Here is a 137,851-nt window from a genome sequence, read left to right on the forward strand (position 1 = left end):
TGGAAATGACGCTGTCACGTTGTGGAAAACCTTGTTCTTTCTCTCGAAGGATTCTCAGGTGTGAATGCGATGTGCCGTGATCTATTTCGGACAATCATCCCATTCATACAGTTAGAAAGTCATTCAGTCGAGCGCCCTAGCAGCTAGTTGACTGGTCATGATGAGAATGCAGACACGTACTTTTTTTTATTCATGGCGATGCCTTAGGGACAGGCGAGTTCGTTCACTCAAAGTTCACCGGTCGAGTCGAGAACTTACGATGGCTCAGTCTGATATTCGGTCTCGGGACTCCGCTCGCGATCGCCATTCACCGAAAGGCCCGGACTCCCGTCGCTGGGAACGTCCTGGTGGGACCGAAAATAATGACGCGGGTAAGGGACGGAAAATCGGGCATCGTTCCAGCACCGAGCCCTCACCCTTCATCATAACCATCTGTCCCGGCATCGCGACTACCGGGCGTCGGCATGTCTTGCTAGATGTCATGGAGCCCTTCGTTTTCGAGAAACTTATTCTCACTATCCCGACCAGATTCGGTCCTCGTTGTTGGTCGTGGTTGGAGCGATGCATCGGGCCGACCGCTCTGCAAGGAATGAGTTCCCAGGACGCACCCTCCTCGACCACGAGATGCAGTGGCCTGCTAGCAAATTATCCATGATACCCAAAGTTCTTTCGGGGATGTTTCGTGCGGCTCGGCCTGCCCGAGGTCATCGAGCGATCCTGCAGCTATCCTTCTTCCTGGATCTGCTCAGACCCTCCATCAAACGATCAACGTCCATTCAACGGCCGACCGAGAACTCGTGGAACGATGAGATCTACGCCGGAGCATTCTCTCGTTAGCTATTCTTCTCCTCCGGAATATTCAGCCGAAATATACCGAGCTCCATTGTGGAGGAGCTCCAGCAACTCGCCACGTGGCCTCCTGCAACAGGGATCGTGTACGCTCCCTCCAAGCCGCGATTTCTCGGACGGACGGATGAGGAAACAAACAAACTATACGTATGCAGACGAACATGCATTTTTCACGAGATCCCTTCCTTTCGAAGGCGAATCCCCCCCCGCTCTATTCGTCCCAGCCCGTCGCAGGGCAGGCACCATAGAAATTCCTAGATTGTCCGCCCGCGTGCCGTTTTCCCGACTGGCCCCATCTCCTCACCAGACAGATTGTGTGTCTTCTCATATGCCTCGCGCATTCATGGAAAAAGGAACAGATGCGTTTTATGCCCGAGCTTGAGGAACTTTTCCCTTCGTCTCGTTTGTTTGTCGTTTGAAGACGAACAACAACAAGAACTCGAGCAGCAATTCCGAGCCCTAGGGTGGTCAGCTGGGGCCTAAGCCACTGAGAAGTCTATTCTTCTTCTCTCTGTGACAAGCAGATCACTGTTGACATTTTCGTTGACGCTTTTTTCTGCCCGTCGTCGCCGAACTCGTTCACTCTGACAAAACAAAAAGTCAATTACGCTCGAGCGTAAGTCGGAGTATAACATACAGCAAGTCAGTGAGTCGGAGCACAAATCGCTTCGGCCTCACGAGTAGCGAAGGAGGAGAGAGACTACTGCTGCTGCTTCTTTCGTTCCGTTGTCAGAGTCTCTGTGTTTGTGTGGATCGGTGTCGTCAGATATTTATAGGGACGTTGCGTCAAATTGGAGCTCGATTAAAGCCACAATTTATATTCTGACGTCGGTCGGCAACAACGGCGATGACTATGAGGACAACGCGTATGTATATAGCCGCCGATCTTTCGGTTCCTCCACGACACCGACCGTAGGGACCAGCGGGCGCTGTTAAGGATGAGGAGTTTGTGAGTCGGGGGACGAGTAAGCAAGCCGCGGATCCGTCGAAGAGGCGAGCATGGCACAGCCTAGCGGGGTAAGGTGGTAAGAGGGGAGAAGAGAACGTCTCAGGCTGGTACAAAATTCACAACAACTTCCTCAACACTCCGTCCACATGTAGCTCTCATCAAATCGTTCATCCAAAGCGGCAGGGAAAATGACTACAGGGAGAGCGCCGGCAAACTTTAGAGAGCGTTTTCTCCTCGTGTTGTAGTCGGTCGCTCGTTCACTCGCCGAGTTGTCGACCACTCCTTCGTCTTCGGCCCTCGTTCCCTCGACGGAGGAGCGTGCTTTTATACGCTTCCAAGGAGACGTTATTTTGGTCGCCCATGACTCGCTGCGTAAGTGGATCCTTGGAGTTACTTCCTTTGCGCTCTCGGTATCTATCCAGGGAGAGGATAGTACCCTATTCCAGTTCCTTGTGAATATTATATTCATTACTGTCAAATCAAGTTATTCGCAGTAAGGTTGTCTCTTTGTTCACGGTCGGCGTGTTTATTTATTAACGCAGATCATACATACACGCACGGAGAAAAACAAGAAAGAGTCCTCGCTAGTCGGACGGCGCCACCGAGAATTCGAGTGAGCGATCGACTGATCGAAGCGGAGAGATGGCTAATGATGTCGATACTCGCTGCTGTGCTTGACTCAACTCGATCTGCCCGTGCCCGATAGCAATCAGAGAAGAGTTCTGTCCACCGCACCACTGGTCGCTCTGAGTTAGACTGTCGGCTGTCCTCGTACCCGATCAGAGTTCCGAGTGGCTCGGGAAGAACCTGCTCCTCATGGGGTCAGGAGCGACGGCACGCACTCCGACTCGGGGTATCTTTCCCTTGCCCTCACACGCCAACAGTTGCTGCTGTTGATGTCGTTGTGAAGTGCTTCTATGTAATGCCGTCCTTGAAACGTCCTCCTGCAGGGACAGGACTACTCTGAATCTCTCACAGGACTTCCACCGGACGCTGTTTCAAGACAGTGCCGTTGGGGTCCGTGTCGTGCGAGCGAGGCGGCGAAGGGAGCCCGGGTCTCGCCAAGTTGGATGGACGCAGGAACTAACAGGAGCGGCGGCGAGAAAACTACTACTATAGCCTGAAAAGGAATAGCGAACGAGAAAAAAAGAAACAAGCTTCAAGAGTGGCTCCGCAGGATTGCAGTCCTTGCCCGTGCGCAAGTGTCCTGTTGCTCGGCCATCAACGCGGAAGATCACGTCCGTCCGGCGGCAAGCAGCTAGGCATCTGCGTTGTCAGAGAAACGAACGAAAGAAGACGAAGGTGGGGAGGAGAATGAGCAGCCTCAGGCATTTTACAAGACCGTCGACGACGACCGGGAGTTGCAAGCGTCTGATTCGACTTTGAAGATAGGATTGGTGTGAAAGAGAGGAACAAGCCGAGAGGAATAAGAATCGAATCGGAAACCTACTTATGAAACGCGAGCGTGTCGGCACAGCGTTGTCCGTCGGTGGCGGTGGAGATGGAGAACGTCCGTGTCACGTCTATTAGCGGCGCAATTCTTGCTTCGTTTGTCTATTCCGCGACGGCTGCTTTACCGTGGGGACTCCGCAGTAACGGAGTAGTGCATCATAGTGCTGGTGGTCGTAGAGGAGGACGACGTCGACGACGGTGTCGTTGTTGCTGTAGTCGTCCCCGTAGTGTTGTCGTGTTTCTACTAATGTACGCCATTAATTGTATGAAATAATACGGCGTCGCACTTCCAAGCAAACCAGTCGTCCTGCCATTCAAGCATCCAGGCATGCAGGGAGCCAACGAACCAACCAACCCACCCATCAGTCCACCCTCCCACAACACTCTTGGGAGAATCCCAACCCACCAACAAACAAACAGACGGACGGACGGAGATACAGACCGACAAACGAACGCTCGGAGACTGGGAACCAACAAATAACAGAGATGCCTCCACGACCACCGGAACCGAGCGGTGGAAGGGTAGGCGGTGGCAGAGGACAGCCCTTGCCACGGAGGCTACGAGGAAAAGCGGGAGTGTGGGAGTCTGCCGACTCCGTCCTTGCCTCTACGCAGAGGGAAGAATAAGCGTAAATAACAGCAATAAAGCCACGAGTCGCTTTCATATGTCGCTCCGTTCGTCCGTCCGTCCTTCCGTCTGTTCGCCGGCCGGGCGGCGTTCGTACGCTTCGCCTTTCTGTTCCTTTTCGCGACTCGCGTAGAAGTGCGAGCCACCCGATGCATGGCGCTTTGCCAACCCGCATTCAGCGCACCTCGCGCGGCACTGCTGCTTCGCTGCGGGGACTGCAGTGAGTCGCAGACCCCCGTCTTCCTGTGTGTTCTCGCTCACAACTGGAAGTCAGGTGGTTGAATGGGGGGGCAGGGAGGGTTGTGTGTGCACGAACGTCCGACCGACCGACGCACGCACGGACAAGGCGGCCCTGGAAAAGCTTCGCGAACTAAAGTCCACGCCAGGAGCGCATGCGGGGCGGAGAGAGACAGCAGAAGAGAAAGCGCAATCTAAATGCAAAAGAGATCTGCAGGCTTCTGTTCTTCTCCCTATCCTTCGGCAGCAGCAGCAGCGGCAACTGCGACGTCGGCTAGCACGAGGAATGCAAGAGGAAATGGGGGCAGGCAGAAGGGAAGGGGGTTGGGGAGAGGGCGGCAAAGGAAGAAGCAAAAAGGACATATGAAAGAACTGAGGGAAGAAGAGGAGCAACTGGAAAGGCCTGGACGGGGAAAAAAGCGACTGGAGAAGGGAGCTAGGGCGGGGAAATAGGGAAAGCTAAATGAGCAAGAGAACCGGGATGGATGCGGGATCGGTGGGACGGGACAGAGGCGGAAGAGGACGACGACGTCGGTGGAGGAAGTGAGCGTCTCCAATTAGAACCTTTTCGTCCCACCAACTTTTCTCATTTTCCCTCGAGTCTTCCGTTCAAACAAATTTGTTGGGCCTCCCTTCGATATCGGTCCGGTCGGCCATACCGCTGTCCTTGGTATTCTCCGTCTCTTCCGGGAAGACGCTGGCGCCCGGTGGAAGAATGGAAATCCTCCCGAGTTTGTGCTCTGCACGATTCCCGGTTGGGTATAAATGTGTGTCTTGGAGGACGATTCCGGACTTCATTCACACATCTATGGTGTCCCACCGGTGGCTTGAGAGTCATCCCGTCTCGCGACGCTCAAAGCCCATAGACGGGTTGGAGAGGGTGTTGTGGGACTCTGAAGGAGAAGCCCATTTCCTGTCTGGGTGTGCCCGCGCGCGTTCACCTAAATGAACTAATAGTTAGACACTCATTCACTCACCCACTCCCACTTGGGAATAACGAGTTTGAAAATCAACCAAGCCAGACACCGGTCGACCGACGCCGACTGCGAGATCGGAGGTATATACCAAGGGGGGCGGAATCGAGTCGCATCGGGGTTCAGATACCGGGGGGAGGGTGCGAGGCTGTGTTTTGGCTACGAACTCTTCCGGGACTTGCCGTTCCGTTTCGATGGGGTCTGTTCCTCTAATTAGGATATCGTTCACCTTCCTATCTGACTACCTGCCAACCCACCTACCCACCCATTGAGCCTCTCACTGCGCGTTTACGCAACCGCGAATACCGAATCCCCAGCAGGACGCGAGAGCAGCCCGTTCTTCCCAGACCTACCTAGTCACCGTGGGTTGGGTCTTCTTCCTTTTCGATGTCGCTCTTTGGTTTCACGGCAAGTCGAGCTTTTCGAGTTTCTCTTCAGCGAGGCGGTCGTCTTCCGTTAGAAGCGCGCTCGCGGGGCGGCTGGGTAGACGGATGGGTAGTATTGCTCCCCTCATTCATCTATTCATCCTCAGAGTGGTGCAGTATTTCTCTTTTCAAAAGGCAGCTATTCAGAAGACCAACGCTGCGAGGGCTCAAAGGAGAATCGAAATGGTCGTATAGAAAGGAAATATTTATTCAAAAACCCGTTGTCTGCTCTCCTCAAAGTCGACTCTCGGCCGGCGTCTTGAATCTCCGCCGCGAGAACCGATGATCTCATTGCGGAGAGAATTCACTGAGGTCCTGCGGCTGGCCGCTAATATCCATGCGGGCCTGCGCTTCTCATGTTCCTCGTGTCTCTAGAAAACGGAGGGAGACAGAGGAAGTTGCCATTTCTTGACGAAACCCCTTATCGGAGGTTAATCGACGCCGACTGATCGAGTTTTCCCCGCCCCTCGCCCTCGAATTCTCGCGATCTCTCGGCGGCTGACGCTGTGGATAGTTTCTTCATTCGCTGGTGGGTAGGTCGGTCGGTCGTTCGGTGTGTCCGTCGCTTCATGATGGTTAGAGCTTTGTCTATATATCATCCGGTCCATCGGTCATGCTACTTGACGCCTTGATTAAAGCGTCCCTCCTCTACCATTTCCCCCGATCTTCTTTGACTTTTCCCTCTCGGTTTCTCTGCCACTCTGTCTCACCCACGTTGGTGCTATGTATTACGGTCATCTCTCGCGAGTCGGTCATAGCTCTTCCATTTCATCCAGTCCGACCTTCTTCTCATTATCCTCTCTCCATGGCTTTCTTCCGCCCGTCCTCCTCAGATCTCCTACGCGTTCCTTTGTGGAAATCGCGACGTCCTACTCAGTCAGCCTTCTCGACTCTCCAGATGCGATTGATCGCGCGAAATCGCGTTTCGGGAGCAGCCGTACACGAGTCTCGTACCAGCGAGTATCACGTTCAAAATTATCCTCGGCCCGGTGCTCATTCCGTTTTCGTTCCGCTTTCTGCCCAGTCGGTGGGTCGGTCAGCGAGTGTCCGGGTGTCGGCTCGAGCGCTTAGAGACGACACCAGACCGAATGGAAATAAAAATGTTAATTTCTTCATCATTCCACCGCCGCCGCTCCCGACCCCGACTTCGGTTAACTCTCCGGCCAGTCGTTCGAAAGAGAGCATACAGGAGTTGGATCCCCAGCCTGCAGGCAGGCACAGGAATGAACGAGCAAATGGAGAATCGAGATTCTGTCTTCTGATGATGATGATGATGGTAAACGCAGGCGTTCGGTTTTTCCCCACGGGTGACCGGTGGAGTGACTGGATGACGCGATCTCCTCTCACTTCGGAGTTGCTCCGCCGAGCAATCCTCTTCGATTCCCGTCGCTGCCACCGAGTTGTAAAACCCAACCCGTCATGGATTCCCCGAGAGCGTGTGTCTCTCGTTGGTAAGCGACGGGTTAGAACGGTTGGTGTGAGCGTCCTCGGTTGGGGTAGCGCCGGAATACTTCGTCTTGATCAAGATGATCGAATGGATCCATCGGATTCTGTAGTAGTTGCTCTCTCGCTTTCTGAAGCCTCGTAAATTCCTCGATACAGAGCTCGGAATCATCGCGAGCGGGTATGGAGGACGCGGCGGAGGTCTTCCCTGATACGAGACCGATCAATCTCGCAAAAGATCCGAGAGTCGAGAGCTCCTCCCACGAACTGGTTTCTGCAGTTCCCCGAGCCGTCGGACAGCTCCGAAGCGGAGGGGATGGTTGGAGAGCGAAGATATGGAAAATCGGAATCGACTCCGAGATTCTTCTGAAGGTGACTCGGCATCTCCCCCATAGTATCTCGGTCTACGGAGGAACGATTGACACCAATACTAACCGAGTCTCGATGTCCAAAGATGACGTTCTTGGTGCCTCTGGAAAGGGTTGTCGTGCCCGTTCCTTGATTGCGTGGCTGCACGGCAACAATACGCAACGGTGGATGGATGGACCGGACCAAGGAACTAGCGGACAGAAGGAGACGGAGTGCAGGCAACTACATATGTAGATACAGTTCGCTGCGACTCGTTCTCTCCGCGTGTAACGGTAGCGCGTTCGGTGAAGGACATTTGTGGGTGTCGTCTGCGTGAGTGCGTGAGAACGTTCTCGATACGTTTCCAGGAGTAAACAACGACCCGCAGCAAGCTCCTTCGTCGAATAGACAAGGCTCCACTCGGGCCTTCCCCGTCGATTCATCGGAAAGTTCTCTAGGTGTCGACAGGGAAATCAAAGATTATCTGACACATCCATGGGAAGCTGCAGGAGAAACGGGGGTCAATCTCTTTTCCTCTGCTGCTCCCACTCGTTCTGATGGGGCTGTTCAGACTTGAATCACACCATCATCGTCATCAGGGTCTCCTTCGAGGTGATCATCGCCGTCTCACGCGGCGGTATCGTCTATCTGGCTCCATTCCTCCCTAAGCCTGCCCTACAATCTTTTCTTGGTCTCGTTGTGGAACTCGCCGGAAGGACTCGGTGCTCGAACTTCCTCCGAAGAAGGAAGGAGAAAAGAAGCAAACTCTTTAGATCTCATCTGCTTTTGTTCAAATGCTCTCATTCTCTCTCTATCGTGCGCAGTTCTCCCGTTCGGTTCTATGCCGGTCTGAGCGTTCGTTCCTCCCGTTCCTCCGACGATCTATTGGTCGGTCGGTCGGTCGATCGCTCGTTCGATCGATGAGATCGCTTAGGGCTCGAACGGAAAATACGAATGAGCGAATGAAAATGGCAAACGGAATCGACAGACAGACGAGAGGAATAGGGAGCGTAGAAGGTGGGACCGAGACAATCTGGAGAGGGGAATGGGAAACTACGAGTTGGAAAAAGGGGGAACGTGTCAGGTGAGATACGGGGAAAAAAGACTCGCCCCGGCTGTTCATACGCTCAATGTTTTTCTGCATCGGGGAGTGAACCGAGGTGTGAATCATTCGATGTACTCGTAGAATTCGAATGACGCATGAATTCCCTACATGAATGAGGTACGAGGAGGTTGCTGTGATAAACGAGATCGATGTTGAGTCAATCAGTGAGTCTGTCGATCCTTCAAGCTGCTCCTCGACCGACCGAGCGACCGACGGAGGGACCGACCGACCGAGCAACCAACCAGGAGATGCTCTTAATGGAAGCACGAAAGCGAAAGAAAAATCGTTCGATATACTTTGTCGTCATAAGCATCATCGACAACAACAGCGAAGGCTAAAAGAGTTACGAGATAGCGGCACGAAAAGCGGGACGCAAAAGCGGGAAGAAAAAGAACACGCCGATGGAGGAAAAGCGAAGGACGCGCGAGGGGGGGGGATCTCGCAGACCGGCGGAACGACACTGTTCGGCAAGACATCTTTTGTTATCGTTGTTGTCGTCGCCTCTAAGATGACGGCAAGACGACGACGACAACCAGGAGTCTGATGAATATTTTAGCTGTTGCTTCGATGCGAGTCGAGCGACTCACGTACCCGGCGACGAAGGCAGCGACGCAAGGCATGGCAACCAACCGATCGGTGATCAGGTCAGTCTGCAAGACCTCCAACCTGCTGGTCCTCAAGGCTGCGTGTCCTGACACTTCGGTGAGATATCGCGGTTGGCGTGAGTCCAACGTGAAGCCTTCCCCTGACTGACTGAGGAGCTTGGTTGGCACATCGTCTCGCCATCGATTTCTGCTTTTTCTCGTTGGCGGCCTGATGGCTTGATGGTTCCTCGTTCAGATCGCTGGTTTGGTGGATGCCCACCGACCCAATCGCCCAGTAGCACAAGCCAAGCAAGGCAACAGCGGAATCTTTCGCGGATGAAGGATCAGTTCTCCTCGCCCCCCGCTCGCTTGCTAGTTCGTTCCTTCGTCGTTCCGAGTCGAAGCGACGATGAACTCTGGCCGAGTGAGTTAGTGGTGAGGCGAACGCCAGGAAGACCGTCGTCTTTGTCGCGAAAAGCTTCATAATAGCCGAGGGTTCGCGTGAGTGCAAGCCGTGGATCGGTGTGGGCGACGACGACGACGCTGGCAATGCGCTGGTGCCACTGGATGGCAGCAAACGGGTGAAATATGAAAATGTCTCTTCACTCTCGGCGGGCGAACGCGCGAAAAAGAGAATGAATAGTGCGGGAGAAGCTCATCCGCCAGCTGGCTCGCCGGCCGGTCGCTCGGCCCGCTCCAAGCCTCTTCTCCCGAATGCGCTTTGTCCTTAATGTGGCTCAGATTTATGTGATGTTCTTCTTCACTTTATCTGACTGACTGACTGACTGAGTGACGGGGTAGGGGGATGGGAGGACGAAGAGGAGCGGTCGAGGGAGTGAATGGGTGCATTTTTTTTTTGTTTTAGCCCATCCATTCGCGCACCTCTTTAAAGGAGATTTCTCCATTCTCCCTTCGGCTGTGGTTTTCACGAGCTCATTTTGATTCTCATCCGTTCACTCTGAATCTCAGACCCTGCCGCAGTTTATCCGTTTCCGTTTCGTTTGTCGATTTCCACCGAAAAACCAGATCAAAGGATATTCCTCCTGACTGACACCAGGAGCGAATCTCGGAGAGGCTCTCATCTGTCGATGCTACTGCGACGGGCTGATCGAACAAGATCCTGAGTGTCTGGACAGGTGCTACTCTTAAATTCCGTTTCGGTTCTGAGGGAGAACCCGGAACCGACAGCGACGGTGACTGGAGGAGACCTGCCGAATAGAGACGTTTTTCCCTCATGCGCATTTGTATTGCCCTCGTCTTTCGTTCCTCTACCGCAGACTTCCCATCTCGGAGTCTCAATTCTCTTTCGCCTGAAATTTCTTCAAAACCCACTCCGGTCCCAGAGTGTTAGCGCGCAAATGGTGAATTATTCCGCTCTCTTAGCACCACGTTGACCGGGATCGAAAGGTACAGAGACGATGAATGATGTATCACTTATGACCTGGCGAGTGATGGGATGGATAGATGGATGGATGAATGAGGGAATATATGAGAATCCCATGCGAAATAGGTGGATGCGTCAGGTACGAGGTGGGCGACGCGACGGGGCCGACACGCGGTGCGGGAGGCGAGGGGATTTGTTGCGAGGGAAGGAGCGCTGCCGCAGCGCTAGAGAAATCGCCATGAAAGGACTTGAAAGAGAATCTTTGATTCGACAGCCCACATTCATATTCCATCTCTCCGTTCGAGGTTTGACAAGTCTCCTGTTGCTCCGATGGAGCTCAGAGAGGCTCGAGCGAAAGTCGTCGGTAGCCGCGGGAACCTCGGGAGCGAGGGGAGGGGGGAGAACACGGGGCAAAGGGAAGTAGCGAAGAACGAACGAACAGAGGAGCAGGCGAACGAGCACGATGGCAGCAGCTCTTGTTGTAGAAAGGGAATAGATGATCAGTAATTCTATCCCGAAGGTGGGGATTCCTCATCCAATTCGAGCTGAGCTTATCTAAAAGGTATCTCGTATCTGGTCGCCGCGCCTCTCTCCCTCGTCCTCTCTATATTAGTTTCTCCCTCGGTATTCTTCTCTATCACATACTTACTTACCCGTCGGTCCGTCCGGCGGCTCGCTCACGCACTCATTCGCTCGCTCGGCTTGCAGTGAATCATCGAGTTCGTGTGCAAGGTGCACCGCGTTCCGAGTAGCGCATTTGATGGCCGAGCTTGTGGAGAGAATCTTCGTCTTCCCCTTCGCTAGCCTTCATGGTCCTACCTACTTTTGACGGCCTATGGCCTAGTCATCATCATTATACGAGCCGCCGCCGCTCTCGTCGTCATCGTCGTCGCAGTGTTCTTTGTCGTCGTCGTTGTCGTCCTAATCATCGTTGTCATGATGCAGTTGTTGTCGTTACTACTGCTGGCTAATGGTCCATCAAGCTCGTTCGTGGGCGTCGTTGTCGTCGTCTTTTTTTGCTGTTCTTCATCTTCTTCTGAGAAAAGAGTTCGTCTGCTCGGCACACCTCCGCTTCCGTCGGAGGGACAGACACATCTACCTAGTAGATATGTGTCCGCGCTATTACCGCACCTATTACAACACCTGATGTTGCCGTAACTATTATTAGCGATCGGCAAGCCGATCGGCATATGTATTGTGGCTGCAGCTGGGGTTCGAGCCCGAGCTGTCCCGAGGAGTTCGATGCCGAAATCTCACCGAATATGGCATTGAGGTCTGACAAAACTTATTTTTTCTCTCCGTAGGTGTCCGATGAGGTTATAGTGCAACTCGGAGCGGCGGTAGTCGAGGCTCCGCGTCGTTGAGGCAATGCATACCCTCTTCGGCTGTAGCGCAACAAGCCTCCGGCTTTTTGCTGCTTTGATCGTCATCGTTTCGCTTAATACATCGACTTCGAATGCCGAAGGGATCAAAAAAAGAGGTGAGTTTTTGTTTTTGCCCAATGCGAGCGGCTATAAACCGATGAGTGCCACCGGGCTCATCCCGATCAGCGCGAGACTCCGCATGTGGGGAGGGACTGGGAATACGTCCGAGCAGCTACGGACGAACACAGTTAGGGAATATCGGGACTGGGTCGGGATGGAGCAAATTCCCCATGAATATAGCCAGCCGACAAGCAAGCCAGCTGCACCCCGGGCTCTGTACAGTTTCCTTCATTCACGTATTCACGGGTCGGATCCGTTCTGCCGTTGCATAAATGGATCCACGTCGGCGTCGAGGAGAAAATCCACGTGATGTGGATCTGATAGACGGCAACAATGGCGGCGAAGAATTTTTCTCCCACCGTAGAAGGAGGAAGGAGTGCTGGAAAACAGACTAGGTAACCTCTTAGCCTGGAACCGATATTTTTCCTACTCCTTCGCCCCCATCGTATTTTCCTCTCATGCCTCCAACGAGAGGACTGGCTGGGATCCAGTTAGTTATATATGACTCGCAACGGCCCGTATTTATTTGTTTTTTGGCTTCCCTATTACCGATCCTGTAGATGCCCTGTTTAGCGGAACCTATCCTGCGCCATCGGCTCCACGCGGCGTGTATGTGCGCGGGATCTGCTGCAGGCCTGGCGGTGGCCACACGAAGGGAAAAAACGAAGAGGAAAAAATCGGAGGGAACGAGAAGGCAAAAATCACTTCTATTTATATTTATAAGGCTAAGACCCCGGCCACGATAAGAGTTGAGCTTTAGGCCGGTGGTTCCTGCTGCTGAGGAGGCGGTGGAAACGGTGGCTTCGGCGGCACCGGAGGTCTAAGGGATGGATGTTGACGAGCTGTTACTCCGCCGCCAGCCCCCGCAAGGAACGGATGGAACACCAGATCCAGCTCAGAAGTCCAGGAAGGAAGCGCGGGAAAAGGAAGAGGATAAGAAGGGATAGGAAAGCTCAACGAATCTGCACTCCCGCAGCTCGGCTGTCCGCATCTCTTTCGATCGGCAGTCAAGCTGCACCGAGCAAGCACAACTCGTTAGTATTTGGAGTCGGCTTTCTCCGAAAACAAAGAGCATTGTGTGTAAGGTGCTGATGATGATCGTAATCATCATCGCGACGATCATCCTCGAAAGCTTCGAGCTTACTTTGCGGTAGTCTCCTTTTAGCGATCGCCCGGTTTACCTGTCGGTAGATGTGCCCGAGGCCTGTCGGTCCACCGATGATTCCGGCGGCTCGGGTCTGGCGGCTCGGACACCGTGAGAACGGAGGGTTGAGTTACAGAGAGGGTTAGCCACATGTTTCATCTCGAATCGTTTTCGCGCTCGTTCGCCCTTGTCCGGCTTCCGAGAACCCGACTCGATCGAAACGGCTGATCGCTCATTGTTTCCACTGCCGTTCTCGTTTCCCCTGATTCGATTCTTGTTCCCCCTGCCGATCGGTCGATAGGTACATTGGTCGAAGTGATAACTGTCGAGTCTACTACTCGCATACGATGCCTGGTTCGTTCAGTTATTATGCACCGAAATATTCCCAAACGCCGATATCAGCATAAAATCACCTGCACGGCGTCGGAGTCACGAAACGTTGAACGGCAGAACGGGAGGACGGACGGACGGGTGGACGGATGGGACATTAAAGCATCCTGACGCTTGCAGTCTGCTTTTTTGCACTCGTTCAATCTCTCGCTTCGAGATGCTTAGATAAGCGTGTAATGGCGAACAGAGATTCCCTCGGCGAGATAACCTGCGGGCATGGCACCGCCGCCGCCGCCGTCTAAGCGTACCACGCGCGCTACCATCGGACAGGCATGCCTAGCTTAGGACAGGAGATTGCTTCTGCAGCTCGGTGCTTCGCCCGCTTGTCCGCCCGATTCTACTGGCATTACTGCTACTCATGAAAGCTGCCGCCGCCGCCGTTGTTGCTACAGGGTCGGTTACTGGCGGTAGCGGCGACTACTAGACGAGACGGGAAGGAGACTAGAGGCTTGATTCTCTTTCGGTTAATTAAATAGTTGGGCCCTTACTCGAAGCTCTTCTTATTTCGCTCTCCTCCCTCCATTCCTCTTCTCTCGTCGTCGATGTCGTTGTTGTTGGTGTCGTCTTTGCCTCTGTGAATGTTGTTGTCGTTGTTGTTATTATTGTTGTTGTTGTCGTCCACGTCGTGAATCAAGAAGAGCTATCTGATCTCACCTCGGTCAATGAGCGAAAGCTCATCATTTAGTCGTTTGCCCGTCGTGCAACCTCGGCTCATCGTTTTTTTTTTCTCTGTCTGCGAGTCTCCAGCTCGTGGAGTTTCACGATCGACGCGAATTATCCCGCACGGAGAGCTTGAACGGGATGGTTTTTGTCCGCGTTCCCCCGACAGATATAATTCCGCGTCTATGCGAATTTCGACCATTGGTTCCAACTCCGAGCTCGCTTGGGTCGGCGGGTCTTTTCCTCGTTCTTGTCTTTTATCGGAGCCCCACAGAGAGTCGACCCATGAGGATTTGTCATAGTTGACCGAACAGGCACGGCGGCACCGCACGACAGTCGGCCGGCGGACGAGGGCTGCGAGAGACAACAAAGCCTCCGAAGTTGGGCGGCCGACAGAAGCACCGAAGGGTTGGTCGCGATGGGGTGGACTTTCGAGCACAGCTCGTGATCGGGTTAAACTGTTTGGCCGGTCGCTGGGTTGCTTGTGGTGGGGAGCAAACCGATTGGGAGTTGCTCGCTGGTATCTGTGTCCGGGACGTCCACATTTGCATCCATGCCTCCCTCCACTTGTAGCGAAGTGTTGTGGCCGGCAAAGTTGGCTTACCATAGCCACTTAAGGTCAGTGGTTTGCGGTGCTGGAAGTCCATCGACCTACGTTCGTACAGCTGGCAGATCACTTACAGTCGGTGACCAGAGGTCTACCGGGGGAGGCTTCGTGATTTTCGGCTGGTCGAGGCCAACCAGGTTGACGGCTCGTTTTGCTGATGTGCTTTTAATTGAGCGAAGAAACGAACTTGCACATCCGTCCGTGCATCCGTGTCGACAACCCACCCGCCCCCAACTGGCCCACGCCGTCGTGGTCGAAACCTGCGTGGACCTACCGAGCAACGGAGCGAGGGCACACGAGCTGCAATCGGTGGAGAAGTTCCTATGGAATGTTTTGGGGATAAAGAAAACACTTCTCCGACGAAGCCGCCCAACTACACTGAATGAGGGACGAGGGAAATGAGAGAAGAAAAGAAGAAAAGAAAATAGAGAAGACGAAGACCAACAGACACGCGAGAGAAAAGCCTTGTATGGCTTCCTCTGAGCACAAGGCTTCTTGATGTTCCTCGCTCTCTCTTCTGCTGAAGCTCCTTTCTCTCGTATCGCCGGCGCCGCTGCCGCGCCGGTATCCTGTTGCTCTTGTGCGACAGCGTCCACGACAACAACGACTTCTACGGAACGACCCTGACGGCCAGGACGTCGTTGACAACAGCGACGGCGGCGACCGTTGAAGAAAAGAGATGGATTGATACCAAAAGACGAACACTTGAAGGACGGCCGGTCGGACGGACGGTCGGACGGGCGCTGGCTTGGACGGACGTATCTCTCGAGTGAGCTAAGACTCTATTTAGGCAGCTCCGACCGACCGGAGCGAGGACGAGAGAGAATGAAAGTGAAAGCCCGAATCCAGCGGATCCGACTGTTGGAATAGTATACTACTCGGGTCGAGCCGAGAGTCGGTCGATCCGAGCTCTGGCGGCGATGCTCGTGAAGGAGACGATGCCAGCGGTTTCAGTGGTCTCGGTGGTGGCCACTCGGCGTTGTAGCATTGTCATGGAGATGTGGGTCTGAATCATTGCCTCCGAGATCATCGTTCGCCTTTGTGATGCTAAAGCTGCGACGATCTCTCGCGAGGCATCTCTTTCTGTCTCTCTGTCTGTCTGTCCATCAAATCCGGGCGACTCTCAGCCGGTCCTCGACGACGTCCCACCTCGGGACCGGTCGAGGAGCAGTCGGCGGAGCCGAAAACGAATCGAGATCTTGGAATACAACGGAGTGTCTCGATCGAATGGGCGAATATAAACATCGAAGTGTCAGTTCATCGGAAGCTCATGATCAGAAACTGGATCTCATTCCTGGGAGTGCTCGAGTTAGTTCATGATGATCTCCTCAAGCGGTGCCTCGTTCGGTCGAGTGTCCTTAGCGTAGTGGATTAAGGCACGAGGGCGATGAAACAACGAGTCAGGTATAAAGCAGCAGGAGGACGAGGGAGGAAAATCTTTACGAGCTCGGGTATGAATTTTTGGATGCGAGCGTGTTGTGACGCTGTTGCGTCGGATATGTTTTTCCCCTCTGCGGCTGTCGTCGTCGTCGTCCTGATCCTTGTTGTCCTCATTCGGAGCTCAGACTGCGGACGAGATAGCAGCTCGGAGCCCGCAACTTCGCCTCAGAAGGCATTCATTTATTCTCTATGGAGCGTATCTGTTCCTTATCGACCTCGCCGAGTTCTCTGAGTACGTACGTACGTATCATACGGTAGTATGATTGCTTTGCTTTCAGTCGTTCTTATTGCTGCCTGTATTGCCGGTATCGATAATAATCAAAATGGCTTTGGAGAGCGCCCCGATGATTCTTCCGCCGCCGCCGCTCGTTTACTCCCTCGCTCTCTGGCAAAGACGTTGACGGGGACGTCGACGAGGCCGAGGACAACGGCGATGAGGAGTGCCACTCTTTCAATGGCGGCGGACAGAAGCGCGAAGCCGCGCTTTGTTCGGTCCGCCGACATTGCAAGTTCGTCATCCATTGTAGACATGAAGGAGGGGAAAAGGAACGAACGGATGGACAAAAAGAGTATTGGCTGTTTGATTTCCATTGCCGTCGTTCCCATCATCTTTCTGATCTCTTCCCCTCGGCGTTCTTTTAGCAAGATCGAGAGGAGAGAGGGATCGGGAGAAAACGCAAGAGTCGATTCCATTGTGAGTGTTGACATTGGGATTACGGACGAAAGCGAAGGGCGCTCTCGCGACATTTTCCCACTCATCGCGAAATCGACAATGAGAGGGAAAGAACCAATAAAACTCGGATTAAAATATCAAACGGAAACGCCCCGAGAGCACGTCGTCCTGTTTGTCATCGTCGTCCTGACTCAGAGGCGATTGCGTGCTGCTTCGCACCGTCACCGGAGCGCTCTCCGGCTCTTTCCGGCTACCAATCCGGATCGCCTCTCCGAGCCCTCGACGGGCTCCGCTCTCGGGTCCCTGCCCGTTGTGGGTGGCCTTTATGGTTTTATCCTTTTTTTTTTGGTTCGCCCTGCCGCTGGACCTTAATCCGTTAATCCAATGCGAGTGTCGTCTTCATGAGGGGGTCGAGTTAACCTGGGCCGTGCACGCTTTCTCCCTCGAGGGAAGAGGGAGCTTCTCCCTGTTATAAATATCTCCCGAGTCCGTCCGTCTTTTCCACGGAGGATGGTCAGAGCGGTTGAGTGAAGGTGCGGCCTCCACGCAGGATAGCCGAGGAAAAATAGCGGAGGAAACCTAGAGGCGGGTCAGCAATAAACGGGGTTGCGGGGGCTGCGTTACTTTTTACGATTGGCAAATTGACAGGTTTATGCCTTTTTTTCCCTCCTCCCTCGCGTCATGACACCATTGCGGCTTTGGGAGATGACGTTGATACGACCACCGGTGGCTCGGGGTTTCCACCTTTTCCCTAACGGCGCCAGCGGCCGGGATCAATTCAAGCCCTTCGACACCAGAGTCTCCCAGACGGAGCAATTCACTAGACAACAAGAACAACAACAATAAGAGCGAAATCAAGAGTAACGCCGGCTACAACGCCACCCCTTGTCTACCGATCAGGATTCGCTAGAGAACAATAATCTTGCTTGCGATGCTGCAACAGCTTTTATTGGGTAAGCGTTTATTCGGGGAGTCGGGAACCGAATGAGGCGGGGTTTTCATTTGGACGGGTAAAGGGACAGGAGCACACAGGCTCTCGTCCAGCCTATTTAAGAAGGAGGCTCGACCGGACCTGGTCTTCTGCACCGCTCGCGTCTACCTGGTGTACCCTCTCGTTGCTCTACGTGGACTTTCGCTCGGGCAGGTTCCGTTGCTCTCAGGACGATTTCAATCAGACTCGGGGTCGGAGCCCTTCCGAACTCCGGTCACTGTGGTGTCAACTGCGTACCTACAGCGAGCGAAGAATGCAATAATAGCCCGCCGGTCGGCGGGCTGAAGTGGCTAGTTTGTCAATTACCCCGCTAGTTCGCGAGACCGTACTTTGTCTAAGCCTAGATCACCGACCGCCCCGTTGTACCTACGGATTTTATTTCCCCGACTTCTGCGGGCCGAGCTCGAACTCCTCAACTTGGGTTCCGCAGAACTCGGGGAAAGGTTAGCGTCCATCTGCTAGACGGACAAAACTCGTGATGGGGTTTCGGTCGCGTGCTTTGCTCGATTTGCATCCTGCGCTAGGCCGTTCTTTTACCAGCTCGGGCTCGCCGCCACGTCCCCCTGTCGGCAGGCAGGTTGCTCGTCCGGAGTGTTTGTCGGACGGCTGATTTGTTCGTTAGTTCGTTGGTGATTATTTTCGGACAAGCTTTTGCCCAGCACGCGGTCGACCGGCAGTATGGACGGCGGGCGGGCGTGTTTCGCAAAAATCAAATTACCTACAGCGCTCTGACAACCCATCTTCCGTCCGTTCGACGCTGCTGCCCATAGTCAACGGGTTCGAATGACCCGGGTCGGTATGTTCTCAGACTCAGGTTCCTCAAGACCGTAGAATGGAGATGTCCCGGAGGCTCTTCGCAGCGAACCTAGAGCCCGAAATCTTCCGCTTCTCGACGCAGAAGGACAGTCGAGGGGAGACGTGCTGACGGACGATGAGAGAGCCGTGTGTGGCTTCCTGCTCTCCTTTTTTCCCGGGAAGAAGTGAGACAGGGGAAGACACGTTTTCGGCGTTGGGAGGTCGCGCCTGACAGGAATCTGTGAGGAGACGTAGCGGACGAGCAACGCTTGATCATCAAATGGATGGATTATCCTTATCAGTTACTCTCTCAGGGTCGGCTGTACCGACTCCTCGCCTGTTCCCTCCCTTCTGTGCTTGAGCTGATCCTCTGAGCGGCTTGGGAGCAAGACGAATGGCTGTGAGAGAACCGAGACGGGTGATTTGATGGAGGGATCGATCGATTGATCGAATGAGTGATGAATTGATAGATAACGCTCCTCTCTTCGGAGGCCGCCTAATGACGTGTTGGAGTTTTTGTCTCCGTCGAGCTCTCCTCGACCGCCGCAGCGGTTGGGGTTTCGGTCTTGAGAACAACGGAGATCACCTGATGCGTGACTCTACTCAATCGGCTTTGAAGCCGTGGGCTTAACGGAAAATGTCAATATGTCGATAAGCTGCGCTTACCGATCCCTATTGTTGCTGACGAGTTTCTGTTAGCACTCTTCCCGCGCGGAGGTGCAAGCTCGGGATCCTGATTCCCAGGAGCGGCTCAGGCATTCTGACCTACGCAGGTATGACAGTATCACGAGAGGCTCATATTGTCGTCCTTTTATGTGGAAATCGTCGTTTTGTTCCTCGGTGTGTGACCCTGGCCGTGTGTTCGCGCGCGCGCGTTTGTGTTCTCTCGGTCATCATTCCTCGCTGGGCGAGCGGAAGTCCGTCGCAAAAGGCCGGAAGTCACCGGACGTGGTCGAGAGTCCGGCCGAAACATACATGCTGCCGTCTCGCTTGCTCAGACTCGGTCTCCATCTCCGGCTCTCGATTTTTTTCCATTTCTCTCTGAGGAACAACTAACGGGAGTCACGATCCTCGGTCAGGCGGCGCAACGTTTCACATGTTGTGTGCCTCTCGACCGTGCCAAGTTTTACCTCTTCGGAGAACGGGGGTCGTAGATAGAAAGACGAAATAGACCTTCTGCCGTTAAGGGAATAGCTGGCAGAGGGGCAGGCGCGATGGGGCTCGTTTCATTTTGTGTGAGAGCACTCGAAACTGTTGAATCCACCACCCCGAGGAACAGACGGGCAACCGTACAACGAATTTAACGAAAAAAACGAAAGAAATAAGTTTCAGCGGAAGAAGCAGTAGCGGCAAATGGCGTCATTTTCACTCGAGCGGAGAAGCAACTGAGACAACTGCAGGCAATACCTTGTGACATGACTCCTGTGGCCCCTGTTTCTTTCCCTCTTCCCATGACACTTCCTGAGCTCTCGCTTCCCTCCCCGATCTCCCGTGATCCCCCTTGCTCGTAGCTCGTAGCTGTTCCCTTGCTCGGAGGCTGGAGCGGCGTCGCTTGCAGTGGTGTGAGGGACACTATGTCAGAAGGCTGCAGGATTTGGAAAAGGGAAATCCAAGGAGAACGTCTCTCGGAGTAGCTGCCGGCTCGAACGACTGGCTTGAGCTCCCGGTCTTGAGCATAAGGGTTCGCTGCGTTTCTCTGGGACCTTCCCGAGCTACGCAGGAGCAGAGCGGGAGGCGGGATTGGGAACAAGCGAGAAGTGAGGCTACGCTCTCGAAAGAAACAGTTGAACGGCGACGGCGGAGCGTGCAATGAATGAAGTCTCGGGTACTCGGGTGTCGTGGTCGTCTGCCTCGTCGTCGTCGTCAGCAGAACAAGGCAGGTCAGTGAGAAGCACTAGCGAAGCCAGCCAGGAACAGTGGGGCAATGGAGAATTAGGGGAACGAACGAGTATAGCAGCGACCTGGGTATCGCGGGACGGAACGAACGGAGTGCTCCGTAGAACGGACAAGCTGAAGAACAGGAGAGAGGGGTGAGGAAGGAGTGAAAAAGGAAAGATTCACGACAGAATGAACGAACGTGGTGGCGACGAGGAAGAATTCATTCCAAATTGTTGCTTTCCGCGACAGCAGCACCAGAGGTAAGGGCCCGCGGAAATCAGAGGATTGAGGAAGATTGAGGACAGGGAGAGGAACCACATCCTCGTTGCGGGATAAGGAAAAAATCTGAGGTTTCGAAAGAGCGTCGTCAGGAGATCGTTCTCGAGTTGCCCTGCAAGTGACAGCGGTGAGCGTTACACGTTCTCCGTGTGGGCGCTCGAGCCTCCTTGCCCCCCGACGCTCGCGAATTTCCGCTCCTCCACACGAGGGAAGCGAAGGAGTATTGAGACAGGCGGAAGGGCAGACATTGGGGGGAATCTGATCGAGATTTCGGAGTCAATGCTTGCTCCTCTGAGAGCGAGAGCACGAGGCGTCGCGTCTCCGACAGACGGCGCGAATAATTTCCGTGTTTTTCCATTTTATAGAAAAACGGAGAATGAAGAGGTTGCGGGAAAATGGCGGCTCCGCTCGAGAGGTAATCCTCCCCAGCGGTGCCCTTTTTCAAATGATTGGGGTTTCGATGCGGCTTCGCGACGGTGTTTCGGTCCTCCGGAACGCCAGTGGGAACCATGAAAAGATACGGAAAAGGTCACGAAACAGTGCGTCACTATAAAATCCGACGTATAAAACACAATGAGAGCTAAGAAGGAGGAGACGGTAGAGGAATCTACGCGGTATGAACCGATGTCCGGGGTTTGCGACAAACCTTAGAGGAAAAGAACCAAAGCGAACTCGGAGGAGAGAAGGAGGAGTCGCTCACTTTAGAGAAACTTATTAAATGCTTCAGGGACAGTATTAAAATGAGAAAAGAAGGAAAGAGCAGGGTGGCCAAATGAAATTGCGCCTTCTCCTTTGGGGTTGTTGCTCTCCTGCCGGCTCAGTAACCCTTGTTCCTGGTTGAAATTCTGTGGAGAAACAGATGGAGCCGAGGAAGGCTATTGCACCGTCTTACATCATGTTGATGATGATGTGCCGTCGTCCAGCCCCTCCGCCCCAGGATGAGGTCCAGGCCCTCCATCCCCTCGATCCATTCTTCGGCAGCACCTTGGTCCGTCTGAAAAAACGTCCTGTTCCTTCCTGTTCTTTCTTTTCCTCGTCCTGCTTCCCGCTGCTTGTCTTCGTAGTCGGCGCCGCCGCCGACAATGTTGCTGCTCCTGCTGTTCTCCTGTCCTGCGTGTCCTGTGCGCACCAATGCCCCTGTCCGATCAGCTGACGCGTAGCTTGGAGAGAGGTTCCTTCCGAGCTTTTACTGGTCCTACCGCGACGGGTGCGTTCTCTCTCACCCGGTCGACCAGCAGCCCCATCCGGCCCAGGAATCCCGACGGAGCGACTGCCACAGACGTGAACGCTTCGAATACTCCTTCTTTCCTTGCGAGCCCACATCTTGGTCCCATTCCACTGAATCATCCCCTTCGCTCCCTCTGACGTCGCTTCTCTCTCCTTCTGAACATTTTCCCCCTGCTCCTTGTCCGGGAAACGGAAAGACGTGGTCGTATGTTGTACAGAAATCATGTTGTACCACGTGCGTCGAATCCTTCGCCCGTTGCGCAAGTCGCCGACGTCGCGGGCGGTTCTGTAGTGTCCGCAAGTATTCTTTTCGAGATCACGAGGGATTTAAGGCTTTCGCTCGAGGGGTCTCCTTCGTTTTTTCTGCTGACAACGCGCCAGATATATTTTAGGGATCCGGTGACGGCGCGTTCCCACCACGACGAAGAAATAGAGAACCTTACCAGTTCTCCCAGCGTCGAATCGGAAATTCCCCGACTGGACTCTATCGGGAAGAGGAAACAGTCGCGCAAACCCTATCAGAAATTGCCCGGCTCCGACTCGGAACGGAACGAGGCAATCTTTCCAGCGACGAACTTTGTTTTCGGACCGTACGAGGCCGTCGAGCTGCTAAAAATCAACTTAGCTTTTTTTCCTGCTGGAGGAAATCTCCGCTCCCTTGCGCGGAGGAGCCGTCTGTCTTCCATCCGTCTCGACACTTCAATATGCCTCGAGTGCTGCGGCCAGATACTCCTCGGTGCCACGGTCCAGGATTCGAGCAACGCAGCCAGCCAGCAAGCCATGTAGCTGACTGACTGAATGAGGCCCGAGAGGTGAAGGAACAGGACACTTTGCGTCTCCGCGAGCGATGCATCGAGCCCGGGCTCGTCGACAACACCCAAAGAGATTGAAGCGACCAGGAACCGTCGACGGACAGTAGGTTGCTACCGTCGATATATATATATTCGACCGAAACGCCGAAAAGCAATAAGGAAGGTAGGCAGTAAACGAAGGGGGCGAACACGGTCAAAGGAAGGTGTTGGCCGAATGCCAAGCGGCTTGACCGAGGCTCCGAGCCGGGCAACTGACCAACCAGCCAGACGATCGGTCGACTAGTCGCTGGCTAGTCGGAGATTAAAATAGATCCGACTCGTTCTGTAGTCAGGCAGAGGAACACCAGACAGATCAGGCAGATGTACCAATGCGGTGACATCTGCTTCGACTTTTGCCTCTGTTCGGCTCGCTGCCCCTATTCCTCCAATCGTGTAATAACAATCATGTCATCTCGAGCGAGCGAGCCGGTCGGCAAGCAGACGAGCGAGAGAACGAACAAGACGGAATATGATCGTTGCTGGCTCCTTCCGACGAGTTTGGCTTCTATTCTACGGCGGCGGCGTCTACGACGACTTTTATTGCTAGCGCCACGGTTACGACGTCGACCGGTAGGACCTCAACGATGCCCTAAGTCATTGAGTAGCACCCGAACACAACCATATTGAGCTTTGTTCCTCGGCTCCGGATGGATCGGGGAAAATTTCCTCAATTCGGCAGAGAACATAAAATTTTCGGTACGAAGTGCGAAGTCTCGGTTTTGCTTTCGCGCTCTTCCCGAGATTTCGTCCTCTCCACGAGGAGGAAACGGCGGCATTCAGAGCCTTGAAGCAAGCTTATTGTCGTCAGATACGATTCCTGAAGGAATTTGTAATTGAAATACCTGATTGCGACTGGGCATCATCTTCTCCTGCGCTCGTTACCCGACCCAAACACGAGCTCGGTCCCCCCGTTGACGATTGGCGAACTTCGCTGAAGTCACAGCGCGGCGTGATCGTCACTGCCTGTTGGGCTCGGGTCGGAGCCCGGCGAGCTCAAGTCGCCGATGGGCTTCTCGGCCGTTGTGTTCGAGGGGTCGCTTGGTTTCAATTTTGAGACAAAATGTATGCGTGCATGTATCAGGTGTACGCTCGACGGCGCGTCGAGAGGGGCGGTTCCATCTCATCCGATCCTCAGTCAGCGGCCGTATTCGATCCGTCGTCTGAACGAGAGGAAAATCTGGCCGGGGTAGGGGGAGAGACGTTTGAAGTTGTACTTTTCGACCTGAGTCAGCCAAGTAGCCGCTCGCTCGGTTAGTCTGTCTGTCTGTCCGTCTATGTGTCTGTCACTCCGGCTCTGTGAAGTATCGGAGAAAGAAATTGGTACAACGAAGCTTTTGCCTATTCGACTACTTCTTCGTCGTCGGCGTCGACTTATTCGGCCAATTGGCTGACTGGCGCTCGTACGAAAAACCTGAAGTTCAAAAGAAGCCAGAACGGAGCAGCGAGAGAGTGCAACAGCAGCAGCAGCAGCAGCAGCTTCTCAGAAGAAGTGCTCATTGAAGCTTCTATTTGTGCGCTTCTCTTAGGTAGCCCAAGGGCCCCTCCGGATAGATATCGGATGGGCGAAAAGCTCCAGTCGAGCTGCCAGACGCGAGAAAGAACGAGGGAGAAACACTGGAGGGATAGAAACAGATAGAATGGACGAGCGAAGCGCGGATGGGTATCAGACAGTCGAACGAGCAGCCCCCCAAACTCAAAGGGTACTACTATGTAGGATCAAACAGAGAGGGACTAAAATGCAGGAGAGCCAAAGAAGGTGTGGGAATTCTAGTCCCAGAGGGACTGGGAGAGAACCTATGGACAGATAAATATGAATACTTCGTAGCCCATGCTCTGAAAATCAACGGCAGAGTCTACATAATGGTCAGCATATATATCCCTCATGAAAACATGAAGGAGATTGTTAAAATCTTCCAAGATCTAAGAGAAATGCTCAACAAGAGAATGGGTTCAAACACATCAGTCATAATAGGAGGAGATTTCAATGCCCACATGGCCGAATTCGATGCCTCTCAAACATGAGAGGAGACCTCCTAAGAGAGTTTGCCAACGAGTATAGGCTCACAATATTGAACTTGTTCAGAAAAAGTGCCAGGGCGATCTTCAACAAAGGAAAAAAGACAGTTTTGGTACTACGTCCTCTGCAACGAGTCTGCTCACAAGAGAGTCATCTCAATGGAAGTGGATGAAGACAGAGTGCGAAGCACCCTGTCGGACCACAACCTAATTAGCATATCTATGAAAACGGAGAAAAAGATTCAAGAAGCGAGTCCCAAAAAGAGACACACAATCATAGACTATGACAAAGCAGCCAATCTCACGAGACACAGTCTCCGTGAAGCCTTAATTAAAGACTCGACTGTTAGCCATGAGATCTTGATGGAGAATATCAAGGCAAAAATATCAGAGAGTTCAAAAGCTATCACAATTAAAGGAAAGTATGCTCTGTGGAACAGAGAGATTGCTCACCTTGATAAAACTAAGCGAAACATCAGTAGAGAATGGCGTAAAGCAAGGAAATACGCAGCAGAGGATGCTGAAGAACTATTCCTAAAGTTCAGAGAAGCTCAGAGAGAGCTCTCGGAAAAAATCAGTTTGGAAATAGCTGCGGAGGACAGGAAAATGTATGATTACATAGTCCGATGTCCACGAAATCTTAGAGCTAAGCGTTTCTGGAACTATGTCAGGAAGTCCGACATGGTGACAAAAAAAGAACTTGCTATCAAAGACAAGAACGGCCTTGATGTCAAAGCCAGCAGAATCCGAAGTCATTTGACCGAGACGATCGAAGATCTTCTAGATGGACAAAAACAGAAGCAGTCAATGAGGGTGGATACAAACTGTCCCATCCTATCAAAAACTTCTCGATATCCTACGAAGATGTGAGGGGAGCTCTAGAAAGAGTGTCTCTCCACTCCTCGGCAGGACTTGATGGGATCCAGGGGCGAATACTCAAAAACCTAGGAGACGAAGGCTGTGAATATCTAGCTCGAGTCTACGATGCAATCGTTAAGGGAGAGGCGTTCCTACCCCGTGAATGGGCGGAGGCCAGGGTGGCTCTAATTGAGAAACCCAATAGTAAACAAGGGATCCTACATACGTATCGACCGTTGACTATATCGGCCCTCACGTATAGAATATTCACCAGAATTATAAACAAGAAAATCCAAAAATGGATAGTCAAACACAAAATACTGGGAGAAATGCAACATGGGTACAGAGACAAGCGTAGAGGCGATGATTGCCTCTTCATACTCACAAGCGCCATAGAAATGGCGAGAGCACAAAACAGAGGACTTCTAGCAACATTCCTAGACTAGCACTCGAGCATATGACAAAGTAATAGCAGAACAAAAGGACTCTGGGAAGTCCTGGAGGAAACACGGACTGCGGCTGAGGTCATAGAGCTACTGAAGCTACTATACAAAGAGAATACAGTTATTCTCAAAACAGAGAAAGGTGACTCGGACAGAGTCGCCACACCAGTAGGTCTAAGGCAGGGCTGCGCCCTATCGCCGACCCTATTTATCCTCTACATATCCGAGCTGGAAGAGCAACTACTCAAGTCCAGAAAAGGCTATGACGTGCGGATCTCAAAAAACATATTCCAACCAAATAGAATACAGAACAGGAAAATCCCTGGACTACTATTTGCGGATGATCTAGTGCTAATCGCACACACATGGTCAGACATGGAGAAACTTCTCCAAATCACGTCTACCTTCGGTGAGGAAAGAGGCCTCATATTCAATCCCGCCAAATCTGCGGTTCTAGAATTCAATCGGGTAGACGACACAACCGATAAGAACTTATTCATTCAGGGTAAGATAATCCCGAAGGAAAGAACTTACAAATACTTGGGCATACATCTAAGCACGGACGCAAACTATCTCGAGGACCAGGAAAAAATCTGGAAGGAGAAAACGCGCAAGGCACTATATCAACTACATGCTAAAGTGCTGTGGAAATTCAATCGCTTTGAAACGACGAAAATACAGTGGAAAGCCACATGCGTTCCAGCGCTAACGTACTGTAACACGGTAACCGTCATGTCGAATACTCTACGGAAAAACATAGAATCAGCCCAGAGACAAGCAGCAAGGTGGGCGCTAGGAGAACCAGCGTGCAACTTAGCCAATGAATTCTTGAAAGGAGAGCTAGGCTGGTCAACTTTCGAAGAGAGGGAAGCCAAGAGCAAAATCACATACTTCAAGCGCATACAAGAGATGCCCGACGAAAGATGGGCGAAACAAATGCTAACCATGATGAGCATCAACAATGCCAAAATCAAAGCCGTAGAGAGGATGAAAACGCTGTCATTGAAATATGACTGCGATAACATAGTGGTTAAACGATCGGAAGCAGGCGAAGCCTGCCTGAACACATTCAAAAAGAGTGTGGAAAAAAAGATCCGAGATTTAGTCCATCAAGAATGGAGAGACGGCATGAACAAAAAGTCCAGCCTCGCAAGGTATCGAAAACACAAACAACAATGCGGCACCATTGACCACATATACGACAATAGCAGAGGAAGTGTATTGCTCGCACAAGCCAGAGCCGGCTTCCTCAGAACCAGGAAATTCAGGTCAAGATTCGAAGAGATTGACCCGAGTTGCAGGATTTGTGGTCAGGAGGAAACTCTGGAGCACGTCCTGATGGCATGCCAAGAAAGGACATGCGGTGACGAAGAGATTCAAAAAAGGCTTGGGTTACATGAGGAGTCTGAAAGGCGAATCATTAACGATACTAAGCGGATTCTCGAGAGTTGGGAGAGAAGGGAGGCGAAGCCACCCACACCCCAGAAGTGAAGCGTCACATAGTCTCCAGCGATCGCGCCCCCGCAGTCGGGGTTTCTATTAGAAATGGAGCATAAATCAATCAATCAATCAATCAGGTTCCAAGTGCATCCGTGACGGGCGACAACTCGGTTTAGAATGTGCGCACAAATATAATACATAAGGTGCTCAGTCCGGTGGAGGAACGGAGAAAATCTCGCCGTGTGTTCAGACACGGACATTATCCCAAATATCCGCGTTCAAATTCGCTGGTGGCCCGATTTCCTGACCTGTATCGGGATATCGAGACAACGACCAGAGTCGGAGCATCGGAGAAGTGTCCAAGCGGGCACCCAGGAGTCTGCGGCGCGTGGAAACTCGGAGCTTCTTCTGAGAGCCCCTGGTTCTTTCGCAGTTGTCGGCGCGTAGTTGCGGCGGCTACAGCTGCAAAAGACGCCGCTACTTGTGCAACAGCAGCTACTGCTGATGCTGCTGTAATTACGAGCAAAAAGTAGGGAACAAACAAAAAAGTCCAGTTTTTTTATGACGAAGACCATGCAGCAAGTTAGTCGAGCCTCCAGGCAGGCTGGCGGGCGAACAAGCATCAACGCATCGTCAAATTATGACTCTCCCTTTTTCTTTCCTCCCTCTCCCTCGGGATCATCTGCAAAAATGAACGATTTGTAACGAGACACCTCTTCAGCTGTTGGTTTTTCCATCACCGGTCTCCTGGAATTTTCCGCTCTAGGTTGCTGAGAGCGTTTTTCCCGCATGTGAATCCTTTCACATCCTGTCACAATCCGGCAGGATTCCGGGAGCATCTGAACTAATTCGAATCCGAGTTGGAGCTCTCTCCTCGAAGAGCTCGGAATCCGCTTTCCCTCTCGTATCTGACGTCTCCGGAGTCGGGCCTTTTTTTTTTCGCAAATTGAGCTTGCCGAGTAAAATGCTGTCGACGACGGCGACGACTGTTGAATTGCGTCAGCTGGTTCTAAAAGCTCGAGACGTCGCATTGAATTACTTTCAGGCAGAAGCTGACAAGCGAAGTATAAGATAGACGAAGATTCGTACATACATATCTCCCTCTTCTCCTTCTCTCGTGCGTCCGACGTTTCCCGCCTTGCCTTTTGCCCTCCAGACAGTCAGTGAGACATCGGGGGCATCAGATACGAAGTTTAATGGACGCAAACTTCGGCGAGGCTCGAGAGGGAAACGATGGGGTCGAGGAGAGGACAGCGAGCGAGCGAGGCTTTTTCGTGTCGACCCGACGAACGATGTTAATTGGCGATAGAGTAAGTGAGGGTGTCCCCGTTGGCAGTTCGGATGGAAGATGCCCTTCGGCAAGTTTGCCGCCGAGCCACCTTGCCGGTCGCTCAGTTGTCGCTCGGTTGGCATGCGGATTGGCCAAGCCGAACCCCATGAGCGAGCTTGTCGTCTGGCAGCGTGAAAAACACGAATCGAACACGCTCTAATGGAGTGAGCCAGTTCGCTCGCATTCCCGACGCCTGTCTGGAAGCTCGAACAACATTCGGAGCGACCGAGCAGTCCGTGTTCTGCATGACGATTCCGTTCTCTGCGGCGGTTTCCTTCCCCTCAACTCCTTGATTCCCTCTCGCAGCCAATCGGAGCCGGGGGTTCGATGGTAAACCAAGCCTCGACCCTGTATTCAAAACCACGCGCGGCTAAGTTGATTATACTCGAGCCGGATCAAAGGTGGACGGTGCCCTCTCTCGACTTTAGCTCGAGCCTTCGGAAACCGGGTCCCGTGCCCAACGAAGATCGCCGGACAGCTTCTGAATGGAAAACGTAGCACGAGCAGAGGGTGGTGGAAGGACGAAGCTATCGGGAGAGTTTGTTTCGTAGTCAAGGCAGAATCTCCCGAACGCGGAATCAGAAAAACAAACTCGTTCCCAAATGAACCAACAGGAGGAACAGCCGGGAAATATCCACGGTCGAGCGAACGGCAGGTGGATTGAAACGTTGGAAACAAGCCCTTGAGAGCTCCTGAGCCCTCTTCACTCCTCGGGATCCTCTCGCCGACATACGCTCCGTATGGTAGCTACTTTCGTCTGGGGATCCGCCGATGAACGACGCCGGCTTTCAGCTGATCCAGGGGAACAGCAAACGGAGGAATGATCGATGAAACTGGAAGCTTGTGGTGGTGTTTTTAGTCTCGAGTGATAATGGTCGACGAAGGATTTGTGCCTCGCTGATTTTTCCGCAGCTCCCCCCCGAGTGGACTCGCGGGACTTCGGGAGCGATCGAGTCATTACCGACCGCTGTCGCTGACCACCGCTCCGGTCGTATCGATGTAGGAGATGCTGCCGGATCGCGATTTCCCGCGACGGCGTCGGTGCCAAAGCCGTTGGAATCGGTCGAGCTCGGTGAGATACTTGGCATACAGGAGTAATGAGGGAGATGAAGAACGAGAGGATTCACAGGAGGCGCTCGAGCTGAATAGTAATCAGTAATCAAACTTATCGATTGTCTGAACGAGGGACCGTAGCGGGGCCGAGAGCGAACGGGGAAGCGGAAGAATGGGAAATGGAGGAAACGCGGGGGAAAATGGGCGCGAGCCCGACCACCTTGTGTGTTATAGGAAGTTATTGTGAGTTCCGGCCTCGCGTCGACTCGAATAGCTCTGGGGAACATCCGGAACATTCGCGAACAAGGAAACAGACTCTCGCGCAATCTAGTCGAGTTAATAGAGGGCGAATTAATGTAAATTCAAGCTTTTTCTCTCTTTCACTCTCTCTCTCTCTCTTTCGTGGGTCGGCGATTGCGGCTGCCGCGCCGACACTGGAGACACTCGCATAGAAGACGGATACGGGCGGGACGAGACACAAGTGTTGCACGCACTACGTGCTGCCAATCAGCATGCCATTGTCGCGAGATCCTTGGGGACCTCGTCGGTCCTTATTGGCATCGCTCTATTCATTCATTCGCCCCTTCGTCCGTCCGTCCGCTCGCCCATTCGTTCGTTCGTTCGTCGGGGGCTCCGTTCCACGGCCCAGAGTAGCGGCACCAGCAGCTGCAGGAATAGAAGTGGAAGAGGAAGCATGCTGTCACACCGAGGACGCCTTGACGAGAGCTGTATGTGGAGTTCTTCTCCAATTTGGCTGCCTTGTCTCCGCGCTGAATGTCGCCCGCAACGACAATGTCGTGAATTTTCAGCAAGCAACACCCAGAATCGTTCATTAGCTAGTTCGTTGGGGACCAACGGAGAGTTTCTCCCGAACAATCCGAGCGATCATCCTGTTCCGAGAAGCTTCCATTCGAGAATCGATCAGTCGGGCGCCGTCCCTGTTCGTCCCGGATGAGGACGATTCTTACGTTGCTCGTCGATATGAATATATTGTCCTAAAATATGTAGGTTAGGCAAGCCAGGAGCCTGTCGGAATCGGAGTCGAGCACTGTGGAAAGAAATTTTGAAACATAGGGGCAATGACGTTCGCGACGACTCGACGAAAAGTCATTCGCCCGAAGATTTCAGTCGTTTCTGCCGCGGCTTCTGTCGGTGGTACTGGTAGTCGAGCGAGCAGGAGTCGAGCCGCTCTTCTAAATTTTTGACGGCGTCGAGTCAAGTCAAATCGAGCTGCCCGAGCGGCCGGCCGGACGGCCAGGGTGAGTCGGGTCGAGTCGAGCTGAACATAAGAGCCACATCGCTCGTTGGATTCGTCCGAAGTGGATGATAGCGTGGCGACGGTCATCGCGACTCAGCAGCGGCGACGGCGGCGGCAGATTCGTCGCCATGGTGGTGGCTCATAAAAAAATTCTACAGCGACTCGCAGTCAGTCAGATGCTCGTTCAGGAACAGGGAGAAAATGAGGAGAGTGGAAGTGCTCTGAGGGGACTTGAGATGGAAGATGAGGCTAGAGTCACCGCAGCCAGACTCCTGTCCTGCTTGAGTCAAATCCTCGACATCACAATTTTCCACAGAACTTCATCTCGATAGTAGCTCCTCTCGGAGCTGGGAGGGAAAAATTCATTCCGAACGAGCAATTAGGCGTCGGAAACGAGGACAAGAATTTGATTTCTCTTTCCGTCCAATCGCCGAACGAGGTGACCCCGCCCTCGAGAGTCTCGGGCGGAAGCTCGACCGGGTGAAACCTCGGCGATCGGAGGCTTTCTGAATACAAAGTACTACTATTCTCCTCGTGTATTGCCTCGCTTGGACATTACAACATTTGTCGTCGGAAGAAAAATCGCCCCTATTCCGAAGAAATTCCGAATTGAGAGTACCGTGGTCCGCCGAACAGCCCGGAACCTAGAGTCATTAAATTGATCCTGCCATGTTTTAATTACGCCACATCGACAGACAGAAACGAACGACGGAACGAACGAACCGGCGAGCGACCGGCATTTGGCGTCACGGGCAGACAGCCAGCCCCTCGTACGCTATTATGGCCACGGTGGCTTTACTCTGCCACCGATTGTATTTTCTCATTTTTTTCCTCTCCGTTCACTGATCAATAAATGACCGGCGACTCCCGCTGGGATTGCCATAGAGACAAACAGTGAAAATCCCGTCCAGCCAGCCAGTCAGTCAACTAACGACATAGACAGATGGATAGCCAGAGCCAAGAGCTACCGTCGAACGGGACACTATTTCAAGGTCCCGCGTCGAAGACATATGTGTTCCCTCCGTTTTTTTTTCTGTTTCTCGTTGGTCCCTCCGCTTTCGGACCGGACTGATTCCGCTGTTTGGAAGTTTGCCAATGGAACTCCGACCAATCAAAGTCGGTAGCAGACACTGCGACCGAGGAGCATAGCGAGCGAAAGGAAGGCGAAAAAACGGATACCGCGACCTGCGGCAATCGATCCGATGGGGCATCGAGTCGGTGGGCGCTTAGAGCTCGGTCGCTTACTAATTAAGGGTGATGTTCATCTATATATATAAAATTGAATGTCCACTTTTCTGTCATGGTCGCCTATTCTTGGAAACTAAAGGTAGCTTAGTCTTGGAATTTGTCGTGACGAGGCACGTAGTACCTGGGAAGGTTTTAAGCCTATCAGATCCGAGAAGAACGGACCCTTTTTCCGTCATTCAGTCATTTCGTGTTTCAAATTGCCTCTTGGGGGAGCTTCGTTATTTTTCGTTTCGCGCTCTTTCGTTTAACATCGTTATTTTTTGATGACATTCCATGAATTCGATCGGAATCGGACTCCGGAATAATCTCTGATCTCGCTCCTTTGGGAAGACATTAGCTGTCGGTGCCGTAGGTGCTCTTAAGGTTTGTGATGAGTCCAGCTCAGTCGGGATATCCGATGTCTAAGCTGAGACTCTAACAGTTTCTTTCGTGTTCTCTCCGAAGCGTCGAGGGGCTTTCGACGGTGTTGTCGGCCTGGCTGCAGCTTGACAAAATATGGCACTCGCGAGCGCGTTTGACAGAGGATGAGGATCGTCGAAATGCGAAACTGGAAGTAGACCGTTTGCGGCATTCGAGGACACGAGTTAATGAAACGAATGAGCGAAGACCTGCGCGCTTGGATGGGGTCCAATCTCATACTCTCCAAATCCATTCCGAGGAAACGGAGGACGAACGGGTGGAAAGATTGTTGGCTGATAGAGCCCGGCATGTTCAGGTCAGGCGTAGCATACATAATGATTTGAACCTTGCGGCTTTTGAGTATGACCCTGGTATAGATTACAGCAAGCATCGTGGTGTGAATATAGGAAGAATGGATCAGGTATGTTATTTCTGCCGAGCACTCAAATTTGCTAAAGAGACCCCAGGCATGTGCTGTGCGGGAGGAAAAGTCAAGTTGCCTGAATTGTGTCCGCCGCCTGAGCCCTTAGCGACATTAATATCTGGGAGCACGAATCAGTCAAGACATTTTTTGAAAAACATTCGAAAGTATAACTCATGTTTCCAAATGACATCATCCGGAGCGACGGAAATCATCCGAGACAATTATATGCCCACCTTCAAAGTGCAAGGTCAGGTATATCATCGCGCTGGGTCTCTTTTGCCGCTACCGGGGGCTGATCACCAATTCCTTCAGATTTATTTCATGGGCGACACAAACGAGCAAATCGATCAGAGGCGTCGTTTCAACAGTGGAACAATCCGTGAGATTGTTGCAGATTTACAGGACATGCTGCGTCGGCACAACGAATTAGTACGAGTGTTCAGATCTTCTCTTGAGCTCATGCCGACAGATGACTATGTGGTTGTTATCAAAAAATGTTAAATTGTTCTTTCTTGGTGAATTTTTATCAAGTGGTGAACAGGGGCGCGGCTCAGCGCGCGGGTCGCGCTGTGCATATCCATTATGAACCGACGATTGAATCAACTCGGATTGTTCGCAACTGATAGATCAGGAAATAGAATTTCTGATCCTGATATTGACCGCGGAAGGAACTACAATGACTCATGATTTAGCCTTATTCGTGGAAACCAATCTCCCCGAAATTGTTACCGGAACAACGTGATGTTCACGATACGCTCGAGGAAGCAATTAGGATGCGTGAAGGAAGGTTCTATTTTCTAGATGCACAAGGGGGGACAGAAGAAACCTCCTTTTTATCGCTTCGCTTGGCGAGAATTCGATCTCAGGGTAGGCTTGCACTAGCAATGGCTTCATCTGGTATAGCGTAAAAAAGCTATACGTATTTAATCGTTTAGAATAGGTCATATGAAGACTAGGTCCCTGTTCCGACGCTTTTTTTTTATCGTTGTCATTTGTGAGGGATTCTTTGACTTATGTAGTCTGTTCTTATAAATTGTTCCTTCTTGGTGAATTTTTATCAAGTGGTGCACAGGGGCGCGGCACAGCGCGCGGGTCGCGCTAGTTTATTTATATGTAGATGACAGAATTCTCTCCCAGAGCATCTCCGGTGCCATCGATGAATTAATTGCCCGTTCAGGATGGAAATGACGACAACAACATGAGCAACAACGATCTCACTAGGAGCGTCGACGACAAAAAAAATCGGACCCTCGTCGTTGTCGACGTCGTAAATTGGACTTATGTCGACTCGAGGGACATGAATAGCGACGTGAGCGGTCGTCGAGAACGAGCGTCGACGTCGCCGGAAAAAAATTCGCGACGTAAATTCCAGTCTCCTAGGCTGGAAATTGGCCTGCTGGTCTCTTCTATGAATTTCTCGTCCCGCTGTTTATGCTTCTGCCGCTTCTGCTTCTTTGTTGTTGTTGTTGTTTGTCAAGACACGGGTAGTGGAAGGAGGAACACGGTGGAAGAAAAACAGCAGCTGCAGAAAAACTGGCTGGCGGACCATAAAATTCGTGCGTGTACGCGCAAAGTAAGTTGAGCATCTGAGCACCCCGCTGATGGCGGTGACGCTCGGTGATGGTAAGCCGCTTGGCAAACGGGCTGCAGGATAGCTTCGCTCCCGGCACGCCAAACGGCTTCTGCCGGCCGCCGGCCGGCTGGTCAGCCGCTCGCTTGGTCGGTCGCTCGTCTGGCGGGCAGAAGCGACGAGTTTGCCGTTTGGCAATTACATCCATCGGAGTAGGACAATCGTCTCACGCAGCCCGAGCGAGCGTACCGAGCGACCCAGCGGCTGCCTGACCAAGTGACGGAGGAAAGACGACAACTAAGGTAACTGTGTTGTCCCCAATTCACAGTCGTCGTTGACAGATCGGACCAAGCGACGAAGACAGACGAAAGGAAGGACAAACGAACTGACCGGCCGGCGAAAGGGACGGCCGGAAGACGACGCCGTTGCCGAAAAGCGAGATAACTAAAGCGGTTACGTACCCGAAGCCCGGGCCGACGGAAACTAGCAGAGCCAGAACCGGGAGATTTCTCGCTGCGGCTGAAACCGACAGGGCTTTCATCTCGAGTAGAAAATTCATTCTGGCGGCACGTTAATGTTGAATGCATTTAGAAACGAGGATGAGAAGAAGAGGAACTAATTGTCTTTTCAAAAACTTCTGCAGTAGCGCTGTTGTTGCCGCCACTTCGGTGGTTGTTGTAACACCTCTCTAATGAGCTGCGAAAAAAGACACTTATCGTTTGATGAACTCGCGCTTTTTCTTCTAAGATTGCTCCTTGACGGGTCATCTGTGCCTCTAGAGCTCAGTAGCTCTTTCATTTTTTATTCCGGAGCTCGGATTATCCAGAATGGGAACGCGGATAGCACTTGAAACGGAAAAGTCGACGGTCATTACTGGTTCACGATACGCGACAGCTGTCGGATACTTTTTCCGGGGAGCCTTGAGAGACTCGAGACCTTCTGGGGCAAAAAGCTACTTTCGAAAGAATGAAATGAATACCGTCACCGCTTGTCTGCTCAGTCAGAGACCAGCGGCCCGCCATAAATTAGAAACTACCTTCTGATCTTTGATTTTCTTTTCTTCATGATGTGACACGATTACGATTCGTGGGCGCCCGTCAAAATCTATTCCGAGCGGTCCCCCGTTCTGGGACTTCTCGTTAATTCCTGTCGTCGCGTCGTAGTTCTCGGACGCAGATTTTCACCGCCCTCGGCGAACTTGTGGGAATTATTTCCCGATGCCAATCCGCGACAACAAAGCGAACCGCTTGCGAAATTGCGAATCAGATCCCTCCGGTTTAGTCGAAGCGGTCGCCCTTCAGGACAATTGGACAGCCGCAGCTCTCCGGACAGACAAACGGTATCGGCTCGGCGACGAGCTTGCCCACGGAGCCACGAAGCGACGTAGATTGACGAAGAGCTAAAGGGCAATTAACATTTCGTGGTTTACTAGCGCGGCTCGTTTGTTACCGCTTGGTCAGAAGTAGTTTCGCCCACGGTCTTTTGCTCGTCGATCCGCTCGCTCACCATCGGCGCAGGGCTTTTCAGACAGGTGTGCGCTCACGTGTTTAAATCTGTTTGTATTCGAGTCCGTGTGCGCGGAATAGGCAGACGGGCAAAGGCATCGGGGTGGGCAGGAGGAAAAGCATTTTTACACGAGACGAAACAACGAGCCCAAATTAATTGCCGCTCATTTGGCGGTGCACGCGGCACCGTTCACTCGGTCCGGTTGATGATCACCTCACCTTCAACGATTGGTCAAGCTTAGAACTGAATGCGTTGCACGGTCCGAGACGAGGCCGCCGCCGCGGACGACGTCAACGACGAGAAATGGTGAACTCCAACAACACATTAGAGGGAGGTACGCAATTCCGTCGTGCACGGTGGCGCCCAGGTCGAAGGCTCCCTAAGCAGCGAGTACGATATGCTCTACGGCCGGGCCACGCTCGCGACTGCCGGTGGTGGTGGTGGCGGCGGCGGCGGGATTGTGGCACGACTCTTCTGCTATCAAATAAATCCGGTCCCCTGTTGAACATTCATCTGAAATTTGGGGCTCGGAATACCTCACAGGGGAGAGATTGCCGTAGCTGCCCGCACTGCTGCCGTTGTCGGTGGCGTCGTTGTTGTTGTTGCCCGTATTTATTGCACAAACAGCAGGAGACAGCAACATCCACAAGAGAAACCCTCAACCCGCGGGGAAGACGGGAAACGCCGTGGCTTACGACCGAGCCAAAGCCACGTACGCCGAGTTCGCTAAGGTGAAAACATTGAGAGCCATCAAAGACCAACACGAGAACTCGGCACCCGGCCGCTTTGTGGGCAAGTTTGAAAAATGCCACCTTTGTGGTTCTGTGTGAATGCTCCATTGGAGATGCAATGACCAAGTGTTGCCTCAGAGGAGGCATACGCTGCAAACGTCTGGGAAACCATCCATGCCGAGGGCTTACGCGAGCCCCCAAAGAATTCAACAGCTCTTCGGGAGCGCCGCTTCTCGGATTGAGTGAGAAACCTCCGCAAGCGTTCTCAATGGCACCTCGTACGACGGTCGTTCGAAGACTTCGGAATCGATTCAATTCCACGACTGAATCAAAGGCGTGCCCGTCGGAACGCTGGCTGGTGGAAAACTTGAAGTTTAGCGCGAGGCTCTAAATCGGGAAGTTCGCGCCAAACAGATTCTCTCGCGCCAGAATTCGAGTGCCGCGCGGAATCGATTGGTTCTGACAAAATTCTGTTTGGCACCGCTTCAACGCGGCGACGGTATGAATTCTGCAACGGAAACAGTCGGGTCGCGGGAGCTCGGTAACTTCCTGAAATCTCCGCCTGCACTCCTCTTGTCTCGGTTCCCAGAGTTTTTGAGGGAATCCAAATTGAGAAATGCTACGAAAGTCTCCCATTCAATTCTTTGTCGCTGATGTTGTCATTGGGGTCTGAGGACGTCGACGACTCCGACGTGGCTGCTTTCGCTTTTAAAGTGTGTAATCGTGTCCTTCGAGTCTTCAAAGTTTCCAAAGTGTCTTCGGAGCAATCGAATTTCGGCGGGCTTACAAATATAAGCAGCAACGAGTATAAAAAGAATCGATGGGAACGTTTTTCGTCTCGGCGGACGCAACCGTCCGAGGGTCGGGATTGATCGAAATGACGGGCGGCGGGTAGTCGGCGGGAGCTGGGAACAGAGAAGGGTTTCGCTTTGTCCTGTCTCTTTTTCTGTCTATCCAGCCGCTGCCACCGCAACTATCGCCGCAGTCGTCGTCGGAGGGTAGACAAACAGACAGCTCGTCGGGACGCATCAAGAATAGTAATATCATTTTAAGAACGCTTTCTTCGTCAACGGAGCTACGTCGATGACGACGGAGTGGCGGAGAATTCTCCGAGTTCACTTCGAGTCCGACCTTTCCAGCGAGGACGTGATTCGGTCTTTCGGTCAGGCTTTCTATTGGTGGATCTATCGCTCACTCAGTCCGTCCGTCAGTCAGTCGTCGCGGAGTCGACTCTTGATTCTGCTGTCCGATATACAGCACCGCGAGGTTGACGACGACCACGAAACCGCTGCCGTCGAGCTGACGACGACGAAAATCTAGCCGCCGCCGACGACGACAACGACGAGCTTGTTGAAATCGATTTTAATAAGTATGCAAATCTTGATCTCTACACGGACGCTGCTCGCGGCTCGTTTCTTCGCCCGTCGCTCTCCCGCTAACTGACTGGGTGTCGGGGACATGGGCATGGAGTGGGTCCATCGTCGACGTCGTCGTCTACGCCACCTCCACTTCTACGAATCTCAAAGATAAGCTGTCTCACTGGAAATTTCATTTGGACGCAGAGTTTTGCACGCTCCGGCCGCAATCAGAGCCAGGTATTCGCGGCGAGACGAACGGGCAGCTCTTCTCGGGGGCTCATTGCTACACATTCAGCCGAGAGGACAGGCCTACCCACCCACCAGTGAATGGGAACGGCGAGCAGTAGCTAAGCTAGATTAGAAGATTAAGCATGGATTCCCAGCAGGGCTGAAGCTCCATGGCCTTAATATGACATCACCAGCGGGAGAAGCGGGGGCGGTGGCTATGGTGGGCGAGCTCGCCACTGTCGGTCTTCGTCGTTGAACGACACTATCCGCTGCCGCGTAACGTCTATGGCCGTGGTCTCTTGAACGTCACCCTCCCTAGCACTCTCCTCTATCGCCGATCCCGGGAATAGAGGATCCGGGAACAAATACTTCCATAGAGGCGTGGGGCTGAGCGAATATGTAAGCTAAGCCCAGGCTTACCCTTCATCACCTACAGCGGCTGGCGAACAAATCGCCCTCTCTTGGGGAGGGGGGCGAAAAAGAGGGCAAAGAGCTTCCAGTACAGAGAAAATTATTAGGGGCAATGAGGTAAATACATCGGAGTCTACAAGCGACGGAATCGTCCGAGGTCAGACTCCGACTTCGACCCAGGCGGCAGCTCGGGAAAATCGATGGTTCGTCCATGATTCGGGGTTGGCCGCGAAGGTGGCGGGAACGTTGTCGACGAACCTAAGCGCGAGATTGTGGATCCCGGCCTGACCGCACAAAAGTTGGAAACACAGCTGAGGACGATGGATGTTGGGGAGCGCTGGAGAACACTGCTAATAATCGGTTTTCTACAAGCGACCGAGTGGTGCTGGCGAGGTCAAGCATGTGTACGCTCACACACGGTATGGAAGAGCGCTCTACATGCCAGTCTCGCGGAAATTGCGATGGAACGAGGGTACGCATACGCCGCGTGCTGTCCCTTATGAGTGAGTGTTGCTGTTTTGCGTGACGCTTCCGCTTCCAGGGATTCCTGCGATTTCGCTCTCGCAGCCTAGCTTTCAACGGCGACTAAGCGATGCTCGAGACGTCGCACGTCCATATTAGGACCTTCATCCCTTCTGTTCATTCACGCGACGAATCCTCCGCCCGAATTCAATATCAATGAAGGGCTTCCCGCGGAAAGCGTTTGAAATTATTCGAGAGCTGCTCCTATCAATCGACGGCGCGGCGGCTCGAGCCTTGGAGCTCCCGACGAATTCGTTCTTCGATCGCTGAATCAGTGAACGTTGATGGAGAATTCAGAGCGATGCTCCTAATGCACTTCAGTTATCTACCGGGGTCGTGATTCGGTAGTGCTCGGATCGAATGACCGACGGATTGATTCGTCGGTCTCTCGGCTCCGCTGTCTTGAGAGCTTTGTCCGCTGTCAACAAATGGATCAGATATCCGTTCGCTTACCCCGACTGTGGAAGTTCCGGAAAATTCGCTAATTGCTGATAATCTTCAGAGTAGAGATCAGCTCGTCAAACGAATGCCTCGCGATATCCGGAGACGCGTAGTGTACAGTTCATCATCCACGTGAGAGAAGTTCATCGCCTCGGCTGAACGAACGCGGAGCGGAGTTGAGCAGGTGACTCCCATCGCAATTTCGAGGTTTCGGCGATTTTTTTCTTCTCGATTGTCGACAGCAGCAGGAAATTCGTGAACGACAAACGAACCAGAAGGAAGCGTATGATCAGCTGGAAAGTCGAAGATCCAGGCCGCCGATATGCTATGCAGATAGAATGGATCATCGCTGTCGTGTATTCGATGAATGACCGAAAATTCGGCCGAAAATCTTCTGCAGTCGGCGGAGCGTTTGGTCGCCGGCCGGCCGGCCGGCTGACCGGTCGGTCGGCAGCTCGCAAAAAGATGGCGTGTAGTAATTTCAACTTTTTCGCTGCCGACGATTCTCGCGTTGGTTTATTTCCCGACTCTGTTCGCCGCGTTTTCTGTGACCGGACGGTCGCCGGGCGAACACCGAGCAGACGAGCATTCCTCCAGACGACAACGAGCAAGAAAAAGATGGTATATCCATTCAGTTTTGAGGCGGGGAATTTCGGAGTCGTCGATGTTATTGGCCCAATGAATCAATCAATTAATTGACTTGGCCAGTAGCTTGGGCAGCTCAAATAAGCTTCAATATTACTACCGATTACGAGCCCTGAGTTGATGATGGTGCACGGATGTAGCAAGCGAACGATGAAACGAAATCATTACGGTGACGGACAGTGGCAGCAACACACACCGACAGACGGGTGTTACCGCTGCGAGGCGACGACGACGACGACGAGTAGAAGAAGAAATTTCCTCTTCTAATTCCGATCGTCCGACATGAGCCACACCAGAAATGGGCCATGTACACAGTACCATATCGCTATTACACTCGCAATCGCATTCGATGGGTCCGGGATGGGCCGATCGTAAACGCGAGAAAATATTACGTCTGTACCTTTGTTCCGAAGCCGAAACACGGAGAGCTGATATATTGAAGCGCGAAGTTTGAATTCTCGTTGTTCCCTCAGTTCGCTGACGGGCGGAGCATTCGTTTGGATTTGCGTGTCACTGACTGGAACTGGTTGTCGCCGCCGCTTTCAACAGCAGCGACTTCAAGTTCCTTCTTCTTCTGGACTGATTGTCGCCAAAATAAGCGTTATCGTCTTCGTGGTCCTTAGGAGCACTTGGTTTTCTCATTGGCTCGTTGACCAGTCGCTCCACTGGATCGTCCGTCCGACCGTTTATTCGTTCGTTTGTTCGTGCTCAGCGACTGTCTTCGTCGGCTTCGTAGTCGCGGCCGCGGTCGGCATGGGTTTTGAAGACTCGTTATCAGTTCCTAGGATCGCCAGTGGTGATTCGGATGGTAGGAATTCAGACTCCGAGCCGAGATGTTCCTTTGCTCCGTCCCGAATGATGCGCGCTCCGTGTTTCTTCTGAGATTTCGAACATGGAGCTTCACCGCCCCAAGATACCCCCATGGAGTTGATTCCAATCGGCTGCAAAGTCGAAGATCCAGGCCGTTGGGCCTAATCATTTATTATATTCCACATATATGTTCCTCCGATTTATGTCCGACTCCGTGATTTCCATCGTATCCTACTATATGTTTTTTCTCCGGTGGCTCGCGATCGGAGTCGGCTAGGTTGCGTCGACGGGAGATCCGTGATCCCTTCGAAGGCCAATAAATTTCATGCGAGCGCCACGCGGATAGACGAATCCATTCTTTTGTTTACTACTTGTTGAAAGTTGAAAAGCGGTTTCAGCGCGGAGACGAACCCCTCACAAGTATTCGTTGTCGACTCCTCGCTTCGTTTTCTGAGATGATGATGGCGATGAAGAGTAGCTCGAGAATAGTTGGGGAAGGAGGAAGATGATGAGTTTGTTCGTCCGTTCGTCCGTCGGTCGATCCAAGAAGTCGTTGAACAAAAAAAAAAGCAATGAGCCGTTGCTGTCGCTCAAGCCGTTCGAGACTCTTGAATAGAGTTCCAGCCAAGGAGCCAACCTCGGGCAGCCGGCTAATTGTCCATGAAGTCGGGGCCTTTTCTCGTATTTTTCTGGCACTCTTTTTCAAACAGCCTGCAGCAACAGAGCAAACAAGCGTCCGTGTCTCCGTCGTCGGCGGCCTTGTTCAAGTGGCAACAACTTCAACTACGTCGACGACGACGACAAGAACACTCGCTACTAGTACAAGATAATCGAACGAGCGGATCTGCGTTGCGCAGGCCTGTTGGTTCCTTCGGTTCGAGATGTCTGTCGGCGTGCATGCTCGTTCGTGCGTATGCGAGTATCGTCTAGACTAGACATCCAGTCGAATCCTTCCCATGGCCGGGAAGGTGCACCGACAGCCTGGAACGCGGGCGAGGGAAGAGGGAAGAAGCACGACACATGCATCAATGTCACGAATATTCAATTGCAAGTGACATCCACGCACCCACCTGCCGGTGATCCATCGCTACGCGAACCTCGTGTATAGCAGAACCAGTTGCATCAGCGGCTGCATTGGCAGCCGATATGCGCTCGAGAAATGCGCGAGTTTCCACGATGATAGCGGCGGAGAGCTCCTGAAGTTCGGAGCGAAATGACGAACTCGAGCTCAGTCGGATCGAATGCAGGAGTTTTCCTTTACCTGGGTCCGGCAGATAATCTCTGATCCTCCCATTTCATCCCAATCTCATCTCTCGTGGATTAGATTTTCATTCAGAGAACGTTCCGGATCTGACAAGTTTTTTTCCCTCCTTCCAGGTACGCTCCGTTCTCCTTCTTCGATTGGCTGTGGAGCCGGCATAGATATCCTGGTATTGTCGAGACGGGGAACATAGACTCAAATCCAGGACGCGGTTGTCGAGACAGGAATTTTCCGAGGGTATCAGCGGAACCAGAAAGAAAAATGCTGTTCAAATAGCCAATGTGGCTGACGGAAGTATTTATAGTGATGTTGTTGTATCGCCGGGACGCAATGTTGTCGTAGAGATCCGCCGAGTGAAGCGAAGCAATGATAATAAGGTCCACGAGAATGTGGGGAGCTCTGAAAATGTTTCCGCATCTTCCTCCGTCGCTCCGGGGACGGTTTGCGGGACGGGGAGACAACGAACGATGACGTGGACGTTGTCGCCGGAACAGGAAGAAAACCCGAGAAGCCGAATGGCGTGCTCGGCCGCTCCGTGACGGAGACCGCTTGCGACAAGCTGGGAGATGAAGGAAGCGAGACTGCCGAGCGATAGGGGGAGAATACAGAGTGGAGAGATACGTTGGATCTCGTTCGAGCCTCAACTGCTTCTGCTGCTGCTGCCGTGGCGCGGACGAAAGCCTCATGGAGGGACGTGCGGGCAGACATCAGGAACGCTGTCGCCGACGCTGCCGCCGCCATCACGGACGAGGGCGGAAAAGAGACAGATCGAGTTCATCATGATGCGTCAGCACATTCCGACACTATCGGCCAGCGTGTCAGACGCATTTTGTTGAGGCGAGAGCCGATGCCTCGGCGGTCGTCATCACCCACCTCCGGGAGGACATGGTCATCAGCATCATCGTCTCCGAGATTATGGTCATCAATGGAAGGAAAAATCGGAAAATATTTCACTTGGGGTTTCGCGGAACACTTCTGCTTGAGCGAGTTGAAAAACGCGGCGTGGCGGCTCGAACGACAGGGAGTAGCCGGCCAAGAGAGGCTATGTACCCCTCGCGTTTCTAATGCACCCGAGAGCTTCCCGCCGGAATTTCGGTCATGCGCAGCTGCGCGGGCGCGGAGGATTCTTGAATTTTTTTTCTTCTCCTCTGTCAACACCTAACTCAATATCCTTCCGGGTCGGCAGTTGTTGGGCTGCTGCTTGTCGAGCTCGGCATTCGCCGCAGTTGCCGGCCAACGCCTCGCGGATGTCCTCCGTTGAATTGACGCCGGCGAGCGCTCCAAGGTGGGAGATTGTATTGTGTGCCGAGTGAACTACGTCAGGAGACTCCTTTCTTTTTTTTCCGGCCGGGTTCGAGTACCGCCTCCACCCTCCTGGTCTCGATTGGTCGGACCGCTTCTTTTTCTACCCCGGTCTCTTCACCGGAATCCGCATTAGAATTGTAAACTTTGTTTAGTCGTTTGGCCGGACGGAAGGACTAGCGAACGGTCGAACGATTGCTCGCTCCCCAAGTCTTTCGGGTCCTTCGGGAGAGGAGTTCGCCGCGTAGCCTTCGCCCATTCATATTGGCTCGTTCCTGGCAGCGCTCGAGGAGTTGTCAACCTCCGTGTCCATGATTTTTCGGATGCGGGAGAGAGGGAATGCGAGAACAATCGAGCGCATGAAGTGACGATTGGGGAGAAATAGGTGTTTGATATATACTCTGCTCCCGGACGGCCGTGGGTAAACCATCGGTCCATCGTTGGTCCACTCACTCGTCATTGGTCGCCGGCAAGCGTCTATTTGTCTCCGTTGCTTTTTGCTGCGATGCAATGATGGAATTTATGCAGATGCTGTTTGACCGAGACAAACACCGAGGGAGACGACGGAGAGCAGAGGGAGAGGTCGAGGTAGGGACGGAGGACCGAGTTTTGCCGGAGAAAATGGAACCAACCCGAGGCTGGGGGTAGACAGTCCTTTATTTCCTCTCGAGAGACCTGGGCTAGTTGCTTCCTGTCCCTTCTCCCGAAGCTGGTCCTATACGCGTTCTCCCAGTCGGTCCGATTCCTCGTTCTCCTGGTCACCTGACCGCTCCCACTTTATTCGACTCCTCCGAATCCCCTGCTCCATGGGTCTCGGAAGGTTTTTCCCCGTTCGTTGCTTCCCTCGATTATCCACGGTGAGCCTGACGCACGCAGTCTCACGGAGTCGGATTGAAGCTGCACGCTCGGTTAGCTACGTGGCGCATTCATGGTGTCCGCCCGGATGACCAGATGTGCTGCTGCATGGCAAGCAATGCGTGTTGCGATGGTAGACGGGCTGCCAGGCTCAATCCCCTGCCGCAACAGCTTTCCCGGTCACCGGATAACGTATCGATTCATCGATACGATTGACGGAAGGACGTCCAATGCAATGCCTTTGCTTCTCTCGAGCCCGCTCCGCTTGTTCTTTTCGTTTCGGTCGTCGTCGGTCGTACCGAGAGCACGGACGCAGAAAGGAGCCTATCTACTTTGAGGAATTGAAATCTCGTCCGTAGACGACCTTGCCCCTCCGTCCCCCTCCCCCTCCGTCCCTCCATCTCTTGCCTTTGCTGGTCTTCCGCCAAGGACTTCGACGATTAGGGACGGAAGGCAGGGGGAGCCTTGCGAGGCGCCTCGTGCCCGGAGAAAGAGCCTGCGATGAGATGCCGGAGGCGTGTCGATAAGGAATGAATCTTTCGCGACTGAAGGACAGACCCGCGGAACGAGAGACATCCTGTTTCGTATCGAAAGGCGGATTGTAACATCCGGTGGAGCTCTAAATAGGATTCCGATAGAATATGAAGAATCCTTTTATATTTAAAGTGTCTTCGTACGGCATCCCCAGCTTCAAGGGAGATCGAACGGAGAGTTGGAATAGGGGAACAGCGCTTCGAAGCACTGAGGAAACTGTGAATTGAACGAGTGAGAGCCGGGGAAATACCAATAGGAGTCGTCTCGCTCGTGCAGGGACTTCTCGTGAGGGGACGACAGAGCAGAAATAAAGCGGAAAGCTCAAGGAGAACCTAGATACTTCTGCAACAAGACCGGCGACAAGAAGAGACGCGGAGGGATTTCGCTGGAAGGATGTCTCGGGATCGAAGGAATAGATGAAGAATCAGTCCCGAAAAATTGAGGGACGAGAGATGTGGGAAGATTTTGAGATCTCCCTTCTCCAAAAGTGAAGCGCGATTCGACCTCGGGAGCAACGGTCGGTCGGTCGGTCGGTCGGTCGGTTGCTCGCTTGATCTGGTTATCGCGAGCTATCGATCATCATAGCGGGCTGAGGAGAACGATAAAGAGAAAGGAAGAAAGAGAGATCAAGGAGAAGAACGACCCCGTCAGACGTGAGCCTGGCGAGGAAAAGAAGCTCGCAGACCTCCACAAACCAAAGAACTCGAGAAGAAATCCACTTACCGAGTTGCTCGCAAAAGCAGACAGCCTTGGAGGCGGGCAAGGCAAACAGGTCATAGAAAATATAATAATCTTCAATTTGTCAGAGCGCCTTCCCGGAGCATCTTCCCTCCAACTTCTCCTGCACAAGCGGCGGAGGGCAGGAAAGCGGCGGGAAAAGCTGCCGAGCTAATCTCGAGACTTGCCGGCATAGACAGACACCTTGGTCCTGAGGGAAATGATTTCGGCGGCCAGACAAAGGTCAGCCTTCCGCAGTCTGCAGCTAACCTCGCTCTTCCTTTCACGCGTTGCCGCCCCGTTTTTTGCGGTACCCCGCCGAAAGAGGTCGGGGGTGAGCGCACGGACCGTTGGATGAGACTCCTTGGACCAGTTTTAGGGAGAGGGGGCGGGGGCGACTCGCAAGCAAAGAGGCTTCATCGGTCATGTTTTCCATTTCCTGCGAGTGGCCGTACCGCTGCTCATGGAGGAGGTGGTAGTGGTGGTGGCGGCGGCATCGTCGGTGTTTTCCTCTTTCTCGAAAGCAAGCATTCAACCAACAGTCAGACAGCCAGCCCGCCGACGGAACAGGTTCACCGACGGGCCTGTTGCACTCGCCATACCTTTCTCTTTTTTGCTCTCGAGACCCCTTCGATTTCCCTGATTCGACCCTCGGACGCGCCCGTCTACTCGGCCCGGACTTCCTGAAGACTAAATTGAACTGCAGCGCTGCTCTCGGCCCCTCACAGAGATATGTGGTCCCTCAACATTTTTCTCCTCTGGAGACTAGGTCCTCCCTCTCACCCTCAAGTCCGAGTCGAAGGGCTGCCGTCGAAGGCTTGCCACATGTGTGTTATCAGTCAACTATTGTCCTCTGTGAGCTCTCCCTGGAGTCTACTTGGTGACATTGTGTCCTGGCTAGACAGTATGCCTGTTCTTCGGAAACTCAACCGCTCGACCGCGCTGTCCGGCTCGATTCGTGTGAAGGGCGAGATGAATGGCGCCCTTGGCTTCCATCCCGATATCGGGAGGCTAGAATCCAGGAGAAAAAATTATTCACGCGGCACTCTGTCGAGCTCATACCACCCGAGTCCTGACGTTATTCCTAACAATATTCCTTTCTGTTTTCAGGTATGTCTAATCTATTCGCAGCCGATGCAATCGCACGGGAAGGATACATCGATAGGGAACAAAAACTGGAGGAGGAGGTACGGGGAAACCAAGACGCTCCGCGAGGGACGACCCAAGCCGAGTCTCGAGCCAAAGTCTCTTGGAGAACGACGTAAATGGAACGGATCCTCCGATTAATCAGGCTGGGATCGAGGTCCGGAATCGTTCAGATGGAGACGATTAGATGCTTGGCCTACTGATCAAAGTGCCAGACCAAGCCTCCGGCCAAATGCTTGTGTACGGCCATCCCGGCAGATATTTGGGAAGCCCGCGTTGGCGAAAAGAGTTGACACCGCGAAGATGCGTATGCTCCCAGAGCTTTCTGAGAGATTTACGCGAGGTGTCGTCTTTTCTGAGAAACTGAAAAACCTTGGGAAAATATTCACGACCATTGTATGCTGCTCGCATCCACTTGGGTGTCGACAGATGTTGCAATTTTCTGCAAATTAGGCTCCGCGGCCGCTCGAGTGTGGTGCCAGAGAGATAATTTCTCACTAGGTACCGTCAACTTGGAAGGATTCTCAGTATGGCTTCGAGCCCTGCCCTCGGGTAATTCTTGGCAACTCGACACGACCGTTTTCAGTTTCTGCCTCAATTTGAATTTCTCAGTTTGCTGCTGCTGCTGCCTCAGATGATGGTGGCGCTAACAATGCGTTGACAACGAGAGACGCGCGGCGCGAGCTGCCTCCTCGGCGCAGGCAACGAGTGAAAAACGAAAAAACCAAATTGGACACTCGTCGGCCAAATAGTCAGTCAGTCAGTCAGTCAGTTAGTGAGTGAGTCGGTTTCTCGACGCTCGTTGGCGAGGCGAAGCCAGTCGAAGAATATGAAGATGTTCGTTTGTGTGTTTGGAATGAACTTATTCTGAGAATATGTGTTTGACTAACGTTTGAAAGTTTAGCTCGTTGACGGAGTTGACATTTCTGACGCGTCTCGTGACATGAGAGGTGGCAGAACGAGCCGAACAATTGCTTAAAAACATCAGCATGTTCTTTGTGCGACTCTCGAAGTCCGTTTCGTGTTCCTTTGTCTTCTACAGTCGCTTGACGCTGCCGTCCAGCCGTCACCGCCACGCTCGTCGTTGTTTCCCAGTCGGTTTCTATTTTCGTACCTACGTGTTATTATAAGTTATGCGTGGCACTTTCGTCGCGAATACACTTTTCAAACGAAACCGCTGGAGAGCGTTCGCTAGAGGTAGACGGCACGATTTGTTCTACCGACGCGACGGTACTGCGGGCATAGTGTACAATACATTTCAAGCACGACACAGGTAGCCTTGTCCGTGTATCTCTATGGGTGTGATGAGCGCCTCCGCCTCCATAATTTTTGCCTCTGGCTTTCTTCTCGGAGCTCTTTCGGACCCTTCTCGACTGCGGTGACGTTCCGTCCTTCTCATTCACGATTTCTCTCGATTTTTTTTGCTTCCACATTTCTCGTGGCCTTAGTACTTGTTGTACTGCTGCGCATGCCGTACTTGTCCCTCTTTTCCTCTCGCCTGACATCGCTGTAAAGCTCCGCTGTTGTCGTTCCTTCGGTTTTCCCTCTATTTTTCTCTCTTTTTTTGTGACAATGTCAGAGGGGCCCCGTCGAACTAACGGTGGGGTGCCTAACGCGTAAGGATGGATGTAAAAGCAAATATGTATTCCCTGCCGCGGTAGTTAAATGCTGACTGCGTTTTCTCTTTTTTACCTTTTTTTTTCTTTTCGTTATTCGTCTTCCCAGCTCCTCCTCCAGGAACGACGGCGCTGTCATGTCGTCGGTGTCGTCCAGAACATTCCGACGCGGAATGAATGCAAAGAGAGAAATCGACTGCGTTTCTATACTTCGAGAGCGACACGGGGATCGAATCCACTGATTTTTGGAACAAGAACTGAGACGAGTTCTGATCGCAGGAATCAGACTGATAAAGAGAGAAAAGGAGAACACGAACCACTCAGACACCTCCCAGTACGATTTCGGGCTCCGATCGTAGAGATTTGGCTCGTGCGGTGGGCTATACCTATAATTTCCGAGTCGTCGACTCGAGCCCGGCTCGACGAGGACTTAGCCTCTCCGGTGCCTTGTCTCGATGCCTGAGCTTCGAGTCAAGGACTAGAGCGAGAGAATCGACGAAAGCCGAGGCTTCATCTTCCGATTGAGGAATCTCAGATGTCGTCCGACTACGAAACGATCGCGCGAGGGATTCACACCTCAGTCGTGGAGTGGCGGTGCTCCGGCTCTGGAATTCCGTCTCTGGTCTCTTTCCAAGGCAGAGCAATCCTGCCAAGGAATCGCTTGAGAGCAGCGCAATACGGCAGTCGACGTCGACTCGGAGGGAGAGCACTCCATTGTTATTGTATTGTTGTTACATCACCGTCGTCGTCGTCGTCTCAAGTGCTCTGCCAGTAGACCGGGACGGGGTTTTGGCTATCGCGGGGAGGACGATCTCGACTGGCGGAGTCTAGTAATAAGAGCTAAAGGCATCGGGAGGAACGGGGAAAGAGGAAGCTATGGTTGGGTGAACTGGAAGTGGAGTCTGCCTCCGATGATCTGCAAAGTGCATCGGAGGCGCCTTTCGTTTTAAGGTTTCCTCCCCTGCCCCCGAATAAAGCCTGCAACTCAAGCCGATCAAGCTCACGGAGCTGGGCCATTTACGGTCTCCGAGCCGGTCTGCGTTTTGGTCTCTACTTCGATTCGTTGCTTGCTCGGTCTGTCGCTTGGTCGATCCGTTGGTCGTGCTCGTAAAAGAGGTGACATAGTGCCACGCGCGCATACACGACACCTCTCTAGCCTTCTCGCTATCTTAGTTAGAGGGACACTCAGTACAGAGACATGCATACAGAGCAGCCAAATGACTCATCACAATCGTAAACGATCCAAGCTGCTCGTAAACTCGCCGATATTAATCAATGATGAGACCACATTCCTCGAGTCTCCTTCGTCTCGAGTCAACGGTGATGGAGATCGAGGGGGAAAAAACACGGAGGCGACGAGTTAAGTCTGCACCAGCTGACGACTAACACTCCCAAACGGACGGCACGATAATGAGGCCGATGCTCATGATGATATTTTGCTGTTTCCTCTCAGATAGGCAAGACATCAGATAATAGGCTGTGATGTTTTTATAGGAGCTCTTCGCTCGTTGGCTGGTTTGCGAGCACTTTCGTGTCTACATCGTCGGAAGAAGAACAGGCGGAGAGGCAAGCCAGACACCAATTATGACTTCTTCGTAGAGTCCGTTTGATTGTTCCTCTACACGGAACGCGAGAACGACGAGATACAGCGAATACCCGTCCGATTCATTCCTGTCGATCCGCCTCCGAAAAATCCCGGTGAAGAACTCAAGCCCGGGAGAGACGGCCGTGAACCGCCGGCGCCGAGAGCATCTTCGCTTCGGTCGGGAGACAGAGTTGTTGATCTGATTCGCGCATTCCGGAGCGGGAAAAAGTTATGGGCGTCGGGGATCGGACCCGAGATTCCAGGTCACCTGGACCCGAGGTGTTTTAGGCGTGGTCGTTGCGCTAGGTGCAAGCTCATATAATACCCGCGAGCTCTTCCCGGACCGCCCATTGGGAAATCACGCATCTCTTTTTTTCCTCCTCGCTGTCGTGGTCGCCGCCACCGCCGTTGTTGTTGTCGTCGTCGCCGTCAGTGCTGATGGTAGAGGCCACTCAATACTAAATATCCATCTATTCGTTTCTCCTCGCCACGCCATTTCCTGCGGAAGTCGTAATCGTCAGCTAGGGAGCCATCTTTTCTTCCCTTTTGCTTTGTGTTAGCCAGCCAGCCAGACAAACAGACGGACGGCCAGCAAGGCGAGAGGATCTGAAGGCCGACTTTTCCCCGTCTGTTATTCTCACTCGCGGTCGCTTTTTGCCTGAACGTTAGTTCCGGTGGTCTGTTTACCCTGGCTTGCAACATAATACACGACCGTCGGCGCAATGAAGCGTCCTGCAGGAGAACGCGACTGAGATTCCCGAGGGTCTGGAGCGGGAAAGCTCAAAAACACGACATTCTGCCAATCCTCATGTCTAGTACTTTTGACGCAAAGCTCAGGGAATGTCAACCTGTGTGAACGACCCGGGTAGCTTCAGGTAACGAATTCGGTGGCGGGGTCGTTCGTATGAGGAGTTCGCAACTTGTTCATGTTGCATGCTTGGGGCTCGATGAATTGAATTGCATATTATTCACGTGGTCTCTTGCTGAGACTCCTTGACTCCATCGCCGCTGTCGACCTGACACACCAGTCTCAGCATCCACTGGTGCTGCTTGTGCGCCGCATCTCGCTCCGTGGTTGTTGTCGTATTTGCTCGAGAGAAAGCGTTCGAGGACACAACTTGCTCTGTGAGACTCCTCTGCTGCTCCCCAGGAAGCTAGCTAGTTCGATCGGTCGCGATGTCTTCGTAAAGAATTCATCACCTCGAGACGACACCGCGCTTCGTGCTCACAGTCAGCTTCGGCCCGGCATGGGACTCTCGACAGCGAGCGGCACCAAAGCCGGCATGATAAGACTCCTCCTCGTAAGAGAAAAACGAAATTCGCAAAACAAACAGAACGATGTCTAAGACCGGATAGTAGCGCGGACGCGCCTTCCTCTGTTTTCCTGTCCGCGCGTCAAACTCACGATGATGCAGAACGCGGGGGAACGAGGGTCGCTGGTTGTGAGCGCTTATGGTCAGTATATGCGCGCTCTGCTCCAATTTTTCCTCCTCACTCTTTGTTTTTCTTCGCGCGTCCTTTGAGAGTTGCGATGTTATCTTTCAGCCGGTTAAGAAGCAGAGGACGGATGGCGAGTCCGATAGGGGAGAGAGAAGTTTGTGGAAGGCACACTCAAGCAGCACAATTGAATTAATTCATATTATGTTTCTGTCGCCACACGCATCGCTTCGAAACTTTCTTTTCTCACGAGTCATGCCTCGCTCCTCGACTGCTCCCTCGACTCGAGGAGAAGAGGCGTTGAGCTCGAAGAGCGGCAATCGGAGGGAAAACCCCATGGAATTCCCCTGACAGTACGGAGTGACGTGGAGAAACTCGCGAGAATAATGGAACGTCTTGAGCTGGAGACGAGAAAGTCAAACGCATGATGGAAAACCCTGCTCGAAGAGAGGAGTCCACATGCTTAAACGGAGACGATTCGAAAAATACAGAGGAGGAAGTTCATTGATAAATTGCGGGACCGGAGGTGCTGGCACGTGGTTTCTCCGGGAACGATTTCGTGGATCGTCTCGATTCCATGGCGGACCGAGAGCGGGAGGGACAAGGAACGGCGAGAACGATCATTCGTCAAGGGTGGAGTTCGTCCGACCAATTCATCTGTCCGTGCGTCGGCCTCGTCTCCCGTGCCGATCTCATATGCAGAACCTCTACTTTCAGTTGTTGTTGGTGCCGCCCGCACGCTACGTCACCACATTCCAGGTCTAATGCTCCCCGCCGTTTCCTGCTCGTATCCTTGGCTCGGTATTCTAGCTCCCCGAAGCTAGTCTGGCTGAGGCAAGGCGAAGCTTCTTTGTTATATGAACAAGACAAATAGCTTTCTTGCCAGCCCGTCGAGCGGGCTATCCGGGCAGCCAGCGGGCTAGCAAGCTTGCATTGTCCTCTAATTACTTTATTCAGGGTCGTCGGACTCACAGGCTGCGGCATCGGTCTCTCTGCGAAGGACCTGCGCCAAGATTAACTCTCATCTCGTCTTAGCTGGCCGAGGGCCTTGCGGCTAGATCCGATTCCGGATTCTCCGGGAACGAATTCGATCGAGGTTTCCCCGGAAATAGGAACCCGCTTCCCGTTTGCGGATGAACGTCAACAGTCGACTCCTGAGTCTTCAGCTCGGATTTAGTCCCTGCTCGTGCAAAGCAAGGCTCGTCTTCCGAGGGTTCGTCCGGGGATGGTCAAGGTCAAGCCGATTGTGATTCATTGATCTCGACAGGACTCTCTCAAATACTCCGTGAGCCCATACGCGGACGATGGGAGCATATCTCCCGCTCCGACGCATGAGTGACGCGCTCCCACAAGAGAGCGATGACGACGACGTCGACAGGAACGGCGCGACGTCCGTCAGTTTTCTCGGACCGCTGTCGGTATTTTGGTCCTTCCGTCGTGTCACTAATGAACGGGTCTTTTGAAGCGAACCCACGAGAGAAACCTCACTCGGGATCGATCGGCGCTTTTGTCTTGCCGCTCTGAATCAATCTCTTTTGTATGACGTCGCCGTCAGCGCTCCCCTCCTTGCGCTTCCTTTTTTCTTCTTTCGTGGCAGTCTGTGCACTCCTTTGCTTTCTACTAGCGCCGCTTTAGAAGGGAGTCCGTTCTATCCGTTCTATATTGAGGGAACCCAGACGGGGGCTCCTCCAGCTAGCGGTTCGAGCGCACTTCAGTAGCCGTCTCGCGCGCTTCTTCGGGAAATGCTTCCCAGCGCTGCTCTTCCCTCCGCCGCCGCCGCTGCCACCGCTGCTGCCATCGATGCCGCGGCTGTTGTTGTGAATCCTTTGAAAGCGGACAGACGCAGTTGCCAGGGAGAGTTTGTCGATTCCACAAGCGCTCAGAGCGAGCGGGAAAAGAAAAGGACACCTCTACGGTGGCTGCCATTGAAACCGTCAGGGCGTTGGCTCCGGGTGTTCGAGACTCCTGTCGAGTATTTCTTCCATGGCGCGGCGGTCCCTCTGTTATTGAGCGCTACCCTTCACCTCCTCGAGTATCAATTTATCCGCCTATCAATCAAGCGATTTCCCTCTGTCCATGGGTCCATCGTATCAAATTTCAGAGTCTCGGATCGAGAGACTCTTCTCCTTCTTCTCGGAACCAACCATTTCCATCTCTCCCGGCTCCAGGACCCGGACGGAGTTTTCCAAAAATTTCCCGCCGGTCTGCGTTGACCAAATTATTCGATCGGGAATCCGTGGTCCAATGACCGGCTGCTGGACGGCCATTGCGACTCGGTCTGGCCAATATTAGAACAACCACAACAACTACAACGACCGCGGCGAACGAGCAGACGAGCGAGTAAGAACGACCTCCACTGCGGCGTACGCTGTCCCGCGCGTACGGATTATGTTCAACAGATTCAATTTGTTAGCAAACTCGACGGGAAGTCGGCGAACGATCGTTGCTTGAACGAGCGACCAGTCGCTCGAGTCGAGTGCGTGGTTGTGCATCGAGCGGACGCTCGAAAGTGGAGATGTATGCAGTATCGAACCAATGGGCCCCAATTTCGACAGACTGAATAAGGTTAGCATGCCCAAGTCCGTACGACGCGTTCCCAGGGCTTTCGTAGGGGACCGGGTGACGGGGTAACCCAAGCACAGTTGGTGGGCGCTGCAGGATGCATGGCGGCTCCTTGAACTCTCGAATTTCGTACCGGTGCCTATCGTACTGACCGAGAGCAGGTATACGAGCGATGAGATAAACGATAAGCTCTGAAGATGCTCCCCAGGATGATTCTCGATCGCTCGCTCGCTCGGAATCAGGGTCTGTTGGCTAGAGCCGAAGCGTCTGATCGTTGATGCTGGGCTCCCCGAGGGTTGTTTCACCTCCTCCCTCTTTTTGATATAGAGAGCAAACGAGAGGGAACGGGTGAGTATTTGTGTGTGCATTGCTCCTGAGAGACTCATAGCGATGATGGATCGCGGGCTCGATTGGCCCTCGACCGCCCGGCTGGCGAGCAAACTGAAGTAACCGAGAGGAGAATGGCGGAGGATAGCGAGGGAGAGAGCGAGCAAGCAATCGAACGCCGTCAGGCGACCGCGCTCTCTGCCGGATATCTGATCTCGCAACGGCTTCTGCGGCCATTACAGCCAAATTGCCAAACACTATCACGTGCTGTTGCGGCTTCCACCAGCGAGGTCTTTGCCACTACAAGCATACGCATTCCTCTCTCGGCATATTTTTTCCGGGGTCTCCTCCGGTCGTTTATAGTTTCCCGTCCGTTCAGTCGTCTGGCTTTTCTTCTCTGCTCGTCACCGCGCCGGTCCTGCCAGGATCCAGGGCAGAGCTCGTTCATATTCTGCATTCTCCGAGCGGTAGACCTTACGCGAACACGCTACGTTCGAGTATTCGAGAACTCTCTCAGTCAGAGCCGAAGCACTCCTACGCGAACGGACAAACTCGATCCGGAGAATGGCCCACTGTTCTGCTCAAGCTCAGGTCGCAGTGTATCATTGAGGGTGTGGGTACAAATGTCCGTCGGGGGCGGCGGTGGGTTCGTCGGGGGGAAAAGTGAGAGCGAAAGAAAGAACAATGCCTTCAAGCCGAAGCGTTCATTGTGTTGGAAGTTTGGCAGGTTTTTTTCCCTCCAACAGTTTCCTTTCTATTCCTTTCGTAGCGCATCTCTCCTCCTCACTATCTCTGCTTCTCCATTTTTTCCTCTTTTTATCGCGTTTGGTAGGTTTCTCCTCTTTCTCTCTGCAAATTTGCTCGATGCTCTGTCGTCGGATCCTCTGACATTGTTGTCGTCCACGTTGTTGGTGTAGGAGTTGTTGTTGTCGAGGGTGGTGGTTGTGGCAGCAGCAGCAGCAGCAGCGACGACGGCAAGGACCGCCGTCGTCGTCGTCGAACTAGCGGTTGTCGGCGACGACGTGGCCTTCTGTTCTCCTGTCGCCGTCTTCATTCGTTCCTTCTTCGCTTTTTCTGTCCTTCCTTATTATTAAGCCATTGTCGCGTCGCTTCCTGTGGCCATCCGTGACCTGCGTCCTTCGTGCTGTCCCAGCGGAGAACATCAACAGCGACGACGAAGACACCACCACCACCGCCGCGACTAACAACGAATTCGGCAACGGCAGCAACAACGTCCTGGGCACGCTCGCTGGTTCGGCCGGGTTTCTTTTTCCATCCGATATGATTAACTTCGTCATAAAATTATGCCATAAAGCTCCCACGACTGCTGTGGCCCCTCTGATGTTCGGTATCCTCGACAGAGTGGGACTTCGATGCTTTCCCTGATGGCGGCGGCGGCGACCCGAGGGTTCCTCCGTATGCAATAAAAAGCGTGATCGCCTGTTCCTTCGCTGTCCTTTTATTTGCCCTAGCGACTCCTCTACCCCGGTTACTCGTTTTTTCCTCTCGAGCTCGGCGACCGGGCCTGGGCTCCTCTGTCGAGCGCAGTCGAGGCCAGACCAGAACCTCGAAGGCAAGTGGTCTTTTGTTTTCCGCCGAGCGAATGAGTCATTCTTTTGAAAACTCGTTCGCTACTCGCCGATTGCGGGTTTGCTCGCTCGCGCGTTCGATCAATCGTCGGGCAACCTGCGTCTGCCTATTTCATTAACGATTCTGTTCGTCTACTGTTCCCGACATCCGGGGGCATAAACAAAGGGGTCCTCATTTACGAGTTTTGTCATTCAGACATTTCGACCGCGGGCGATTCAGTTTCGATCACGGTGTGGTGTTCCGAGGTGAGCTCTCCGGAAGTCCAGTTCACCCGGGATCGACAGACGCACGAACAGAATGAGCGAGCACCGCCTAGTCTGGGTATTCATTATATGATTTACATAATATATCTGAGGGCCCTCGTAACATATTCAATTGTCTTGGGACCGGCTGCTAATGGCTAAGTACTCTCTGAGACAAGCTAAGGACAGCCACCGAGAACATAGCCGGATAGGAATACACCGACCGAGAGAGCTACGCGTGGAGAGAGAATTTACTGAGAGACTCGCGGAATACTCACGCACGCTCGAGTGACTGTCTGAGTGAGATGCACAGAACTTCCGAGGAAAGCCCGACGTAAGCCAAACCGCGGACCGGAACCGAGAGGATTACCACCGTCAGGATAGATGCGAGCGCTTGGCTCAGCGATGCATTCATACTTGACAGAATCACGAAACGACACCACGCAAATATCGCCGAAATCCTTCGATGCAATGAGAAAATTTATTCATCTACCTACCTGTCAATCAATACAATCATCTAGCCGGACTCCGGATGGATAATAATTATCCGGAATTTTCCGCATAATTATTCGTCATTCCGGATGATTATCCCCAATTCCTCCATTGGCGCCAGGCGGTGCGCGGTTCGCTCCGAGATTTCCACAACGAGGAACTCGAGAATCAGAGAGACAGAGGGAAAGGGTTGGGGGACGAGGGAACGGGGCAGACGACGCGGAATCGGAGCACGAGATCATTACGAATTCGTCTTACGACCGCGACACGGTGGTACAACGATGTATGTAGTCGACGAACAGGCGAGCGAACGAGTCAAGCGGGCCGACAGGAACACAAACGAACGGTCCAGCACTGAACTACTCGTGTTCCATACAGAGAGGGGAAGGCTTCAAAAAGAGGGTTTTGCGTGTACCCTCCAAGATGGTCGTCACCGCAGAAACCGAGGCAGTAATCAGCAGCGATGGCCGGAACGAGGGAGCGAGCGAAAAAGGAGCGATGTATGGTTTCAGGAGGGACTCCTGGCCCGTAGGCTGAATGGGTGGGTGCGTGTTGGTCGGTGGGTGGGTGGGTGAGTGGGTGGGAAGATGACGGTTCGGAAGTCGTAACGGAACCGGGGTTCGAAACCGATGTGAAGGAGAGAAGAGGCCGCGTGGAGGAGAACTGATGGGGGAGTCGGACAGACACATTCGAAATCGGAGATGTCGTCAGCGATTAGAGCTCTGTGAAAGACAATCAATTGTAACTCTGTGCTCGGGTTCCGGGCTTCTGTTGACGGTCGTTGGCGGATTTTTTCCTCTCCTTCCCCAGCTCCTCGTTTTCAGCCAAAATCGGAATCGCGCGGCTGCGTCAAGTTTCCTCGGACGGTCCTTTTGTTTCTATTGGCGTGTCTTTGTGTTTTTTCTTAATGGCCGTCTTTGTGACGGGTCGGGCTCCGTCGTGTAAAACGCAACTTGAAGCGTCCCGAGTCACGCCTTGTACTTCGAACGAGGGTCGAGAGGTTTCGTCGCTGATGGACACCTCACACGGAACCACGAGTAGGTGAACAGACCAATTATCGGACACAGAAATAGGTTGACTGCATCGATGCGTGTTCTGCTGGATGAATCTTCAGACGATGGGCCTAGGGCGTCTCCAATCAGCGAGACTCCCTTGAGGATGGAATTTTCGACTCCTTTCCCCAGGACGATATTCCAGTCCTCGAGAGCCCCTGATTCAACCGTTCAATGATAGGCCGGGGTCTCGATCAATCACGGAAGATGCGCAAATGAGCGTCCAACGATTGAAACTACGGAAATCTGAATGGCAGAAACACGAAGCCGCGCCGCTCCTCGTTTGCGAGCTTCTGTTTAACGACCTTGTCGACGTCGTTCGACAGCGTACATGCGTTCCGCCGTCTACGTGAAGCTGGCCGCTTGGCTTGCCGCTGGCTCGCGTGACTTCATCAAGCAATTAGTGGCAGAAACCTTTCCTGGTGCTCCTGTCTCTTTTGACGAGACGATTCCTACTGTCAGTCCGACAGTCGCTTGTTCTGTCTGCCGTCAGTTGTTTTGTCCGTCCGTTCCACTCGTTGTTCCGATTGTGTCCCTTCACTTAACAAAAATAAAAGACCAACCATCGTCGAGTGCGAACGGGGCATGCATTAGAACTGTTCCGTTGACAACCGCTGAAGCTCACGAAGTATCGGAGGCGTGGCGGAGTCCTGCGACTTCAGAGAATGCGGCACCTGGAAAGGTCGTTGTTCGCGATGAGGTCTCCGTATCCTGTATCTGATCCTGAGGGGGGATGGGAAATACCCAACTCCGATAGGAGTGGCAATACCACGAGGGACTCAGACGCAAAAACCGTAGTATTTATCATACAAATTACGTGGTGCAGGGGTCGAACGATCATAGGAAGATGTCTCCTTCATTCCCATCTATCTTTTTTGTCCTTTGGTCCTTGTTCAAGGATCTCGATAGAAGCTATTGGTAGCCGTTGCCTCCTCCGGTGATGACGGGCATCATGATCCAAGCAGGAGGAGCATCTCACGTAAAAAACTGCCTGAGACGACTTATCGGGAGAAGAGTCGGCCGGAAAGTTTGGCATTTAGGCGAGTGAGAGGGCAAGCGAGCGATGGCGGCTCGGATCCAATATATTTGATCAGGAAAACTAGATGAGGACCGCTTTTACACGCAAGTGCTCTATGAGATTTGCTTGCACTTTGTCTCGCTAGGTCGGCCTTTTACCAAGTCTCCCTGCTCCGGGCCGGAGCTCACTTCTTCCCGCGACCCCTCGTCACTTTCCAACCGTCCTCCGATAGGCCAATTCACTTCGGGTCGAGTCGACTGGCGAATCTGCATCGAACAGCTCCGACGGTGGCCAAGCACTAAATATGCCGGGCCGGAAAAAAGGAAAGAGCGCGCAGCAATTACTATCACAAAAAGCTTTTTCCTTCTTCTGGTGGCTTCCACTGACCGGCCGCCCGATCGGCGGCAGGATAGCCCGATCGTAATCTGCATATTCATTGGAGAAAAGAGGTCCGAATGAAGCCCCAACGTCAGCAGCGGCGGCGATGGCTGCAAGAACAAACGGCGGGAAAACCGAACGAGGACAGCGGTAAAACTGGGGAGACGGGACCGCCAAAAACAAGCCGGACGGAATTAACGGTCACGTCACATGTTTGGCACCTCGAGCAGACCAGCCGATTGTCCGATTGACCAACTGTCTGACCAATTGACTGACTGACTGTCTGGCTGGCTCACTGCCGCTCGGCCCGTTAATGCCGCATTGTTGTGATTATGATCAGTTGTGTTCGAGCGAGCGAAGACATTTCGTTGCCTCGGAGGCGCCAAACAAGAACGACGACGGCTGCGAATCGAACAGCAGTGGTCCGGTGATGAAGTTGGTCATCGCGGTTTTCCTCGTCGTGACGAAATCTGCAAGTCACTTCATCTCGGACGGGTACGCGCACGCCTACAGATGGCTCCCAACACGTTCGGTGTGAGAAGGCGAGCAGAGCAAATTTTTTCTTCGGAACTCGCCATCTTGATTTTGAAGCGGGATTCCGCACGACTCGCTCGGAGCAAATGAGCGATTTGACAGGCCGTCGAAAAAATGAACATATTCACAAGCAAATTGTTGCTCCCCGACAAAGACGATTTCTGATGAGCTCGCGCGCACGAGTTAGCGATCCAGATAGACGGTTTATGCCGATTGGGGTTGGGGATTAAGATCACGTCCGCGCAGGTCCAACCAGTCGGCACGGATTCAATTTTTCATTGGGTTGATTTTGCTCCATCGTTTCGCTTCTAGTTCGAAGATGCTCGAACGAGAAAATCATTTCCGAGAACAAATCTGCGTACCGTGCATTCTCTGCGATGAAATGAATCACGAGCCGTTGACGAACGGGGGAAGAGTCGATGGGAGCCGCTCCTAATGGGAGACTCATGATTCGTACCTGTCACTTTTGTGGGCTAGATTGTAGTGTGTCCGGGGGATAGACTAGGGGAGAGGGAGTCGGGGGGCTCTCGGACGAGGCGAGCTACCACGAGGGAGGGCCAGGGAGCTCGTAGTGGCGAGAAAAAATGCGGGAGCGGCCGACGAGAACGGGAGAAAACTACAGCCTTCTTTTTGAAGCAAAGATTCCCTTCAGCCTGTCCGATCGACTCCCCAGGGGAGCTAAAAACAGCGTCGAGCTGAGGTGAGCCGAGCGAGGTGACTCACGTGCTTTTGACAGCTAGCTGACAGATTCTTCGAGGAGTTGAGCAAGCTTGCCAACGTTTGGTAAGGCTACATATTCCCCCGATCGGGGTTCGACCTCACGTCGTGTTAGGCAGAGATTTTCTCTTGCTTAACCTCGGGAGCCCGTTCTAGAAAGTCTGAACGTGGCTGGGAACAGATCCGGTCGATCGACAGTCTGCCAGCCAGCCAGCCGAAGAGCCCGCAAGCCGCAGTCGATCTCTCCGTTTATCTATCGGTGCGCCTGGCCGGCAATCTTACCGGGCGGTGGATAGGAATCCACTTAATTGAATCAAGGAGAGCCTGGCAGGCAGACAGACAGGGGAGCCGGCAGTGAGGAACGCAAAGCAGAGCGAAAAACTCGTATCATCATTAGGTTTGTTTCTTGCAAGATTCTTGAGTCGGTCTGTCTGTCGGTCGGTCGCTCGTTTGCTCGCTCCTCGGCCCGCTCGGTGCTCGTTCCGAAGGGACTGCGGCGACCGTGGCTGAAGAAGAGAGGAGCGAGTGGAGCGCAGCCGGGAAGCTACGCTGCAGCGAATCAACGACGGCATATCATCATCAGATAAGATAAGGTTAAATTGCAGACTCAGAAACTGATCTTCATTAGGCTTCGAGGAACGACCATTAGCTTGCGATGTTGTTCGACGACTACGTCCGAAACGGAGAAGACGGACGCGGGAAAAATCACGATCTACCGCGAGCAAACCACGAAACTGAATTTAGGTTGAGAAATCGGTGGATGAACGAGAAAATCGGAGGGACAGGGGATAGAGGTGGATTGATCAACCACCGAACGAGAAGCCAGGTGAGCCCCGGACAAGAGTCCGTGGGTAGCCGAGGCTCGTTGCATATATAAGGGGAATAAAACGTACGCTTATGATTTATGGAGCGACGTGGGTGGCCACCTCGCGACGGCGCGCTGTTGAAAGTACTGGGAGAGAGAGGGTCACCAAAAAAGTGTACCGGGGCGGATGCTCCATCCCAAATCGCATTATCTCTCTGTAGGGGACACCGACGATGGTGGTGACGCCGGCAGCTGACCCCGGCGACGTCCTGGGGGACTTTCACGCGACTTGAAACATGGAGCAACTACTGTCGCCGGTGACGTGACGCAGTATTGAATTTTAATGGAAGTTTCCTACTCCCTCCCGCTAACGGTTTCCGCCGGTATCAACGTGAAATACCGGACGCGATCCTTGGCAGCGTCCATTCCCACCTGACGGCGGACGCCGGCGAAGATTGCATTTTGCTGACCGGGCGTGAGGTGCTTACGAAGTCGTCGACGAGAGACCCGGAGAGCTTTTGAAGGGGAGTTCGGTGATGTTATGGAATCCTCTCTCCTTCCACTCGGCTGTTCGGAACCGGCCTTATGTCCCTCTCAGTCGGTCGCTCGGAGCTCCATATGTCTGCAATCACCCCGGACTCGAATCTCCCACTCTCACCTCCCGATCTCCCCGCTGATCGCCCCTCCGTCTCAAATCCAATTATTCTCAGGACTTCGTATGGCACGCTTGTCACCTAGTTTACTACCTGGAGGGTGGACGGAGGTGGAGGATAGACAGGGTGACTGAGGGTTTCGACAAACTCGCAAAAAAATCCTCAACCTACTCCTTCAAGGAACACGGGAGCTTGTCCCTGCTTTCCGGGGACCACGTTCGAGGCGGAGGAGTACGATCGAGCCGAAAGGTTATCGAATGTCACTGACCAGCCCCGGATACTCGGTGACGGTGTTCTCCGGACCTTGCGCTCTCGAGGCACAGCGCTCGCGGTCGTCTCTCGATGGCATGTTTCGTTCGAGAGAGCTTCCTTCCGGTCTTTTGTCTGGTGACTTGTCTGCTCGTTCGATTATTCGGCCGCCCGCGTGTTCATCAGTCGTTCGTCTGCGTGGTTTGTTTGCTCGCTCACTCGTGTTATTCCACGCAGTAGTTCCGTTCTGTCGTCGTCGTGAGAACATTGCCCCATCCACTTCGTTTTCGAGTCGTTGCGATTCTGAACTGCGAGGAGCGGCTGCGCAGTCGCTTGAGAGTCTTGTTCTTTGCGTTCTTATTCTCGTTATTAGTTCAATGTTTGTTTATTCAGGCCACCTCGACTTGTCAGCTCGTAGAACGCTAGTAGCTCGCTCGGTGCCCCGGTCGGTCGGTTGCTCGGTTCGAGTTTGTCAGCTCGGAGTTTCGGCTCCACGACGTTCACCGGTTGACGCTCCGTTGTAATCGGATTTGTCAAGCGGAGCTCTTCGCAGGCAAAAAATGAATCTTTTCTTCTCCGAGCCTTTTGAGTTTCTCTGGCCCTTGTTGCCCTCGTGAGCGTCTTTCGCCTCTCTTGCTTGCTCCCTCGTTCGCTCAAGCATCGAGAGCACAACAAAAGACAAGGTGACGCAGGTTGGACGAAAACGGGGAGAGGGGGGATTCGGGGAGCATGGCAACGTACGCACGGAGAAGACCGAAGGAGGATCAACACGGCGCACGTTCGCGTGTCCCCTCGTTTTCTTCTCCCTGTTGTTCCATATATCCCCGAAAGCTCGACGTGCTATCGTGGGGAGACGTGGGTAGTTCAATAAATTAAGTTTTCGATGAAAGCGGACGAAGCGAAACAAGCTTTCCCTTCCGGAGACATGATACAACAGACACCCTGGAATCCCCGATGCTCCTCGTTGGAACGCATATAGAGATGAGGTGGGACAGGGGAGCGAACGATCGGTGGGATACCGGGCTGGGGGGTGCTCCTAGCTCGCGACCGTCCTTTGCAGCCGGGTGGGGGGTGTTGCGTGAACGGATTTGGAGGTACGAAAAAGCTCGAGAAGGGGGGGGGAGATCGGCGGAGGGAGGGCGGGGAGGGTCGTCGTCGACGGCTGATATCATTGTGAGAAAAGAGTGCTTTCGTAGCTCACGAGAGCCGCGTGTGCAGTGCACGTGTCCTAATGAGTGAGTTCTGAATCAGGGTATACGAGGGGATGGATCGAGGGACAGTTTGAAAGCGAGATTGAAGGGGGAAAACAGCGTTAAGGTGGGTGTTCTTTTGCCAGATGTCGCCTTTTGCACGATGACGGCGGCGGCGGCCAGGGCAGGAGCGCGGAGTCAGCTCGCCGCCGCTCATCCTTACAGGCGACCATAGAGCCAGCCTTGTAGCCGAAGGACCCAGAGCGTGCCAGAGTGCCAAGTGCCTGGCGTGCCAGCATGTAAGCGAAGCAACTCTGACTGAGATAGAGGACGGGGGAGAGGACTTCGGGGAGGGGAAGAGGGCTGAATTCGATTAAAGCTCTTTCATTGACGCCAACCGTGACATCGGGAGATTGAAATTTTTTTTTCGCTCGAGCTCGGGCAGTACGAGGTGTGCGAGGATTAGGAGCGCAACGATGAGGAGGAGGAGGAGGAAGAGCAGTTGACACGGAGGCGGGAAGAGAGCCCAAATGAGAGGATCTGCAAAGATGCATCGCACAGGTGTAATAATCGTCAGCGCTGGGCGCCTCCTCCGCGCGTGAGGTCGGCTCATCGACGAGAGTGAGCCTCACTCACTCACTCGCTCATTCACTCTACGACGCACTGAGTCGTCGGGCAGCCAGCCAGTCTCAGAGTCAGTCAGTCAGTCGGTCGGACGGTCGGTCGCTTGCTTCGGGCGGATTTATTGAAAATGACATTAAACGGATTTGGGCCTCTGGGGTGTTAATGGAAGGCGTCGACTGATGGCCTCGATGTTTTCGTTCAGGTTTTTCTCGCTTTGGTTTTTCCTTTTCACTCAGCGTGCCCCGCCACCTCCAGCGCCGCCAACGCCCACCCAATGGATCCTGTGGGCTGTCTGTCCACATAGGATCGATTCTGACATTTGTTTTTCCCTTCGTTCAAGAGCCCCCCTCTCGTCTTTCACTCGAGCTTGATCTATGTGCCTTATCGAGCTCACCAGTAGAAACGGAAATCTCTTTCGAGTTGAATCCGCTCTACCGCAAAACCAGCGGATGGCCTGAACATGGCAAACAGCGGCAGAGTAGCGGAATTGGCGAACGGGGAAGACAGCGAAAAGAGCGAATAGCTAGATTCTGAGAAATGTGAGCGAAAAACTCTGGGCTGGGGTCGAAAAAGGGGGTATATGCGGAGGAAATTTTCGAGACAGGAAAAGCTTTCAGCGGTTCGCAGGACTGTCGTGAACACGCGCGCAACCGCAACAAGGGAAAATAAGGAAAGTCAGAAAAACGGAAGACAAGAGCGCAGAGAAAATTCTCGATGCATTTTTCCTTTCGTCGACGGTAGCTTCGACCTGGGAAACCGCCCCTGGAAAACCTCACCTGAAGAACGGCGGCGCATGTGGGTCGTACCTCGAGCCTCCAAGTTCGGAACATCCTGATGATAGCGAGATTCACCAATCGCGCATTTTCCAGGATTTTTTTTCCCTATGGTCCTAGGCGAGCTCGATCTTCCGTGGTGTATCCCGCGTCTACGTATGTGGGGACGAAGAGACAGGATGAGTATTATCGTCTGTCTCAATAAAATTCGATCTGAATGAAGCCGTGAATGAATTTGTACGAGAAGAGAGCCCGAAACAGGGCCGAGGATGAAATCGGAGGGGACGTTGTCGGACCCGCTGAAGGGGTTGCCGAAAGCTGCGTTTTGAAGTGGAAAGACTCGCCAAATATGAAATTGACATACCAACTGCGAGTCCGTGTCAGCGCCTGCTCGTCTGCACGATAAGGAACCAAGTGTAGAGCGAGAGAGAGAGAGAGGGTGGGAACGGAAGAATTGAGAGAATAACCAACTCATGCAGACAGACAGGCAGCCAGGTAGGCGGCAATCACCTCGGCAGCTCGACATCGCTGAGATGAGGTGGAAATTGCGCGAAAAATTAAATCTATTTCGAGTGTGAGTGCACTGTGTCGTAGTGAGTTTTCCTTGCGTGCTTCGCTTTCTCACGAGGCGGGTCGCTCTATCTGTCGTCGCCGTCGTGTTTGTCGTCCCCTGTTGTCACTCCGACTGTCTATGGTAGGTCCGAGTGCGCCACCAGGAGCTGCAGCACTCTCGAGTGAAGTGAGTACGCGGGGAAAAAGTGAAGTGCTGTGTTGAAAGAAAGTTACTCGAAAACTTCGTTACCACCACCACCACCACAATTACCTCCGTCTAAATCATCATTCTTGTAATACCGGGAGGTACTCCGGTTGCGAAATCGTTTCCTCGACAACCTGTTCGCGACGCCGGCGAACTACTCACGCAGCGACGAATGCGGCTTCGGCGACAACAATAAAATCTCAGTGAGGCAATAGACGAACTCCTTGTGTGGCACTACTTCTCCACTTGAGGTCGCTGATGAAGTTGCGTGTATTGGTGTCGGAGGTGATGATGATGACGGCAAAGTGGAGAAAAGTGGAACGACAGTAGTCCTTATCTGCTCGGAGTTTGCGGCTTCGTTTGTTCGTCCGTTGCTTTGTGTGCTTAGAGTTGTGTGTACAGTTTTTACTTTCGGGTCTCACTTTCCGCCACCGCAAACCTCGGTCCTCAACTCGACGAACGGATGGTAGGCGAGAGCGGACTGAGAACGAAGAGACCGACGAACAAAGCTTTCCTAATCCGTCGCTATTGGAGATCTTCTCGTTCACGTCTGTTGCTTCATCTCGTGGACATTTCCCTGCTGGTTTTCCTTTTTCTCACTTGGGGCTTCCAAACAAACTTTCGCCGGCTCCACTCGCCATCGGCGCATCAATAATCTCGACTTGTTGAGATTTCGGGCTGGGAAGAGAGGAGTAAACGAAGCGGAGCGCTCGGTGAAATATAAGCTCGAAGATTTCGAAAAAAGATTTCCGGTTTAGAACGCCCTCAGATTTTCTCATTTTTCTCCATAAGAGGGAGGAAAAGTAGCACTTGGACCCGACGGCCGAGATTCACCCGAGCTCTAGCATGCTCTCAACGAAACGCGGATTATACGCGCTTGTTATTCACTTGATATATTGTATTCTCGAGCATGCCGTCAGCCCAGACCATCGAACTTTTTCTAATAATACTCCATTCGATTTTCAGGTAAGCGAGAAAAAAAAGGCGCGCCCAACCCCCACCGACAGCTTCAGAAGATACCCATCGGATGGGAAACGAAAGAATGAATATCACGACTTGAACAGCGGACGGACTCACTGAGTCACCGCGTCGTCGTCCACATCATTTACATTGGAGTACACAGCGTGTTTCCCGCGGGAGCTTGAGATACAGGCCAGTTGTGCTTGCACTGTCTGTTCGTTCCATTCGCAATGGATCGCGAGACCACAGACTCTCCTCTCTGCCAGCCCCCAACCCCCCAGTCGGTTCGAAACGCTCTTCTCTCTCGCACTCTCCTCCATTCCCACCAAAAGTACTAGCAAAACTAGCTCGGCGGGTACCATCAGCACCAGCACATACTTGAGGCACCATTGACAGTGATTGAAACAGTGGTCGCTACGAAGAATCAGGAAACAAGGAGTGCACCAAGAGATCGCGGAAAAGATCGCGCAAATGCAAATGCGACAAACCAGTACATTGATATATTGAAAGCTCGAGCGGCGCCCTACTCGCGATCCCCGATCCTCACTCGACCTACGAGAGGAGCAGCAATGGGGATGAAGTGGGGGGAGGGGGAAGGAGGTCTGTCTACCTGCTACGTTGATTGCGGCTTGCCCTGACCGAGATGCTAGAAGGGGGTCTGCGAACAGGAAAGGCAGGTGGTGAATGCAAATGTTACGAGTGGCACATTAGTCTTTGCAGAGCGCTGCAATGTGCTGCTCCGGGTCTGTCCGACCCGCCGGGCGCCGCTTGTTTGCCAGGGTGACCGTCGGCCGGCCCGACTGAGTGTTTGTGGCTATTTAGAGGTCTATTTCGTATTCTTCTTCGTGCGCAGATTTCTTATGGGCATATAGATAGCCAGGTACGGAGGTGGTTGGCCGTGTCGGTCGCTCGGTAAGTGGTGGCTGCCTGGGAAGTTCTGAAGATAGACAGGAGAATGCAGGAGGACCCCAGGCCGGCCGGACAGCCAGCCAGTCCTCGGTCGGCGTGACGGATGCACGGGAGTGCCGCGGCAGGAGCAAGTCCAGTAGTCGGGGCTGGCTCGAGCGATTTGTTCAATAAGCCGAGTTTCATTTTGGTGGTGGTGGGAAGCAACTAAATTTCGGTACGATGAAGGCCTAAATTGGCTGGCCGACAAATGTTCGGAGGGAAAAAAACGAAAGAGCGACGAAGTGGTTTCCCGGCACTAAAATGAAAGCTTCTTCGTTTATCTTATTTGAGCCTGTTCCTCTGAATTGCCAGAGCAAGCCTGGAGAGCGCGGCCTGGCGAGGGGGGAGGGGCGAGGGCCGGATGGGGACGCGAGGGCTAGGAATCAACTTAGTGACTCAGCTACTCGGCTTTTTGCAGTTGGATGAATCGTAATGATATCTTTAGGTGTATGGAGTGTACTATCGGTGCCCGAGGCTCTTCCAGCAGGTGGCGACCGAAGACTGCCACCCAGCGGTTCAAATCGCCCCTCAGGGTTCCGACTCCGGCCTAATACTCGACTCCTCGGTGCAGCCAACCCACGACCACCAGTTGATAGTGGATCGGACGTCGCGCCGCACCTGGAATCATACGGAGAAAGAATAAAAGAGATTTATGTCAAAAATGAGGAACAGCTCGACGAATGCAGAGAGCCCGCCTCTTGCAGAAGGGAAGAAGCGAGATATTCCGAAGCGGGGAAAAATGAAAAATCCTGCCCTGGCGTAGAGAGTCACTCTCTATGAGCATCGACGGGAAGCGTCGCGATTCGACAGATTTCTATCTATTGACATCAGAGGTTAATGTACTTGTCGTCGCTCGCTCTGGCTCGCTCCGGTCGGCTCCCTGTGCTCATTGCAGAATCCTATAATTTCTTCAAATCATTGCAGTGGCGGCAGAAGCAGCAAAAGCCAGTCTTGACATGTTCCTTGTAATTAATGTTTGGGTCTCTGTGTGGCTGAAAGTGCGCTCGCCAAATAATCGTTCTTCTAACGACCAAACAAGCGAGCGGCATGATGGTGACCGAAAACGTGGAGACATTTCGTTATTACACGGTGAGCATAAAGTCGACGGTCGCCGCTGCTGCCGCCGCGGAGCAGAGGATTACCCTTCGGGGAAACGGCCGACGCAGTATGACGAGCATTATGAGCCCAAATAATCTGGAATCAGAATATTGCATCTCGAAAAGGCCTTTTTTTCGAAAAGCTCCTCTTTCGATTCCTTTTATCGATTCCGAACTCCCTGTGGTCATGGAGAGAGATTACTGTTCGTAATAATCTCACAACCGTCGAACATTGTGCCCTGGGACCGTTTGTAGCGTATCGGGACTCGATGTCGAGTGCCGTCGTCATAATTCTGCACTCGGACCGACCGGAGGGCTGGCTGGCTGTCTGACCGAGCGAGCGAGCGGCGGACCGTCTGTCTTTGAGCGATTCGTTCGTCAGGGGTCGACCGCATGTCTGTTCTTCGGTGTGTCTAGGGAGGATGGATCTGTTACGGACATCCACTGTCAGATCATATTAGCCCCAACGATGAGCGCTGTGTAGCGTTACGTCACCTAGTGCTGTACGTTCACTCCTTCTCCGGCTCGCAGACTAACGTACTCACAGACAGCGAAGCGAGTCTGCCCGGGATCAAGCTCTGATAAAGTGCCACTACCTTCCGGGATTGAGAACTCGCGCTTCCCGGAGACAGGCTGACAGATCGAGTAGTCGAGAGATCCGTTCGACCTTGGACGTTGACGGTCTCAACTTCTCGAGAATAGCGTTGGCTCGAGGAAATCCTCTCGAGCAGTCAGAATCAATTTCCTCGCATTCTCCAGATTAGTTTTCTGCTCCTTGTCATTGTCTCCGAAGGTCGCGCACCTGCATGAGTCTCTATTAATCACGAGATCACGCTTGCCACGAGGACAAAAAGAGCATTCAATCCACGTCAAGAGGAGAGGGGGATGTTTCGGCGCGAATGGGCCGATGGCCCGGCATTGGACTCGTTTCTCCTCCAACGAGCTGACCCCGCTCGGGCTCAGACTCGCTTGCCAGCTCGACACGCGAGAAGTGAAAATAATTTTTCAGTCACTTCTGACACGGGGGCGAGCGCATAGACATGCTCGCAACCGATGTGCTCGCAGAGAGTTTGCACGCGAGATTTTTTTCTCCGTTGTCGCGTTTTTGACTCGGTCCCCTTTCGTTCTCGTCGACGTTCGGTCGCTGTCTCTCACGGTCGCTGGGTGTCGGCGGCTCCTCGACTACATTCTCCTTGGGAACGTCGAAGAAGCCGCAACGTTGCTGTTGGTTCCCTCTCCATGGAGATGACATTGCCGCAGGCGACGAACTCTAAATATTTCCAGTGCAGCGAGCAGCCGACGCTCGTTCCTTTTTGCACACGAGCAAAATACCAACCGATAACGTTTCCTCTACCACGTACGTACGTTGTACATATGCCAGCAATAGTGGAAACGTCTGTTCCCGCATAGCGATACTGACGCAGCAAACGAGATCGGTGCGAGCATAAACGGCGCCGCGGTCGAGCGTGGTCGGGTCAAATGGACGAGAACTCCGGGCGTCAGGCAAAGGCTTGTGTGAGAAGAAGAAGTGGAGGATTAGGGGAGCGTTGCCAGCGGTAGCCGATTGCTCCATATCGTGGAAAGCCATTAACGCGCTAACACCTGGCGCTATGGTAATTTCAATGATCCTTTACCCTGTTCCATGAAGATGGCTGCCGTACGTGTGAGTGAGTGACTCTATGTATGAGTTTATGTGTCTGCGTAAACGGGCGGCTGAGTGAGTGAATGAGTGAGTGGGCCCTTAGCAGCTCGCTAATGCTCATGACGCTATACAAGAGGAGGTGGGAACCGACTGGAGGGCAGGAGGGAATCTGATTTAGGGCGAAGCTCGGAACAAGCACCCTACGGACGGCTACGTCGGTACCTCGCCAGCCGGCACTCGAGTCGGTCTAGTCGGGCTACGGTGGAGGGAAGAGCACATGAGGGGGGGGGAAAGAGGGGTAAGACGAGGTGGGCTGGAAAGAAGCGCGGAGCCAGGCCGAAACGCTGCTGAAAAAGCCGTCGAGCGAGGGAAAGACGTACACAGAAGGAGGGGAGCCGCCGCTCGTTGAGAGGTCGGAAGAGGGGATGAGTCGGGGGCAAGCACCGTCTCGTGAGTGGGAGGGGGGAGTTAATATACGCTTTCTCAACTCGTAGCAACTTGATGGAGAACGCGCGGAGAGCTCCGTATTAGGCCATATTAACGCGTTTGCCCAGCCTGCGCGTCTATTCTAACGCCTGTTCCCCCAATTTTTTCCCCAATTTCCCCGTTTGCACCGTTCCCTTCCGTGGCCCAGGTTCTGGGAGCCTACCCCTGTTCCACTCGGAGCTGCTCGTGTTTGCGCTGTTCCAAGAAACGAACGGAGCGTCGCAGCCGAGGAAGTGGCTGCCGTCTGGATGAACAGCCGACGTCCGGCCGGAAGGAATAAGAATTGTTGGAGAGGTTCGAACGAGGCGTCGTCATCCTACGAGTCCCGTATGTATTGTCTCGAATTACTGTTGTCTGGCCGCAGAGCTCGCCGAGGCTTTCTGTTCATAAGAAACCCACCATTGGGAGATCAGAATCCCGTCGGGAAGAAACCCCTACGCCCCTGTGTGCCATCTCAGCAGCGAGCAATACGTTCTACAATGCGTCGGTACAAAAACGTTTACAACGTCTCTGTTCAACAATTGCTTTGGGAGGCGGCGGCGTCTGCCGGGTACCCGCCGGCAGATGGGTCGGAAGGCTTAGCATCCTGGGAGTGGGGCAAACGGCTCCGGCGGAGCGTCCTCAGTCGAACGCAATTTACAGCTGGTAGTCGCTCCTTTTCGAAGCATTCGGCCGTTTTTTCGAAGTGTTTCGCAAGCCGCGATTTGTTCTCTCAATGGATGATTAGTGGAGCAGTGCTCGATTCTGATTCTCTCGCTGCAGTGGATTTCGATCTTCTGCTGCCGAGAGCACCTCGGGGAAGAGTCGTGGTGTTCGGAGAGCGGGAGTTGTTCCAAAACGCATGGAATCTCCATTTCTCCACGTCGGTGACTTGATGAGCTTATGTCACTATGAAAGACTGCCCCGGCTCCTTCTGCGCTGACCGCTAGATGGTCAAGACGCAGACTAATCTTGACGGGCCTAATTATCTCGCAACAAGCTTGTGTCGGTCGGCTTTGCATCGGAGTGATCGGGAGGAAGATCTCGTCCGAGGCTAAGTGAATCAAGAACAATGAGCAGATTTAAAAATCAATCCGGGGGTCCTGGAATTTTCTACAGATCCCGTCGGAGGATCGTCTCTCGAAAGCCCAGATCCCGAACGTCTTCGATAGAAATTCTCCAGTCAATTGCCGTAATCTAAGCGAGCACGGGAAAAACTTCGCGGATCCCAGAAGGACGAGAGTCAAATTGGGATTAGAGGGCTTTCGGGAATTCTTGGCCAATTTTCGAAGGTCCGACCCCCAGGGAAATCTCCTGCGCATGATGCTCCTGCCTCAAAAGTCGCAGATTCCGGAATCCCATGTAGACCCTCGTATTCAACGCCGGGAGTTGTCAGAACTGTAGACCGCGCTGGGTTTTGAAACCTTGACGGATCGTTGTGTTCTCCTCAGGGTCTTTCTCGCTTGTCATGATTGTGTCGTGCACGCCGGAGGATTCAAACTTGTCATGTAGGTGTCGTGGATGCGGAAGCGAGATAGTACGTGCGGTGGTGTCGACGAGCATCTACGTTCGAGTCTAAGAGGAAAAACAGCGGAGGCGTTTGGGGATTCGTCTGTGGTGTTTGTAGAGACGTCGCTCATTGGGAAAAGACGATGGAAGGTGGGGGAAGTCTGGTCGTCGAGAACGACGGGGCCACCGCATTGAAATTCAACGTTGCCTCCTCTATCGACTAAATCGTTTGTAAACTCGACTAACGAACTCAAAGTGTCGCTGAAAAGCAGCTGTGCAGTCGCCCGCTGGGTAGCTCTTTCTCGTACGAGCAACGCCTCTGGGGACCGGCTCAAATCAAATCAGGAGCCTTCTCGGGACGACGCGCCTCAGTTCGTCCTTCGTCTGTCTGTAGTCGGTTTTCGTTGCTCTGTCCTCAGAGGAGGCTAGTTGCCCGCCTTTAGTTCAAGTGATTTTGAGAACTTCGAGAAGATTGCGAAAGTCTGGCGATACTTCGATCCCCTGAGACGCAATGGACGCTCGCTCGGTCGTTCGTTGATGAGGAGCAACCTCTGCAGGCGTTCCCGTCGCCTTCGCGGGAGTCTACGGAGGGAGGTTTCGAGGAGAGTGGGAGTCGCAGGCTGACGATAGAAACGGGAGAGATCCGAGAAGGGCTAGCCGGCCTTCTGCGCAAACTTGCTCGGAGCGTCACTTTTCATCTTTTTCCCGGGAAATTGGCCCCATCCCCTCTCCTCCTCTCCTATCTCTCGCGTTAAACTCGGAAACCTTGAAGCACCCTGTTGCTGACCATCGGGCGGGCAACTTTGTGAAGACTTATTCCCTCGGGTGGCATAGGATTGATGGGGTGAAGGGTGTCTGGTTCAGCCTATGGGTTCAGAGCGAGCCGTCGAACGACGTCGACGACGTCGACGACGCCTGCCCGCGCCAGCAAGGCTCATGATGATGATGATGGTGGGATGATTTGGCGGGAGCATCTGCCGAGCTCGGGATAACTCGAGGTCCTGGAAATCTGGGGAAGACTACCTTATTTCGAAGAAAGCGCCACGTTGTACCTGGAGTGCTTTTGCTCCTGCGGCTATGCCGTGATTGCCTCCGGATATTTGAAAGGATCCAGATACCTGGTCGAACGCGATCGCTCAGATAAGCGAGCGACGGGTTATCCATGCCTCAACCCTTTCGGTTTTCCCGGCTCTCATCCACCACTCACTCCTGATGCCTCCATCATCCGGCGGCGTTGGTCATCGTTCGCTTGTTAATCAGGGAGGAACAGGAAACCGAAGAGACAGGGGGAAAAGAGGAACAGGGAAAGGAAGAGGCGCTCGCGGGATTCCTGAGGGGCTTGCCTGGTGCGAGCACCAGGTGGAGGAGTTACCGCCTCATTTGGCCGCGAGGGCCGTCTGGCATACGATGAAATCAGAACATAGGGGAAGAAGGAGGAAAAAAGGAAGGAACGATTTTTATCGTAGGGTCCCTCGTCTGTGCTCTGCCAGCGCCACTCCCACCCTGACACCTCCCGGAGCTTTGCTTTCTCTATCACCTCCTCCCGCCCGTTCCGTTCCAACCCTTACCGACCGTTGTTCAACCGGAACGCTCCGCGTAACTTTCCGAAACGGAAACTCCGTTATTCTCTTCGATTCGGAGCGTGCTGGGAGAGCGTAGGTTCTTCCCCCCGGGAAGCCTTTTCAATGGATCTTTCGAGGAGGATTCGTGGAAGAGAATAGAGGAGATCGTGCAGCGTTTCCCAAGGCTCTCGATCCAGGTCTGATCGGAAAGGGAGTGCTTGGTTTTCTTCTTCGGTTCAAAATTCGGAAACTCTTCGTTTCTGAGAAAATTCTTCGCTCAAAGAGATCCGGTCCGGGCTGAATCCTTCTCGTATCCTTCATTTAGTCCGTTGCGTCATTTAATATTCTTCAGGGATACTCTGTTGTGTTCTGGAGTTCTCTCTCCGTGCACTGCCACAAGTCCTCCGGGTGTATTTAACTTTCCTTCCATGCGTCGCCCCTCGACTCTCCTTCGAATACCCTTGTCCCACCCCCTTCCCCTTTTCCCCGACTCTCATGATTCCTTTCGGCTCGCCTCCTCCGCTTCCTCCTGAAAAACCTCGTCCGTGGCTCCCGATTTCCCTCTTCACTTCCCTCCTCTTATCCTGATTCGGTCGTCGGCTCCCCCCGCTGCTTCTCATCTTCCATTTGTTGCACTGTGTTCAGTGAACAGATAACAACCCTTTCCGTCCCCGGGGCTTCGAGGAGCATGACGAAGGACCAAGGGAAGACAAAAGGAAGATTTACAAGACGGTTTTGGAAACTGGGATTCCACCCCGTGACGTCAGCTCATAATAATGATAATAATAGCGATAGCGATAATAGTCTCCGAGACTAAGGGATTCCCTGTGAAAGGATGAACGGCAACTACTGAATCTTTCACGAAATCTCCAGGGCCCTCTGAGGAAATCCAAGCATTCCCAGTCTCGACAATTTCCCAAATCGGAATCCATCTGTGAGCTGAGCCGGGAAAACCGAAACCATTCTCCCGGAATCTGGTTACGCAAGGGACAGATTTAGCTGTTCAGAGCCTTCCCAAACGTTTCCAGGGAAAATCGAGAGACGGCTCCGCGTTGAGGCCGTAACGCAGCAGATCTCTGATGACGTCCATAACTTGATGTAGCAAGTAGTTGTGGCGTTCGGCCCGTCGGACGGTCACTGTCGGTATCATTATTTCGTTAGTTCATCCCGTCAAGCTGGCAAGCGCCAGCATCGTTTGCAACCCGGTCCTCGTCCGTGTAGGGTACCCCTCTTCTGGCGAGGTGGCTAAATGGCAACACGGTCGTTCAAACGGTCGGTGGGCACATCGGAGGTGCTGATGGACCGCTGATTCGTCGGACAGCTGCGCCATCTCCGCCGTCAATCAGGCGGAGCTCACTAAAAGATGCTCAGTAGCTGAGTGCGCCAGTGATTGCGGTGAATTGTTGTCGTCCTTGTTGTCTTCTGCGTCATCTGCTCTCTGGCGCGCTCATCCTTTTCGTCTCCAAGTGTTTTCCTGCCGAAATTGATTCTTTTCGAGGAGAAACGTTGTGGTCCTCAGTCCAAGGCTTCAGAAGGCGAAGAATCGCCACCGTCATTCCCGCTGGGAAAATGAATCCAGATACCGGCGAAACCGAAGAAAATCAAAATTCCGGAATCGACTGCGGCTTGCTGTTCCAATGCTCGAGTTTGACAACATCGTTGCCGGACTGCACATCGACAAAGTCATGTCCGGCGTTCGGGTAAGGACGGGATCGATTAGAGCTCGAGTTGTTCAGACAGAGGCCACTTTAGATTCAAAACTTTCGGACCGCAGGCTATCGATTCTTTTTACGCGCTGTACCACCGTACGACTCGGCCACCGTCGAACGCTTATCTGTTCGTTCGTCCGAACGTACAATAACACTGCTTGGGATTTCCTAGTTTCCGCTGGGATTCATTCTGATGCCGAGAATAAAAACAAAGAAGAAATCAAAGAACAACGAAATCCACACGACGACGTCGCTGTGAACGTGCCCGGCGTGAGCGACGTCAAACCGTGAGAGCGAACCCCTTAGGCAATCGGTTCTTCGTCATTGTCGTCGTTTCCTTCATTCAAATATTGTTTGTTTTCACCCAAAACCTTTCCGGATACGGGCTGTGGGACGACGAGTGCCGGTTGTCTTCTCGTTCACGTCTTTCTCGGGCAGTCAAAGTTTTCTCTAACTTTTTGGCTCGCGGCTCCACAGGGAAGATGACAAGCATCTCGGAATCTCGGCTCACTCGTGCCACTTTCGAAGGGCGAATGAAAATTCTTCCTCGACATTGACGTTCAGTCAGAGGAGCGATGCGCGCCCCGATCCGAATCAGATCGTTTACGGCTTCTTGAATTCTCAATCTCGTGATCGACAGAAACAATGAACGGCGAACAGCATGGAAAGCAAAAACGTCGCAAACGGCTTCCCTCCAACGAGCGGCAGCTCCGGGAACCGGGAGGGGAGACCGATACTTGTTTCTTCGGAAAAGAAACATCGGAAAGAGCGTGGCGGCGAGAAAAAAAACGACCGCATGCCGGTCAAATGGTGCGGCTATTATTTTCGTTTTCCAGACGGTGGAAAAATCTCATTTGATAATGTTCCAAATAGCGTTGTCGTCGTAGTCGCAACAATCGTCAGCTCATGGCCGTCGGCAGCAGCAGCAGCAGCAGGTGCACGAGAGGTTGATCGACGCGATTCATAATTAAAGTGTCCACCGTAATTGTCGAGGTTGCTCCGTCGGTCGGTGCTCGGCGACTTCGCTAGATGACTTGCCGAATGAAGCACCACCATGAGACGAAAAGACAACCGGACAAGCGGCCTGTCGCCGACTTTCTGCTTTCTGGGTAACATGCGCGGTCGTCGACGACGACAGTTGCCTAGAGGAATCAACGGAAGAAATGGACGACCGAGCACACGTAAGGGATGCTTGGAGGGAGGAACGAATGGACATCTCCCAAATGAAACTAAGTGTCTGGGAATTGCGCGCTGGGAAGTTGGACAGCCGACAGTCGAGCGCCGCGACTCGCTCCCATAAAGCACGTCGTTGTCAAAAAAAATACGAGGTTTTCTTCTCACGATTATGATAACTCTAGAGCGTCGACTTGAAGCGTACGACATCGTGAAATCGCTACTACTCGCAATTCCGCTGTCGCCAGGGTCCCAGCAGCACGTTACCGGTGGCTCCGGGACCGGACAAACCGGTATTCGTGGCGTCCAATACGGAGTGTTAATGGAAATGATGAAAAATGACTGGGGGAGAATTTTAACTCAAAGTGAAACATTGAAGAAGACATCAATCATTCATGGAGCGATCCTCATAAGTTGCCGGCTGACCTCATGATTCTCGTGAATTCTGAGGAGCGAGCCTCCGTGTGAAATCGCGGTCATATCTCCCGGGTGGGATTGCGAAGCGATGTGGAGGTAGTTTTCGGAATCCTCGCTGCCGAAAACCATTCAGAAGTGGACCGCAACGAGGGCCGGAGACTGGTTTCGCACAGCGTTCACTCGAATGGTCTCCCTCTAGAAGGAGAACGCAGTGACGGATTTGCCATAACTCCCATCCTCAATGGTTACGAGCTCTTCAAACGAGCAGTGCGGGAGGAGTTCACGCTGATTGTGAGACAGAATTCAGTTGTGGAAAGCATGGCGCAGAATCGAGAGCTTCAGCTCTCGCAAGATGTTCGGCGGAGAGTTCGAGCTCAATCGATTATTATGAACTTGTGCACCGGAGGAGTGAGTACTCTTCCGGAAGACAATACGAATTGGAAGAATCTAACATTTATTCCTCTGTTTCAGGTGAGTTCGACATTGGGCACCCGCAGTACGGAACCCACATTATCAAAAACAAGCTCGGGGAACAGTGACGACCGACGCCGACGTCTAACGCAGACGCACCAAACACAACTTGGCGTCGTCGTCGTCGAGCCGAAGTCCGATTCGCACGGACACGCGATCGAGTCAACAAATGCGAAGAGTGCTCATGAGAAAATGCGTTACCGAATTGAGCGAGTCGCCTTCTCTTAGAGACTTTGCGATTTTTTCTTTCTGCTTCTGTCGTTCGTTCGTTCGTTCGTTCCCTCACATTCATTCCGTTGGGACTTCTGTCTCTGGTCTTCCGCTCGTCTGATGCGCTGCTGTTCGACCAAAATGATGTCTGGGCGCAGCGGTTCAGTTTAATTCTGTCTCCGACTCCTCGCCAGCAGCACCAGAGAGCGTACCAGCAGCGGGAACTCTATCGACAAACAAAGGCAGCAGAACACGCAGCATGGGGAGAACAATGAGGAGCATTAAACGATGCTTTTCCAGTTGGCAAAAGGAACAAAAAATTGTTTCAGCCTCGGCGTTACGCACATGGGGTTCTATACCGCGCGGGCACAAACAAACAAACAAATCCTCCGTGCATTGTATTCCTCTGAATCTCCCCTCCCGGGGCCACCCCACGTCGCGCGCTTGCAATGCGCTACGCCTGCTGCATCTGATTTGAGCCTCTGCAATTGCGATTGTGCCGCCGTGTTTTTCGGATCCAATCCGCCCGAGGAGGAGAAGGAGGTACACGGCAACGGATTCGGTTCTTCCTTCGGAAAACTACACTCGAAGTATATCGAACTCAAAGGTCGATAATTAATCGGTTCTTGATAACATCGTTCAGCCAGGACACGTAGGAAAACCGCTCGCTGCTCCGAATAGTTCGAATCGCGGGCTGACCAGTGTGTCAATTATCCTCTTCGGCTCGAGAAGGGTTGTCTCGTAAGCAGGTCGAATGGTAGGTTGTGTGACAAGCATTGACATCGTCGATGGCGGAGGCTCGGGTAGAAACTAGCCGAGCGTCGTCGTTGGCTAGTTTCATTAAAATAGTTGCAAATCATTAATAATTTGCTCCACTACAATTAACGAGGAATTCCACCTCCTCGTTGTCGTTGTCGTCGTTGTTGTTATCGCCGACGTTGTTGTTGGCGTCGTCGTCAACGTTGACGTTGCTGGAGCCTCAGAGCCACTTACCCTTCTGCAGTAGGAGCATCACCGCAAGATAAACATCGCGGAGGCTCTTTCTTCATCAGTCGTCGACATCGGCAACAACGACGACCGTAGCGACGGCGTTGAAGAGGATGAAGACGACGAGCAGGATGGCCAAGACCCGCAAAGAAAAAATCAGAAGCACAAGAAGACGACAGGCTGATTTCTGCCACCGAAGAAGTATTTGAGATAATTCTCTCAACAGCAGAAGCGGCAGTGGCGGCGGCGGCGTCTTCTTCGATTAAGCAGCAGCAGCAGCAGAAGCGTCTCCTTCGATTAAGCAGCAGCAGCAGCTTACTGTTGATGATCATGGGGAGATACGACCTACGTATTTCGACCGCTTTTCTCTCGCCGCTTCTGTCGCAGCGCTCCTCGGACTTCTGGCTCGTCATATCTGTCGTCTTTTTATTTCGGCTGTGCATTTTTTCCCTTTTTAGCGCACCGCTGAAGCTCGCCGACTGGACTTCGTCAAATCTGATTACGCTTCTCGGACTTATCCCGACCCCTGGCGTCCGCGAGCCAATTTGTCCACGGTTGTAGTTCTCTTACAATCGTCCCCAAAGAGGAAGCAACGGTGATATACGGGGAGATTTCTATCGCTTTCGAAATGAATCACTCGAATCGCCGGCCGTCGACTCACTCCGAGCGGTACAAGTGTGCCGGACGAGTCGAAGCTTACCAACTGAGCGCTTTTCTCGTCGGGTCTAATTATTGCTGAACTATCGCCGTTGACGTTTCTTCCACGTAACTCCGTGGCATCTCGAGACTACACCTCACTGAATCCTCTCGATCCATTCAAAGTCTTGTACCTTGCCGGGAGACAAGATCTCAATCGATTGCAGACCGCTCTATTTGTCGAGTGAAATTTCGCGAAATTGGGAGCGAATCGTGTTGGCCGAGTTGGACCGAGACAAAGGGACAGGCGACAGCGAGCGATCGATGGGCAAGCGAGTCTTTGACCGGATAGCCGCAGTCTGCGCTCGTACACCGTCCCGCGGTGTCGGAGGAAAAAAGGGAGACCCTACGCATTCGACTCCGTTCGTCTGTCTGCGTTGCTGATCGTTGGAAGAGGAATAATTCATGACTCTGCATGATCTTCATATTCTGAATGCGTGTCAGAGATCTTGGCTGTGAGACAAACGTCGTCCGGTGAATGGAGATCTCGGCGAGATGTTTCAATTGAAAACATTCACCCCAGGTGTCTCGAGATTGTGAATAGCTTCAAAAGAACTCGCGTGATCATATCAATTCAGCGTGCGTCGATCGCGACCTGGGGCGAGGTATCGAGAGGTCACTGCATTCGGCAACAAAATTATATAATAATTGCGGTCGTTTGTGGCTGCAGTGTCCTTTTTATGTTTCCTCTCTGTTTTACTTCGATCTCCGTATCTATTTATCTCGGTTTCCTCCATTTGCTCAAACGACGCACCGCGAGCGACGAGGAGTCGCTTTCACGAGCATTTCTTGTCGATTCCCTCTAAAAGCCCCCTCTTCGGAGTCGGCCCCAAGGGCCTTTGGACCGTTATCGGATAGTCGAAAATAAGAAGAGGGAGAAGGCGACGCACAAGCAGCCGAAAAAAAACTAGAGACAAAAACCAAGACGAGAGAGAGAGAACCGGTTTTTAGCGCCGGTGCCCATGGGATGCATATTCTTTCTTTTCGGGGCGAGTAAATTCTACAAAGCATCAACGACCTCAGAAGAGAGATAAGCTTAATTGGAGTGTCGCGATGACCACAAACGCGTGGGTTTCAGAGCCGGCGCAAACGCTTGCCTTGCCATCTGTCGCTCGACGCTTTCTTGTACACCACGCGATCAGGACATTATCGCGGCTTATCCACCTCTTCCCCTTCCAATATATTCTTGTTGTCTTCTCCTCGGGAACGTTGTCAACAGGCCGTACGTTTTCCCAAATCGTTTACGCGGCCGAAGAGAAAAACACCACGATCCGGACGCTGAATTCCAGACGCTTCCCGCTAGCTTCTCAATGGTCGACCGGTCGAGCGAAGCGAGAGCGCCGACAACATTTTTTCGGTGTCTCATTTGAGCTGATTGACTTTTTGAACAGTCGTCGCTGCTGAAGGAGCAGAAATCTATCCCGGTATAATATGAAGAAAGACCGAGCGAATTACATATATGTAGTAAGGATAATTGCTTCGGTCCGGTGCTACGATGTTCCCCGGCCGCTTGCTTGCTCGATCGCTCCGGCTGAATCACGCGAATGAAACACTAAGGAGTGGTCATCGGTCGCCGCCGCCGCCACCGTACGTTTCAGGGACGTAGCCGATTGTCGATGCCACCGGCCGCAGCCATATTTTCCACCGCTGCGACAGTTTGAGCGGCACGCCGTCGATACCGATTCCAGGACCGTAGCAATAGGGTATCAGCCAACGGAAAGCCGCTGTCAAACTGTGAAGTATGTCCACTTTCTTCTTCAGCCTCTCGTTGGCTTGCGTAGCCGTCCGCTCGTACGGTCTATCGCTCGTCGGGCTGACGAGCGGCGCCGTGCGTACGCAATACCCCTAGGCTCCAAGCCCGGAATGCGGGTCGGTCATTCGGAAGCAATGGGACGGTTTCCCTTCGCTGCTGCCGCAAGAGGCAGGCGGACTCCTCGGCTACCTGCTCGGGCCGCTGCCACCTGCATCTGACATTTGGTCCGCGGCCATAACTTAAACAAATACGAGTTCGCCGCCGGAGCAGTCGGGCAAGCAGCGGAGGAAGCTCGTAAGCTTGCTCCGTGTTGTTGCCGTAAATTACTCAACAAACTAGCGGAAATCCCCTCTTGTTGTTCGTTCGAGGAAGCAGGGAACGGAGAAAAAAATATAATGAACGATAGTGGAATAAAGCACAGAGAGAAACGAGCTCGAGAAGAGGACCGATCGCGTACGACCGGGAGTTGAGCTCTACGGAGAGCCACTCGGGGGTTTCTTGCTTCGAGGGCTCTTCGTTTTCGTTTGATCTCATTTTTCTTTTCATCGTGTTCATTTATTCCTATCGATTATTTTTGAAATCATTCACCTCTCGGGAACGTATCGAACATGCCACGGCTCACAAGCTCCTGTGAGCTTCCCTCAGTTGGTATCTTCCCATCGTTGTCGGCAAACAGCTGCCTGAGTCAGACCAAAACGTTCGAACGTACATAGAAAGTTGCGGCGAGCTGCTTGCGACTGCTTTGCATAATTCTCACTTTACAAAGTTTATTGCGCGCTAAAATGTGCTCCCTCCCCCTGCCTATCCCCGAGCAAGCCGTCTTACTCCGACCGTCCGGCTGGTCGACCATACAGCCGCCCGTTCCCCTTTCACTCCAGCCGGCTCGGCAATTTCATCTGTGCCGTCAGCCGACCCTAGTCGAAGAGTCGAGCGGAGCCCAGCCGTCCAGATGCGTGCATTCGCGAAGCCGAGTGAGTGCGTGAGGCGAATTCTGTTAGTGACGCCAGCCTCGACCGCGTGCCGCGCAGGGCAGCACGCGGTACTTTTTCACCGGACACGTATTCCCGCCGCCGTCGTCGCGGCTGTCGTCTTTGTGGTCGCGGCGGTTATCCTTGTAAGTGTCGCGGTTTGGAGCTCGGGTCCCGCGACTTCCACCCGTGGTCGAGATGCGAATCACCGATATTGAGAGAGAGAGATTGGAATAGGAGGATAATGAGGGGAGAGGGAGAAATTAAATATGGAAATTCAGGGAAAAAAATCGGGATGTCAGCGAGCGGTCGAGACATCAATCGAGGCGTTTGAAGGTTGGAGATCCTCCGGAGAATCGACGGAAGGAACGATAACCCCGAACAAGGGTGGTTCAGAGCTGGAGCGAGGAATCGGAGAGGATTGCTCAGCGGTCGTCGCGGTCAATTCCTCGACTCAGGTCCGGTTCGTATCCACTCTTTAGCTGACCGGGCGCGCCGAATTTTCGCCGGTTCGCTCGGTTCAGTTGATCAGTCATCATCAAATCAGACGAGGTCGTGTTTCTTGTATCTGTCAGTTGGTGGAGCGCCCTTGCTGTGCAGCTATCGATGCAGTCAGGCAGCCGCTATTGAGCGAGCGTCACTCAAAAAGCAATGAACGCCACTCGCTTGCCACTTTCGACAGCTGACGAAACTTCGTCTCATCACACGGGTGGCTTCTCAGCTCCTGCTGCTACCGTTGCCGCCGATTTTGATGCCTGCCCCTTCGTTTGCCCCACTCCCCGAATGGGTTAGAACGGGCTCGGTAAATAACGCGGAGGGCTTGAATCCGGCGGCGTGCTTCGCTTATGAGAAACTGGATTCGTCCCCGGACATTTTCGTTAATGAGCTCGGTTTTGATAAATGCTCATCCGATCGGATGCCCTCCTCAGCTGCCTCTGCGTGCCCTCGCGTGCCTCTAGTACTCCCGCGCTCCTCCGCCGAAGTTCGCCGCTTCCGACGCGGGGCGCAGAGCTTGGTCACAGATGCAACGGCCATTTCAGCCCTTTCTGCACAATCCTCGCTTACCGATCGGTTACCAACTCGTGTCTCTCCCCGTCCGGGTGCTTCTACTCCTTAGGACGTACATTGAACGAATGGCTGGCGGCTGCCGACCTGCTTGCCTCTCGGAACTATTGAAGTCTGTAATTAAAGTCATGAATAGCTAAGGCGGCAGGAAGCCGGGGGCACAGCGACAAACATCTTTCTTGATCCGTTCGCTCGCTCGTTCGTTCGTTTATCTGTTCGTGCGTCCCGTCGTCCTCGTATAGGAGTCGCCTCTTCGCGTCTATCAAAGGGACCCTCCGATTCTAATTACGGCACGGCTCCTAGCCAGCGACGCCAACCAATTTTTTTTGGAGCAAAACATTCATCATGCGTCTGTCCCAAAGAGCCTACGGGGGATTGTGTTCGCGAAATTCGGCGGGTTCTCGGATATAACTTGACGACGCTCTCTGCGCTCTCTCTCTTCCTATAGACACTCCGTGCCTCCCTCTGCTACATAATGTATACTATGTAAATGACGACCGCAACTTCCTCCAGAATCTTTAGTTCTGAAATCGGTGGCTTTCAACCCCCCTCCCCCCTTCGCTCCCCCTTCGGCACGATCACGAGGTATCCGAGACCCCCAATGGGGATGATGACGATTGGAGTGTTCGGGACTCCGGCGAAGAGCCTTTACCAGAGAGACGGCCGTCGGGGCGACGCACAGATCGAGCTCCGAAGATGTAACCGGGGAGGATTGGGACGTCGCCCACCCGAAGGAAGAGGGTCAAACCGAGCGAGGAGAACTTGTCTTGTGTGAACTCAAACTGTGGATAGCAAATTGCCGGCTTATCTCTCGTCTTCTATCCCGCTTACGCGAATATGGAGGAGATTACAGAGATTAAAGAGATTAAACTCGGAGGATTGCCACTGCTGCCGCTCATGCGGCAGTGGTCTTCCCCGCAGCTGCTCTTGCCGCTGAAAGCCGACAGGAAAAGAAGGGGAACGACGGGGGAAACGACGGCGACGAGGGACCAGGATGGCTGGAGCAAGCCGAGCAAAAAATGAGAACGCCCTAGAGTTACTCGGAGATAAAACCCGTCCGACTCATCTTCCCTTAAACAATGCGATTGTGACCGAGGTAAGCGAGGAATAAGATACGGAAGACGACTCTGATGAGACATCCACTCCGACACTTCGCGTAAGGAGCTTTAGTCAGACTGGCGGATGTGATGTACATAGAAGAACAAGGTGCGGTTCTCTCTAAAGAAGGGTCACAACCCTGGTAAGGCCCGGCTGCGGAAGGCTCGATTGCGGATCTGAGCCCGCATTCAAAAGTCGTTTACGCAACCATCTCGACCGCAGGTGTGTCCTCCTGTTCGGAAACGAGAAGTGGGCTTGGCTGCTAACTCGATCGAGGCTAGTAGAGGGAGAAACGTTGCTGCACCGTGTTGCAACCGCGGCACTCTGCTCTCTTTCCCGCTCATCGTGTTTTTGCTCTCCACTCGCTCTCGGGCTTCACTCGGTGGTGTAGCTCGCTGGGCTGGCTGTCGTTGCTGCCGTCGAGCATCTATGAGTGTGTAATTGCTCTTTGAAGACCAGCCGGAGACAAAAACGAGCCATCACCGACAAGCGCCCCTTTCTGTTAGTTTGCCATTTAGGCAGCGTCTTCTCGACAACTCCACTCCGAAACCGAGCTTCCGTCCATTCCTCGCGCTGCTGGCGATTCCCTCCTTTTTGCTGCTCCCCAACTGTTCCACGTCCCCATTTCGCATGCCTCGTCGCAGCTCGCGATATTCGTCAGATAACGCTCATGGATGGAAAGATGGATGGAAACTCACAGGATAATGCTCGAAACATATGACGACGAGGCGAGTTCACTCTCTGTGGGGGATTGCCAGGCTTGAGAGCCGAGCCGAGGCTCACTCGGACTCACGAAGTAGGCATTTCAGCCGAGCGGCCCCGGCAAATGAGTATTTTCAGAGCGAGCTCGGCGGCTCGGAACAGTTTAGATTGGTTCAAGTCGACCACTCGCTCCCGTGATTCGGACTCGAGCTCCGTCTCGCCCGTCGCTCCGCCGGTGATCCTCGGTCACGGGCAGCTCGGGCGAGGAAGAACGTACGGTGTTTGAGCCGGCTCGGTCGAGTATCATTTCGTTCGGTGCGCATTGAAGTCTCTAAACTTCAAGTCGATGTTGATTCCGAGCTCCGAAGCGCGGCTTCGAAGCACACTATTGGACTCCTGGAAGGGCTAGAGGATTCAAACCCGGGGAACAGACTGTATCGTTCGTTGGAGTGGGGTCGGCACACTCTGTATTTGAAGGAAAAAATGAAAAGCAAAAGAGAAGGACTCCCGTCTGATATTCCTCACGGTGGCAGCAGCCGCAATCTCACCGACCGACTGAGCACCAACGAAGCGACCGTGGTTGGGCAAAGCCCGCTCGGGGTGCACCACCATCACCATTTAGGAGGGGGAAAATTGGTGGCGTACGGGGAAGAGATCCCTCTTCTGTGTCTCTCTCATTGAATCTATCTAACTCTTCTCTTTCTAAACGACTCCCCTCCGCCCGGAACAAAGCAGTCGACATCATAATTCATATCTTGTCTCGGACACAGAAGAGAGCTGCCCTTCGTGGGAAGCGTGAGACTGCTTGTCCCCGCAGCCAGAGATGGGGAAAACGGGAAAAGGGAACAACGAAGGGTAAAAAGCGGGGCGTTCTACCGAAAGAGAGCGAACTCTGTGACGCGCGTGTTCGGAGCAAGACAGACACGCAGGCAGAGCCGCCGGCACGCGGGCCAAAGAGGAACTGCGTGCCTCGGTCTGTAACCCTGTCGTGTGTATCTCGCTTGCTCGTTCGTTCGTTGGTTCGTCCGTCTCATGGTCTGCATCCGACCAGCACGGGAACGGCGGCACGACCAGCCAGGACACGCTCAAATGACAAGAGGGAAGCGGAGGGATCATTTTCCGAAAGACCCACCAAATCCTTCTGCAGCGACGGATTTCCATAAATTATTTATTGTAGCCCGTTTTCCCTTTCTCTCCTTCGCTCTCGTTCCTCGTCTTATTTTGCCTCTGCGGCAGCGGGCTACGGAGACACAACGGCGGGGTTTGTTTTTAAATTCGTCTTCCTTCTCTCTTCGCTTCGTCTCTTTCTCTTTTTGAGCACCCTGTACTCGGAAGGTCCGCGAGAGCTTAGAAGTTTTCTGAGGATTTTTGACTTCCTGTATCTCGTTCCTCCGCGCTTGCTTCTCCGCCTGGTTGGATCCTCTCCTGGTTCGATGCTCGGCCTGCTGGTGAAAGAGTGCCGTCCCTCTCTCTCGGGGGAAAGGGGGGGGGGGGATGAAGGACCACGGACCCTACCTGAGCCGCGTCGGCAATAGCTCGGTGTTCTCCGGGACTCTGGCTCGAGGGAGAAGGTTATACTTATACTCTGAGGATAATCTGGGATTTTGCCGCGGAAGTTTCGGCCATCGTCGGGGTTTTCGTTGTTGATTCCGTTACGATCGCTGAATACGGGAGCACTCCCGTAGCGGGGGAGAGAGGGATAAAGATTTCGCGCGATTCTTGAATATTTCCGCTTGGAGTACCCCTCGATCGATTCATCTTATTCCTGTATTCTTTAGGCTCGGGAATAAGTTGTCGATCGAGTTTTCTTCGGATCCTCTACGTGTTCCCGGAGAGCCCGCTGTTCACTGGTTCCCGCGCGGAAACTCGCGTCGTGATTGATGAGGAGACAGATAGAGTTTGTACAGTTCGTTTCGGCTTTAGAAATGCTGCCCTCTCAGTTTCTTCGAATCGTCGCCGTCTTCCGGAACCTTCCCGCTTATGTCTCGCCGCGCAAGGCGCTCCCTCTGCCATGTCAAGGAAATCCGTCGGACAGCCAAAAAAGTGGAAATTAATTTCCAAAAACTTAAGTCCCTGAACCAAATCTCAAGGGGAATGAATCTGCGCTCGGTTGAAGCAGTTTTTAAGGAGGTCGACGTCCGTCCGACTAAACGGTATGGCGGCAGCGGTACCACTGGTGAAGAGTTCTCGAGGGCACTCCACACCACCTAGCGAATCCACTCGTTCGGCCACCACGGCAACGATGAGGCTTCATTGCATTATTCAGACCCACGGCGGCGCATTTGGGGCAGATTCGAAGTGGACATGCTGTGCGTGCACCTTCAGCAACAACCGGCGGCGGCGCCGGCGTGGCCGTCGCGAGGAGCGTCGTTTCCGTTGTCTCGAGAGGCGACAACCAGGCAGACAAGCGAGCGAGCCAGGACATGGACTCCGCCGCGGTCGCAGCATTTCTGCTCTTTGTGCTCTCAAGTCTTTTGTTGGACAGCAGCCCGTCGACTGACTGTCCATTTGTCTGCTGTTTTTGAGTAGCTTGCAAGAAAGCGGGAGGAGCCCGGAGAGACCAACCAGCCGTAGAGACCGTCGCGGGCTCGACAGGCCAGCCAGCAGGTAAGAGAAAAGCGGGAGAACGGCCTCACAATCTAAGGGAGCGGACAAAAAGAGCTTGCGACACACGGATAACGAATGGAGTTCAAGTTACGCCGCGTCTCTTTTTAATGGAATTCCTTTTGCATCGTCGACGACAAGCACTGCCTCGTAGTCGGCGTAAAATGACGTACACGACGTCGAGGAATAAGAACAGAGAGAGCGCACGGGCAGAACCAGAGTGAACAAAGGGGGAACGAGGCCCCCTTCGGGGCATGCGGAAAGGAAAGAGCGGGGGAATGAGTCGGGGAAAAATAACGAAGATCGCCATTGCAATCGCGCGCCACAAAGGATGATTAAGGAGCAGACGCGGCACCTTGTCGCAAGTGGATGAAAGCGAACGAACAGAGGAATAAAACGAAGGGGAAAAAGACTTCGCCGACGACGACGACTGGCTACGTTCAGACGCCGACGACGTCCGACGTTCGCTGCGGTGAAGAGTTAATCCTTGTGCCGGATGCGTCTCGCCGTGGTCCTCCTCCTCGCAAGTCCTTGTCATCTTCTCCCTCTCGGGTTCCTGCTGCTTGTGCGGAAACCGGCTGGCGCTTCGACCGTCACTGCGTCGGCCACTTTGGCATGCAGGGCTCGTCTTTCGCCCTCTCCGGGTGCTCCATTTGAATTTCATGCTCCTGCTTTCCCCGGCATCCACCCTCGTGCGAGGTGGTCCCCCTTCGCGACCCTCTCCGAATCCCCCGGCAGCCTAACAGATCCTACATGGCATGGCCGACATGGCCACTCCCTACTCGCTAGCCTTCCTCTTTTCGGGGAGACAGCCGTCGAGTATAACGAATGGTAAGCTGCTTGCCAGAGTGCGCCCCCGCATCATCAGGTGGTCTCTGTTCTGCATCAACGATGCTCCCGGGACGAAGAGAGCTTTAGGCACACATAAACATACATACTCGCACGCGGGAACAGGCATTACAAGAGCTCTCAACTGGGCTGAATATTCGCCGTGTCGTGACCGATAAAGTTGGAGGGACGAGACTTGAATTTTTCCTGGAGTCCTGTCCACTTGGCCTGTGCGTACCTTGACGACAGCAACCGATCGAGCTTCATCGAAATTTCGACGCGCGAAATTCGCGCGGCTGAAGGTTCCTCTTGCGGATGTGTAGATCTCATGGAGAGCGTACGTGCATGATGTGCTGTTGGCAAGTCAGTCCACCGCTCTAGAAAACAAAGCAAGGAGAACGAGAACGAGACCAAAATCCCGGACGGTGGCTCGCTTCAACAAGCCGGCGAAACTACTCGGACCATCTCCTTATCCTGCTACTTGTTCCCTCAAATAGCCTCGGCTCTTCCCCGACGGCCGCGCCATCCGTTTGCCCGCACGCATTTTATTCCTCTCTGAATGACTCGTCTCTGACGGACATTCGCGCGAGCTTCTCCCTTCCCCCTCCCCCCTTCCGCTACGTCTCTCCCGAAAAGTGCTGCGCGACGGCTCGGCAAACTCCAATCCAGGGGATTCAGACGGCAGTAGAGTTAGTGGACGAGAGTCGCCGTATTCCGAAAGAGACCATATATAGGACCTGCAGAGCGCAAGATAGCCTTTCCTTCTGTCCGGCGACACTGCCCGCCGGCCGCAGAAATGCGCCGCGAAGATAGCCGCTTGGTCTGGGACGAGGGAGGGGGCGGGAAACGGGCCGGGTCGGTCTCCATACATAGTAGATGCCCCGTTCGTGGTCGTGGCAGGACTGCCCGTCTCAGAAGCGCAAGCAGTTCGCGAGACGAGTGAGCTGTCGGTCGGTGGGTCGGTCGGTCAGCACTCACTTGAAAGCGCGCGAGCTCAGCTGCGGAGATTTCCGCGCCGTTTCTGAGCCCGGGCAGTGTTAAAAAGTTTAATATGCCCACTCGAGCTCTATTCTCATATTTTATAAGTGGCGAGAGCTTATTAATAGTGAGCTGTATTTTAATACCGAGCTACCACTGGCTATCCGACATGCCTCTCCCCGCGACCAACTCCACAATCTCAACTCGTCGTCGCCGTCGGTGTTGTTGTTGATGGAGATTCAGACAGAGAATTGAGTGCCCGAGTGCATATACATACGTGAAGCGGCGGGTTTGAAGCGAGTCTGGAGCAGGTGGGAAGGCGAAACGTTTAAGCGGTTTGCCCTGTTGGCTGCGGTGGGGGCGGAGGGAAATGAGGAAAACGAAGGGCGGCCGGGTAGGCCAACTTTTATATGAAGCTTGCAATTGATGGCTTCCGTGCAGCCGGCACCATGCGATAAAACTGAGCTTTCCCATAAAGTTCCTGCTCGGGAGCTGCTGAAATCAGGTGAGAGAAGTTCTTGTTGACTGAGGATCGGAGCTCTCTCTAGAAGAAGAAACGAAACATCGGATGCCGCATGAGTTATCATCGCCGCTCCGCCCGCCAAGCTGAAAACAGAAAAAACGATAAGTTTGGAATGGGAAAAAGGCCCGAGCCGGCTAGCAACAGCAGGTGGAGCGTGCCCCGGTGATCGGTCAAGGGGCTTCGTCATTAATCTCACAGAAGATAACGGAGCGGTATTGCTTACAGCACGTCCGCCAGCCCTCCTGTCTGTTCGTCCGACCGGTCCGCCGACCGAACGACCGACCGTATGGAATGGCACCAGTTTGTGCCGAGCAGTCGAGCGAGCTGGTGAACGGCTATGGCCTGACCCGCATGGTACTACGCGAAGCACCCTTCGGACGGACGAGGGGCTCCGCTCCGGGATTCTCTCCGGGATCTGATCTCGAGCCGAGCACTCGTCGTGCGTCTCTCATTGAAAACTCTCTCAATTCAAAATTGTCACATGCTCCGAAAGATGGAAGCGACTGCGTCGAGCACCAAGGGGAGAACGACAACAGATTTGCATCCTCCCGGTTCTCTTTCAGGATTCAGCTCCTTCCTGAGTCCTGAATACACCGGACGTGATTAGGTGTGCTGTCTCTGCGTGGCGGTCAGCCCCGGCGGCTCGTTCTCCTCCTCATCTTCTTCGTCGTCGTCGTGCTGCTCGCGCGCCCGCCTGCCATTCTGTCTGTTTGTCCCAAGAGCCGTCGCGTCGGTCGTTCTCTCGGTCTATCCCTCAGAATGTACGGCTCTATCTGCCTGCCTGCCCCCCCCCCTGCCGCCCGCTATTCACTCTGCTGCTCTAACAACAATCGGGACGACATGCAATGCTGGCTGATCTCCTGAGGATGCTGCCGCGGCGGCAGCCGCCGCGCCGTGGAGAAGTAATCCTGCATTCTCTAGTTAGGCAGGCGGCCGGGGGCGACTGAGCAGCAGATTCGTCGACTGGCTGAGCCGGTTCGTTTGCTCGCTGCTGGCTCGTTCGTTTTCGTTGATTCTCGTTCGTCGAGATCCAGTGGTTCATGTAATGGCTCGTGTGCCTGCTCGGCCGCCATCGGCGCTCCTAGCCGTCCTTGCAATACCTCTGACGGCAGACGATGCCGGGCATGCAGCGGGGTACAGCTGGCAAATCAGCAGGATTTCGACATGCATAAGCTCGTTTTGCGTGATAATCCTCTGAGTTATAAGTAAGATTAAAATTTACAAGCTGGGTGTTCTCTGCAAAATGCAAATACCTAGGCACATACACTTCCCTCTGCTTTGAGCTCCGAGACACACCGTATCGGTGCTCATCTACTCCATGCCTCTGCTGGTGTCGGTGGCGGTAGAGGTGCTTGTGCCGGTGGTCGTGTTGATCCCTATCGCAGGCACCGCAATTAGTCCGCTGCCACCACGGTCGTTACTCAAAACGCGATCTGTTTGTTGAATTCGAGTCCGTCGAAGTGAGAGTTCGTTCATGCTCCGGATCCTGTGAAGCCCGGGTCATCATTAGCAGCCGGGAGACGAACTCCGAGTTCTGTCCTTGAAGTCGAAATTTCAAAATCTGGACTCCTCGATCAACTCTCGCGAGGGTTCGTTTCCAATCGGCGAGCGCAACAAACAATTATTCGCCAAGCCACAGCCGAGTGGAAACAGGGGATATTTATTATTGACGCGGAACGTTGCGGCCGAGCGTATTTTTTCCAAATAATAATAATAAGCGGTATCCGTCGAGCGTATGCATCATGTAGATCCGACGCTCGATAACTTCGCATCAACAGCGGAATGAACACTGGAGCCGGAGCAGAAGCAGAAGTCGTTCTGGATTGGAATTGGCCACTCCCCATCCGGGTCGACGACGGCCGGCATTGCTACCGGCTGGCCTGTTACTTCGCTGGTTTGCTCGTTGATTTTCTCGTTCTCTCGTCCGTTGGCTCGCTCGACCAGCGCCGTCCGAACTGAAGGAAAACACGAACCAAGAAGTTGGCGGGCTGGTTGGCTGTTGCCCGACCGGCCGTGGCCATCGGTCGCCGGTTCCTCTCGCGGCGGAATCACCCAGCGGCGGCGGCAGGCAGAGTCCTCCGCGCCGCTCGCGAACGTGGAATCCAGAAAACTCTTCATTGGGGCCTTGTGTCTACATACAGTTGTTGCCAGTTCAATTGGCTCCTCGAGCCGAGCGGCGGCGGCTTACACTGTAAAATCATCGTTGAGAAGTATTTGTTCAGGCTGCCCCTCTCGCTCGCTCGCTCGGCGATCTTAAGTCGAGTGCCACTGCTCCTGCCCCGGCGTCTCGGGTCGCTCCTGTAGCGTAGACATTCAATTAGAAGTGCGTTATGGCGGCCAAACAAAGACTCCTCACGACAATTAAGACGCTACGTAATTGCTCCGGAACGTTGCTCGTGCGGCAGTACCGGTGCTCGATCTTGCCGGCCAGCGAGCCAACGTCGGTCCATCCCGATGAATTCATCCGGATCTCGGATGAAGATATTCAGACGCTTATCCATTCTGATCCGACGAGGCGGGCTCGAATTCTCTGGCAAAATAGCGGAGTCTGCACCGTTCTCGCGTTCATGGGACCGGCTCTTGTAGAATCGACGCTGGACTCTCTTTCCGGCTCATGCCTCGGATTCAGCATTCTATGTATTTCGATCAATCTGCTGCTTCTGGTTGTCCTTTCGACTGTTGAGGAGAGCAGGACAGGATAAAAGCGAAAAGCAATGAATGGCGCTCGAGACGACGGCCTCGTTCGAAAAATGTCTGCGGTAACTATTATATTCGGCCGTCTAAGCCGTCTCCCCACTCGAACATTGCTCCGAGACATCTGTTGTCGTCGACGCTGTTTCGTTCGTGAATTCGCTCGCTTCGTTTGCTCGCTCGCTCGTTCCTTCGTTCGAATTTCTTCGCCGCTGTCGAAGATGGTTTTCTTTTCTGCTGCTGGTACAGCCACTGCTGATGCAGGCAGTACTACTAGTACCAGGTGTAGCAGGAGGGGCCGGTGCCCCTTCTTCTGAGGCCGGAGTCGAACTGAAGAGCGAGAAAGAAAAAACGTGTCGTAAATTGGGGGTTTAGCGGAGCCGCCTTTGGTGGTGCTGGCGGTTCTGGTTTGCTTGCCTGTTCGGTCGATCGGTCCGTCCGTCTCTCGGTCTCCTCACGGCAACGACAGGAGCATCTGAACAAATCAGGCCAGAAGCCACGGGGGAAAAGCAAAATATATCTGGACAGTGGTGAACAAGTGGTTCGGAGAATGTTTCGCCACCGCTTACCTCGGGCGTTGGGCGGAAAGAGAAGCGACAACTCGTAGTGGTTGCGACAAGTGAACAAATTTGTGAACTTCAATACCGAGAGCTCGCCACGAAGTCCTCCACCGGATCCCGTCGGGGAGGTGGAAATATATTTCAAGATTTTCTCTCGACAACGACGAGCGACGGTAGCTTGTGTTTCGTCTACGTCGTCGCTCGGACGCCACGGCGGCGGCAGACAAATATTTCTGTCGCGTGTAAACCCATGAGAATTCCATTGTTCTGACGCGGTTGTTCTGGGAGGTGTTTGCAGAGTTAGCGAGAGATAGCGAAAGAGAGATATTTTCCTCTCGCTGGCTCTCTTGCCTCGAGCCGTCCGTGTTTTTCGATTCTCTTCCGAGAGGAACCGCCGTGTGACCGACCGTGTGCTGTGACATTTCGAACATTTTTCAGATAATGTGGTCGGTGTTTTTTTTCTTTTCGTTTTTCCTCTCCTTCGTTCCCGACCGCGGTCTTCCCCTCAGCGGCCCGGGTACAGAGTCCCGAAGAATTTAAAAACAAAGTCATATGACGATCGCTCCGCTTGACAGGGCGACTTGTACGAATCGCGAAGAAATCACGAAACTTCGCTCACAGCCGTTCGTTCACAAGACGAGACGGGTTCGTCTCTGGCTCGCAAAATGGGCTGCTCAGCACGTCGCTCGATCATGAACGATCTCGCGGCAGTCTACGTAACTAGCTCATTAAAGCGCTCGCTCGGAAGTTTCCAATATTCTTCAAAACAAAGTTCTCCTCCGTCGACCGAGAGTAATGCAGCCGAACACGACGAGGAATTATTCGAATCATTAACAGCGTGCATATCCGAGGCGGTGCGCGAGTTTCCTCAGAATCCAAAGAGGACCGTCTTCAACCGATGCATATAATTCGCATTTTCCGTCTTTGAAGTCTTGTGATATTTTGATGACATTTCTATGACGGCTCTCGCTCTTCATCCTGCTTTGTCGATCACGCGATGTTTCGTCGCTGATTACTCGAACCCTTATCGCTCGGCTGTCAGAGGTTGAAAAGTCGCTAACGTTCGTCCAACCGATTGAATGCATAGGAGCCGCTATCGGCAGCAGCGGGTTTTCTCACACGAGCAGCGAAAATCCAACGGAACTCAGCAACTTGTTACGGAGTGCGCTGGCCGACGAACTTAAAAATTCAACTAAAAACCTAACAATGGCAAAGGTGCGGCTCCCAGACACGCGACCATCCAATTACTGCGTGAGTAGACCTCTGGAGGAGTCCGACCCCGACCGACAGCCGTTCCCCCGACCGGGTGGGCTGGCTATTCCCTGATGGAAGCGGGAAGATGTAGAGACTCGCTCCCAGAGTTGCCGAGGCGGGAATATGCGGGGAACGTACGGGCGGGAGTTCTTCGAAGGGTGAAAAAAAAGAAGAGGCAATGGGAACAACTCGAAGCGGCTGGGGACGGACGTCGAGATTGGAGGAGTTCACTTGCTTCTCGCCCAGTCCGACGGGCCATATGGAGAAGCAATTCCGAGAGGCCACTGGTAGAAAACTTGGATGAGGGGATATTGTCTTCTTGTGGTCAGCAATCTCAACATTGGACTGATGAGGTGCGGCAGCCGGCGGCGGCGGCAGCAGCAGCTCGTTGGTGTCTCTCGAGAACTGCTCTTGTCGGTCGGTCGGATTCTCGGATAGCTCGCTGGCTGGCAGGCAGGCAAAAGAATCTAGCGATTTCCAGATCATTGCCTTCAAAAGTGCTTTCTTCTTTTGCCCCGGGCAAGCTGACTCCTCTCTGGCGTCTGGTGTGGGGGTGTGTTTTATTGCGACGACGATGGTGGCGACGGCGGCGGCAGCGGCATCATCTGCCCACCCTACCCAACACAACATGACAACAGCAACAACAAGCAGCAGAAGCAACGACATCGTCGTCGAAGGGGGATCCAAGAACGAAATTAATGGCTAGGGTGGTCGCTTACACTTGTCTCTTCCTCCCGGTGGTGGTGCAGGGCGAAACGCTCGTCCGGAGGATTCGGAGCCGCCGCTCGCGGTGTAGGTTATCCTCTTTTCCTCTCTTTTCCCCGCGTAGTCGTCGTCGTCGTCGTTGACGTCGTCTCCTACTTCTCGTTATTAGGGGGAACTCGTCGAGAGTCGACCCATCGAATGCTGATGACGTTATCCTAATACTTAACGAGATCAATCAATTATTCAATCATCATCATTATCATAGCCGCTCGGTCGGTCACCCTGCCGCCGCGCCGGTTGTCGGTTGTCGTCTGTTGCTGAGAGCGTTTTGGCCGGGATGTTAGCCGAGCATCAGGACAACATCCCCGGGCACTCGAATGATTAAATTTCACGCCACTATACCCATCGCTCGACCAGTAAGCCGAATTTTCCTCTCTCGGATAGGCGTGGTGAGGGAGCATCTGGGAGGGAGAGGAGTTTTCCCGAGGCATACATATTGTCTCAACGGTTTTCCGCGCGAACTGAATCCGTGATCTCGAGCTCGGAACAAAGTCGCAAGGGAGTCTCCGTGGCTTATTCACACGAGTCGTAACACTGTACACCATTAGAACAACAACAAACGTTCAATGCTGAAGGCGATGTTCTGATGTCTACCTGAGAGGGAGCGAGTGAATGAGAGAGCGAGAGAGAGGGCAAGGATGGACGAAATCAGCATTCGAGTTGTTGGCTTTTCGTTGCTCGTTCCATCGTTCGCCCGTTCGCTTGCTGCTGCGATGTGCGGAGACTACTGTGAGAATGGAACATGGCGCAGGTGGAGCGAGGCATGGAATCAAATTGCGTGCTGCTTGTTCTGCCTTCGGGCAACACATCTCGTTGATTGACTCACTGACTGACTGGCTGGCTGACTGACTGCGGAGCAGGCGAGTCCTCACGACAGAATTCGGCTCGCACCGCTTAGAATGAGCAAAAATAAGAGGATTCGGAGCTCTAGCCTCTCTCCCCAACCCCAGCCTTGCAAGCCCCAGGTCGGAGGGCCCCCTCCCGAGTCGTCCGTAAGTGAGTCCGTCCGTCGGCGTGTCCGACCCGTCGAGAGACCGCCCTCGAAAGTGTCGGTACGTGGTTCTGTCGACGGGTTCGTAGCGAAAGCGGCAAAGAACGCACAGATGTGAGCAGAGAACCGATATCTGATCTCGGAACACAATTACTTGTTTCTCCTCGGCCAGCTGAGTGACTTGCTCACCAGTCAGACAGTCAGTGAGTGAACTGAGTGGTCGAGGAATCAGCTTCCGGCTCGAGTGCGAGTCAGACCCTGGCCAGAGAGCGGGCGAGCGAGCGAAGCCATGACTAACGGATCTCCGATAGCCGGCGAGATGGAGTCGATTTTCGTGACGCGGCGCGCAAGGCAACAGGAAGGTTTTTCCGCCATCGTCGTCGAGGCGGCCGACTCGCTGCTGGTGGCCAGGAGCTGTGGCAATTGACGGGGCGTCGGAAGAGAGTTGCTGGGCGAGCTTGTGGGGAATTGGAGTTGCTCCCGTTTCAGTGTGCGTCCTCTCTCGCCCAGAGAGGAGCAACCTGCAGTGGCGGCCGTTAATTTATCATGGACAGCTTTTGCGACCGCTTCTGCTGGCTTTACTGTGTGAATGAAACGAGTCAGCGAGCTAGCTTACGCCAAACTTTGACGACAATCCATCTTGGACGACGGTGGCGGCGGCCGCGGTTACGAACGCGTGAGTTCGTGTGCGGTGGAGGGGTCTCCCAGAAGGGGCGGGAGGGGACAAGGATGCCGGGGGGGGGGCAAGCCGCCCGTCGCGGGAACCGGTCGTCGGCCCTTGGGGGCATCGGTGGCTTAAGCGCCAGGTAGGAGGCGGACGACGCGGTGCGGCGTCCGAAGACCCTGATAAATATTTTGTCCGGCCGCTAAGCCTAAATGGGGATTCCTGGCGTGTTTGTTGCGTTAATTAACTAGACCTCGCTCTCGATGTCCCTCGAGACCGATCATTCACACGTTTGATATTACCGAACACATCCGGTGGATGTTGAGCAACCCGCTTTATTTGTCCTCACGTCTGCCGACTCTGGGTTTTATCGAGTGTTTGATTCGAAGTTAATTCATTACCCCCGGAATGGATCACGGTTCCGTACGCCTGAGACTTCCGAGCGGCCGGCGAGCGTTCCGATGTTTGCTCGGAAACAGCCGGCTGGAGCCCGATACCGGGAGATGCGAACTCCACGCTGCGAACGCCGTGCGATCCTCTTCGAATCTCTGTATTCTCCTCCGTGGATCTTTTGTGTAGTCCTGCCGGTGGAAGGTTTTTTTGTGTTCCTTCTCGCCGACCGTTCTCGATATGGAGTCGTCAGGAGATTGTACGACCGATATTCTCTGGATTTCTTGTCGGCCAGCCGATGCCCGCTCCGTGCCCTCCGCATTCTCCCTCGAATTTCGGTGAGCTCCCTCGGGAGTCGCATAGTTCTGATCCGTAGGGCTGGTTCAGAATTATTCTCTCGATGGAGGGAAGGAAGCGGAGATCTCCCCGGAAGAGAATCCGAGGGAATCGGAATCCAGATAGAGCGACTTCCCGATTTTCCCGACTGGTTCTGTTCTTTTGGGTGGACAAGTTCCGTGGAGCCGTGCCATTCGCTCATGGTTGCCGAAGTTGTCGTCGAGATTCATAATCGACACCCTCACGTAATATTACTTTCACTGTGCGGGGGTCGCACCGTTTTACGTCAGGTGTGACGCGTGTTGAAAAACGTGGTCGGGAAAGAGAAAAGGGAAGCAGGCGACTGATTGTCGCAGGAAGATTGAATGAGGTCAACAGCGACACGAGAGGCTTCGTGGCTCGATATCTTCCTTCGAGTGGAAAACCTCCGATGTACCTCCCTGCGGAAAACCTCCCTGCGTCTTTTCTCTCCCTCTGCTGCTTTGCTCTTCTCGACTTTCGACCTTTTCCGTCGCGTCGTTGTCGTCGATGTCGGTAAGACGGGGAGAAATTTACATCGAACGCCAATTTCTCTTCATTTTACGCGCAATCCGCCAAGGGTCGTCCGAGATCCGTTCCCTGACGATCCTCGCTCGTACCGCCGTCCTCGCTGCCTGGCCGTCGCCGCCGCCGTCTCTCTCTCGTCGTCGTCGTCGATGCCACCACCGCCTCCACTGTTGTTAAATAATTGAGCAACTTTGTTCCTCATTCATTGAAAATATATACACTTAATTTGATCGGGTCCCTTGAGCTTTTCCGAGTTGTTGACGAGCCGGCTAGCGGGAATGAGCTCGCTCGCTCGCTTGCTCTCCCATCGGCCTGTCTGTCAGCTCTCCTGTCGATTCGCTAACCATACGAAGCGAGCTAAAACAAGACGGCTCCGGACGTTGTTGCTTCAGAACACTACTTCTATTCTTCGTATGTCGTCGACTCTTCCAACACTTCGCTCCAACGCTGTTTATATTAATCGTTAGCGAGAAGAGAATAGGGCGGCCGCGGCAATAACCAAAGGGAAAGAAAGAGAGACAGGGAGCGTATGCGGTGCGAGAGGTCCCGGTACAAAGCGTCGATTTATTCGGAGCGGGTGTTCGAGCACCGTGTTTGCGAAGTTGCATGCAGTTGCTACAAATCGTTGCTTCGGAGAACTTGTCCCAAGCGAGGGTCTCCTGTTTGTGCAATCACTGCGCGAGCAGGAACACGAGCGAGCGAACAAACGAAAAGACAATGGACTCACTTCAGTTCCCGGTCAACTCATCCGCTCCGTCTCTCGACTGTTTTGGTCGTTGACAGCCCGTACAAGAAGCCCTCCGGTCGCTTGCTCTTCGGTCCTTCTCGGGAATCGAGCGTCCAGCTTTCTCTCAGCGTCGATTGGAGTTGGCAGCGAGGGGTCTCGAGAAGGGTCACCGAGGGTGCGGCGGCAATAGAACTAGTGGATCCGAAGAAGTAGATCCTGAGAATGCGAATTGTTCAGTTGGAATTAACTCGGTCCACTATCCTCTTGCACTCACCATCTACAGACTGCTCTTGCCTCTTATAAGTCGTCCCATTCTCTCTGTGAGCACACACAGACGCAGCCACCGGGCGGCGTTGGCTAAGCACCTCATCAGCAAATCCTCTCTTACCTCCTGTAGTTGAGTAAAGGCCCGTCTCTGGCTTGGGCGAGAAAATACGGTGGAAGGAGAGAAAAAAAACGTGGACGGAAGAGAAAAAGAGGACTTTGCGCAGAGGAAGAAGACGAAGGCACGCAGAACGACGAAAAGACGACGACGTGAAAGAACGAGTTAAGAGATAGGGGTTAGATGACAGCTCCGAGAGGGCGTGCACTGCAAAGTGAGAATGATCTTCTCATTCGGCTCTCAAGAATCTCGCCGACCGTTTGCGTTCCACGACGACGTCGGGTTTTCCCTCTGTTGGGCACAAGGCCACTATCGCTTCAGTTGGATTCGCAGATGCTCCAAAATTTCCTCTCAGTTGGTGAAAAGTTTTCGTTCCATCCAATGTCCGGGACCATGCCTGGAAGGGACCGCTGTCGTGGTGGGAACCCTCGGGTGACCCGTGGTGGGACTCCTCGGGTGTCCTGTGGTGGAAATCCTTAAGTTTCCCCGTGGTGGGACTCGCTAGGTGTCCTGACTGGAGTTCGAGATACGGGAACCTTGACACTCCTTCCTCGAGGTGCCTGATAATTTTTTTCTAACGGATCTGTCGTTTCTCTCTTTGCAGATAAGACGAAATATTTGACGACGTACGCCTGCGAAGGCGGTGTGATGAACATCACTTGTGAAGATGGACACATCATCCGCTTGATAAGAGCCAACTATGGCCGATTCTCGATATCGCTCTGCAATCAGCAGGGCAACCTCGACTGGAGCGTCAACTGCATGTCGCGACGATCGTTTCGGGTGGTGCAAGTATCGTGCGAAAAGAAGAAGTCGTGCACTCTGTCCGCGGCAACGGAATTCTTCGAGGACGACCCGTGCCCGGGGACAAAGAAGTATCTGGAAGCGCACTATCAGTGTGTCCCAGAGCTTTCAACCACGACGACATATAAACCGCCGCTGATCATCTTCCCACCGTCGATAACGGGATCAGGAAACAAACACGCGCCCCCTCCGCCCATAATTTTTCAGTCGACTACGTCGCCAATGTCTACAACACCGCCGCCTATTATTAGGCCCAGCTCGTTGGCTCCTCCGACCGATATTCCGAGCGGAGAATACGAGGAAACCGAGCCCGAACCCCCTACGCCTCAAACGGGAATTCGGGAACCTGCTCGCCATGCGACGTTCACGCCGCCGTTAGGAAGCCGTGCGGAGATCGAAGTTCCCAATCCCATGCGGAACGTGTCGACAACGTCCACGACATCGACCACCGCGTCGCCGCCGCCGCCCACCACCCCCGACGTGTTCACCCGGGTACTTCAGCCCGAACTGCCGCCCAGTAAGGAAACACACTGTCCACCGCGAAAAATCCGCGACATGACCTGGGGATGGACACGTGAGGGAGAAGGGGCCACCCTGCCTTGTCCCATGGGTAGCTCGGGACAGGCTAGATGGCAATGCGGTATGAACCCCCCGATGTGGCTCACCGAGTTCCCTGATTTGAGCGGTTGCAACTCGGTGTGGGTTCGGCATATTGAGAGCAAGATCCACGACGGCTCCGTTTCGGTTGTCAACTTGGCGAATGAGCTCTCGGAGAAATCGCGGGTGAAAACGCTGTTCGGAGGAGATCTCCTGCACACCACCAGTTTGATACAGCAGCTCGTAGCCCGAGTCGAGGATCGCTTGACCGAATCTACGGATTCTCATCAACGGCAAGAGGTCGCTCAGGAGCTCATGAACGTAAGTACACCACCGGAGGGGGACGAAAGGGGAAAACGGGGCTAGGGAGCACTGGGGACGGAGAATTCCATCGCGAGAAAAAGTAATCAGTAGAGGGAATAAGAATCATCATTCGACGAGGGGTGGGAGGAGAAGAGAGAAAATGCGGGAAAAATTTAAGTTTGGGGGAGAGTGTGGTGAGGCGGGGGGGGGGAAACCCCGAGAAGGAAAGGGGAATAAGGGTTGAGAGATTTTGGGAAAGCATCGCAGAACGTGGAGTTCGCGTCCGGAGAGTTTTCCCCAGATGTACCGCGTCTTCGGCTCCGAGTGAGGCGGCGGGTTCATCGGGCAAAGACCGTGGAGCGGGGAACGAATTTTTGTGTCCCTTATTTGTTCGAGCGATGTCATCAAGCAGGTCGTCAAATGCAGCAGCAGCGGCAGCCACTTTGATTTGGCGTGGCAGGTGGCCATTTGAGAGGAGTGGACCATTTCTTTTCGCGTTCAGGCTGCCGCGAGCACGAATATTCCCCTCGTCGCCGGACGGACCGGGCTGCAGTTCGGTCGTCGTTCAGCGGCGGCGAGCTTCAAATTACACGGGGAAAACGATTTCTCCCCTCATTCAGAGAGCCTTTCGCCATCACCATTCCAATTTTCTTCTTCTTGTTCTGCAGGCCGTCATAGACTTCGCTTCGAACATTCTGGATGACCAACAGGCGGCCGCCTGGAACGACCTCCCGGCGGGCGAACAGCGAGCCGCGGCTTCAACTCTTCTCGAAGCTCTCGAAAAGAACGCCGTCCTCATGCTGAAGCACCAATATTCACCTCTGAACTACAGCAGGGTTCAGAACAACATCGGTAAGGGTTCAAATCCTAGAGCCGGGAGACTTCTCGAGAGTCCCATCTTAGTTCCACAACTTCCCTGAGAATAAATTAAAAGAGGCTTCATGGGGTAAGATCTAGCGTCGTGTTCCGGCCTCGGAAGACCGGGTCCGGACTCGGAGCTCTGGCTTCGTCCACGGGCTTCTCATCGAGTAACGTTCTCCGTTCTCCCTAATTTCCAGTCGCTTCGGTCAAAGTGCTAGCCCAACACGAACTCGGAGGCGATCTGCGTTTTCCGGAACCGCGAGACGTGGCCGGCACTGAATGGACGGACGCCAAGGATTCGCTCACGCTGCCCCAGCAAAGTTTGTTGGAACACGCTCGAGGCGGCCCCATCCGGGTCGCATTCTTCTCGTTCAAAAGGATTAACGCCATCCTGGGCACGAACTTCCCGCCGTACACCGGACTCTACGGCGAGTACGATCCGTCGAACGTGTCTCGAGTGGTGAACTCGCGCGTGCTGTCCGCCACTCTCGACAGGCCTCAAGTATCGGGCTTCTCGCCTCCCATCAAGATCGTCCTGCAGCACGAAGTCGCTGAAAACACCACTGACCCTCAGTGTATCTTCTGGGACTTCAACAAGCGGGACTGGTCGGCCGAAGGCTGTTGGATCGAGGACTCAAACGCAACGCATACGGCTTGCGCTTGCAACCACTTGACCAACTTCGCCTTGTTGATGGATGTGCGTCCACGCCCAGCTTCGTACGGAGGCGAGTCCGCTCTCCAGGTGATCACCTACATCGGCTGTTGCGTGTCCATCGTATGTCTTTCGTTCACCCTGATCGCACTGCAGCTCTGCCGTGGCCTGAAGGGCGATCGTGCGGCCATCCACAAGAATCTCTGTTTCTGCCTGCTCGTGGCCGAGTTTGTTTTCGTGGTGGGGATCCATCGGACCGGCGACCGCTTGACGTGTGGACTCATAGCCGGCGTGCTCCACTACACGTTCCTCGCAGCCTTCACGTGGATGTTCCTCGAAGGCTTCCAGCTGTACGTGATGCTGATCGAGGTGTTCGACCTGGAGAAGTCGCGACTTCATTGGTATTACCTACTGGCGTACGGCCTTCCGTCGCTGGTCGTGGGGGTGTCGGTCGCTGTCGACCCGAACAGCTACGGCACCTCGCAGCATTGTTGGCTGCGCTCCGACAATTACTTCGTATTGAGCTTCGTCGGCCCCGTCGTGGCAATCTTGTTTGCCAACTTGGTCTTTTTGGGCGTCGCCATCTACACCATGTGCAAACACGCCAGCCTGGCCAACTCCGTCAAGACCAAGGAGACCTCAAAGCTATCCAACCTCAGGTACGCTCTCCGATTAGACTTTCCGCCATTTTTCTAGTGACTGACTGACTCTCTCTATCTCTCTCTCTGTAACGTACTGACCCGAAATCGAGAAAAAAAAAGAGCAGAAGACAATAAACACTCAGTGCCTTCTGTTGTCTATCTATCTATCTGTCTATCTATCCATGTTGAGATCTGCTCGTAGATGGCCATGTCTTGTCATGGGGTTAGAGTAGAGCATAAGTCGGGCGCTGTGACTAACTGGGGCCTCTCATTTCTTCCACTGTCTCTCTTCTTCTTGGAACGCTGCTCTGTGTCTATCCGCTGCGGTGACCTGACCGCATCTGCATGCTGAATGCCGACTTTCTCTTCACCTCTATCTCTCTATCTATCTGTCTATCTATCTCTTTCCATCTCTACATCTCCACCGAATATCCGATCTGACGCAAACCGGTTCTCTCCGATCTTGCGGAAATTCGTCTCCTTTGATCAAACCCCCTCGCTCTCTCTCTCTCTCTCGTTGTATCGAAATCCGTTTTATTCGTCAACGATCGGGCCCGACCTCCTCGTTATCTCAACGTGGATCTGTTACGGATCTCCCTGTCTTTCTCGTAAACTCGCGGTTCTCCTCGAATAATTATTGTCCAATCGATCCAATCTGACAAATTGACTCGACCGGCATATAGTACGGACGACACCATCCGAAATCTTCATCTGGCGTAAGGATTCCTCTATTTCTTCTACTTCTCTCTTCCGTTTGGTTCAGCTCGACGCATGCCCATCGCTCTTGCTTAAGTTGTTCAATCCCCTCAATTCATCCATCAGCCCATACTCAATTGATTGATCGATCGATCGATCAATCTATCAATCAATCACTCCCAAGTCCATCTGTGGCTATTCATCTATTCGGGCGCTACTTGTACGCTTGCTTGTCGATTCAGCCGCTTTCTTGCCTCTCCTGATCGGCGGTGTCCGCGACTCCCAAACTGTTTCATCCTATTCCTCATTCCCTCTTTCCATTTGTTCCCTCGCGAGCTCTTTTTGCATTTCGTTTTTTGGTCAACGTTTTCCCTTCCGAATAATCATTCCAAGCTCTCCCGTTCTCCCTTCCTCCAAATCGAGGTCCCCACCTCTTTTCCCCGGCGGCTCCCCGATCGGTCCGAACCGATTTCTCTCTTCGAACTCGCTATTCCTCTCTTCCTTTTTCAAGCGAGCTGTGAGATCCCCATCTTCTTCCTCTTATATCCGTGCAAGCCCCAGAGTCTCCCCTCCCAGACGCCGTCTCCGCGAATCGCGTTCCTCCATTTTCCTGTTCTTTTCCTGTTCGAGATTTACCTCACATTCAGAATCGAACTATAGACCAAGCGGCCTCTACGAATTTCGCCTTCCTTGTCCGCAATTGTATTCTCTGCCGCGGGGTCGTCGCTCTTGACCACCTCTTGGCTCCTTCGTTCAGTCGTTCGGTCGTGCGTACCCACGTATGTCCGCTCTATTGTAGATTAGCATATATATTCAATTACACCTCGCTCCGACGTAGAGTCCGTCGTCTGTTCTCCCTTTCCCCCTCGATTCCTTTCTTCCCGAATCCGTCCACCTGCGTTCAAAGGGAGTACTTCATCTGAACGAAGTCTACCGCCAAACCGCCTGGGACCTGGGCCGTTGCTATCAGTACCGCGGCTGTCGAAACTTCCTCCGCTAGCTCTGACTTACCCTTGCCCTTTCCCCTCCCCCCCTCATCCGACCCCCTTTTCCATCTTCCCCGCATCCCCATCTACACCTGTCGAACTAATCATATGGTTTGGATCCTAACCTATGCTTTAACCCCTAAACCTGAATTCATGTTTTTTTTCGATTATTTTCCATCATTATAAATTCATCGATTCAACGATCGATCGATCTCTCCATCAGTCTATCGGTCGTGAATTCCGATCCTGAGCTCCGTGGTCTAACTTCGTCTCTCTATAGGATTTGGATCCGAGGCGCCACAGTGCTGGTGTTCCTTCTCGGCCTCACATGGGCGTTCGGATTGCTGTACCTCACGTCGGAATCCGTCGCCCTCGCCTACATGTTCACCGTGCTGAACAGTATTCAGGGTCTCTTCATCTTCTTGTTTCACTGCTTGGCAAATGAACGAGTGCAAAGCGAATACCGAAAATGTGTCGTGAACTGCTCGTGGCTTCCTGATTGCTTCAAAGGCGATAAGATGCTGGACGCGGAAGGTTCTTCGCGATTGCCCGCTAATCTGTCGAGGAACCACCACGCTCATCCGGCGCTCACCGCTTTGCCCTCCAATCACCAGGCGATGCTAGGACCCTCCGGGGCCACCCACACTGTGAGTACCCGATGGGCATCGACATTTTCCCTATTTCTCGGATTTAGAATTTCGATCCTCGCTTGATTTCGGTTTCGTTCTCCCTGAATTTTCCCCTCGTTTTTCGGATCCCTCGAGCCCGAACCCCAGAGTGACCTCTCATCTATTTCGCCGCAGATTCCGAGCCAGTTCTGGAACCTCCAAAAGGGCCAAGAGATTTGCACCAACTCAGGAATCTATCCAAGAGCTGCCACACTGGACCGGCCAAACGTAGTACCTTCGCAAGTGATTCTGGACTCGAGTCGTACGACTCCGCGCAATAACCAGCTCCTCCATCAACAACAGCAGCAGCAGCAGCATCTCCACCAACAACAGCTGCAACAGCAGCAGCAGCAGCATGCAATGATGACCGGGAGTCAGCTGGGTCTTGCGTATCTGGGAGGCCAGAACACTCTTGGCGCAATAGCCGTTAATACCCGAAGTAAAAAGTGCAGCACTTTAGGAGGTCACCTCGGGGGCAAGTCCCGACAGGCTCCGCCTCCGCCCTACGGCCATTTGGAAGGCATAGATCACATCTACGAATCGATAGATGAGGATCAAGACCCAAATGCGATGGGACGTCACCACGCCATGCACGCCGCCCAGGCTGCTCAACTTCAACAACAACTCAATCAGCATCAGCTCAACCTCAGTCAATTCCAACACGATTATAACCTTCAGCAGCACCTTCGGAGTCCATCCGAAGTGAGTCATCATTCGGACCAGCGACCCCTCATACAGTGGGGCTCTCCGGCGAATTCGTTTCAACAACAGCAACAGCAGCAGCAACAACAACAGCAGCAGCAACAATTGCAGCAACAACAGCAGCAGCAGCAGCTTCAACAGCAGCAGACTCAAGGAACGTATAGTAATCAGCTGAGCGGAGACAGCAACCCTTTAGTTATGGCGGTCTTCGACGGCCAGAGGGTCGTGTGCCAGATGCAACAATCTCCGACAGGGAGTCAGAGCCCCCAGCAGTGTTCGAGTCAACAACAGCAGCAATCTTCACAACAATCGACACCAAATCATTTGAGCACCGATTGCTGATCGATGAGGCTGTCTCCCTCCTGAGAGTGAATTCGAATTCCGAAGGAGAACAAGAGATGAGAGAAAAACAGGTGAACAAAGCCAAGTAACGAACTCTCGTGCTGAAAGAAGTTACGTTGACTAGAGCTGTGTGAGTCCAAGTTTTCGAGTTACTTTGTTGAGCAGGCTTGGACGGTGCGCATGACGCGAGAGTGTGTAAATAGTCAGTTCATTTTGTACATACATTGCCAAACTCCTTCATCAATCTCCAGCGACAACAGGAAAAAAAACAACTACAAGAGCTACGACAACAACACGTCCCCCAACCACCCACTCCACCCTCGTTCGCTCGCAACCCATCTCCCGATTCCCGCGACAAGCAATTTCCAACAGCGTAAGCTGACGGACTCGGTCTCAACTTTCCAAGGGGTTGAGCCCAGCGACGGCGTGTCGCAAACACGTTGTCGAGACAGAGACTTGCATAACTTAATGGAAAGCAGAACAGTACGATGCGGAGTACGCGAACAAGAATACGCGATCGCCGGCAAATCCGAGTTGTGTACTTTGACCGTTTACCAAAAAGGCAGCGACGACGGCTCGAACGCACCGTTCATCGGAAGAGAGGCTCAACATTAGTTGTTGTTTAGGCTTCGTAGTTTTCACTTCCACGGTCTCTATCGGAATCGACGCCGACGGGACCTCTGAGGAAACATTGAATTAGCAGCAAATTGTTGGAGCCCTCGACGAGCGCCGGTGTTTCGTCAGCTCGTGTTTGTACATAGAGCGGTACTCAAGGTGTGAGCTTTGTGAATGGTCTCTTCTCGAAGCGAGCGTCCTTCGTGGAGCATTCTACACGATGTCGATGCAGAGGCGAGGTCCGGGGACGCGGTAGCTGTCGAGCAGTTGAGCGAGGACGATGGAGCAAGCGGGCAGCCTGGGCGAACTCGAAAATGGTAAGCCGGTCGCAAGTTTGCACTTTGGTAGCGAGCTCGGGATTCGGTGGCTATTTCGCCCGACGTAAAGTTGCTGAAATGACAGAGGCAGAAGAGACTTTCAACGTTTCATGTACGTGTTGTTTGCGTAAACGTGTCATTTTATGTGTGTGTTTGTGAGATGAACGCATTCCTTGTACATAGAGAGAGGGGAAGAAAATTCGAGCTGCCCGTTGTGCCATCATCGTCTCGACCTTCGCATTTAGCGGGAATTCAGACTTTCCCCGGCAACCCCGCTACCCCCTGGCCTGCCTTCGTTTTATGTAAAGCTCTGAAACGCGTCGACATTACCATCGATTGATTGATCGATCGATCGAGCTGTAAATATTACCCTCGAAACCGAAAGGGTGGATCGGGAGGATCGCATTTGGTCGCGAGAACCGATGCAAGTCCATTGATTAGAATCACGTTTGCTCGACGAGCGAGCGACGAAAATTGAACGCGAATGAGCAACTATGACGTGGAACGACCGAACGAAATGGGAAATGACGATTATAGTCCACTTTTTTAAATATTGTAAATACTCGACGACGGAGCGATATGAAGTGAACTTCTACCATGATGCTGGAGCCTGACGGAGACCCCGCAGGCTTGTGAAGGGAATACTGTGAAAAGGAGAAATCGAATGACGGATCTAATTTAGGAGAAACCTAGTAATTCATGATGATGCAATCCAAAATCAAACAGCGTGTCGGAAGAAACGGGAAGGAAACGAAAAATATATCGAAAAGTACTCTCTCTCTCTTTCCAATTACAACTCCTGTGTCCATCTTTCCGAAAACCTCAAACCCGAATCAAATTGTCCCTATCGATCCATTCATTCATATGAGTGACCATTCTCGTGAATGATCATCAAAACCAGAAAAATCGCCGGACATCTGAAAATTTGTCGAAAATCGAAATCATGTATGTGGTACATCTCTCCAATGAAGTATTGGCTGCTCCATCGTGACGGATCTGTACTTAAAAACCACTCAACGGTCGCTGTACGAATCTGCGAAATATACTTTTGTAACAAAAAACAACAACAAGAGCAACCACAGAAACGAAAACGACAACCTTCTAATTTATTGTGTTTCCCAAATAAACGCAGGTGATGCATTACACCGTGTTTGTCATTTTTCCTTAGGACTCGAATAGGATAGTGAATTGAAGGAGTCGCTCCAAAATACCATAAGGAGGTGACACGCATGTCGGACACTCATTCGGAGCCGGAGTTTCGCTGGTTGGCTTCGTTGGTCGATTGGGGAGAGGAAAAAAGTGGAGATCACCGGACACCTTCTCGTGATGCGGGCGGAAAAGCCCCCGGGGGAAATCGATAGCCGGATTTATTTCGGGAGCTGGAAAAGCAGATAGGATGGGGAAATAGATTTCATTCCTATCTTAGCTGCATTCGCTCCACTGACGGTCCTCTCGACCGAGTCTACGTACAGCATGCGCGAAGCTATTCAGCGCAGTCAAAGTCAACGTTTCCACTCGGTAGACGAGCGGCGGACGGGCGATTGAACGGACTAGAGGAAGGAAGAAAGAAAGGACGAATGAGCAACAGGCTCTTGTGATCCCTCGCAAAATCCCATTCAGATTTTCATCCCAGATAGATTTCCGATAGTGAAGCTGTTTCGCCCAAACGCACATGGATCCGGCGCCTCCATTGCCGTCCTGTCTGGCTGTTTCGTTCGTTCGTTCGCCGGCCGTCGATTCACTGAGGGAACCTCTGAGCCCCACCTGTCAGGCGTATTGCGAGCCCTCGTCGGTCGGTTGGTCGCTCGCCCGCTCGCTCGCTCGACTATGAGCAACTGTTCAGAAAAAGCGACATTTTTATGTTCCCTGTCCAACATAAGTCCCAGACGCTGCCGGTCCGACCCCCTCCCCGGGTCGCCCTCGACCGCACCCTCCTAAGCCTTGTGTCGTACATTGTGAGTACAACTGGAAGACATTCGTGAGAGACGGAGGGAACGAACGAGAGCTCAGCCAAAAACAGCTACCACCAAAAAGTTCTAATGGCCTCGAGGAGATGATCGGCATGTCGTACAAGACGGGCTCGAGCAATGAGAAGGATCAGGGGAGGAGGAAACAAGAGGGAGCCCAGCCTGAAGTGACGTTGCGAGGCGTGTGACAAGGAAACCGGGCGCCCACCCGCTTGAATCCTACACTTTTGGCTTGCTGCTACCAGCAAACCGTCTTATTGCCGTCACGGATGTAATATGGCGACGGCGGCAGCGCCACCACCGCCAGAGTTGTGCCTTTATACGCCTCTATATGAGGCGGTCGTTGTGCCGCCGCCGCCGTCGAGGTTATTAGGGCACTCGCACACACTCACACAAGACGACGCACGCCCCTGTGTCAGTGTGACTGCCCCGGCCCTTTGACTATACCCTTCCTTGGGGCTTGTTCCGTGCTTTCAACAGGCTTCACGACAATGTACAAGAGTACGACGACGATGGCGGCAAAGAACGGCGGCCACCGAACGAACGGGTGCGATCAGGAAAAACCACCGGAGCGTATTGCCTCCCTGCATGCCTGACTTCCACCCTGTGAGTTGTTTCCGAGCATGCCGATTCCTCTTCGGAGGATCCGCATCGCTTCTCCTTTGTCGAGCCCCGTGTGTGCTCCTCTGCGGTTTTGTCTTCGGCCATTCGAGTCGTGCGTAAGTGTCTGGGTTTCTTCGAAGTCGCTCGGCCCAACGTGACTCCATTCTGCCATGCCCACGGTTTCGTACGGACATGTTCCGCTCGACTTCTCGATGAAGTCGATTCGGAGCATAGGTTGAGCCCCGTTCGGTCGGAATGGGACAACAAAGTTAATAATGCATTCTGTAGTCTTTAATTACTCATCAATAATTCGTCTTCGGAGCTGCCCCCACCCCTCTCCCCCGTCCACGAGCGAAGCCTTCTTTCTGCTGCCCCGCAATACTCCTCTTCCCCCTCTCCCATCGGGTCGTCTCTTCCCCCCATATCGTTCGGTCCCTCCTTCATCGACTCCCATTGCCTTCGAACGGTCGCCCCCCCCCCGACGCTCGTTCCTCTCTGCGTCCCACAATGCCCCGTCAACAGCAGTTCTTCGTGTAATGAATTCGTGATCCGCTGGATCCGCTGTTTCCGGCGTTGTTCTTATTAATGGGTAGAAGGAGCGAGGCGAGCTGCCTGACTGCTAGTCTGCCAGCGAGAGTCACCAACTCACCAATCGGAATCGCTTCGGCCGAGAAAACGGCTCCCCGTTTCCTCTAGAAAAAAATTCTTTTTTTTCCCGATGCGAACCCAGTGTCGATGATGACGAATATCTAGAACGAGTCGCGTGAAGAGGGGGGACGCGGCCCGAAACGAGCTAGTCTTCCGGGAATCATGCCTTAAATCCGCGATGCATTTGTGACGAAGAATTCGCGTATTCGCTGAGGGCGGAAACGATGTCATAGAGGCGCATCAACGATTCCGGGAGTACCTGAAAAAATTCAATGTTGAAGGTATGTTGGATAAATCGACGGGCTCCATGTGATGAATCCCGCAGTCACAATCGAGAACATCAACGTTCTCGGCATCGTCTTCGGAGTCAAATGACCCCAACAGACTCTGCTCGGACAGGGTCGAGGCCGCTCGATCGGGCTGATCATAAAGCATTGATCAGGTCAGAACCAAACCAACAGTGATGAGAAAGCCGTATTCGCGTAGCTGTCTTTAAGTCTGCGACGGGACCTCGCCTCTGTATCGTTTGAATCGTCACTAGCATCGAGCCATAAAATAATCCTCGGACGGGAATGATTACTACATACATTGAATATCCTATTGCAAAGAAACTGCTGGCGAGCAAAAGAGACCTGAATGTATATCGTTCGGAAATGATAAGGGGACCGCAAATGCAGTTCTTGCCGTTGCAGGGCGCGGCGTCGGCGACTTTTTTTGTCCCTAGGTATCAATACGCTCCACGAGGTATGTAGCTCAGGCCTGCCTCTCTTTTTCTTCTCCACGAGACTCTCCTTCATTCCACCGAGTGCTGGAACTCATTCATTCTCGCCTCTATATTGATCGATTCCATGTTCCCCGATGTTACCGGAACACATGTCTGACGGAAAGATTTCTCGAATTTTCGAAATCTCGGTCGATGAGCTCGCTACGTTCGCGGACGACGAGAAGTTCGCTGCTCCGAACTTTCATTGTTCCATTATTCACTGATCGTGGCTGAGAGGAGAATTCATCCCACAAATATTTCGATTAATTCTCCCCGTTCCCAGCATTGCAGTGTCTGCTGGAGGAAACCGAGTTCGCTTCGATCTTCTGGGACTCCGACGGCGGTCTGCGCCACGAGGCGAGGAACAGCCAAGATCGCTGCATACCGTGGAATATCGATTCAGTTAGCGCGTCGTCTTCGGGGAATAGTCCGCAGTCCGAGACAAAAATTCCTCGGGTTCTTCGAGAAGACGACATGACCGGTCGCGGAATCCAAGCGAGGCGAACGTCACCGACCTCACAAAAACTCGACGAAGTGCTCCGCTCTGCAAAATCATCGCATTAACTGTATGGAGACACCTCGACAAATTGCTCAATCAACTTCTTGAGTTCATGCGAAGCACGTCATCAGCATGTTCGGGAATGAGAACGAGTCGCTCGAAATGACAAATATAAGACGTCGCTCCGGCTTGTCTAATCTCGAATATGGCATAGGAGCTTCTGCTCGGGTCCCGATATAGCGAGATTGAAAATAAACTCGTCCTCGACCACTGGTCCCTCTGGGAACCTGTCAGGGGAGGAAATATTCGGAAATCCATCTCGAAATCTCCGCTGAACTTCGGAATTTCGTAATCGTCGAGAACCGAATCGCAGCGGGAAAAAACCATGGGAACGACTGCTTGCTCATTCAAGTTCCTCTTCGGAGTCGGTTTCGGAGCTCATGGCTTGGGAGAGACTTCCCGGAAGTCGTCGCTGGTGTCGTTTCCGCAAGGTAGGTATGTGCACCTTGTACCAGATGACATGAACGAGAGCACACCTGCTATGCAAAGCTGCTCGGCATCGCAAAGAAATACTTGTTCGGCGCGTCCGTTCATCTCCAAGAAGAGGAAATGGGGCGAAAAACAAGGGAAAAGGGTCCGCAAGAAGTGAATTCGCAACAACCATGAGGGGTTCCCCGGAGCCACGGAATGTCCCCAATCGTCTGAGTAGGGCATGTCCGAGAAACTCCGAGGGAGCATAAAGCAACCGAGAGATCCTATCGCCGGAGATTTCTTTCCGAAAACCTTCCGCAATAACTGATACATCGGACAGGCCGATAGAGAGGCCTAATATCTAAAGAACAACGAGGATTCTCGTGCAGGGGTCGGTCTTATTTTCGGAGTGAAATTCCGCAGCTCCTGAATTTAGTCTCCTCGACCTCGAGATCGATACTCTGAGGGGAATTTCCGACCTTCACTCGAAGGAAATCGTCCGATATATTTTCAGTCACCTCGTCAGCCACGATCGGGGTCTCGCTAGCGACTTTCAAAATCAAGATGAGATCATGGCAATTTCTTTCATTCGATTCCTCGGTTCCGTACCCGCTTGTATAATAAGCCCGTTTGCGGCCACCGCCATCCATTATCGAATGAGATCCTTATATCTCTCGAATCTACAATTCGTAAACAACGCGAGCGAGCTCCATGGAGGGAGACGGAATCGTGGTAACGAATGACAGACAAAGCAGAACGAAAGACTCGGAAGATGCGAGGAGTGGAACGGAAGGGAAGAAATTCATCTTCTCGTGCAACGCAGCGCCGCAAGCTTATCGATCCCGAAGTTCTTTCTGCCGTTGTGAATGTCTGACTCGCGTTGCGTCTCTCTGCCTTTGCTGCTGCTGCTGCTGCTGTTGTTGCTGCTGCTCGTCCCGGCTCACCCTTCATTCCAACCTCCCGATTCCTGGAGAAAGCGAAGGATGACGGCAGACAGTTTTTAAACGTTGCTCCCGTCTGCCGTTATCGTCCCGGTCGGTGGGATCGACTGCATGAATGGCGGAACGATTTTCCCGCTCCTCGTTCCCTCAATCGACGACGCTTTTCCCGTGCGACGAACAAGACTGCGAGAGATGGCATCCCGCGCAACGAATATCCCCAGCAACCTCTCCCGTTTTTCCTTTCCCCCTTTTCCCCGTGTTCCTCCGATAAAGGAAGGTCCAAGACCGGAGATGAGAATCACGTAAACCTTCCCAACGGAGTTCGCTTCTCGAAATCATAAACAGAAAACAAATTGAGAGCATGCATGAGCGCTCGGACGATCTATCGTCCGCAGCCTTCAGTCACCGCAATTTCCTCAGTCAGACCCGACGGGAATGTTCCGACTGGTATGTTGTTCCCTCCTTCCTCAGCATGTTCCCCGCCCAAAGTACTCCTGCCGCGTCCCCATGTTCTCGTTTGACAGTCGTGCAGTGCGGTGTAACGCGATTATAACATCTGGTTAATCATGAACAAGCAGCGGCGGACGCTTTTAAATCAATTTGCTAATTGCCTTGCCCGCCCGCCCGCCGCGCGATTCGTCCACGTTCTTGGATGACTGGCTCCCTTGCTGCCCGAACGGCGAGTGCTTCTTGCCATCGTTCCTATTCCGTGCGTCTCTGGAGGTTTTTATTTCAGAAGAGAGCGGGCAAACAGTCAGCTTTGACGACGATGTCGACATCGACGAGGTCCATTTCAACTTCTGCGTAGGTAACTTTGAACCTCTTCTAAATCCCAAGCGATTGGTGCCGTCGTAAAAGACCGGCATGAATCCTCGATTGGAGAGAAGGGAAAAAAAGCGACCAGGGGCCTAGAGACGAAATACGTACGTACGAAAAAGCGGCCCGAGCTCCTTGCGGGGAGGCTCAGAGACAATATTTGCCGACTTCGCTCTGGGTTTCCGAGTGTCAGTGCGGGTCCATGTGATGTGTGCCGGCGGCGGACCGGCAGGCGAACGGACGGTCGGCCCGTCCGTCCATCGTCGACGACTGGCGAGCTGAGCAAACGCTAGCCCGTGGCCTATAGGAAAATCTCGGGGAGTCAAATCCCGCCGCTGCTGCGGCACGTTGTCCTGATTGAAGTCCTCCTATGCGAGGGGTTTATCTCCGCACGCTGATTAAACGAGACGAGATCCGACAGATCCTCAAAGGCTTTGGACAGCGAGTGATCGTTCTTGCCGGTTTCCTTGCCTGCTAGCTGGTACATGGTGCCATCGTCCGGGTATTCCCTGCCAAGTCGCTGCTCCGACGAGGCGGCTCCCTTGAGCTTCTCGGTCTATATTGCTGTCTAGAACGTAGCGGGGAGAATATAGCTATCGTGGAAACATCAGTGCGAAATTAATGGATGGCCGACATCGCTTAAGCGGTGCTGGATCTTCACCGGAGATTCGCGGGGTCCTGATACATGCCGGACCTGCGAAGGCCGATGCTCGAATTCGAGATGATTCGAGGGCGATCTTCTTCTCCAATACCATCCCTGCTCGCCGAGAGATCTTTCTATCCAGTCCATGATTCTGAAATCATTCTCCTTACTCGTCTTTCTTCTCTCCAACGCGAATATTCCTTGTTGCTCGGGGTTCGAGGGGATCTTTTCTGCTACCCGAGGAGGAGAGGTGGGGTGCGAATGGGGAATGGAAGAGGTTTCTCGTCGATCTCCCGAGGGCGATGCAAACCCCTCGGTCTGCCCCGCTGGTCGCTTTTCTCGTCCTCTGGCTCTCCATACCTACTAGAAATTGATGCTCGTAGCTCCCGGAGTGTATCATCCCGGAGATTTTCGTTTCTTACAGAAACGAGGATTACCCCGCAACCATTAGGAGCGTCGCGTCGCATCCCTGCTCCCCCTCCAGCCGAGCCGCGATCGTTATGGAGCGAGAGCAGAATTGCACGACGATGAATACGCGCCTTTTGAAGGCTACAGAATGCTTTCGCAATCTTGTTCCGTGGCTCCTTCAAGGTCTAATACTTGTGCATGTACGCCTGACAGCCCTCCACTCCGCCCGCGTGCTCGCCTGTCGGGCTGCTCCAAGGTCTGCGTCGGGATCGTTTGTACGGGGTAGCGGTTCGTTCGAGTTAGTTTCTTCGTTCGTTCGTTCGTTCGTTTGTTGTTTCTTTGGCTGGTCGTTCTTCGCCTGCATGCGTGCACGCGATTCTTACCCCTATTACCGCTCAGGCAGCAGCAGCCTGCCCGCTCAGGTCGCTTGCATGCGTGCTTCTGGCTTCATCTATCTTTTTTTTCCGCTCATACTCGACTTGCGTTTGAAGCTATCGCGAAGAACAAGCCAAGACGGGGTCTGGAGATTAATTTCAATTCAACAGAGACGCCTCCGTCCTCCGCCGAAAAAAGCAAACAGTCCATCAAGCGTCACTCGCTCACTCTGTCAGTCAATCAGTCACCGGCAGCAGGACTCTCTCGGTCAGGACGCTACGCCCTTGAAAGAAACACTTGGAGTCTCCCTGCCGGGCGGCTATGCGGCACCGCGCCGGCGACCGGCCGTCGGAGCGACGCCGCTCGCCACCATCATCGTTCCATCCGTATGATAGGCAGACAATGCTGCCGACGGCCAGCGTGACGAATTAATGGATTCTAATACGCTTCGTCATGCTCAGATAACAATAACAATCGTCCTCGTCAACCCAATCCTTATTTCCATACGACAGCGCGGCTGCATATCAAATCTTGCAGACGGTCGACTCGATGCAGTCGTTGCCTCGATTCGGGAAATCTCCATAGACAATACATGGCTCGATCCAAGAGGAAAAATCTGATGATACGTGGATCAACGAATCCGCCATCTTTATTTCACTCATGAACAAACTCGATGTACAACCATTCAGAACAACAGACGTCGGCCATAAACGGGGACGTCTGAAGGGGAACCGGTCGAACAAACACACGTATTTACGAACGTGTGAGCCCGGTGCACGGGAGCTTCCTTTATACAGGGAGGAGGATGGGCGCCAATGGGCGAAAAACCCGATGGTCGCATCCAGTTCGCGAAATCCGTGCTCCGGTGAAAATGCGGAGTCGTTGCGCTAACTCGCGACAAGCTTGCAATTCCGAGTGCACAATTGTACGTACATCCAGTGCGGAACGTGAATTTCCGTGCGTAGAGACTCGAACCCCGGTCGGTTTCGCGCGATTCAGTCGTCATCAATGTACAATGTGCATTTTCCGTGTCCGGACACCACGGACTTCAAGATGGGCTCTACTTCCCTCTCCCGTAGGAACTTCCGACGTGATGCCGTGCACCCCACCGATAATTACCGTCGTAGTCTGTTCGTACGTAGGTGTGAACCGGACCAACGACTCCACCGCCATTGCTGGATCTCCTCATTCGGTTAACGATGGGATCCAGGGACCGCCTCATCCGTCTGTGAGGTGCGACCCTAACCTCGACTTTATTCGAAGCGTCGCCTTCTAGGCTGTCATCTGGAAAGGTTCAAGAAGATGATTAGGATAATAATTCACCTGGAACGACTATACGGAACGTCCGGGGAGCTTTTCGGGTCCAATCAAGCCCACCCCGACTCTGACGGGGGTCCGGTCGGAACTTCTAGCGCATGAGCGCATCGTGAGCATTCGAAATGAAACTTGAAATTCGGAGCAGCTCACCGTCGCGTTCGATTGTGGAAACGTATTCCGGCTGAGGTCTGCTCTCATCCCCTCCGAAATCGTCGTCTCCGTCCGCGGGGGAGTCGTCTCCGTCATCTCCGCCGTCGTCGGCAGGCGCGTCGTATCCGTCGTCTCCGCCGTCGTCGGCTCCGTACGCGCCGTCGCCTACGCTCGAACAAATGAAAGAGTTGTATGAGTTTGTCTGTCATCCGAATGTCTCATGCATAATCCTGATACGCTGATCATCATCATCATATGCATCAAGATGAGCAACAGCGCCCGGGCGGGAATATTTACCGTCGTCGTCGTCCTGAGCTTGAACTACGCTCACGAGCAAAAAGACGACAAGCAGGAGCGATCCGGTTGTGAGAACTCTCATATTCTTTTGGTTCCGAACACTGTTCTTCAACGTTCGAATGTTTGCGTTGTTCGTTGGCTTAAATATTGCCCCGGGAACCGATCGCGTGGAACCGTGCGAGAGGAAAGAGGAGAGAATTGGGTGTTCTGTCTGTTGTCAAACTTCTTCAGACGTCCGGACGGACGACGGAGGAACAGACGGACGCTGGTATGGACGCACAGACGGACGGCGACGAGACAATGACCGAGTCGGGAGAAACAGCGCCGCGAAAAAATCAGTCTGCATCTCTCGCGCAAACTGCCTTACGAGCTCCCTAAAAAAGAGTTCGCTCCGTAAAAAGAGCTGGGGCAAGTTATCGGCTAGCGGTTTTTACTTTTCTGATTCCCTTCGTCTAACAGACGGAACTGCTCGGGAATTTTGTAATGCCATTGTTGCTCTGGTTTTATGGACTAGCTTCGGTGAAGTTCGTCGCGGACTTCTACCGGAATCGTCGGAATGAACCGCCTCTCGGACCAGCGCAGTGGGACGGACGGCACACTCATCCGAACCGGGACGGGGGTTATGGGCAGGGACTGCCTGGGACCGAAAATATGAATATTCCTGTCCGACCTGTACAGAAGTTCAGCCTCGGTCTATTCGATTTTGAATTTTGAATGACCGTGCGCTGAGCAAGACATATGAACAAAATATATCCCTCGATTGGAAAACGAGAAAAACGAAAATGAACATATTTCGAAATGCCCAGACAATCAGCGGTCCCGCGAACGGATTGCATCGAACGGGAGGAGAACCAGGTTTCTGTCGAAGAATTTCCACGATCTGCTTAAAGGAAGGCCGACGTGTTCGCTTTCGACATCACCCACCAACCTCCGTTGCCGACGCCCGGCGAATCTCATATGACGTTCCGTGACGGAGTCAGCTGACTTTCCAGGCGGTCGGAATCGAAGTCAAGCGAAGTGCGATCCGGGCCCAGAAGCAAAAGTAGGAGGGAAGCTGAAAAAGAAGCTGTATAGCACCAGCAGCAAGCGTGGCGAAAGGAGCAGCGGCGCTCTATATGCAAACTGGCGCACACTGAGCCGGGAAAACTTTTTCGGTCTCAGCTTCTTTGTTCAGTGGGCAGGCAGGGAGGCGAGCGAGCCGTTTTCCATAAGTTTTGCATATCCCCGCAACTATCGGCTCGGTATCAAATTAAAATTATCCAACTCATTTCGTTTAACAAGCAGCTGCTCCGATCCCCGCCATCATCATCATCATCATTAATACATACATCGACGGCAGCAGACACTTCCTCGACGAATATTCCATTGGAGGGAGTCTCTACCGGCTCGGTTCTGTTAGACTCGCTCATCGACAGCGTCGTCACCGATGCCCGAGCCAGCAACAAGTGCCTGACCGTTAAGATGAGCCTGTCCCGTGGAAACGGCTCATCTGTCCTTCAACTCACCTGAATCTTCCGCATCCCCGGAGGCACAGGAATCCTCCGAAATGATAAATTCTTTGATCGTTTCCGCTGCGGTTTGACCCGAGGTGAACGCAGCAATTCATGAGCGAAAGAAGGAACAGATGCGAGCGAGTCTCTATCGAGGACGACGCTGTTGATATCGACCATGGTCAATTTCTGATGGCTTGGCCGAGGCTTACTCCGGGAACGAGGACCCAGATGGTCGAGGGACGCAGCCTGTCTCGGGGCAATTATGTCCGAATTTCGCCCGACGTCCCTCTTCGTCCTATTCTTCCGTTCGTCTTCTCGCCCGGCTGGTATCCCCTTCATCCTCCAACATTCATCCGACACATATACACAGACACCGACCACTCACGCACCACAGAGCTTTTCTCTCTCTCTCCCTCGGTTCTCTTGCTCGGGTATCCCTCATGCTCGAGGGAGCGGTCCATACGAAGATCCCGCGGCGGGCCGCCGCCGGACGGGTTCCCGAAGCGGTTCACTTGACCAATCAATTAGGTTCGGACGAATCCGCTTTTGGATTCAAACGCTTCCTCAGAAAGTCCCGCTCATTCGTCCCTCGCTTCGTCCGTCTCTACGCGCCGCCTTCGGACACCTATCAGCCCCGTACAGACACGCGGCGGAATTCGAGCCGATACTAATTCTGCGATTCAGGCTCGTGTCGAGTAGAAACGCTGAAGCTGGCAGCTCCCAGCGCGAAGCCCTTTCGGAAACTCTGTCCGACGGTATATTCACAGAGAATTTTTCGGATTCGGAGAACTTTTTTTCTGTTCCAGTCGTAAGTTGATCCATACCATGAGATGATGCAATCATTTTTAGTTCAACTTTCCGGCCGCCGCCAATCACGAACTCGTGACACAAGCGACAGCCTCCACCGCGTCAGCGGGTCGTTCGACCGACATTGAGCGGTGCAATGGAGAATTCCGAATTATAAGAGTTTTTCTCTGCAATCGTCAGACATCCGATTTCATTTTCGGACGCTTGTCTCCGAAAACGGACAAGGAGCAGTGGAGCCGGCGAGCAAGCGAGCGGAGCCCTGTTTTGAGCAGTTGTCAAACTTCTTTTGTTGCTGATACCGCCGCGGCAAAGCCGGGATCCCATCCGCGAAGGAGAATGAGCTCAATCCATATCTTCCGGTCTCAGCAGCCGTCTACCTATCTTGAACTCCGCATTGGTGTTTCTCCTTTCTGGTATGGTCTCGCTCGAAGTCTGGTCAGTCAGTTGGGATAGTGTTTTCCGCTCTGTGACTCCACATTGTATCGACCCCGTGAGCTTCGGACAGTCAAATTTCGCCGGTCGGACGGGAGACAGCTCTCCCGGTAGCGCCTCCGGAGGCTTTTTGGAAGAGTTTCCGCAAGGTTTCCGTGAGGGACTACGTCGGGATTCCCATACGAGGGCTCCCGTGAGAGACTCGGTGAGATTTTTCGAGAAGTTCCCCATCAGGGACACCGTGGGCTTTCCGCGAGAGTTTCCAAGAGGGCTGCCTTGGGAAAAGATCCGATCGGATCTGAAATCGTGACCCCGGAGTCTTCTCTCGATCAACCGGATGCCTCCGCTCCCTGGTCGCTCAGGTTCGTAAGCGATCCAAGCAGTAGTGATCAGGTTTTTAGACCGTGGATCAAACAGAATGGGAGGCGTGTAGCCGAAGCTTTCCACTCTGCTCCACACTCCTGAATGACCCAACGGGCTGGAGCTCGTGATTCCACAGCTCATGCCGTGGTCTCCGGCTCCTTCCCGACGATCGTTCCCTTCTCCTTGCGAAGGAACCGTCAGGATTGATTGCACACTCTACAGAATCTTATGAGGGGGCGCGGGGGAGTATTCAGAAGAGCTCACGAGCGCGTTGAACTTTGATCGCTATCATCACAAGACGAACGAACTCGGAGGGCAGCTCCGGTGATTAATGAGGCTCAACGCGGGCGAATGAATAATTTTTAATGGGGTGTGTGCACCGAAATCAACAACTTTACCGCGGAGAGCCGCGGATCTTCATTTAATTTCATCTAAATCATCGCCACCAGGTCAGACGCAAGGCAGGGGAACGTCCCAAGCGAACGAAAAAATTATATAGATACGAATAATCGGCAGGCGACGTTTACGACGACAAGGAGGGAAGGAAATCAGAATAAGGAATCGAAGCCGTGGGCGAGAGAACCATGGAATCTAACTTAGCGAGGAGATTCGGACCCGAGACGAGGAGATTGGGAACGACCGGGAAGCGCACGGCCTGAGCTGTAGCTGGTGAGGACGGTGCTGTTCTTTCTCAATTTGGAAACGAAATTAGATGGATTTATTAAACGAGCTTTTCAGCTTGCTCGATCCTCGGAGACAGAACAAAAGATAGCACCATTGGCAGCTCCACCGCACCGAGCGTTCTGGGTGGACGTTCGAGCGTGTGCCCTCTGCTCGTCCCTTATCCTGTCGTTTCTTCGATCGGCCCATGCCCACGAGAGCCGATATTCGTTCTCGTCTCCTATTCTTGGCGGGTGTGAATCAAGAGCCTATGGCCTGAGCAGGTGTCACCCAAGTTAGCCTATGACGCTCTGTCGGGCAGCTTCTAGGTGAGATGAACTCATTGCATACTCAGAGAAGGACCCGGGTGGAGCTCCCGGAAAAATTTGAACGATTCATCCACGACCAATTCGAGTCTCCAATCGGATTCGCGATTGCTTCACGGACCGCGATTCTTCCAGAAGAACAGATGGTCCCAGCTGGCGTAGCAGAATCGAGGATCGGCAGATGCGTCGGAGGTATTGACATTGGGATAAAACGTCAGCAGTTGTAGCGGCGAAAACACCAGCAACAACAACGATTGCATCCACAACAACAAACCTTGGAAGACAACAATGGCCTCTACAACCACGGACAGAAGCAACAAGGCTAGCAATAACAGCGATGCGTAGCGACAGGAATCGTCCCGGATCCCCAAGGCTAACAACAGCGGAGGAAGTGGGAGAGGCGACATAAGAGAAACATCATCTCTGTACACAGCAATCGACACAAGCAATACGAGCGGAGCTCGTATCATCGAGCGTATAACTCCGCGGATGAAGGCTTCTCATGAGAGAAAACGGCAGCAGGCTCTGAGGTGACGCTGTGAGGCGGCTCCGGAGTCATCAGGAAACAATTTCGACTTCTCATGAAAGCTCTGGTGCTCCTCGATGCTCCATGATCGCGATTGAGATGCTCTCCGAATATCCTTGAAGGAATGGGATTTTTTTCCGTCCTGAACATCTCGGAGAAATGATCTGCACCCCGGGAATGGAGGTGAGAGAAATGGGTCGAAGTCTTCTGCGCCTCCTTCCGACATTCGGATCCTTCGAACGTGTACGAATCTCGCTTGCCTTGGGAGTACGCGTACCGAACGCGTGCAATTGAAAGACTCGAGGGCCTCGATCAAAAGTCATAGATGAAAGTTCCGATGAAATATCGCGACATAAATAGAGGTTTCGATGAGATATCACGATTGACTCTTTTTTTTTTTCATTATTTTACTCTATTTATTCATTTTTTCATTTATTGACACCAGTGAGATGCTGGTGGAATATGCCTGGAGGCATGGGATTTTTTCGTCCTGAACATTTCGGAAAAGTTGTCTGCACCGAAGAAATGACGGGAAAAAGTGGACCGAGGTCCCATGCGCCTTTTTCCGAAATCCCGATTCCTCGATCGTGTACAAATCTCTCTCTGCGAGAAAGTAAGCGTACCGAGAACGTGCGAACGAAAGGTTCGAAGGTCTCGATTTAAAATCACATATAATAGGATCGATCACATGCCACAACATAAATGAATGTTTCGAAAAAAAGTCCCAAATTGACCGTCATCTGAGAAAAGAGAACAAAGACCCCCTCCCATATATTCGTTTCCATGGGGTTATATTCTGGGATATAATAATTATCGCAAATTAAACCCATGTCGATGTCCGGATGAAATCGGCGAGACTTGCACGGAGTTCTCGCGTTCCCCGGTGTGCTGTCTCACCCCAAAAGCTGTGATCTGGTTTCTGAGCGAGCTCCCGCCTTGTTTCGATGGCTTGTCAGGTTCTCCCTGCAGTCAGATCAAAGTGTCGTCAACGTTGCGAAAGACGAACGCAGAAACCTGACTTTCCAGCGGCTCCTCGACTTAACGCTCTCCCTACGGTGCTCGCTCGTGCTCACATTCCTGTATGGCGTTGCGCACCCCTCAAGGGTATGCGTTGCTGGATATCCTACACTTCACCTGTTCCTCGTGATTAAAATTCTTACGAGGATTTCAACAAGACTACGGGGCTCTTGATCCCTCACTGCAGGTAAACATCACGCTCAAGACCCGCTCGACTGAGCATCCGACCCCGACCGCGCAGCGCCGAGACCGCCGTCGCATGCCGTTTGCGTGAGCGCCCTTCGATTCGCCGCCAAGGGCCTTCGCCTCCTCGGCTCCTCCTGATCTCCCCGAGCGTCTCGTCCTGAGACGCAGACTCGAGGCGAATTTACGTGTCGACATGCTGCCTACAAGTTAGCTCGGGAGCAGGCTGCTGAGCAAGGCCCCTAGCTGGTGCAATATGCACCTTTATTCCCGGTTTAACCTGCATTCCCCAGTACCCGATAACGACGCTCGTCGGCCCATTTGCTTCCATGCCGCCTCGTCGTATTGCTCCGCTCCATCCCACCGGCCCCATCCCCGAGTTCTTTTTTCAGTCCCTCCGCGAGCGAATCAACTCGTAAGGCCTCGAGACCCAAAACTTCTTCAAAAACCCACTTCAAATCCTTTCGGTCGCTCAATTCCCTTCGAGCGCGTTGCAGCATTCGTGATCGAGTGTGTATAGTCTTCGACGGCGGGGCTCGCCACGAAAGGTTCCCGGCTCTCCAAGCGCCGACACCGAATGCGCAACAAGCCGACCCAGTGTCCAAACGTTGGGCGAGCGGGCCTTCCGACCAGCTGGTCGAACAACCGGAGAGACGGACGGATTGATGGACCGGCGGACAGCTAGACGGACCATACTGTACGCCGAGGGCGGCGGACTTCGGCGACAGGAAGTGTTTCAGACCCGCAACGGCGCGGCCACCAGTAGCAGAACAAACTCCAAACTGGAGAAAACTCGCCGCAGACTCCCGCCGTGTGAGTGGCCGGATGAGTGAGACTGCTTTGCTCTGGGAGTAAGCGCTCGTCCGGACGAGCGAGCGAGCGCGCGAGTGACTGACTGAGCGGGTGAATTCGACCAAGGCGATCCAGAGGAGCAAGCGCTGAAGTGCCGTCCCAAAGGACGCTGTGCAGGGTGCTGAATTTGAAAGCGTGCAATCTGTCAACTTGGGAGAGCCGCCTCGCCGTCGAGCAGACCGACCAACGTACCGTCGGCGTCGCTCTAGAGCGCACCGCCTGACCGTGCGACTTACGGACCGATGAGAGCATCCACGAGATCCGATGGAACGGACGATACGTCGGTCGGTCAGACGGAGGAACTCACGCGCCGCCTCAGAGAGCAATTGAGACCTCATAAACACTTTCTGTGCGTTGCGTCGGTGGTGCCTTCGCCCCTTCCGTCTCCTTCATCCTATCTCGCACAAACACCACCACGACTAGAATAGACAAACAAACTGGCAGGCACCGACGGCGATATCGTCGCATAGGTCGCTCGGGTCAAAGGACTTGCAAGACTCTCTATCTCCGACGGGAAGAAGAATTTTGGGCAACACACATTTCGGAGATCTCGATGACGCTTGCTGCGAGGACGTCAGGAATGCCGAGCGGAAGAGGATTCACGACGTCGAGGCGAAGGAGGAACTTGGCAGCAAGAGCCGGCTTCTCGGATCAGACACGCGCGAACAACGACGGGCATACGGTCGGGGAAATGGGTGTAGGGCAGATAGGCAAACCCAGAACGCTTTGAATAAAATCTCAATATCCTTCCTCTGTTTCGGAATCCATTCGTCCGTTCAATCGTCTGTGTGTACGACCGAAAGCTAGGGAGTTTCTGCTTTTCTCCCACCAGTTTTCCGTTTCCCTTGCCGTTTCCACCACTTTCGTCGCTGTATCCCCCAACAGGGAAAATTCACCGAAGGAAAACGCCGTCCTAATCTCCTTCCAGGGCGTCTTGTTTCCCCCATTATCCATATTTTCCGAATGAGGAAACTTTCCTTTCGTTTTGCGCCTTGCGAGCTCTTTCATCTGCGATTCCTCCCTTCTCCCTCAAAACTCGCAGAAACTGCCCCAGCTCCATAACTGTCCTTACGGGCCCCGGCGAGGGAGTTCGTAATTCCCTCGCTCAATTTCCCGGTTGGCCTTTCTTTTTTTGTCTATTCGCTGGCAATCAACTATCTTCTCGGGTGCGTCGTTCTATCCTCGCCAGTTTCCAGTCTATCTACTTCTCGTGCATTCGTTCATCTGTTCGTCCGAGAGCCGGGCCCAATTGAGTAAACTTTCGGATTCGTTAGACCGATCGCACCCCTGAGAATTCCGATTCGCTCCCTATCTGAAGCGCTCCCCCTCCCGGCGCATATATCGGATAAACTCGGAATGAGAGTCGAAATTATCTCCCTCCAGTGGGTATCCGGTCAGCACCACTCGCTAATAAGTCGGTTTACCGCGTCGCGGAGGCGGCTACCTGCGGTCCCTTGTTGCTCCCCTTATTTCCCGGCTCCATCGTAGCCGAATTCCATTCATGCCCGGCTTGGATCTCATGTCGACACGGCTTCTTCCAAGACCTTTTGCCCTTTCCATTGTGCGCGGCTCTTTCAAAACCTCGTCTTGCCGTTCCACTTCTCGTTGGTTCCCCCATATCTGGTCTTTAGCTCATTCCCTGCCCCTGGTGATGAAGTTGAGACCGCTCTTCAGCTTGTTCAGCCGCTACTTCATACCAGCCGAAAACTGCTCTACGTAGCTGAACGGCGGCCATTCTGCGCGTCCGGCAACCACGGCACGTCCACCTTGAGTACCTCGTTAACATCTCGGGCCAAGGCCCGCCAGCGAGCTGCTTGACGGGTTCGTGGGTGGGTGGCTTGCTTGCTGGCTGGCCGTCTGGTGGAATCGGACGGCGAGGGAACAGCACGATGGGACTTGGGAACTGCCGCGGGGCGAGCCGAGTAGGGAAGGCCAACGAACAGTTGAGAACCGACATCAACGTCACAGCACACGGAAGACGGACGGCTGGTAGCAACTCATGAGCGGGGGCAGAATGGAACGGGGGCGCCCAGGACGGATCTTTTTTTTCTGAGCGTTGGTCTATCAGACCAAGTCCATGTCCCCCCTTACGATGTTGGAGGAGCATCGCGAGACAGTCGGGGAGGTAATCCGATTGGCGTGGAAATTGATCCTCCGGTCCTGCCCTCGCAACCCCCCGGCACCCTGCTACATGCTCCGCTTTCTCGCTCTCTAGCCGACTCACTCGTCGATTCGGTTACCCGACCGTCGTTTTTCCTGCTTTTCACTGTTCCCTCAACGTTCGTTGCGCTGAAAAGCCCCAAGTAGAAAAGCGCGGCCTCGCATCATGAATATATATTCATATGGAGGCGAGGATATGCCTGCCTGCCCGGTCGCTCTCTCCTCTCGCCCGTTCGCCAGCCAGTGGCCTTCTTCCTTGAGTTCCGACAAAAATCGTATAAGCAAGCGAAATCTTCTCCCGCAGCCGATCTCCAGGTGTTCCGCTGATTATCCTCGCGGATTTTCTCTCTCCTCCCTCGCCGAGCCTCGCGTTTCCCTTTTCAGCGAAATTTCCCCCGGAGGCTCGCGAGCAGCCCTTCTCTTCCTCGAGAAGCGGTCCCACACAACTCTGGCAGCCGTTTGACGCACCGTTCTGAATACTGCCCCCTGTTTCCTCGCCACAGTTTATTCCTCCAACTCGCGCTCCCCTCGACACCGATCGTGGCGCCTTGATTTGAATCCCCTGCTCCCTCCCTCAAGGCTCGATACCGCCGAGCAGGTTCGTTGCCCCTTAACAACAAAGCACTTCTCGGCTGACCATCTCCCAACGAAAGAGAAAACAAGATGCCCAGCAAGCTCCTTTTCCAATTTTTTTCTTGACGAGCCCCTCAAGCTGTGGGCTGTGAGCTTTTTGCGCCATCCGCCGAGGGAGCGCAGGCTGACGCCGGCACTCCCCCTCCATTGCGGGAATCTCCTTCATCCTCGGTGGCTGTATGCTGCGTCCATAAGATTCCCTTCTGCCGCTCATTACGACCACCACGGCCCCTTTTCAAAATCTGTGGGAGCTCAGACCGGGCGACCCTATCAGACCGCTCCGTCTTATTTCTTCCGGAGGGATCCGCTCTACAACAACTCCTCGCATACCCAGATTCCACGAGAGTTGATCCAACGCTCGAAACTTCGATTTCACCCGAGTCTTCTGCTCGGAGTTCTCGCTGACGGCAAGCGTGTCCAACCGCCGAGTAGACTAGCGGCACGGAGCTTATTGAGTCTCTCTAGTCAGGCCGAGCACCGAAACTGGGATGATCGCCCATGGTGTGAGGAATTGATTTAGAAAGTTTTTTTTGCTCCGGAGAAAAGTTCAGACCGCACTCTATCCAAGTGAGCACTTCCTTCGACGAAGGGAAGGATCAGTTACCGATCGGAGACAGAAAATGTCACTGTTAAACGACAGCGAGCAAAGTCGGCGCAGCCAACCCTGGTAGCAAAACCATTATTCATGCGGAGACAGGACAGCTTGTTGAAAGAGGAGGGAACTCCTGGAAGTGACCTTCATTCATGAAACTTTGAACAGAGGGGAACTCGGTTGATGAGAACAGGATGAAAAAAGTTCCGTCGTAGCGCGTATCGTAAACGCACATGTACGACGGAACGGCCGGCGCGGCGTAGCGTTCGCGAGGACGAGCGGAGAGAAAAGGATTCCCCCCCCCCATCAGTTTTTCCCAAATTCAGGATTCCTTTGTCGAGGAGCCGGGAACCCATCGTCTGAGTTTGCAGAGAGTCCTCAGATTCTCAACAGAATAGTTTTTGCCCTCCTCGCGGACTTTATAGTTGAGTGGAATTCATTCCATTCTGGGACGAAATTCGAGTTTCGCGGCGGATGCGATCCGCATATAAGCGTTTCCCCTCTCTTTGCTCGAGACGCGAGAATAAGAGAACCAAAGCCGCACAAGGAAGCAGCGTCTGTGAGAGCGCCGCGAGGTTCTCAAAGACGGCACGAGGCGCTGGTCTGAATAGAGTCGTACGACTTGTTGCAACACTCGGAATAATAACGTGCTGGTGAGCACACGCCTGAAGAATGGGGAAAAACTGCCTCTCCTCCGTCGCACAAGCAGGGCAACAAAGGGGTTTGTCGGAGAATAAGCACGAGTATTCGTGGATGTGCAACAGATCCGAACGGTGCCGTCGTGGAGGGGCGCACGGACCCCGGTCGAGCTGCATAGAAGCGTTGTTGTTGTATAGGCTGTGCGAAAGATTCAAGGAGTAGCATAGTGGGTCGGTGGAGGCGTCCGTCGGGGTCGCATGGCTCGTAGGAGCAATGCACGAGTTAGGTAAGTGTATGGAAGCGGCAAAGATGTCGAAGTGCTCCGAGAGCACCGAACGCCGTAGGCAAGGACGGAGCCTGGACTCCGGCTCGTGCTGGACCCGGCTCGGGCCCGGAACTCGGGCCGCACAATGGTCAGGTTCTTCACACTTCCTCGGGTTTCCGCATCTGGGGCTCGATTCGACGGTGCAAGTCCGAGATAGAGCGGCAACGCGCTCTGTGGTCTCATTCCCGCTCTCTTCGACAACCTGCTGCCTTATCTCACGCTGGTCTTCAGATCTGCGCCGATCCTTCCCCCTGAGCTTATCTTGCTCCGAGATCTTATGTTGAAAAACTAGAAATTCAATATCGTGTCAAAGAACCGCTAACGAGAAATATTGCATTGGGCGCACTGAGGGCTCTGCCGCCCCCACGGTGATTTCGCTCGCTCGTCTTCGGTCTTGGGCTCCAACGATGGTAGAAACGTGACGAGTGCTTACGCTGAGATGGGGAACACGGTCGAGCCAGACGCAGGAAGACTGACCGACGGAGCCACAGTGGAAATGTGGAGAGACTGGTGTAGTCGCCGAGCGAGCTGCGAAAGCGCGAAATTGCTGTGTTGCGCCCGCGTGGAGGAGCTTATCGAGCAAAAAGGTTCTCAAGTGGCGCGGAGATGCAGCAGAAGCCCACCATCGCCGCAACTCCATCCGTTTCGTGGTCCTCGACTACGCGCGCCCATACCGGCCTCGCGTAGACCGAGACGACCGCGTCGACGAGCCACTATTCAGGAGGAGACGCCTTGAGAAAATATTGCCGCCGTTTGCTTTGCCCTTAACTCGCGGCCCTCTCTGAAATAGACCCGAGAAGCTGCGCCCGAGACGTCGTTGCCTCACTGACTCACTCAGTCAGTCTGTCGGCCGGCCGACCGACCGACCGACCGACCGACCGACCGACCGACCAGCCGACTGCTACATTTGTAGAGAGGCACTTGGTTATCAGAGGGCTCCAGCGCCGCATATAAATGCCTGTGGACATTTCAGAGCGACGGTCGGTCGGGAGATTGGAGCCGGCGGCAGCCAGTGAGCAAGACTTCGCAGAATGAGCGATAGACAGCGAAGAACGTCGGGTAGACGACTGGATGCTTTTTCCTCCCTCGGAACGGCCTGTGCTCGCAACAGACGCAATAGGAGAAGCAGTTATCACGTGGAAAACCACCACTCGCACCGCCATCATGACTGGTGGTGCAAACAGGCCACGCGAAAGAAAGCATTACAATATTGAAAAGACTCCGGCGGTCAAGCGTGGCGCCGTCGGTTCTACCGGCCCACCAGCACTCAATGGCCACAGCTCCTTGTTTCCTTCGGATTTACTCCGTGCCCGATCCAGAGAGGCTTTCGCAGCCAGCCAGCCAGCCTGCCTGCCTTCCCCCTTTTCCCCCTCTGTCGGTTACCTTGCTTTTTGCCAGAGAGTCGAGCGTACCTCACTTTGCCTGACCACTCTCTTCACCACAGAGGCACCAACACGATTTCTGTTCGGTGGAGTTTGTGGAGCTCCGGCTTCCCATGTGATATCTTGGAGCTAACAGATGCCAAACCCCTCGTCCCCGGACGGGGGAACGCCCCATGGAAAAATCTGCTCCTTAGAAATCACCTCCCCCGTGCCTCAGTCGGCTGGTGGGTTGCTTCGTCCCTCCATCCATCCATCCAACCTACGAACCAACCAAACAGCCAGCCAGCCATCGAGTTATCCGTGCAGACCGATGAGCGAGAAGGCAGAGCGATCGGGCGGACAGGCAGACTGGGAACACCAACGACGACGACGAGACTTCGATGAATGCAACTAACGACTTGCGAAGAAGCGCCGGTTCGCTACTACTCGCAACTTCTGCCATTCGCTAGATATGAGCTCGTTTCTTTGAGCTCAGCAATCACAGGATGTAGAGCCGTCTCGGGCTCACCTCGATACATCGATCTGCTGAGCACTTCCCTCACGACTCGGGGACGACAGAGAGGATCTGCTGCGATCCAGGGAGCGGGGAAAAATACCGTTTTAGCGGGGACTGTTCGGCCGACCCCTCTCGCCTGGAATCGCGAGGGAGGAGACTCGAGGCAGTCTGGTGAAAAATTATCAATTATTGTAATCAGACCCTCAGGTGGACTTAGTGATGGAAAAAGCGTACACCGTCGACGACGTGAGACGCGACGCACAAGATGGCTGAAAGGAACGCGCATGGAGACGTCAATGTATGTACATACATACAGACATATGTGTTGATGGGATGGCCTCGAGGAAGCCATTTCGTATTCGATGCGAGCACTACTCGCGAGTGAATTCTGCATGCAGAGCCGCGCACTTGACTGGTTGGCGAAAACTTCGATGCGGCCCGAGTGATTCGCAGCTGCAGTTCTGCTCCTGGAGACGGGCAAGTTTTCCCTCGATTGCGGTTGTTCTTTTTTTTTCTTTCCTTCCCCACTTCCTGCAGAGTTTGAAGCATTCGAGTCGGATCGTGGCGTTTGTTTGCAATGCTCGTCGAGTGAACGTTTCATGCCAATCTATCAGTGGTGAGGCTCGATTCCCGATGGGCTAGAGAAGGCCTCAACGTCGGCGTGGGGCATGACCTCGAAATTTCGTTACGACTTGGGCGATGATGGAAAAATGGCAAATGGAGATCCGCCGCTTCTCTTTTATCTCTCCTTCTTCGTCCGTCATTTTCTGAAACGTTCGCTTTCTGTTTTTCTCCCTCAACTTCTTCCCGAATTTCGCTCCTTCTCTCTCTCTCTTCCTCCTTCCTCCATGGAGAACTCCTCGAGCCGCGCTCTCGGCGGTTTCGAAACTGCTCGAGCTCATGTCCCCACCCGACCACCGCCTCGTCCGGTCTTATTCTTTGCCATGGAGGCGCTTCGGAAACTCGGAAGTTGAACCATCAGATGCGGCGGTCGGTGCTGAGTGCAGGGTGCGAAATAGCCGAAATTGGATACCTGCCTCGGAAGATAAATGGAAAACTCCACATACATCACCGACGATGGCCGGGTGAGTCGAGCGGAGTTGAGGTGAGCAGCTTGGTCGAGCCGCGTCAAACTGGGTGGGGTGAGTGGTTGGGGTAAGTTTGCTCTCGGGCAAGCCACTGAAAACCATCAGTGGCTCAACATCGGCGAGGAGCAGAAGGAAGATGAAGAGGAACTGCCGCGCTGAGTCGACAGGAAAGCGGGACTGCGAACCGCCCGACCAGACAGCTAGCCAACGACGGCACCAAAATCTCTCTCAAACGATTCTGAAGGCGCTGGCTTTGACCGAACAAGGGCCCAGCCTGTCACCGAGGACCGAAATTAATGCTCTCGAGGTTGGAAAAACCAGCTCTCAGGAAACGCAGTTGCCTTACCACATCGATCGCTGCTCCGGCTGGACATCGATCCGGGGCATATCTCCCGCTCGCCGTAGAGGAAAGTGTGGAGATGGCTGGGCTAATTGCGACGGTAGACGAATATTCCCCCAAAAGTATTTTCTCGAGTGCCTTCTGGCCTCGTTGCCTTTCAGGATCCAAGACCTTTTCCCCGGGGGATTCATTTCCCCCGTCGAGGTTCGAAGCTACAGCTAGCGTGTCCCAGGAGCGTACGTAATTTCATTCGATGAAGGCCCAATTCGAGCAAAGTTCGTACCTTATCCTTCTCATGAAGTTTATAATTAGGAAAAAAAACGACTGCTCATCTCCGAGCTCGGAATCCGATCTACAGCTGTGAGGGCTCCGACATCTTGTGATCCCTGACGCCAAGAAAAGTGATATTAAGAACGGGGGAGGGATCATCCCACGGCCTCGACAGTCGTGATTTTGCCGTCTAAGTTTCTGCTCTGCTAAAACGGAGCCGAGGACAGTCTGGAACGTCGGCCTCGCAGTGAAATCTACTTATTGCCCGACCTCGCGTCCCCACGTTAAGCGGCTTGGAATGCAGTGACTCCAGGTGATGATAGCCTGACAAACGAATCTAGGTTGCACAAGTTTACTGCGCGTCACGCGCAGCATATCGAATGAACTCTGATGTGTGGAGGGCGGAGCTGACTGAGAGATGCGCGCCGTTCCGCGCACTGCTACCCAGGTTCATGCGTCCCCTGAACAAAAATTCACAGCTCCTCTGCCTTCGCAACGGCGACTTATGAGCAACAAGAAGGAAGAGGAACAGAGGATCGTGTTCGTTTGCATAAATATTCACGGAGATGAGCTTGACGACAGATTTCTAATTCCGTTGAGTACTAAGATCGGGCCATGATGGAAAGAGAATTAGACGGCGAGATCCCGGATGAAATTATTGAAGACGGGAGGAAACAACCATTCCGGAAAAAAGAAATCCGGAGATGCCGGTTCGCTGAAGCGTGCAGCTCAGCGAATGCACACCCGTATCGGGCATCTGGACGTCGTCTCGTGCGAGAGCTTGCCGCGTCGGCGTCGTTTTGGATATGGCGACCGTCCATTGCTTTCCTCCGGAAACTTTACGGTGCTCATTCGAGAACTCTACGAAAATCCTCCGCTGGTTCTTTGCAGAACTGTTTTAGAATCACCGACTCTCCCCGGAGCAGACGCCGAACTCGGTCCCTGGGCAATGGCCGAGCTCAGACTCGTGGTCGACTTCGCCGGAAGGGACTCTGCTCGTCCTTAGCTCTACACCCACAGGGAGCCAACGAGACTGAATTCTGAGGGAATCAGCGTGAAGAATAAGGGGAATTCGGTTAGGGAAAAACAGCGCCATCCTCCGACGTCCCGAGACTCGTCGTTCCCACAGCACAAAGAAAGAGCGATGGCAAAGAAAAAATTGTACAAAAGTGCAGATAATAGAAATCCGACACTACGGATCAGATATCTTCAACCAGCACTCCCAGAGCTGCAGCTGCCCGGCCGCTGTCTTCGGTGGCGCAAACATTCCGCATACGACGAGCGAAATAACATACGACTGCTCCGCCCTCACCGATACGTGGTCTCCGATGGAGATCGAATCGACGGGGGAATCATAGGATCACGAGACGCTCGTGCGTCGCCCATCTTTATTCTGCGGGAGACCAACATGATCATCAGAATGAGTGAATTCAGTAATTCGATGCGTCGCAAGGAGGAGTCGCCCCCATGGAATACTACATATGTAGTTCGTAAGTCTCTCTCTGATTTAAGTAGATATCATGCAAGCCCGTCTCCGGAACGAATGCCGTCTTGCACATCGGAGGTCGCCAGACTTTTGACTCGACTCGGGAAACATCAGCCGATCTCACGTCAGGGCCGCCACCCGGAGTAGGCACTAATTACTCAGTTCGGAAACTTCCGTCAATATCCGGGAGTTGAGTCACTCGGGTGGGAAGCGATGTGATCATCGCGGGAATGACGCAATAGCCATGTGTCCTCAATTTGAGTCTCGGCGGCAGCGAGAGCCCACGTTCTAAAGTCGAACGAATGGCTGGCCGATAGATGAGCGCGAGCGATAGGGAACGACATGAAATTTGACGAACCCCTGAAGTTATAACGAGTCATCCTCGGAACGGATAGAATATCGTACGGATTTCGGACGAGGGCGAATTCAAGAGTCGTCTGCCCGATCGGATCGTAAGCCCAATGCTCGCGGATCGGGGCATCGTGGGATTGGGACAGTCGGGCTCTTATCTAGAGCCGCTTGCGAAATTTTGGACTCCGCAAGTATCGCAGATATCCGCGTTATTTCATCCTCGGATGTAGCGTAGTCTGGAAAAACCTGGGAGTTTCCCTCTTTCATCTGTGAACTAGTTCGTTCATCCGGGCTCTCAAGCGCTCGAAGACACGGATTGTAATGAGGATCTGGCTAGCTTGCCGAGCGGACGGCGATGGGGTTACGTAATGGAAGCATACACCCCGTATAGTGGCCATTAAGGCGGCTGGAGAGGCAAGCAGCCGCCACCTAGCTCGGGCTCGAAGCTCCAACGTATGTAGTCGCTGCTCCCTCGCGTGGAAGTGCTTAGCGATCCTGCCGACCGACGCAGACTCTCGCATGCGCGCCCACCCGCACCTCGTCGTATGTACAACTCGATTCGGTGCCTCGAAAACGCCAACCCGGGAGCCTTTTTAGTCTTCCGAGTGCATACATACACCCGAACAAACGTACATTCAAATGCTCGTCCAGGGGTCGAGACAGTCCCTGAAAAGTGCGCTTAATATACTTTCCTTAAGAGCCGGCGCATCACCGAAAGAAACTTGATGGTTTGTTTCCGAGTCAACGGAGGCGCTCGTCGTTAGATTTATTGAGCCGTGCCGAGGGAAAACTGTTGCTCGTCAAGGTTTTCGCCGGGAAACAGGGCTCCCCGACCGTATCGATCGGCCTGGGCGGATCCTCTAAGGAATCCCACGATTGAATGCTTTCCCACAAGAAGATACACATCTCTACATGTTATCAATTCGAATCGGGACTTTTGAAATAATACATATAAGTTCGTTGAAATTTTCCAAGCTCGCCTCATCGAGAATAGGAACCCACATGATCCATGTCGCTTCGAAGCACGTTCTCTCACCTCCATCGAGACCTTGACCCCTAGGATGACCGATTCGCACCCGCGGATGAGCGTTGCTGTCCCGACCTCGCACCTTCCGATTAGATTTTCCTCGGAAAGGATCGATGTCGCGGAGAATCACGAAGGATTCGCGTTCGGTCTCCCCCATTAGTTGGCTCAGAACAATTCCAGTTTCGCGCACGATTTATCATCACCGATGGCGGCGATTGAGACATTGATGATCTCAACGGAAGCGATTTCTGAAGCGCGCACAGAGAACTTTTATGCTGCATGCCGATATTAGCTCACATCTTCCGGGAGACCATCGAGAACACCGAATAGTCTGTACATCTGGAGCGTCGACCTGGCGAGATGCCCATGCTGACAATAGAAAGGAGACTCGCATACAGCGAGCGCGAGCCATACGATGCAGCGCGTGATCCCAAGCTGCATATTCGCGGAGCGGCTTGCCGTGCGTCGTCCACATGCAGATATCGATCGGTGTATTTAGCGCTGCTCGCTCCTCGGCCAGGGACTCCGTACGCTCACTTTTCGGCCCAATACGTTTGCCTGGCATAAAGGCGCAGCACGCGCACCCTAGCAACCCACCACCCTCCCAGCTAGACGTTCTTTACGCGGGTGTGTATGCGTTCTTCTTGCTATTGCCAAACCCTTTGCACTCTTGCGCTCTCGCGGGCCCGTCCCGTCGCAGGCGGGCCCGGACCGGCGTTCATCCCTGTACTCAGCTCCCCTATTTTCGCCTGCGATCCAATACGCGCTGGCCTCAAGCGAAACTTTAGCGGGCTCTGCTAACGGGAGCCTTTGTAGAAGCGAAAACGGCGCAAGATCAGAGCACTGAATGCCCGTGTACATACTCTATGGCGGCGGCGTCTGGGGAGGAACTAGTTTGAGTTCGCTTGCTCGTCGCTTGTTGGACGGAAGACGCCCGGCCGGTTGGGCGGATGGGCAGACAAAATGTCTGACTTGAGGGATTTCGGGGTGCTTCGCTAACAAGTTTAAAGCCTCGCCAATATTGATAAACTTACCGAAGCTGCTTGCGAGGGCGGCGAGGCTGGCTGAAACTCACTTTTAAGGAGAAGCCTGTTTGATATTCATGGCTTATACGCCCTCGTCCGCGAGACCCCAACTCAACACACACTAGGCTAGTCTGGAGCGTTTTCGCAGACATTTGAACCATGAACACTTTAAAGAGCCATGACCGAAACTACAGAGACTTCTTATGTTGCGGCTGTTGGTTTCGAGTAGAAATCGACGATCGTTCTGGAATATCACGAGAGGGGGGGCGAACCCTACCCGGTCGGCGGTTTCCGGTCGCGGACTCATTGTCGGGAGGCTCTCGTCCATGTTCCCGCCCGATGGTCCTCGGGGGTTCCCTCCGGAGATTTGTGAGGCTAGCAAATATTTTCTTCTTCTCACGGAAACGATCTGAGTCATGACGTCGATCATGATCGCGTTCGTGATATACCTGACCTACAAGTCAACCTCAACTTTTTTTCAGGACTTCCTGGAGCCGAGCAACAATCGTACGGGATCATCTTTTATGGTTGGTGGCTGTTGCTCACACCGTTCAGATGCCGACTCTCCGATGGCGTGTCGTTTGAACGTAAGGCTACACGACGCCAGACTGGCAGCAACGACAATGGCAATATTTGAATGTCCATTAGTGGACATCAAACAAAAGTCACGCAACTTCACCTAGCGCGCCCCGTCTGAATCCACTGCCTATTCTACGCCCCCTCCTGACTCCAAATTAGCTTGTGCTGCATCGAAGCTATAAGTAGAACAACGAATGGAACTACCGTTCGTGAGCCCTGCCAGGACCGGCCGAGGGCTCTCTCCGAGTGTGAAAACCCGAGTGTAGCTGCAGGCCATCATCACTCGCGGTTCATCGCATCTTATTGTATTCAATGCACTCCGCTAAGTCCGAAACTCAGCATACAGCATATCCATCGTCAACCCATACGGCTAGGACAATCGGCTCGTCTCTCCCTGAGATGAGCTCCGCGCTATTTGGCAGGTCAGAGAGATGCAACTCAACGCTTTTGAGAAGAGTTGGGAAGTTCATGCTCTTCGCCATGAAAGCCTCTGCGTGCCTTCTCTGGCTTCCCTTGAGCGATTTCGCATGGGAAAAATCTCAAGAATTATCTAACACGATCCGATCCAGAAACTCGACGCTCTCTTTCGCACCGGAAGGAGCTTCGCTAGATCTCCGAGCATTCACGAGTGAAATGCCTTGTGCCATACAAATGCGTCATGGGATCATGGGATCGGGAGGATGCCGATTTCTATGTACCGCCGACGCCTTTCTTGCGTTCTCCCAGCGCCTTTCCTGCCTTTTTCAGTGCCCCTCGCCTGGGTTTTTCGAGATATTTAGGCGCCTGAAGTCCTCAGCTCTACTTATAAGCCTCCGTCGCGACGTATCAGGTGACCCATGGAACCCCCTTATACCATAGAGTTCTGGCGAATCTTTGCGGCCAGATTTACACCTACGAGACGGTTCCGACGTAGCACCAGAGCTGTGCGCCGCGCCCCGAGATCGCCGGCGATCGCCGCCGCCGAGCTCTGGGCTCCGCCGCCGCCGCCGAGATCTGAGCACGGCGTCCTGCGGCGGAACGGCGCGCCGTCATGATCCCCATGGTGTATCGTCAAGAGCCCTTTTGAAAGATTTCGGAAGACTTTCGGAGTGAATCGAGGGAATGCAGAAGGAACTGTTCATCAAAGTCAAAGAAAGAGAACC

General features: G+C 53.3%; 2 protein-coding genes across 2 annotated transcripts; one reads left to right on the plus strand and one right to left on the minus strand.

Moving 5' to 3' along the window:
- The first annotated feature begins 24,972 nt into the window (after positions 1-24,972).
- On the plus strand, positions 24,973-106,827 carry LOC100902338 (latrophilin Cirl-like). Its single transcript, XM_029113250.1, has 9 exons — positions 24,973-25,626; positions 25,740-26,011; positions 26,147-27,477; positions 100,180-101,297; positions 101,948-102,131; positions 102,338-103,451; positions 104,117-104,149; positions 105,396-105,762; positions 105,919-106,827. The coding sequence occupies exons 1-9, from the start codon at positions 24,973-24,975 to the stop codon at positions 106,825-106,827; spliced, it is 5,982 nt and encodes a 1,993-aa protein (XP_028969083.1).
- A 10,044-nt stretch (positions 106,828-116,871) lies between these two features.
- Positions 116,872-117,768, minus strand: LOC100902483 (protein PFC0760c). Its single transcript, XM_003739290.2, has 3 exons — positions 117,658-117,768; positions 117,361-117,525; positions 116,872-117,177 (listed from the first exon to the last, which is right to left on the minus strand). Exons 1-3 carry the CDS (start codon positions 117,737-117,739, stop codon positions 116,954-116,956), a joined length of 471 nt encoding a protein of 156 aa, XP_003739338.1. The 5' UTR covers positions 117,740-117,768; the 3' UTR covers positions 116,872-116,953.
- Positions 117,769-137,851: the final 20,083 nt, after the last annotated feature.

The sequence above is a fragment of the Galendromus occidentalis genome, unplaced genomic scaffold (genome assembly GCF_000255335.2).
Source record: "Galendromus occidentalis unplaced genomic scaffold, Mocc_1.1 scf7180000076490, whole genome shotgun sequence".
Classification (NCBI taxonomy): domain Eukaryota; kingdom Metazoa; phylum Arthropoda; class Arachnida; order Mesostigmata; family Phytoseiidae; genus Galendromus; species Galendromus occidentalis.

Coding starts and splice junctions, on each gene's coding strand:
- LOC100902338 (XM_029113250.1), top strand. CDS start 24,973: ATGGAAGTGGATGAAGACAGAGTGCGAAGCACCCTGTCGGACCACAAC. Junction 27,478..100,179: donor ATGCCAAGAAAGGACATGCG/GTGACGAAGAGA, acceptor CTCTCTTTGCAG/ATAAGACGAAATATTTGACG. Junction 101,298..101,947: donor TCGCTCAGGAGCTCATGAAC/GTAAGTACACCA, acceptor CTTGTTCTGCAG/GCCGTCATAGACTTCGCTTC.
- LOC100902483 (XM_003739290.2), bottom strand. CDS start 117,739: ATGAGAGTTCTCACAACCGGATCGCTCCTGCTTGTCGTCTTTTTGCTC. Junction 117,526..117,657: donor AGCTCAGGACGACGACGACG/GTAAATATTCCC, acceptor GTTCGAGCGTAG/GCGACGGCGCGTACGGAGCC. Junction 117,178..117,360: donor TTCCACAATCGAACGCGACG/GTGAGCTGCTCC, acceptor GAACCTTTCCAG/ATGACAGCCTAGAAGGCGAC.